This window comes from Equus przewalskii, chromosome 15, assembly GCF_037783145.1.
Source record: "Equus przewalskii isolate Varuska chromosome 15, EquPr2, whole genome shotgun sequence".
Lineage (NCBI taxonomy): Eukaryota > Metazoa > Chordata > Mammalia > Perissodactyla > Equidae > Equus > Equus przewalskii.
In genome coordinates, this window is record NC_091845.1 from 42,143,392 (window position 1) to 42,265,287 (window position 121,896).

General features: G+C 47.3%; 3 protein-coding genes across 6 annotated transcripts; 2 read left to right on the plus strand and 1 right to left on the minus strand.

Annotated features, from left to right (window-relative positions):
• Positions 1-14,731: 14,731 nt before the first annotated feature.
• XCR1 (X-C motif chemokine receptor 1) lies at positions 14,732-25,141 on the plus strand. 2 transcript variants are annotated; one of them, XM_008526427.2, is made up of 2 exons: positions 14,732-14,915; positions 20,118-25,141. In XM_008526427.2, exon 2 carries the CDS (start codon positions 20,135-20,137, stop codon positions 21,134-21,136), a length of 1,002 nt encoding a protein of 333 aa, XP_008524649.1. In that variant the 5' UTR covers positions 14,732-14,915; positions 20,118-20,134; the 3' UTR covers positions 21,137-25,141. The 2 variants fall into 2 exon arrangements, with proteins under 2 accessions (XP_008524649.1, XP_070433249.1); XM_070577148.1 differs by lacking the exon at positions 14,732-14,915 and adding an exon at positions 15,298-15,372.
• A 10,828-nt stretch (positions 25,142-35,969) lies between these two features.
• On the plus strand, positions 35,970-121,645 carry FYCO1 (FYVE and coiled-coil domain autophagy adaptor 1). 3 transcript variants are annotated; one of them, XM_070577152.1, is made up of 19 exons: positions 36,183-36,288; positions 38,135-38,282; positions 46,966-47,088; positions 50,425-50,531; positions 52,339-52,464; positions 56,555-56,661; positions 58,162-58,305; positions 61,332-61,422; positions 62,850-65,276; positions 66,660-66,752; positions 67,479-67,597; positions 69,844-70,011; positions 72,721-72,870; positions 73,553-73,764; positions 76,538-76,682; positions 105,157-105,252; positions 108,547-108,757; positions 115,609-115,718; positions 117,743-121,645. In XM_070577152.1, the coding sequence occupies exons 3-19, from the start codon at positions 47,034-47,036 to the stop codon at positions 117,816-117,818; spliced, it is 4,437 nt and encodes a 1,478-aa protein (XP_070433253.1). In that variant the 5' UTR covers positions 36,183-36,288; positions 38,135-38,282; positions 46,966-47,033; the 3' UTR covers positions 117,819-121,645. The 3 variants fall into 3 exon arrangements, with proteins under 3 accessions (XP_070433251.1, XP_070433253.1, XP_070433252.1); XM_070577150.1 differs by lacking the exon at positions 38,135-38,282 and having other exon boundaries at positions 35,970-36,288; XM_070577151.1 differs by lacking the exons at positions 36,183-36,288; positions 38,135-38,282 and adding an exon at positions 46,191-46,444.
• CXCR6 (C-X-C motif chemokine receptor 6) lies at positions 91,823-98,039 on the minus strand. The gene is made up of 2 exons (XM_008526425.2): positions 97,011-98,039; positions 91,823-93,723 (listed from the first exon to the last, which is right to left on the minus strand). Exon 2 carries the CDS (start codon positions 93,701-93,703, stop codon positions 92,681-92,683), a length of 1,023 nt encoding a protein of 340 aa, XP_008524647.1. The 5' UTR covers positions 93,704-93,723; positions 97,011-98,039; the 3' UTR covers positions 91,823-92,680.
• Positions 121,646-121,896: the final 251 nt, after the last annotated feature.

The following is a 121,896-nucleotide window of genomic DNA, read 5'->3' on the forward strand; positions in this document are numbered from 1 at the left end:
TCACTATTGGATAAAAATGTTGCCGTAAGCAGAGAAATGCTCTGAAGAATGACAAGGTGCAGAAGAACACAATCAACAAAGGATCTGACATGTTCAGGAGGGTGAAGTTTAAACCAAGGACAAGGAGTAATGAACGAGAGGGAGGGGGAAGCAAGAGACTTTCAGGCAGAGGAAACAGTGTGTGTGGGAGGGAGGTGGGCAAGGGGAAGTATGAATGGAATGAGGCTGGACAGGGACGGATCACCGAAGGCTCTGAGCTGGGTGTCTTACATTTGTCCCACCAGGTCCACCCTCCACCTTCTCCACCTACCCTGTGCTTCTGAGGGCTCACCTGGAAGGGCTGCATCAACAGGCTCCCTTGCATTCCGGCTGGTGCCAGTGGAAGGCACCGATAGGAGTTTGAGTGGAGTGGGGTGGGAGGAGAAGAGGTTGATGTATTTATTCCTCTGCTTCTCTGCTGGACAAGGGGTGGAAGTGACTAGTTCCTCTGCCAAAGGCCAAGTCCCGTGTCAGGCAGCCCTCCCCTAGGGCTATAGGTCTCCCCAGGTTCTTCAATGGCTCTTTCTCCCACGCTTTCAGGCCTGGGATTGGTAGCAGCTGCCCACTATTGCTAGGCCAGAATCACTTCACCATTGCTGCCTGCATTCCTTATACCATGCCCACACCTTTGTAAAATTCCTTTCTAAAAGTCCTTCGTAAAAGTCCTTTGTAAAAGTCCTTTCCTTGAATTGTCCCCAGTCACTCTTTTGAGAGGGCCATCTGTCTCTTATTGGGATCCTGAATGATACCACTACACCAGCTAGGACAGGAATTTGGGACTTTATCTCACAAGCCGTCCTAAGAAAATGATAACCTTTCATCTGGCTGTGTGCTGGTAAATTTTAACAACCAGCTCTCCAGAGGGAAAAGCCCTGATTTATAGTGCTTGCCAAATTCTGGGGTGTAAATACTTCCACCACAGCTAATTTCAAACTACCAGTGACATCAGCCAGCTCCAAAATTCCTAAACATATAACACAAGCCAGTGTGAGCCAGCTCCAGCTTACCTCTGCCCAAATCAAACGCGAGCTCTAGTCTCTCCCACCACAAGAGCCACTCCAGCCACAGACAGGCTGGAAGTTCCATCAGAGAGGTGGGTGGGCTGGATGCTGTCAGCCTCCTCCTTTTCCTAAAGCCCGGTTCCTCCAGGGAAAAGGGGGCCCCATGCCAGACTTGAGACCCCAACCTGGCCCTTGAGCTCCTGTTCTCCTGGAATTTCAAAAGCAGAGACCAAGTGAGGATTAGATGCACAAGAGATTTACTAGGAGAAACGCCTGAAAGGATAAAGGGAGAGGGAGCAGTGGCAAGGCCAGTGGGGAGTCCCAGAGCAAGAGCTGCCCGTGGAGGAGTTCTGGTTCAGGCAGGAATGGGATGGCTCTAATACCCTGCCAAACTCAGTCACTGGCTAGATGCAGCAGGGGGTATAGGGGGAGAATGGCATGTGGCATCAGTGTTGATGGTGGAGGCAGCTGGGGCCACCAGTCAACCATGCACCCTGCAGCTGTCTCTAAAAGGACGTCTGAGCAGGCACGTCCACGGCCACTACAGGAATCCGTACCTGTTTGCCTTGCTGCTCAGAGGCCCACATCTCCTCAGGGAAGTTCAGGCTCTCACACTTTCTGGCTTTAGGAATTTCAGAAATTATCTACCTTCTCCTGAACTCTAACCACTCGATAACAAAAGTCCAAAAGTCCCAGAGGTGTCCTGAGCCCAATCCTACTGATTCATCAGCTTCTGTGTGAAAAGGGCACTGCCAAAATTGGCTTCTGGCTAACTGAGAGCCCCAAAGCCTAAGCCAATCTGTCCATGGCTCATTGGCTCACAGAACTCTGCCCCTGGGGGCTCCGCAAATGGACCCATCCTGGAGGAGATGACTTCTATGCCAGACTCGCCAAATCCAGTTTTAACCTGCACCCAGTACTGGGCTCTACTGGACCTCTGAATCCGATCCCCCAGTCCGATGCTTCAGACTCACCTGTGGGTCCCTCACCCAGGAGATCAGGCTAGAGGCCCAGGCCCTACATACTGGTGACCCCTTCCACCATCCACCACATGACCCCCATCATCTGCACCTCTGACTCACCATGTTCCTTTCTCCTAGCAGGACTCCAGGCTCTGACTTCCAGAGGCTAAGGCTGTGTCTTCTGATTCTAAGAGGCCTAACCCAGAGGACCTTTGGAACCCAGGAAAGCAGGCATGAGAGTGGCCCTTATACATCAAACCAGATACCAGACACCTTGCTTTGACCCAAAGGTCCTCAATAAAGGTGTTGAACAATATCCCATAACAGAGTAGGAAAGCCAGGGAATGTCCTATGGGAACGCTCACCAGAAGGTGACCTCAGCAGAGGAGGATTTTAAAAATGAAGTGGATAGGATGATCTATTCTCTGGACACCAGTCAGCCTCTTTCTCTAGACACTCCTCTCATTGCTCAATGGACTCACAAATAAAGTGGCCATGGAGGTAGAGATGGAGATTGTGCATGGGCTCAGCAACATGGACTTCCATTCTCCAAGGCCAACCTGGTTACAGCCACCACTGAGTGCCCGATCCTCCAGCAGCAGAGACCAACACTGAGTCCCTAATAGGAACAATTCCCCAGAGTGATTAGCTGGCTTATTTAGCAGTAGGTTGACTACACTGGACTGCTTCTATTGTGGAAGGAGCAGCATTTTGTTCTTACTGGAATAGACATTTACTCTGGATACAGATTTACTTTGTCTGCACACAGTGTCTCTGCAAAAACTATCACCCATGAACTTACAGATTGCTTTATCCACTGTCATGGTATTCCATATAACATTGCTTCTGATTAAGAAACTCACTTCACAGCAAAAGAAGTGCAGCAATTGGCCTGTGCATATGGAACTCACCAGTATTTACTGTGTTCCTTACCAGCCTAAAGCAGCTGGCTTGATAAAATGGTGGAAAGGCCTTTTAAAAACTAGGTTACAGTGCCAGCTAGGTGGCAATACCTCGTAGGACTGGAGAAATGTCCTCCAGGAAGCTGTATATGCTGTAAATCAGCATCCAACATCAGATTCTATTTCTCGCATGCCAGGATTCACTGGTCCAGGAACCAAAGGGTAGAAATGAGAGCAGCACCACTCACTATTACCCCTAGTGATTCACTAGCAAAATTTTGACTTCCTATTTCCATAACCTTTTCTCTGCTGATCTAGAGGTCTTGGTTCCAAAGGGAGGAATGATCCCACCAGGAGACCCAACAGTGATTCCACTGAACCAGAAGTTAAGACTGCCACCCAGCCACCTTGGGCTTCTCTTGCCTCTGAATCAACAGGCAAAGAAGGGATTTACCATGCTTGCTGGAGTGATTGATCCTGAATACCAAAGGGAAACTGATCAGCTACTACACAATAGAAGTGAGAAAGAATATGTGTGGAATACAGCTGATCCCTTAGAGTACCTCTTAGTACTACCACGTCCTGTGATCAAAGTCAATGGAAAACCACAACAACCCAATTCAGGCAGAAATGTTAATGGTCCAGGTTTCAGGAATGAAGGTTGGAGTCACCCATCAGGCAAAGAACCATGACCAGCTGAGGTACTTGCTGAGGGCACCAGGAATATGGAATGAGTAGTGAAAGGAGGTAGCTGTAAAAACCAGCTATGACCATGTGAGCAGAGGCAGAAATGAGGACTATAACTGTTATGGGCATCTCTTCCTTATTTTGTTATGAATATGTTTTATACATATGTATTAAGCAAATAATTTTTTCTTCCCGCTCAACTTCTTATCACCTAAGATGTATTAATAATAATTAACTTTATATTACATGCTCAAGTTACAGGGTATCAAGGAAAAGAATAAATATCACCCAAGGCCTTTGTAACCTGCCTGGGGAAAGGGTTTGTGAATTTCCAGTTATACGAAAGATAATTGTATCATGTTAGGTGCAAGTACGGCTTTGTTATTGTAAATCTGTGTATATATGTTATTATGAATGACTATAAATATATATATACTGTAAATGTATATATTGATATATTTACAATTTACAATATATATTATATATAACATATATTTATAAATATATCTAAAATATATATATTCTAAATATAGATATATATATATAATCTCCATCCTACTGTTTCTGTTTCTCTGGTAGAAGCCTGACTTACACATACCTCATTAACATACCAAAAAAAATTGTCGGAGGGGACCGTGGTCATGAGTATTCAGGCCTCGGTCAAGTGGAAGTGAAAAGTGACCAGGCGTCCTTTCCTCTTTTTGCGAGAAGAGGGAAATAGAATGTGTAAGCTGCATATTACACAGAAGTAACAGTTTGAGTCCTTGACCTCCTCCTCCCTGAAGCTGGGAATCAGAGAACTAAGATTTTCTTTCTGATGTCAAGTAGCAAATTTGATGTGCACAGACTGAGATCTATGGGACTGAACCGAGAGGCTATCTTTGGATATCACGACTGAGAGTTTGGGTACCCATTTCTTCTTCTAAGCAAAATGAACAACCAAGTGCAATGCTCCAAGTTCTGCCCACTGGGAGGATTTCCCTTCACCACTGTCCTTCAGGGATGTCCCAGAAAGAAGCCACAGTGCTGCGACTGGCCGCCTTTGGGTGGTGCCTGCGTATCATGCAGAAACATCTGTAAACCAGACAGGATTTTTTCTCTTCTTCATTTAGCTGGTAGTAGGGAACTCCTCATGAGGTCATCGGTGTATGGGTTGGGAGACAGAAGGCAGTGTAGCAAGAGTAGGGGTCATGGGCATTTGGGCCACTTCCTCATGTAACTTAGTTGTGCCTTAAGGGCCTGCTTGGCCCCAGTGTCACATATTTCACCTCTATTTGATGATGGCTTGGTGTGTCAGACAGAGGTGGAAGGGCTGCTTCTAGTGGCAGAGGAGACTCAGCAGAATTTAAGTGTTGTATTTCCTCAGTATCCTCAGCTTCACTGGGATCTTCCCACATGTCCCCATTCCAATTTCCAGGTTCCCATTCCTTCCCAATCGATGCCTTTACTTTAACAGAAGACACCTGTAAGGCTGTGGATTTGATTTGCATTATAGTTCAGCCACTTGCATGTTGAGAATTGGTTTGATTTTGAGAAATCCCAGCCCAGTGGCTATAGGAGATGGAGTTTCTTTAACGACAGAGAGAAGTTTTCAGGTCATTTATGCAGTGTTCGACTTAGCAATTTGAGGACCTGAGCTCATCTTTTTCTTTGTCCACTTTCTCTAGGACAGTGGAGAGCAACCAGGCAATGTCATTATACACCTTCGTTTGACTAAAACATCCTAAGGCGTCAAATACATGGTCACCCAGAATCTTACAAGTATTTGTTTCACAGTGTACATTAGCAATATTTTACATCTCTATTGCCACATCACATCACGCCCTCTTTACCACTGGAAATAGAATCATCGGAGGCTTAGAATCTAATCATATTAGAGAACCAATTCCAGAAAACCCAAAACCCATCAGAAAACTCATTCTTAATATTTAGTTCTAGAACCACTTTCATTACCAAAATCTGTATAAGTCAGGGTTCCACCAGAGAAACAGAACCAATAGGATAGAGGAGATAGCTAGGTAGAGAGATAGATATAGAGATTTACTGCAAGAAATTGTCCTGTGTAACTACAGACATTGACTAGACAAGTGCAAACTCTGCAAGGCAGGTCGTCAGGCAGGGCAAGTTGGAAACTTGAGCAGGAGCTGACTCTCCAGTCCACAGGCAGAGTTTCTTCTTCCTCCAGGAAACTTCAGTTCTGCACTCAGGCCTTCCATCTGATTGGATCAGGCCCATCCAGAAATCAAGGGTAGTCTCCTGCACATAAATCAGTGGATCATAGGTGTTAGTCACATCTACAATGCCTAGATCACTGTTTGATTGAATAAATGCACAGTATAGCCTAGCCAGGTTGACACATAAAGCTGACCATCATGAGATATAATTAAAGTCCAATAAACTGCACATATTTGAAGTGCAGTTCATTTTGACATACGTGTAAACTCATAAAACTACCACCAAATCAAGATAACAAGCTTTTTTATCACCCCCATAAGTTCCCTCCTGCCCCTTTGTTCAAACCCTCCTTCCATCCTCGTCCCAGGCAAACACGGATCTGTTTCTATCACTATAGATTAGTTTGCATTTTTTACAACTTTATATAAATGAAATCACAGTGTGTACTCTTTCTCACTTCTTTCACTCAGCATTATTTGGAGATGTATCAATGCTGTAACATGTATTAATAGCTGCTCTTTTTTATTGCCAAGAGTATTCCGCTGTATGGATATTCCACAGTTTATTTATCCACTTACCTGCTGATGAACACCTGGGCTGCTTCAAGTTTTGCACTATTACAAATAAAGCTGCTATGATCACTCATGGCATTTTTATGAAAAAATTTTGCATAGACATGTTTTTGCTTCTCTTGAGTAAATACCAAGGAGTGGAATGGCTGGATCACATAGGTGTGTGTTTAACTTTTTAAGAAACTGCCAAACTCTTTTCCAGAATGGTTGTACCATCCCTTCAAGTGTTAAAGCTGTCACCAAATAGCCCTTTGTTTGTGGTGTGGGTCAAAAATTTTGTGTGAAAAGAAATTAGTGTTGAAATGAAATCTTGAAGTGCTAGCCTGACATATATATAATGAGGACTGCACCTACACCAGGCATTTCTCAGAGCAGTAGGAGGGCGAGTGAGGACAGTCGACCCTAGCCTGTCCCCAGATACTGCTTAACAGCCCCAGCCCCAACCCCCTGCCCAATCTTGGAAAGCAGTGTGGCTCTCCTTAACCCAAACTATCCCCCAGAAGCCTGAGACCTAGCAGCCAAATAAGCTGGATGATTCCCACTCAGCCACGATTTTCTTGCTGTCGGACTGTGAGTGAGTGACTTATCCTCTGGGCACCTATGCTGGCTCATCTGTAAAATTCAAATATTGATAGTACCTTCTTCGCAGTGTTGCTATGAGGTCTCGCCAAGTCAATGCTTGGCAGAGGGCTGATGGCTCCCTAAATCTGTGTTTCTCTATGTGGACCCTCCTGGTGGACAGACAAGGGCCCCAAGTATCTCAATCACTTTGTAGTTATGGAATCAGGGTTTCCAGCGGGGCCTCTGAGGCACGGGTTACTCCTTCTGGCCTAAATTCTCCTTCAGAAGGCTCCAAGGGATACAACTTAGGAGAAACTCTCTTCCTCCCACTCCAAGTTATAGATGCTTTATCTGCTAAAGATTCCACTGATGAACGAATGAACAACTCGGCAAAAGGGGTAAATTCCTGCATGTTATGCTAATAATAGAGACTTCTGTAGGAAAAAAAAAAAGAGGTAAGGCCATGGAAGTAACTTCTTGAGAAAGCTGAAAACTTCGAGATCATGACTTCATGCAAAAATATCTATAGCGTAAATGTCCATGTTTGCTTTATTTGTAAAAAGAAACTTTGGAAGGAAACATAAGGAATTAATAAAAGCAGTTTGGGGGAGGACAGGATTGGAAGTAAGATTTTGCACTGCATACCTTTTGTTTTTTAAGCTTTTTAACTATTAATTTGAAACTAATTTCAGACAGAGAAAAATTGCAAGAATAATAAAAACGCAAATAGCACTTACACTCTGCCCACGGATTCGCCTATTGTTAACATTCGACCTCGCTGGCGTTATCGTGCGTGCTCGCTCTCCCTTTCTCTCTTTCTGAATTACTTGAAATAAATTGCATAACCCATGGTTCGTCATCCCCAAATATTTCAGTGTGTACTTCCTAACAATAGGAATATTCTCTTACACAACCACACTGCTGTGATCAACTTCAGGAAATTCAGTGTTGACATGACACTTGTATCTAATGAAATTATCGGTATTCCAGGTTGGTCAGTTGACCCAATCTTGTTCTTTGTAACATTTTTTTCCTCCACTCCAGGGCCATGTGTTGCATTCAGCTGTCATGTGTCTTTAGCTCCTTTAAGCTGGGACTGTTCCTCAGCCTTTTTCAGTCTTTTTTGACATTGACATTTGTGAGGAATGGAGCTCCCCCTTCATTTTTAATAGAACATTTCTCATTTTTGGGTTTGTCTGACAATTTAGCATCTTTATATTGTTATTCATCCCTGGCTGGAATATTACATAAGTAATGCTGTGTCCTTCTCGGACATCACATCTGGAGGCACATGCTGTCCACCCGCCCCTCATTGGAGATGTTAAATTTCATTATGTGGCTAAGATCTTGTCCAGTTTCTCTGCACTGTAATTACTATTTTTTCCTTTGTAACTAGTAAGTAGTCTGTGTGGAGACACTTTAAGACCATGCAAGTATCCTGCTTCTCATCAAAATTTGCCACCCCTAGGTTTAGCATCCTGCCTGAACCCACCTTCTCTGTGATGGTTGCACAGTGATTTTCCAGCTCCAGCTCTCCCTCCACCTTACCTGCTGGCCTCCAGTATTCTCCTGGAAGCTGAGCCCTCCTCTCTCACCTATTTAATTACTTACTTTCTTTCTTACCTATGATCAATATGGAGTTGTGTATGCCTGTTTTCTCAATATGTATCTTTGATTTTGATCAATGATTCACAATGACTCCTGTGACTATAGTCCCTATTCAATAGCAATAATAACGCTAAATTTTAAAAATAACTTTGAGGCCCTATTGTGCAGTGATATGCAGTGACCTCACGGAGTCACATCTTTCTGTAACTCTTGAAGCTAAGCCTAATTTCCTCCTGTAGATCTAACTCTGCTCCAGACTCTGGCAGAACTAGAAAGACCCCAAGCTCTCCAGCCTAATGTTTCAAAGAAAATCACACTGACCTCAAAGTCCAGGTCATAATGGCCCTTGCACATACACCCCCATGACAAGACCTCAGCACTTGTCTTCCCCACCCCCATCTCCCAAAGCCTACTTCAGTTAATAATGAGGTTCCTGAGGTGGTCTCACGTGTTGTCATCAACAAGGTTGTGTTGTTCTTCCCTACCAGTCCTTTCTTGGTATCCTTGGCCTGCATGGTTACCCCAGCCTGCCCCTCATCATTCTATGACTACAGTTGTTCCCTGTGAATGTACAGCCCAGTGAGGCCAGGATGCTGTCTCCAACGTCTCCTGAAGCTGCAAGACCTTTGATGTGAATATGCCTATGTCTGGTCTCATGTGTGTGGGACTGAGGCTCAAATAGAACAATCCATCCTGCTAGACTTGGTCCAATTAGATCATGAGACCCTGGAGATCCAGAGTCAGCAGTTTCTGTTTTTCCTGCCAAGGGCTCCACTCTGATACTGATGCCAAAGACCTCTGGAGCTGGTCTCTGGCCTGAATCCCACCAGGCACCTGTCCACATTGTACTATGCTCAAGAGTGGACTTCCCCTTCTACATCTTGAGTCTGCATGAGGTTGGAACTCAGTCCCACCTTTATCCAGCCTGACCAGGGTTTTAGAACTTTCTGTTTACGGCAAGAGTATGAATTTTTGTCACACTGAAACCAAACATGAGGAAATGTGAAAACCTTAGTTTCAAATTGTGTCTTCATATTTAGAAAATAAACATTTGTTAAACACTTGCTATATGAGTCCTCTCAACAATTACCTACCTCGGCAAACAGCAGTTACACACACACACACACACACACACACACAGGCAATTGGCTGATAAATCTGTGGGGAAAATGCTTGACTCAAAATAACATAAAATTTGAATCAAAACAACATGATACTACTATACTCCTTTCAGAAGAACACAAATTTGTAAAGTTAATAATATCCAATTTTGACCAGGTGTATAATAATAGGCACTCTTGTACATTATTGTGGAAATATAAATAAATACAATCGTTTTACAGGGCAATCTAGCAATATCTACCAAAATGTAAAATTCACATACCCTATAATTCAGAAATCCACCACTTCTAGAAATCTATCCTACAGAAATATCAACACCAGTACGTTAAAGGTATATGTACACTGATGCTCCCTGCAGCACTGTGGTAATTTTAAAGATTGGAAGCAAACTGGATGTCCATCAATAGGGAAATAAGTATGACACCACAATGCAGTGGGATACTTTTCAGCTGTTAAAAAGAAGAAGATAGGCTTGAAAAAATGTTCATGCCATTTTTTTTAGTGGAAAAAGGATAAATCAGTGTGCATGATATGATCCCATTTTTTGTAGAGAAAGTCAACAAAATCAAAGCTGGTTCTTTGAAAAAAAAATCAATAAAGTCAATAAGACTCTAACTAAGCTAACCAAGAAAAAAGAGAAAACAAAAATTACTAATACCAGAAATGAAAGAAGAGATGTCACTACAGACCCCATTGACATTAAGAGGATAATAAAGGAATATTATGAACAACTCTATGCCCAGAAATTTGATAACCCAAATGAAACGGACCAATTCCTTCAAACCCACAATCTGTCAAAACTCACATAAGAAGAAACAGACCATGTGAATAGGCCTATATCTATTAAAGAAATTGAATCAATAAGTAATAACCTTCCAAAACAGAAAGCACCAGACCCAGATGGGGTCGCTGGTGAATTCCACCAAACATTTAAGGAAGAAATGATACCAACTCTTTACAATCTCTTTCAGAAGGTAGAAGCAGAGGAAATACTTCCTAACTCATTCTGTGAGGCCAGCAATACCCTAATACCAAAACCGGGCAAAGACGTTAAGGGAAAGAAAACTACAGACCGAAGTCTCTCATGAACATAGATGCAAAAATCCTCAACAAAATATTAGCAAATCGAATCCAACAATAGGTACAAAAAATTATAAACAACCAGCAAGAGGAACTTATCCCAGGCATGCAAGCCTGGCTCAACATCCAAAATCAATTAATGTAATCTGTCACATCAACGGGCTAAAAAAGAAAAACCAAATTATCATCTCAATAGATACAGAAAAAGCATTTGAGAAAATCCAACACTTATTCATGACAAAAAAAAAAAATTCTCAGTAAACTAAGAATAGAAGGAAACTTCCTCAAGTTGATAATATCTACAAAAAGCTTATAGCTAACATCATAATGGTGAAAAACTAGACAACTAGACTCTTTCCTGCTAAGACCAGAAACAAGGCAAGGATGCACCCTCTCATCACTGACTTTCTTTCTTTTTTTTTTTTTGATGAAGATTAGCCCTGAGCTAACTACTGCCAGTTCTCCTCTTTTTTGCTGAGGAAGCCTGGCCCTGAGCTAACACCCATGCCCATCTTCCTCTTATAAGTGGGATGCCTACCACAGCTTTTGCCAAGTGGTGCCATGTCCGCACCTGCGATCCAAACCAGTGAACTCCAGGCCAGCGAGAAGCAGAACGTGCGAACTTACCCGCTGCGCATCGCTGATTTCCAATGTTGTACTAAAAGTTCTAGCTAATAAAATAAGATGAGAAAAGGAAATAAAATGTATACATATTGGGAAGAAAGAAATAAACTGTCTTTGTCACAGATGACATGGTTGTCTATGTAGAAAATCTGACAGAATTGAGAAAAAAGTCTCTTGGAACTGATAACCAATACACAAGGCTGCAGGATACGAGATTAGTATACAAAAGTCAATAGCTTTCCTATATACCAGCAATGACCAAGTGAAATTTGAAATTAAAAACATAATATCATTTATATTATCACTCCAAAATTTAAATACTTAAGTATTAATCTAACAAAATATGCACCAGATCTATACAAGGAAAACTACAAAACTCTGAAGAAAGAAATCAAAGGAGAACTAAATAAATGGAGAGATAGTCCATGTTCATGGACAGGAAAACTCAATACTGATATCAGTTCTTCCTAGCCTGATCTATAGATTCAACGCAAACCAAATCAAAATCTCAGCAAGTTACTTTGTGGATATCGACATTTTGATTCAAAAGTTTATGTGGAAAGGCGAAAGGCCTTGATCAGTCAGGACAATACTGAGCAAGAAGAACAAAGTCAGGAACCTGATACTACCCAAATTTAAGGCTTACTATAAAGCAACAGTAATCAGGACAGTGTGGTATTGATGAATGAATAGAAAAATTGATTGACAGAAGAGCACAGAGAACGCATAAATAGATCCACACTAATGCAGTCAACTGATCTTTGGCAGTGTATAAAGTATTTTTCATAATTTCCAAAATATGTAAGCAACAAATATGTCTTTCAATAGGTGAAAGGATAAAAAAATCTGCGGTACATCCATACAATGGAACTCAATAGATACAGAAAAAGTATTTGACAAAATCCAATATCTTTTCATTATTGAAAATAAAAGACATTCAACAAACTAGGAATAGAAGGAATCTTCTTCCATCTGATGAAAGGCGCATAGTAAAAACCCACAGCTAACATCACACTTAATGGTGAAAGCTGGAAGCTTTCCCCCTATGATCAGGAACAAGACAAGGATGTCCATTCTCACAACTCCTATTCAATATTGTATTGAAGGTGTTAGTCAGGGCAATTTGGCAATAAAAAAAGGCACCTAGATTAGAAAGGAAGAAGGAAAACTATCTCTATATGCAGATGACATTATTTTATATAGAGAAAAATCTAAATTGGCCAAAGAAACTATTAAAGCTAATAAAAGAGTTCAGCAAAGATGCAGAATACAAAGTCACTTGTATCTTTATACACTAACAATGAATAATCTGAAAATGAAATTAAGAAAAGTCCATTTATAATAGCATAAAATTAAAATACTTAGAAATAAGTTTAAGCAAGAAAGCATGAGATCTGTATACTGAAAACCACAAAACACTATGAAAAAAACTGAAGAAAATCTAAGTAAACAGAAACATATAGTGTTCAGGGATTGGAAAACTCAATATTGTTGAGATGGCAATACTCCCCAAATTGACCTATGGGTTCAATGCAAATACTATCAAAATTCTTTTTTAATTTCTTCATAGTGTCCTTTGACACTCAAAAGTTTTATAGTTTTAACTCTTACAGTTGGGACTTTAATCCATTTTTAGCCAATTTTAGCCAATTGCACATGATGTAGGAGTCCAAATTCAGTCTTTTGTGTGTAGATATCTCGCTGACCATGCACCATTTGCTGAAAAGGTCATTCTTTCCCTACCTAGAGGTCTTGGCACCTTGTCAAAAATCGCTGTCAATAGTACTCCCTTTATCTACATTTACAAAGTTGGAAAATCATGCTTCCTGGTTTCAAAGCTTACTACAACCGGTTGTACAGAGGTCAAAACAGTGTAGTGGCTAGCCTAAGAACAGATGGGGAGAAGAGTGGAATATAATTGAGAGTTCAGAGCTGAAACTAAAACACTCTTGGAAGGAAACATAGATACAAACCTTTGTGACCTTGGGTTAGGCAATGGTTTCTTAAATATGACGCCAAAGTCACAAGAAGCAAAAGAAAAAAGAATTATAGATTAGTCTTCATCAAAATTAAGAACTTTTATGTGTAAAAGGACACTATGAAGAAATTCAAAAGGAATGCACAGAGTGGGAGAAGCTACTTGCAAATCACATACCTGATAAGTGTCTAGTATCCAGAATACATAGATCACTCTTACAATTTAATAGTAAAAAGCCAAAGAACCCAAATTTTAAAAAGGCAAAGGTTCTGAATAGATACTTCTCCAAAGAAATACCCGAATGACCAATAAACACGTGAAAAGATACTCAACATTGTTACTAACTAAGGAAGTGTAAATCAAAATCATAATGAGTTACCGTTTTTTTAAAAAGTGGTTTATAATTTTTTAATATTTTTTTAAAATTTAATTTAAAATTTAAAATAAAAATTTTTTTAAAAAGCTAACAGCTAACTACTAACAGCTGTTGGTAAAGATGTGGAGAAGCTGGAAGTCTCATACATTACTGGGGGGAAAGTAAAATGGTGCAGCTCTGTGGAAAACAGCTTGGCAGTTCCTCAAAAAGTTAAACATAGAATTACCACACAACCCAGCGATTCCACTCCTGGGTGTATACCCAAGAGAACTGAAAATATACGTCCGCACAAAAACTTGTACCTGAATGTTCAGAGCAGCATTATTCATAATAACCAAAAAGTATAAATAACCTAAATGTCCTTCAATTGAGGAATAGATAGACGAAATGTGGTTTATCCATGCAATGGAATATTATTCAACCATAAAAAGGAATGAAGTAACAATACACACTACAACATGGATGAACTTTCAAAACATTATACTAAGTGAAAGAAGCCAGTCACAAAAGGTCACATATCGTATGATTCCACTTATGTGAAATGTCCAGAATGGGCAAAACCATAGAGACAGAAAGTAGATTAGTGGTTGCCAGGAGACGGAGGGAAGTAGGGAGTGAGATTGAGTACTAACAAGTACGGGATTTCTTTTGGGGGTGATGGAAAGCTTCTGGAATTGGGTAGTAATGATGGTTGTACAATATTGTGAATGTGCTGAAAACTACGGAATTCTACAATTTAAAATAAATAATAAATTTTGTTACATGAATTGTATCTCAGTTTAAAATAATAATAATCATACACAACTAGTACATTAATTAAATACAACTTTGATAAAATAAAAATACAACTTTAAAAAAATGCACTATCCTTTAAGATTTCTTCCAACTCTAAAATTACTATCTATCCTTGGTGGACCCCAGGGCCTCAGATGAGGAGACAGGCTGGATAACCAGCTCTTCTCTTGTGACCAGTGATGTCACCAGATTCTAACGTGAGGTCTTGGGTGGGAGCAGGGGGTTAGGGGCAGATCAAGCCAGAAAGCCAGGTGGTGGGAAGAGGAGGGATTAGTAAAGACTCCCTGCCTTTCTTTGAGATTCCACACAAGAGTCTTCCCTCATCTTCCGCTAACCTTCTGGGCAGGGCAGGGGTTTCAGCTTCTCTGAGCAAAATATGAAACAGAGAAGCACCATTTCTGCTCAAGACACACGTAAAGAGGAGAAGATATAGGTGAGTTCCTTTGAAAACATTTCAAACATATGTTTTCCTCTAATTCTAATAGCCTATACCAGGAGTTCTTAAACTCCAGGTGTCTATCAGAACCACCTGGACAGCAAGTAAATATGCAGATTCCTGAGCCCACCTGGAGACCTTCTGATTCCATAGGTCTGGGAATTTCAAAAATCTATATTGCTAAAAAGCTGGTCCGTGGATGGTGCTTTGAGTAAAACTGTCATATATAATGCTTTTCTTTTCCTTGTGCTAAAGAAAGTGGAGGGGTTTATTTGGTTACAGGCCATTATGTAAGGCATTGTTGTTATTGGTGGTTGGATAATTTAGAGCTGCATTTCTCATTCCAAATTATATTGAGGACCAGAAAGCCAAATTTACTCTCTTAGAGTCGAGGCGGGCCCCAGAGACCGGGAGGGAGAGCATGACAGGCGAAGGAGAACCGAACTCCTAGAGGGTAAGTCAGAGCAGTCTGGGATTTGTCATCCTTCTCCTTTGTATCCCCAACGCCTTCTAAGCCCAGACCAGGAACACCTCTGAAATTCTGAGTCAATGAATGAACAACCAACAGAAAAGTGGAATCGTTTTTGTAGATTCCTATATCCCTTTTATTTCTAGTTCGCTGAGAGTTTATGTCATGAATGGGTGTTGAGTTTTGTCAAATGCTTTTCTGCATTTATCAAAAAGGATCCTATAGCTTTTGTCTCAATAGGATGACTTAAATTGATTGATTTTCAAATATTAAACCAACTTCATATTTTGGAGATAAACACCACTGGGCATGATGTATATGCTTTTTAAATATATTGCTGGATTTGATTTGCTAATATTTGGTTAAGGATTTTTGTGTCTACATTCACGAGGGATATTGGTCTGTAGTTTTCTTTTATTGTAATGTTTTTGTCTGATTTTGGCATCAGGGTTATGCTGGCCTATTAAACATCTGAGAGAGTGTTTCATCCTGTTTCAGATAGTTTGCATAAGATTGGTGTTATTTATTCATTAAATGTTTGACAGAATGCACTAGAAAAATCATCTAGTTCTGGAGTTTTCTCTTGTAGGATATTTTTTATACTTAACTAAATTTCCATAATAGAGGTAGAGCTATTCAGATTTGCCATATCATTTCATGTCAGTCTTGGTAGGCTGAATTTTTAAAGAAATTTGTCCATTTCATTTAACTTCTTGAATTTATTAATAGAAAATTGATCATAATATTTCTTTCTTATTCTTTTAGAGTCCATAAGATCTGTAGCAATAACCATTCTTTCATACCTGCCATGGACAATTTGTGTTCTCTCTCTTTTTGTTCTCAACCAATCTGGCTAGTGTTTTATTACCTTTAAAAAAATTTTTTTCAAAGGACTAGTTTGGGTTTTGTACATTTTCTTATTTTCTATTTCTTTTTTTCTTCTTTTATCTTTATTATTTCCCTCCTTCTACTTACTTTGAGTTTAATTTGCTCCTCTGTTTCTAGTTTCTGAGTCACTGATTTAAGATCATTGATTTTAGACCTTTCTTCTTTCTAATATGAGCTATTAAAGCTATAAATTCCTCTCTAAACACTGATTTAGTTGCATCCCATGAATTTTGATATACGCTAATTTCATCATTATTCAGTCCAAAATATTTTACCATTTGCATTATGATTTCTTCTTTGATTCACAGATTCTTTAGAAGCATGCCGTTTTACTTCCAAATTATTGAGGCTTTTCTTGTATCTTATTGTTATTGATTTCTAATTTCTTTTGGGTCTTTTATATAATTTGTCTTTCTGTGCTGAGATTTCTTATCTTTTCGTTCATTATGAATATATCCCTTCATTCCCTTGAGCATTGTTATAATAGTTGCATTTTCACCTTTATTTGCAAATTCTAACATCTAGTTCATCTCAGAGTCAGTTTCTCAATTGCCTTTTCTTTTGAGTGTGGGCCATGTTTTCCTATTTCTTCATATGCTGAGAAATTTTGTATGGTATCCTGAATATTGTAAATATTGTGTTGTGGAGACTGGATTCTGTTTCATTCTTCTGAAAAGTATGGATTAGCTATATATTGTTTGTTTGTTTTAGCAGACAATTAACTTGGCTGGCTCAAACTCTAAACTCTGTCTCCCCTGAGCTGGGTGGCAGCTCAAATCTCAGTTCAGCTCTTTTAGCTTTCACTGGTGCATTCATGGTTCAGAGGTCAGTCAAACATTTGGGCAGAGTTTATCTACAATATTTGGGTCTGTAGCACTTTCCTATCTGTGATTTTCCACTCACACTCCAGTGGCTGTAGCTGCCCTAAATTCAGCCCTCTGGTTTTTCAAGACCAAGAAATTGTGGATTTTCTACTAGAGTTTTAGCTGCCACTCATAACCAGGTCATGCCTTAGGCCAAAGCCATCAAAATGGGAATTTCACCCAGTGCCATGCAGCTGTTCTTTTCTTTCAAAGGCCTAATTCCTTCCAGTAGTCGCTGTCTTTTGGTAGCTCAACAGTGCCCTCAGGAAGATTTTTGGTTTTGTTCCAGGGTTGATAGTTCTTATCTGTAGAAGGGTTGGTTGCCTCTGAGCTTACTCAGCCATTAGGGAAAGTGGAACCCAGTTATTTATCTTCTATACAATAAATAAATCAATACTGGATAACCTGGCAGAACACGAACTGAAAAGTTCTTCTACCAACCCATTCAAACTGCATTATTCAGGACCACACCTCAGGAAAATCTGGAAATGTGGGAGAAGCAGAAGTTAACTAGATTGGCCACTGATTGCCTGTCACTCCAGACCAGCCAGAGGACTTCTTTTATTCTGAGTTGAGGGAAAGCATGTGAATTCCACTGAGAGTTGAGATGTGTGATTATTCTACCATGGTGATGCAGGCAACACAGATCATCATCCAAGGAAGGCAGCCCATCTCTCTCTTGCTTTATTCTATATTCATGAGAGATGTTAAAACACTGAGAGTTACTTGTTTTTAGTAAATTAAAATAAAAACAGGAGAAGAGATCTTTTTTCTCAGGAGCAGCCATTTGATTTTGAGAAATTTCCAGCCATGAAGCTGGGATGCTGATGTTAGGAAGATGAGTTGGCCTGTATTGGTCCTGGGTCAGGGGAAAACAAGAGTTGTGCAGTAGACTTGGGGTCACCTGTATGATATGAAGGGTGCTTACAAGTCCCCTGTCCCAAAATAACTCTACTTCCAACTTGTCACACTACAGGAAATCCCAGGTATTTGTGTGATTTCTGATTTCATTGTAAACTATAAGCTTCTTGTAGATAGAGACTATTTCTTACTCATGTTTATAACCTAGAATCCAGCATCTGTCATAGTGCCCAGCATATGACAGTGATCACTAAGGGCTGTTGTATTGAGTCAGATAATCTCCTCTTTAAAACAAAAATACACAAGTTCTAAATATCAAAAAAAATTAAAAGACCATAGACACAATTGAAAGGTTAAAAGGCACAATGGGTTGACAAGACTAAGTAACATGCTCTTAAAAATCCCTAAGGTGGGCTGGCCCCATAGCCAAGTGGTTAAGTCCGCGTACTCTGCTTCAATGGCCCAGGGTTTCGCCGGTTCGGATCCTGGGTGCAGACACGGCACCACTCGTCAGGCCATGTTTAGGGAGCATCCTACATAGCACAGCCAGAGGCACTCACAACTAGAATATACAACTATGTACTGAGGGGCTTTGGGGAGAAGAAAAAAAGTCCATAAGAATACCATTATTATTTCAAGTAGATAAACAAACAAAATCCATAAACACTTTTAAAATGAGAAATAAAAGTAGACAGTAAACATACAGAACAACATATCTTCCTCTCTAGGAATCAGAAGAATGCAAAAGAAAACAAACTATATGTAACATTTTCAACTATCTTCACTTTGGTGTTTGGAGACACAAATTGACTTAACTATCTAAAATGGGATACATTTTGAGACCCACTATTATTCCTCCTATCCAAAGCTAAGTAAATGGGAAACTCAGGTTATTTCTCCAATTTCTTCCTCAAAAATACAAGGCCATTGATCCTGGGTTCCAGTCTTGGCTCTCCTTCCTGTTTACTGGCTTTATAACATTGAGAAGGTTGTCTTAACAGGCTAAGCTTCAGTTTCCTCTTCTGTAAAATGGAGGTGGTCATGCCTTACAGATAGTTGTGGGATTAAAGGAGCAGGGGAGTATAATGTGTTAGCACAGTGCCTGGCACATAGGACGTGATGAGAACTCTGGGCCCAGCAGTTTAATTTACCTCTCTCAATAAAAATTCCAGCTTTCTCTCCCTTTTCTCTCCTTGGCCTTCTAGTCTCACTGTTTCTAAAACCTCACTAACAAGAGGATTGAGTCAATTTGACTCAATGTTGTTTGCTTGGCTACTCCCCTCCTGTTGGACACTTAGATTGTTTCCACTTGCTGGCATCTATAAGATAGTCTGTAAACCAAACTCCCAAATGATAAAGCCTTCTGCTCTGAGAGTTAATCCTCTGTGTTAGTGAGGATTTGGTCTCCCAGAGTCTCAATGTTCATTGTAGTCTTGAGATTATTTCATACTTGAGTTTATATGAGAGATGTTTGCTCCATTTGTGTCCTCTATTTTCAAGAGATAGTGAATTTCCTGAAACAATCCTGCCATCAGGATTTCTATCCTCTATGGAAGGAAGGAAGGGAGGGAGCAGAGGAAGACAGGGAGGAAAGGACAGAGGGAGAGACGGAGGGAAGGAGGCAGGCAGGCATAGTAAATGCTCACTAGATATTTGTTGAACAAATGAAGGAATGACTCTGGGATCATTAGCACTATTTTATAGATGAGGGCCTGAAGTTCAGAGAAGTTAAATAGCTTGCCCAGGAACACAGTAATGGGCCCCAAATTTGATCTCAGTTCTTCGAATCCAGTTCCACTGCTCTTTTTCCTACACCTACTGGGAGACTGGTCTAGCCTAGTGCTACTCAAATGCCATTCTTCCAGGAGAAAAGGGGCTTGTGACATGATGTAAATTACTGAACTGCTTCCTTCATCCAGAAAGTCTTGCTAAGAAAAAATACTAACCAAACTAAGCAGTATGCTGAGTGACTTCATTTTCTGGTGAAAGTTCCTGATCTTGTTACAAATAGTTCACCAACTAGTAGCTAGTCCATGAACCACACTTTTTGGTAATATAAGTCCTACTGATCTCTAGCCTACCCACATGGCTTTAAACTCCATATCTCTACCGTTTCAGATGCTCTCAACGTCTAGATGGAGCCCTCAGGCCTCCCAGAGTCCACCACCCCTTTTGATTACGATCCTGAGAGCTTTCTGTGTGAGAGCAAGACCTTCACCTTTGCCACCTTCAGCACCACCATCTTGTACTTCCTGGTGTTTCTCCTCAGCTTGGTGGGCAACAGCCTGGTGTTGTGGGTCCTGGTGAAGTATGAGAGCCTGGAGTCCCTCACCAACGTCTTCATCCTCAACCTGTGCCTCTCAGACCTGGTGTTCTCCTGCTTGTTGCCCGTGTGGATCCTGGGATACCACTGGGGCTGGGTGCTGGGAGACTTCCTCTGCAAGCTCCTCAACATGGTCTTCTCCATCAGCCTCTACAGCAGCATTTTCTTCCTGACCATCATGACCATCCACCGCTACCTGTCTGTAGTGAGCCCTCTCTCATCCCTGCGTGTCCACACCCTCCGATGCCGCGTGCTGGTGACCACAGCCGTGTGGGTGGCCAGCATCCTGTCCTCCATCCCCGATGCCATCTTCCACAAGGTGTTTCCTTCGGGTTGTGATTATTCAGGACGCACATGGTTTCTAGCTTCGGTCTACCAGCACAATGTCTTCTTCCTGCTCTCTGTGGGGACTATCCTATTCTGCAATGTGGAGATTCTTAGGACCCTGTTCCGCTCACGGTCCAAACGGCACCACCGGACAGTCAGGCTCATCTTCACCATTGTGGCAGCATACTTCCTCAGCTGGGCTCCCTACAACCTGATCCTGTTTCTGCAGACACTATTGAAACTTGAAGTCATCCAGAGCTGCGAGGTCAGCCAGCAATTGGATTATGCCTTGCTCATCTGCCGCAATGTTGCCTTCTCCCACTGCTGCTTCAACCCAGTGCTCTATGTCTTTGTCGGGGTCAAGTTCCGCAGGCACCTCAAAAGTCTGCTCCGGCACTTCTGGCTTTGCCGACAACAGGCTCCCAACCTTCCCCCCTTACCTCACTCACCAGGTGCCTTCACCTATGAGGGCGCCTCCTTCTACTGAAAGGGAGTTTGGTGGTAGGAGGTGGAGGTGGAGGATTGTCCAGAGGAGCTGGTGTGGGAGCAAGGAAGAGTAGGGCAGGAAGGAGCATCACAGATGGCACAACTTTGGGGATGCTACAGCTACACAGATGGGGATGAAAGAACTACATTACACTGGCAAGTCCTACCCTCTTCTGTGGAAAAGAGGCTCCCCACCTAGAAATTTTATATTGCCGTCCAGAAAACGTTTCTGGGATACTGAGTTCATCATTCATTCCTTCATTGATTCATTAATTCAGACATGGATTTCGTATCATTGCTTAGTTCAGAAGGTTCTACAACATGAAAGGATTCCCAGAAAAGAGCATCCTTCAAGACTTTAAGAGAGGCTGAAACTCAATGTGTGTGATAATTGCGCAGATGCACGCTGCTGGAAAGATGGTCTCTCCCTTTCCTGACTGTAGGGTTGTCCACACTGATTTTTGGAGGGAGTTGGCTCTGTGTTCCTCAGTGACTGCTAGATGAGACTCTCTGCAGGATAAAAGTAACCACATCCTCAAATAAGCATAGTCAGAATGAAATCTGGGTCCTAAACACTCACAAGTGGACTAGAGAAGTGTTCTTTATCATAGTTCCAGATTCTAGCACATGAACTGGCTCTTGCATATTTAGTCCATAAGTCTTTTATTGAAGGAATGAATGCAAAAGTACCACCTTCTACATGAAGCATTTATCTGGAGGAAATAAAGATGAACAAGATACAGTTGCTACCTTCCAAGTGCCAATAGTCCAGCTCTGAAGGCACAGATAAGCAAACACCCACCTCAGCAAAGGCATCCGGGGCGAAGATTCCTCCGACACCTCATCCTCTCAGGTGGACATTGAGCTGACACTTTGGAGTCATCACTTTCCGCCTACAATGTTCTCCCCTGCTTGGCTGATGGCACCAGATTCCCCCCTGTCACCCACCCTCCAAACCTGAGTCATTTTTGAGCCCTGCATTTCCTTTCCCTCCACTCTCATGGCCAAGTCCTATTGATTCTGCCTTCCCAGTGTCTCTCAGAGTTGCTCTCGCCATTGTGTGTGCATGCTTCATCCCCAAATGGCTTCACTTCCTCGGCATCTTCCTGCTGCTCATCTCTTTCCCCACCAAGCTGTCCCCTGCGTTGACACAAGGTTAATTCAAAACACTTAGTGGCTCTGCATTACATACAAATGAAGCCCAAGCATCTTAGCAAGTCTTTCAAGGGTCCTACAATTTGGTGCCAAATCACTTCCATTCTTATCCCACCCAAAGCCCCCACCTCCAAGCAGCTTGGGATCCAACCAAAAAAGACCATTGGCATTTTTCCTGACACCCGTCTCCCCAGTCTCCTCTGCCTTTGTCATGTTGTCACCTGGGCCTGGAACACTTGTCCTTCTACTCCCTGACCCACAAGCCCTAGCTGAAAGGCCAGCTCCTTCAGGAAGCCCTTCCCAATCTGTAAAGCAGAAGAGCACTTTCTGGGTTGCTGTGGCATTCAGCTTATTGCCTCTAAAATAATATTTGTCACTCTCTGGCCTGTGTCCTAGTTATACACGTGCATGTCTTATCTCCCTGCCCTGTCAAACTGCAAACTGCCTGAGGGCAGTCCTGCACCCTGCCCAGCATGGGCCCCGGTGTTCTATCTCTGTGGACTGAGTGGGAGCAAAGAATGGCACCTGTTGTCATTCTTCTGATTTAAGCTATCCAGGGAGCCACGCTGTGGGACATATTCTATCGTCCTTGCCCCAGGCTGCTTCTTTACAGATAGTAATCTTTCTTCCCTTGTCGACACTCTCAGAGCACATTGCTTATCCCTCTCTGTCGCAATGGTTAGACTTGACCTTGCTTTTTAGTTAGTGGTACACATGCCTGCCTCTTACACTATTCCATAGCTTCACATCCAAGGGCATAGATACAAGCCATACTCTAAACTTTGCCATACCGCACAGACCTGGGCCCAATCTGTGAACCTGATTCAGCTCTGGAGTGGGGCCTTTGGAAAAGCTTCCCACGCAATTCTGATGTGCACTCCAGTTAGGAACATTTGACTGCAACTCCTTGAAAATGGGAATTCCAGAGTCTTCCACAGTCCCTTGAGTGGGCTTTGTAAATAGTAGGTACTCAATATATGCTTGTGGAATAAAGCATCTACTAATACCCCCCTCAGCTGGAGCTGAGAGAGCTTGTAATGCATTTCCCCCTTTAGTTCCAGCTGCAATTTCAATGATCTATTTGCCATTGGGTGGCCAGCCTTGGAGGAGTTTGACCTGGCTGAGGAAGAATGAGCGTCTAGTTTAAGAATTAGGCCAGTAGCACCTGCTGGAGAGGGCTGGGTGATGCATCAGTGAAGGGATAAAGCTTTCATGGACTTTCTCACCAACAGGTGGGACCATCACTCACCATAATGGTAAGAAATAGTGAAAGGAAGGAGACAATGAGATAGTTGTGAGGTTGGAGCTAAGCCTATGGCATTCCAGTCAGGCTAATCATTTGGAACTCCTTCAAACTGATATTATAAAAATTTTGTTCAACTTTTATTCAGAGGGCAAGCTAAGCCCAGGGATCAGAAGGGCAGCTCACAAACCCGCTTGGCCAAACTAAAGTACCATGAGTTTTGAGCCCACTCTTCTTAGAAGGCAGGTTTAGGGGCCTTCTATCACTACAGAGCATGCCCTTTGAGAGGCTCGCTCCACTGTCACCTCATCTCATCTCATTCCTTCACATCCCAAGATGCTTATCTAAGTATTTTTTTCAACACATGCAGCCATATCCCTGGAAGCACTTCATTAAATACAATCATGTCTGTCTCTTTACATTTCTAGTGATGCTTTGGCATCCCAGGGTCATCTTTAAGAGTCTTCTCCTAATCTAGCTCCTTGGGAATCCAAGGGAAGAGGCACAGAGAAAGAAGGGTATGAATGGAAAGATAGAGGGGCATCCTATCAGAAAGGGAGCTGTGGGTGAGACTGCTGAAAGGAGCAGCCAGAGAGCTCACACAGGTGTCCACACTCCACATTCTCTGATCATACACTTCATTGGCCACAACTTTCTGCTTTCACCTCCCTCCACCTGCTGAAACCACTATTCAACCTCAACTGGACCTTTGTGGGTCTATCCCTCCCCCTCCAGTTGAAAACAGGTGCCCTGGGCACAGACCTCTTACCACTCACAGAACGTAACCACTCCACAGCCGTTCTCAGGCAAGATCCTCTTCACAAAATTCCCACCTCCACACTCTCTGGGACAAAATCAGGAAGAGAGGAAACTTGCTGATCTCAGAATAGGAACGTGCTTCCAAGCCGAGGGCAGCCCTAGATCTCAGATGTCCCCAGCCAAAATGGAAGTTTCTCAAGGGCGCAAGCCCAGTGTCATGTGTCTAGAACCTCCCTCTGTGCCCAGCGATGTTTGTGGTTGGTTAAGTGGATAGGAGATTATCTTTTTGGCTTTTTTCTATTTCCATTTCCTTTTCCTACACTTGCTTACATTACATCTTCCATTCAACACCAGGCACTCACCCAATAGAGGTCGCGTGAAATCTTCTCTAAGGCCCCACAGCCTGGACATCGTCTGGTTTGTTTGGAGTTAAGCTTTGTTGAACTCCTGACAGCTTTCATTTGTGAAGCTTGCCCTTGACGAGACAGTAAGGCCCATGAATATGAAAAGACCAATAGAACAGATCCCCAAAGTAGACCGTCTGAGGAAGCTCTCGGAATTTGAACCCTTGACGCAAACCCCAGATCCAAGCTCTTTTACTTGTCCATTGTGAACTCGGGCCACTCAGGGCCTCGGTGTCCTCATCTGTAAAACTGTATAAACGCCAACAACACAAAGACACACTCTGCCGACACGATGGAGGTGCGGATGAGGTCATGTGCGTAAAAGTACTCGCTTTGTCGATGATTCAGCCCCAGACAAATATGAATTACTATCGCAATCATCTCATAAAAACAGAAAGCATCATTGTATCATATGCACAAATAAAAGATTAGCATTATTGACTTACCTCTGGCTGGTTACATTCCGCTTATTTCTACCCAAGATCACACTACAAGATTCCTAAAAGTTTTCTCTGCTTAAGTGGGATCTGGGTTAGGATTTGGGGTGAAGGGAGGGATACGAAAGGGTGATTGGAGAATACAGTGTGGAATAAGTCTGTGTGGGCTGGGATGGTGAGAAATTGGCTTCATTTAGGCCTTAGGCAAAATTACCCAAGACCCAGTCTATCTTGAGTGCTTTGTGGCTCAGTTTTCTATCCCTCTCTCTCCACCGGCCTGGCACCTAAGCCTTCTATCTCTAACTCCAAGGCTTTTTTCTGTTTCATGACACATTTGTATCTGAACAGGATCTTCCAGAGATCAGCCCCTCAATCAGAAGGAATGATACTACTTCCTCCTGGAAATTCCAGGTATCCTGAAACCTTGGTGGGAGATACTTCAGGTTGGGGGGGAAGTTTGGCAAGGGGAAGAGGAATTATACTAATGCCTTACCAAGTTCCTCTAAGTACAGAGCTCCCCTCTCCATTGTGGAGCCAGGCCAGATCTTAGGTGTGGGGTTGTTTCAATCCCCTTGCTGGGCCCCTCCCCAAATTCCTCCACAAAAGGAAGTGTGGCCAGAGGGACCAAAGGAGAACAAAGGTAGCCCAGTTGCTTGACTTTGACCATCTCAGAAAATCAGCCTTGAGCATCACTCATGGTTAGAAGAAATAGACAACAGAGGGCATGGGGAATTGAATGGGTGGAGGGATTAGAGACAGTGGGGGTGGGAGAGGGAGGTGTACCCCTCCAGGAGGGCCCCAGCCTCACTTGAAGAGGGCCTGATCTGTGCGAAGGCAGAGTGGAGCCCGTGTTGAGGGGAGTGAGATGGCAAAGATGAATGAGCCCCACTCTCAAGTTGGCCAGCCTCTAGCCATTCCCATTTGGGGAAACGTTTCCGTAGGATTACTCCAGATGACCTAGATGAACCTTATTGACTGAGACAAAATGATCTGGCTTGATTGTCCATACAACTAGGAATGCACACTTTAAACACGTCTTTGAAAATATTCCAGGGCACTTGGAAGTACCCACATTTATTTACTCCCCCAGCTTTGGTTACAATTGGTTCAATAATCTGCCTGATCTTTTGCAATAATAAGGAAAATGTGAGTTTTAAAAACAGCAACAACATTGAACATTGCTAATTTTTCAAAGTATCTTCTGTTTATTTCAAAACTAGAGGAAACCCACAAATGTTGGCCTTGATAGGAAATTACATGCGCTTATCTGGTTGGGTCCTTAGCAAGCCACTTCCCCTCATTTGGAGTTTCTTTTTTCAACTTAACTGGAGAGGTTTGAACTCACTGATCTCTAAGATCCCTTCCCGTATTAAAAAATGAAGTCTATGAGTCTATAATTTCATGAGTTGCATTTCCAGTACCTCTGAATGTGACCTTATCTTGAAATAGGGTCATTGCATATGTAATTAGTAAAGATGAGGTCATACTGCCATAGGGCAGGCCCCTACCCAATATGACTAGGGTCTTTATAAAAAGGGAAAAGTTGGACACAGACACGAACAAAGGAAGAATGCCATATGAAGATTGGAGTTACACTACCGCAAGCCCAAGAACACCAAAGATAGCAGCAACCACCAGAAGCTAGGAGAGAGGCATGGAACAGAATCCCCCTCACAGCCTCAGAAGGAATTAACCCTGCTGACACCTTGACCTCAGACATCTGGTCTTGCAAACTGTGAGACAGTAAGTTTCTGTTGTTTAAGCCACCTAGTCTGTGGGGCTTTGTTATGACTCTTTGAGCAGACTACCACAGAGGGCAAATTTCAGTGAGTATATGGGGAATTCCAGTGCATCTCTTATCATCCTGTGAGGTTTCCGTGTCTACCTCACCCACACAGAAGATTGCACCTAACTGAAGACACGCACAGGAGGCTGGAAACTGACTTTTACTGAGAACTACTCTGTGCTGGGCCCATACATTTCCACATCTCAGGTTTCTGTTTTCCCTCTTAGACCAAGGAGAACATCAGGTCAGAGAGGTCACACTCCAACATCCAGGGCGTTGTTCTCAATCCGGGCAGTATGCTAGATCACACGAGCAGCTTGAAAAAATAGTGATGCCTGGGTCCCCCTTCTCCCTCATCTTTCTCCCCGAGATTCTGGTGCAATTGATCTGGGAGTGAGATCTGGCATCAAGATTTTTAAAAGCTCCCCAGGTGGTTCTAATATAGCGCCAAATTTGAGAACCACTGATCTAGTGTATTTATTCATTCATCATTCATTCAATAAATATTTATTGAGTACCCACCATGCGTCAGGTGCTACGCTATGTGCCTAGCACATATTATGCCACATTTTCACAACAACTTTGCAAGGTAAGCATTGTCTCTATTACTCTGATGAGAGAAGGGAGGCTTGGAGAGAGAAATGACTTGCTCAAGCTCATGGGGTTCGTTAGAGCCAGATCAGGGATTTTCAATTCAAGTCTATCTTGTCCGCAAATATCTACTCTTTCCACCGTAGTATGTCGCTTCCCCAAACAAGGGATGTATCCATCAGAGCTCTTAGCTATAGTCAACAGAAATCAGTTCTCATTGTCCTGGCAGGATAGGAATCTATGGAAAAGATACTGGGCATGATTGCATTGTGATTGTATCAAAGATATGTCAGGGTACAGGGTTATGATATCTATAACTACATCACAAATGATTCAGCAAAAAGAAAAAAGAAAGAAATGTGTATAATTATACATAAAAATGGGAGAAATAAAATACAGAACAGTTTATACTTAAAGAAAGAGAAAAGATGCTAGGCAGCTTACAAAACTGATGGAAAGGCGGGAGAAACAGGTAGGACAAAGGGAGGCTGTCTCCAGCACAACCACTCCAGAAGCCAGAGGTCCCAGCAGCTTCAGAAAGCCTTCTCCCACCCACACTGCACAGAGCCTGCACACCTGGTGCATGGACTGAGCCAAGGCCACACGCCCACCCTCTCACCCCATCGGAGCTGGGAAAACAAGCTCAGGAGCTGGGAAAGCAAGCTTGGGCTTCCTTGGCTCCTGTAGAAGTGGGTTCTGCCTCCCACCAAGACTCATGTGGTGGGAAATTACCCCAAGCTAGGGAAGAAGTCCAGCCACCAAATCAACAAATGGCCACTGCCTGTGGGGAAGAGATTGCTGAGGTTTCGCTACTGCCCAGCCTTGTTAAGCCTAAGCCAGCAGTATAAAAGGCCAGAGGTGCCCATCCAAAAACACTTTAGGAAGAAGGCTTTGACAGTATGATCAGACCCCATCCCAAACTGCTCCTTTCAGTACTTCTGCCCTCTGCTCAGGGTAAGAGAACTACTCAATGAGACAGTGATGCTCTTGGAAAATGTCAGGCTCAATTATTCTCTACAACAGTGTTATTGAGAACTTGTTGCACAAGCAATATTGGGCAATGATGTACTTAAATCCCTCTTAGGTTCGCCTTGAGAATTTGCGAGCTTTAGTGGAAAGGGCACTGAATTAGAAGTCTGAAGACTAAGATTCTAGTTCTAACTGTGCCACTAACTGGTTGGGTATGCTTCTGCAAATAGCAATGATGATGATTATGATGATGATGATGGTAGTGGTGGTGGTGGTGGTGATGATGGTGATGATAGTGATAGTGATGACGATAATGGTGGTTGTGGTGGTGGTGATGGTGGCAATGATAATGATGATGGTGCTGATGATGGCAGTGATGATAATGGTGATGAGGGTGGGCAATAGTGATAATGGTGACAGTGATGATGACGATGTAGCCAGCAATTATTCAGCACTAACTTTACATCAGGTACCGTATTAGAATGCTTGTCTTGTCTTAGCTCATTTAATATTCACAAAAATCATTTGAAATTGCTATCACCCCCTTTTACAGATGAAAAAGATGAAGCATGAAGGGGTTAAGCAAATTACCCTAAGTCACACAGTGAGGTGTGAAATATAAGCCTTCAGGTCACTGCATTGTGCCTCCCTATATAAGCCTATCAACATTTCTAGGCCTTAGTTTCTTCATCTGTAATACAACAAATTAGATCATAGGTTTTTAACCAGGGATGCCTGACAGAATCACCTAGGAAGATAGTTAAAAATATGCATGCCAGGGGCCGGCCCGGTGGCACAGCAGTTAAGTGCGCACGTTCTGCTTCAGCGCCCGGGGTTCGCCAGTTCAGATCCCAGGTGCGGACATGGCACCGCTTGGCAAGCCGTGCTGTGGTAGGCGTCCCACATATAAAGTAGAGGAAGGTGGGCACAGATGTTAGCTCAGGGCCAGTCTTTCTCAGCAAAAAGAGGAGGATTGGCAGCAGATGTTAGCTCAGGGCTAATCTTCCTCAAAAAAAAAAAAAAGTAATAATAATATGCATGCCAGACCCTCACCGTCATCAGAGATTCTAATTCAGTAGGTCTGGATGGGGCCCAAGGCTCTGTATTTTCAAGTACCCAGGTGATTCCAATGCCCCCAGATGAGAACCAGTGAACCAACATATCCTCAGAGGTCCCTTCCATCTCCTCTGGTTTTATATCTGCATGAATCAGCATGTGTTTCCTGGAATACCAATCCCTTAACGTGCCTCTAGACCAGCAGTTCACAGGGGAGATCAGCTAGGGAAATGCTGCTGCCCTGTCTCCATCTTAGGAACTCCCAGTGCTGCCCTGGCCACCCTGGCCTGAGGCTACTTCACAAGGTCATACAGTGATGGGTTACCAGAGAGTGGGGATGCCAAGCTCCACATGACTCAGCCCCTCACAGAAGAGCTGTCAATGTGAGCTCAGGACCAGGGCTGCTGAGTTCTTCTCCCTGGTCTTCCTTGTGAAGGCACCCTGCTGTTGTCCCTGTGCCAAGACACTGCAATGAATCTTCTTCGGTCTCCACCTGCAGCCCCAGGTTGTGCCACCTCCCTCAGGCCACTGGCTTGTCCATCAGTCTGGCTTGGAGGGACTGGAACAAGGATGAAGGAGTGGGGAATCAGCCTTCTCAATGCTGCTCCATCCTAAGCTCAAACTTGCCCTTCCTCTTAAATCTCACAATTTGTTAAAGCACTTGGGGTTAATCGAAGGGAAGGACTACAGATAGAAGGTGTCTGGTAGCATTTAAGCTCAAAGCTCTGAGGCCTAGATTCCTTGTCAGGGATGCTTATAAATCACCTCCCTGCCCAGCTCCTGCTTGCCCACCTGTGGCAGGGCCCAGCTAACCTCTCCCACCCCAACAACTCCTCTAAACATTAAAGATGTTCCTCCCTCTAAGGCCTGCCTCCAATATGGCCTGATTTTCTATCCCAGCACAATTGGCAGTGGGAATACTCACTCCATTCAGGGTCTACCAGCATACACACGCACAAACCCTTCTCCGCTTGGCTTCCAGGTCACCACCTCTTGGTTTTCCTCCTACCTCAGTCTCCTTTGCTGGTTTGTCTCCATCTCCCTGGTCTCTTGAAATCTCTACGCCCGGGGCTGAGTCCTTGGGTCTCTTCTCTTCTCCCTTAGGGATTTCATCCAGTTTTATGAATTTAAATCAGCAATTTCAAAAGTGTGGTCTGAGGATCCTTGGGGGCCCCCAAGATCCCTTCAAGGGGTCTCTGAGGAAGTCCCTTTTCCTACATGTCTCTGTGAGGCTGATTTTCCTTCACCTCCTTCAACCAAAGCAATATATAACAGTAGACTAAATGCAGAAGAGATATGAAAATTCAGCTGTCTTCTATTAAGGCAGATATTAAAAAGATCACAAAGGGCCAGCTCTGTGGTCGAGTGGTTAAGTTGGCATGTTCTGCTTCGGCGGCCCAGGGTTCGTCGGTTCAGGTGCTGGGCATGGACCTACACACCACTTGTCAGGCCATGCTGTGGCAGCATCCTACATAGAAGAACTAAAATGACTTACAACTAGGATATACAACTATGTACCGGGGCTTTGGGGAGAAAAAAAAAAAAGGAAGATTGGCAACACTAAATTTTTAAATTTGTATTGTTTTTACATCAACTAATAAATATGCATTTAAAATGTATCTCAGTCTTAATTTCTAATATACTTAGTTATTTAAAAGTAGATATAGCCCATAGAAACCAAAGCTCTTTGGGGTCCTCAGTAATTTTTGAGAGCATAAAAGGAGCCTGAGATCAAACTGCGAAAGTCACTGCTTTAAACCACCTATGTTGGTGACTCCCACGCTTACATCTGCAGCGGTTCAAACCTCTCCTCTGAGCCCAGGCTCCTAAAACACATGCCTGCTGGACACTTCCTTTTGGATGTCTAATTTGCATCTGAAATCTAACATGTCTAAAACCTAACTCCTGATCTGACCCTATACATACAACCCACGTCTGCTTTTCCTACCATCTTCTCCATTTTTGCCAACTCCATTCTTCCATTGGCTAAGGCCAAAGAGCTTGGAGTCATCTTTGATTCCTTTATTTCTCTCAGAGTTTATGACCAATTCATGAGCAAATCTTCTCCACTCCACCTTAGAATCCAACCACTTCTCACCCTCATCTCTCCTGCTACCAGCCTGGGCTACCTATAGTCTCATAATGGTCTCCTTGCTTCTCCCCTTGCCCCTCCAGTCTATTCTCCTCCTGCAGTACTGGCTTCCTGTGGTTCCTCAAACACAGCAGGTACATCTTGACTCAGAGCCTTTGCACTGGCAGTTCTTTCTATCTAAAATTCTTCTTCGAGTTTTCCACAAGGCTCACTCATGCCCACCTCAACATGTGACCTACCTCATGGCATGGCTGCCTCATGAAAGTTCAGAGCTCCAGCTACATCACTTTTTGTGACTCAGCCTTGGAAATCACATGATGTCACTTCTACCCTTCTTTGCTGGTGGAAGCAGTCACAAGCTACCCAGATTCAAAGGGAGGGAAACTAGACTCCACCTCTTGATGAGGGAGAGGCATGGTCACATTGTAAAAGAAAACACAAGATGGGAATATTGTGACCATCTTTGGAAAATACAATCTGACATGGTTCATTCTTTCCACTCCACCTTCAGTACCAAATTATACCCCAGATACCACTTTTGCCTAATAAATTATCTCAAAACATAGCAGCTTAGCACAACCCTTTTATTTCACTCATGGTTTTGTGGGTCAGGAACAGAGGATGTGCTCTTCTGAGCAGTTCTCAGCAGGATCACTCACCATGTTGCAGTCACATGTTGGCTGAGGCTGCCATGACCTGATGGCTTCACTGGGCAGGATGTCAAGATGTCACAATCACACAGCTGGAAGCTGATGCTGGTGTCAGCTGGGAGTGCCACTGGGCCGTAGTCATGGCCTCTCCAGCAAGGAGTTCTGAGAGAGTCAGACTTCTTATGTGACATCTGGCTTCCTCCAGAGGACAACCCCAAGAGAACCAGGTGGAGACTGTGCGGCCATTCCAATTTAGCCTCAGAAGTTACATAGTCTCACTTTTGCTGCATTGGGCAGGTTACAATCTATTCACTAGGATGGACCCAGATTCAGGGGCAGGAGCACAGATACCACCTCTGGATTAGAGGAGTGTCAAGACTTTTGGGACATGTTTTAAAACTGCCATACTCACCTCCTCCAAGTTTGTAAAAATGTCACCTTCTCAAAGAGACTTTCCTTTCCCACATACCACCCAACCACTACCCCAGCCTCAGCTTGCAATTCCTTTTCTCTGCTTTATTTTTTCTCCCTAGTATGTGTCACCTTCTAACTTATTTAAATTATTTAACTATCATGTTTACTATCTGTCTCCCTCCTCTAGAATGTAAGTTCCATGAGAGCAGAGATTTCTGTCTCTTTTCTACATTGCTGAAGTCCAGCCATCTAGACCAGAGATCAGGAAACTACCTCCCAGCAGGTTACATCTGGCCTACTGCTTGTTTTTGCAAATAAAGTTTTATTGGAACACAGCTATGCTCATTTATTTTGTATTGGCTATGGCTGCTTTTGCACCATAATGGCAGAGTTGAGCTGTTGTAATTGAGACTGTATGGCTCATAATGTCTAAAATAATTACTGTTGGCCTTTTATAGAAAAATTTTGTTGACCCCTGAGCTAGAACCTGGCGTGTAGTCATAGCTCAATAACTATTCGTTGAATGAATGAATGAATAGCTGTGATTTGACCAAGTACAACTTTTGCATTACCAAACAACTCTGTTAGTCCGTAAGTCTAAAATGCAGGTAGGGGGTGGGGTGAGAGGGACACTAAAAGGCACGTTTACACGGTTTTTCCCAAAAAAGGAAAGATTTTGCCCAAAGGTGAATTGGAGTACCTATCCCTTACAAGATTGATGATCTGCTCACAACTGTGAAATGACAGATCTCCAGCTGCAATTCCTTCCTAGGCTTCTGCCAGGCGCTCAGTTTTAAATATTAAGAGGCTCCCAGAAGTCCTGTAGTATAGGACTTTGTCTGTGTTTTACCCTGTATTTTCAAAATGTATTCGACCACAGAGCCCTATGAACTTGTTTTCATGAAACACCCTTGAGCATCCCAGGAAACTGTTTTATGAAGGGGGTGGCTACATAAGTTATCACCAAATTGGGACACCACGGATAGTGAAAGGGGGTGCTCTTTATATTCATGCTGGGATAACAGGGCTCTCCTGGGTGAATCAGGAAGTTTGGTTACCTTATTCCGTGGGAAATACTATTTTCTGTGATTATAATTCAAAACTGGAAAAGTCCAAATCCATATCATCAAGTGCTTATTTTAAGTACTCAGACGTTTTCAGTTGGGGGAGTGTGTTGAGGAGAAAAGTCAATAGCACAGTCATGGAGAAAAAAATCTGGAAATTTACATGTCAAAATTCAAACCAAGCACTGAAGTCCAGATTCTTCTGCATCGTCCACAGGCGATTACAGAAAAGCAGTGTTCTCTAGGGAAGGAGAACTCAATGAACCTGACGCTGCTGATTCTGCAATCAACTTTGACTCCTTCTGTGGGTCTTACACTCAAGTTTTCCAGAAGATAAGACTGATTTGACTAGTGATGATCAAGAAGAGGCTGCCTCTCTTGAGCTGAGCTGCCACATCAGACCACTGGCATGTATGGCATCCACTCCTGGCCTGCTGAGTTAGAGACCAAGATGGTGGGTTCCTGGGTAGAGAACACGGCTGCCTCACATGAGGAGCTGCCAATACAGCGTATAAGGGCTTAAATTCTGTAATCAGATAGAACTGGGCTGAAAAATCTGTCTCTACCATTATTAGCTCTTGACCCTGGGTGACGGACTTAACCTCCCTAAATCTCAGTTTTCTCATCTGCTTAATGAGGATGATTATGTGTCATGAGGCTGATATGAGGATAAAATTAAACCATGTGTGGGACACACTTAACTTGGTGCCTGGCACATACAAAGCCCTGGAAGAATGGGGACAATTTCACCGAGAGCCTCAGTGGGGCTGTGGACATGGTCAGCTTCCTGTGAGGAACATACTCCTCTCCTGCTGCTTATGAAGATTCTAAGGAGAAAGAGAAGCAGGATTTTGGTGATTTAAAATCTGATCTCTTTACCTAATGTGTATTCACATCAGAACCAAGAATATGCTGAGTTTGTTTGTTTGGACAAGTATAGTTTGACATACTCAGCTTTGTCTACAAAGAAAATCCAGGTTAAACTGCTAAATAGTAGTGATTTTTAAACTTCCTTCCCTGTGACCGTGTCTTGGGTGGACAGAGGACTCCTCAAGAGTCCCCGGTCCTACTCTCCCTCTACCGTGTACCAGCCATGTGAACTTGGACAATTACTTAACTTCTCTGAGCCTCATTCTGCTCAACTATAAAGTAGGGATAATTAACCCTACCTACATCTCAGAGTTGCTGTGAGTTTTAAATATAATATTGTATGGTTTTTTTGGTTAGGGTTCTGGCATATCATAGGTCCTCAATCAGCGTTAGGTTTGCCTTCCTCTTCTCTCCAAATTCCTTTTGGGTCCCAGTTTCAGACAAGCGTGTTGGACCAGATTAAAATCTCTGCCATCCTTAATATTCCATAAAACTGTTGAGAGTGTGGTTGGAGCAATGATTTCCCATTGCCGTCTCCTTCCCCCTCTTCCCTTTTCCTTTCATAGTTTTTAACAGGAAGATGGAAACCACTTCTTCCCAACCCTGCAAACTGACTATTCCATCCATCTGGTTCACTGTCTTATCTACACCTAAACCATAACAGATAGCTAATGAGATGCCATAGCCTAAACTTAACTAGAAATCTATTTCCTTTCTTGTGTTATTTTACCCAGACAACTACCCTCGTTCTCCATTTGTAATGTTGGGGTCATGGCTCCTGACTGGACACCACTAGCTAAGTCCTGTGAGGTAGAAAGGTGTTTCTGGCTTAAATTGTGGGAACAAGGGCAGAGTGTAAAGGATGCTGCGGCCAGAGGTAAGGAATGGAGCATAGTCACAGGCTGCCATACGTCCTGTACTCTTGCTCTTCTTGTGCCATAGTAGACATTATTAATGAATGCATTTTGTTCTATTGAGTCCAGCCTCAGAGTGCTTTGCAACTGATAAACAGAAAATACAACTTAGAAATTGAGCTGAAAGTGGGTTGGTAGTTTTGAGCACTGATTTTAAGTAGGTCCCTCTGTTAAAACGTGACAGGGATCAAAAGATGGGACATTAGGCCCAGAGATATATAATGTTTCTTATGTAGTCCAATATATCAAAAATATTATTTCAATATATAATCATCGTAAAAATATTAATGAGCTATTTTACATTCTTTTTTCATACCAAGTCTTTGGAATTCAGGTGTATTTTTCCGTTACAGCACACGCACAATCAACTCAAACTAGACACATTTCAAGTTCTCAAAAGCCACACATGGACAGTGCCGCTCTCGAGATCGCAGAGCGATGATCTGTTGACCCATGCCCGCCGGGACGGCAACGGTTAACCTAGGGCCGGCTCCCGGGCATAACCGGGCGCAGTTGTAAACCTCAGCTCTGCGGGACACGCTAACTTGCCGGGTGTCTTTGTCGGTGCCCATCTGCCTGTGGGGTCTGATGGGAGTTGTAGGCCTCGGCCTCGTGGAGCGTGCCGGGAGTTGTAGTCCGCGTCTGCCTGCGGTGGGGCTGCGTGTCATGGCCGCCCACGCCGCACTCCACTACTCTTCCGCTTGGCCCCAGAAAGTTTCGGTTCAGCCCAGACGTGGATCCACAAGCGCGTAAGTGCCGCTGGGGAGCCGGCCAGGCTTTGGGGGCGCCTCTGTCGCTGTGGCCCCGGAGCAGAGAACTTCCCTCCGGGCGCGGCTCGTCACCTGTTGCCGTTTCAGTCCCCGCCCATCCCGGGTCTCCCGAAGACCCCGCCCGAGCTCCTGGCCCTTGCCCGGTGGGCCCGGGAAGCGCGTCGGGCCGGTGAAGCTGACCTTGGAACCCAGGCTGCCTCTGGCGATCAGTTAGAAAGACAGACCCCCAAACACCAGTTCCAAGACCCCCGACGGCCGAGGGGCCGCAAAGGAGCCCATCATGTCGGGCTCTCAGAACAGGTCTGGGACTATTTGGGCTCAGGAGGACAAGTCCCTGAGTTTCTGCTTGAATTGTCCGAGAGGCCGCTGACCTTACGAAGCGTAATTCCTGGCTCAGCTGGGCCGGGACAGCCCAGACCTTCACTTGGCGAGAGTCCACTGATGCCTCTCTCTTTCCTCCCCTCCCATAAGGGGACGGTTTTTCTTCCCGGGCCGTTCTCAGGTCACGGCCATTCTCTGTACCTACTGCCCCTTGTGCCCAGGTTCAGGGTCTTGAGATAGCCTCCAGGTGATCTTTCCTGAAACACCTGTGGATTTGTGGATTATCTCTAGTGTGGCCGCACTGGACTTGGGCTAGAGTCCACGCTGTTCGGAACCTAGGCTAGGGGATACAAGGAGAGGGCTGAATTTTATTTTTTATGTAAGAAAAGCACGTGTGGTTGACACATTAACCACGTGGCTCCCTGTTAATCCACCTGTTCTCTGATGCCTCTTACCTCTCTTCACAGTTCCCATTGGCTGCCCCCTCCAGAAAAAAATAGAGTACTTTTTGAAACTGTCTGTTTTGGCCACAAGCCCTCTGCCCCTCCGCTTGTCTTACCACAGCAGTTTCCTTTCCCGGCAGAGAAATGGGTCAGGGGCTCTTTGAGGGCAGACGATCAGGCCTTAATCTGCTCGCTGCCCTCCTGCTGCTGAGAGCCCTGTGGTGTCCTCTGTAGCAAGCTTAACTCCCCTACCAGCTGCCTCGTGGGGCTGCGGGCTGTTGCAGCCAGGGAAGAGCTGTCACACTGAGGTTTTCTGCTTTCTGAGATCTTCTGCTTTCAGTGGCTCCCACCTTCTGAAGTGGGCCCATGTTGAGTGGGCTCCACTTGACCCTCCATTCTGTGACAACCACTGTCCATAAATTATTGAACACCCTGTACCAGTTGTGAGCCGTTGTTATCTTCACCCTGGAAATCAGAGTGAATTGTCTCAGTGATGGGGCATAGCCGTCTTTGATTAAAAGGATCTGAAAAAGCTTTTGCTTTAGGAAACAGATTTTCTGCTTCTATTAAAAGTGTTCATCTTTGTGTAGTGCTTCATTTAGTTTTTAAACTGTTTTCAACATTTTGTTAGGAAAATAGTTAAATATGCAGAATCATTGAAAGAATTGTATAGTGAACATATCCCCACCTGTTAGATTCTGCAACTAATGTTTTACTTCAGTTATTTTTGGAATCACGTTGGAGTCGATCTTCTGACTGCTTCTTAGATGGTCTTTGCTCCTTGTGGCTGGTTTGGGGCACCCGCATGGATTCAGGAGCCATGCTTTTAGCCTGGTCCTTTCATGGCTGGATGACCCCACAGATGTTTGTGATGAGAGGAACCACCCAGAACAGAACAAGATCAGAGCAGCTGGTAGCTTTGACCCATGTTGGTCACCGAGGCCATGAGCTGCTGCCTGCAAGGACACAGAATAGGCACTCAATAGAATAGGCAGCCCCCCTCTTCCCTTTAGGAGAGAGGCTCGGCTGGTGTGTAACCTGTGTTTTCTGATAATTCCAAGGACAATTTTGGTGACTCAAGACTAGAATATCTTTAAACCTGAGGCAGAGGAAGTGTGTTGTCTAGCTGTGGTCTCATGGTGAAAATCACTGATAGGAACACAGAGTTTGGAGCCACATTCGCTGGAGCAGCCCCAGGCAACAGAGCAGGTAAGGTTCATTAATGGTGGCCTGTAACCCACCGGAGGCCGCCTGTGAGCAGAGATGAGCCGAGTTTGGCCTTGGCAACATCTGCTCACCTACTGGCTGGAATGTCATTGTCATGCTCAAAAGATAAACAGTATTTCCTATTTGTGATCTCAATGCCAGTTTTTTTTTTGTTTTTTTTTTTTTTAGCTGTTGATTGGTATAAGAGCCTCTGTTTGAACAACTAAATAAATCGGTAGGGTGGGTACTGAAATGTTTCCATGGGTCTCTGTGCTTGCTGTTTTTGCATGTGTCACTGTGCTGTCCCCACAATAAGACCTTCAGCCTCAGAGCACCTGTGCTCCGTGGCTTTTAGAAGGTGAGATGGCAGAGCCCTGCTTAGTTGGGCAGGAGGCGTTTTTCCCCTCTTCCTCACACTGGAGCCAGTCAGCCTGATGGTTTAGTGAGCACCGATGGTCCTTCCCGTTCACACAGGTCTCTGTGGCATGTGAAAAACACCAAGCACCTATTTCTAGTTGGGCAGATCCTGTTTTCAGGGATGAGGCTATGTATATCACTGTGCTTCCAAGGACAGATGTAAGGAGAATCTGAGGTCTGGTTGTAGTACTGTGGCCCTGTGGCTGGTTCCGGGGCCCAAGGGTGGCTCTGGCCAACCACCTCAGGAACTTGGGGTACTGCACCCTGTGCCTGGGGCAGAAAACCGAGTTAGGGGAACCCTTGGAATCCAGAAGAAAAACCTGAAGTGAAAAAGCAGTCTAAGCAAGCCGTTAGTGTGCAGAGGGCTGGGCCGAGAGAGGATCCCTGTAAGAGGTCTGGGATGGACGACTGAGCCAGAGGAGGTGGTTTAGCATGGAGCTCGAAGGCATTTCCTCAAGCTGAACCTGTAGCCCCAGTGCTTTTTCCAGGGCATCTGCAGCCTCGGTCAAGAGCAGCATGGGGGCACATAGAAGCCTCAGCCACAGTTAGCTGTTGAGATAAAGGGTAACCTCCCCACATTGCACCTAAAAAATAAACCAGACAAGGTAGGTGGAGGTCAAATAACTTCCCCAGGACAGATAGATTTGCTAAAATTGCCTGAAAATATTTTGGTGAGCCAAACATGCCATAGGTCTCACTCAATCATGACATGATCTTTATCGCGTTATTTGTTGCCTGATAGGCATTGGAAATTTCACATGACTACTCTGATTCCAGAATCTGAGTAGAGTCCAAATTGGCAGGGCTCAGCTACAATTGATAAAAGAGAAGACAGTTATCTTACCCATTGCCCCAACTCCAGCTCATAGCCATCCTGGGTCTCGTTTGCCGCTTCTGTCTGCAGCATAGCCCCACCCTCTGCCCCATCTGAACCCAGGTTGCTGCTCTTAAGCCCAGGGAGGACAGCAGAACTCAGATCCATCAGTGCCTCCCCACCCTTGCGGTTTTCCTGTTTGATGGTTCCAGATCCAAACTTCCAGGAATGGAGAAAGGAAAGGGCCTGGGGGAGGTTGGGTGAGTGGGGAGATGGTGGTAGCGGCAGAGGTTAGGTTGCCCTGAATGGAGCAGAGTACGCTTCTGGGTAAGGCTGCCTGGGGGTTGGAGCTGTGGTGCACACTTTCTTCTGTAGACACCCTTAATCCATCCAATCTCTGATGGATTATTCCACTTACTCTCCGAATAGTAATTCCATGATATTTCTGCAATGATGATAATATAATGTTCTCAATTACAACTTGATCTTAAATACATTATTTGAGTCAGCATAACAGTAATTTATGCTCAATAAAGGAAAATTGAAAAATCAAAGAAATAGACTTTTTTGAAAATTTGCCCATGTTTCCCACTATTGAAGGATAATTATTATTTACACGTTGGTACATTTCTATGCCTAAAGTTTAGCTTGGTTTGTGGAGCAAGACTCTATGTGCTTGGTTTGTCTCATTCATTCATTCAACGAGTAATGTATTAAGGGCCCTCTCTGTGCCAATACTACACCAGCTCCTGGGGAAATAATGAACAGCAAAGAGAAGTGGGAAAGACAGATTAAACAAGAAATTACTGCACTGGTGATCAGCCACACAAGTGGAAGAAAGGAGAGCCCGTCTGTGGTGGGGGCTTAGAATCATGAACAGAGCGCAGTTTGGTGCCTCGTGTGTTCACCTGTTTTCATTCAAGTGCCTCTCGGGCCTCAAGTGATCTCTTGTTTATAAGCTTGTTAGAGTGATGCTGTCTATTTCTCCCCCCTGGAGGGTGAGTTCCTTGAAGGCCAGGGCCCCACAGGCCTAGTTCACAGCTGTAGCCTCAGCTCCTGAATCAGGCCTGCCTCCTAATAGTGGTGCTCTTGCCTGGCAGGCAGTTTGTTAACACATGCTAGTTACATGTTGTCTTCCTCATGGCCATGTTTAATGGCTGCAGCATATTCTATCAGCGATCCAGTTTGTAGTGCATCATTGACTAGACTGATGATTTTGGAGCTCTGCAATTTTCCCCACCCGCGTGGAGTTTATGTTGTTTGGGGCAGGAGTAGATGCACCAGTTGAGTTCTCAATTGTTTGTGCAGCTGTTCCAGAGAGTGCCCAGATTTTCAGAAGCGCTTTCGTCACCTCTTGGATGTTTTCTCTGGGCTTTCCAATGGCAGAACCTCGGCCCTGCAGCCCCAAGTCCGGATGTGTAGCTCCTCTCAGGAGTAACTGCCCACCTTCCTAAAAAGGACAGTCAGCTTCGCCAGGCCCAGACGCAGCACCTCACATCCACAGGTCCCTCTTGACGCTGCTCTCCTGGGGCAGTGGGTTGGAATTGGGGCCAGCTTTGTGTGTGTTCCAGTGGAGTGACCAAGAAATCTGTAATTGTTGGTGGGACGGAGGGAGGGAGCCCAGAGAAGATTCAAGAAGTGATGGCAAAGTCTCAAGTCCCCATTCCCTTAAAAGAAAGAGAGAAGATTTTAAGCACGAAGGAGTGTTTGGGAAAAGATGACCCAGGCATGCCGTTGGTCAACACTTTAATCGTAGATCTAAGGGGTTGGGTCCCTAATGAGGCTTTGCTCACGTGTGCTGAAATGTCTGCCTATGAGTTGGCCTGTGACAAACTCCTGAGCACTCTCCTAGGCACCCTCCTGAAGCTCTGGTGAGGGCAGTCTGCCTGCCCACCGACCATTCCAGCCTGAGCCAGCAGGACCTCCGGGCCTTCACAGCTGCAGGTACCAGCCAAGCGCCCCCCATTCCATAGGTGGTCCCTAGACAGATGCTATTGGGTGTGCTGGAACAGGCCAAGGCAATGGACTCTTCCAGAAAGGCTTTGTGCTTTTGACTGATCTGAACCACCCTTGGTTAGGGTGGAGTTTACAACTGGTATGTTCCATCTTGTTGGGGCATGGGGGAGGAGCCCAACTGTATGGTGCCCTCTCTGGGTCAGTTCTTAGCTTGTGTTGGGAGCAGGTATGAAAAATTCTGAGGGCAGGGCAAGGTTGTCTTCCACATCCCAAACTTCCTCCTCCCCATCTGATCCTTCTTTCTTCATGTGGCTACTCAGACGCTGTATTCCTCCTGCCAGAGCCAGTTTCTGGGCAACATGTGAACATTAGTCATTTGCACCATGGTGTAATTAAGTTTACTTGAGTCAGTTGGTGTCTTCGTATCTTAATTTGGAACTAAACTGCTGTCTCTATTGTTTAACGCATTTAGGGTATCTGGGCAGGTGTAGGAGGAATTTGGAGGTCAGGAAAGGTCCTTTACCTCTAAAGTAACACCTAGGCCATGACTGGGAGCTCAGGCAAGAGTCCCAGATAATAAATAAGAATTTTTTAAACTGCATTAATCCCCTTTTCCTCTTTATCAGAAGGCTGGATGTTTTCAGATATTCTGGATAAGCTTAAACAGAATTTTGAGTTGTTGGCAAGAGAGTCCAGTGTTCCCAAAGATTTATAAAATGAGTTTCTCTGGTATTTGAAAGAGCTTGCCAGAGATAGTGATGGAGGTTTTACATGGCATGCAACAAGGACCCTGGGTTCATGGAGGGGACTTTGGCAGCCTTGTGAGGTATGGGAGTGCTGGAGTCCTTGCCCCTGTGCTGAAGCAACCATGGCGGTATAGACAGAATCTCTCTCTGAGTGTCTCCTGAGTTAGGAGAGCAGTTTGCTAACGGGTTGTAGAGGTCAGGATCTGGCTGGTTCATGCCAGAAGTCTGCAATCCCTGTGACATAATGAGAAATATATATTTGGTCTTTGTCCCTGGTTCCTGGCACAGAGCTTCTAAAACCCTTGGAATTTCCTGAGGGATAGGTGTATCTTTGGTTATTCATAGCAACCCCTTTCAACCATGCCTGAGTTTATGCTAATAAGAGGACTCCTAGTGGTTCCCTACATAGCTTTGGGATCGGGGCTGGTTGCCAGAGGAACCAACTATGTGATTAGGGGGTTGGAACTTTCGGCCCCACACCCCGAGACCTCTGAGGAGAGAATAGGGGCTGAAGATGGAGTTACTCTCCTGTGGCCAGTGATTTAATGCCTATGTAATGAAACCTCCATAAAAACCCCTGAAGATGGAGTTCTGAGAACTTCTGGGTTGGTGAACACACTGAGGTGCTAAAGTGTGGGAAGTCTGAGGGCATGGAAGCTCCCACACACTTCCCCACCTCCACAGACTCTAGGCATCCCTTCCATCTGGTTGTTCTTGAATTATATCCTTTAAAATAAACTGGTACTAGTAAAGTATTTCCCCAAGTTTTGTGAGCTGTTGTAGGAACGGCTGAGGAAGGGATCTGGCAAGCTCCAATTCATAGCTGGTTCATCAAAAGTATAGGTAGCAACCTGGGACTTGCCACTAGCCTCTGAAGCCAGGGCTGTCTTGTGGACTGAGCTGTGGGGTCTGCCCTGACTCCAGATACTTAGTGTCAAAACTGAATTGAGAGCCAGCCCTGATGGCCTAGTGGTTAAAGTGTGGTGCGCTCCGCTTCAGTGGCCCCAGTTTGCTTCCAGGCCTGGAACCACACCACTCATCTGTCAGTAGCCATGCTGTGGTGGTGGCTCACATAGAAAAACTCAAAGGACTCACAACTAGAATATACAACCATGTACTGGGACTTTGGGCAGGGAAAAGGGAAAAAAAAAAACAGAGAGGGAGATTGGCAACAGATGTTAGCTCAGGGCGAATCTTTCCTAGCAAAATAAATAAATAAATAAAAATTTAAAAAATAAACTGAATTGAATTGTAAGGCAACCAGTTGGTGTCAGAACTGGTTATTGGTGTGGAAAAAAGGCCAAACATTTGGTGTCAAGAGTGTTGTGAGTAAAAAATAGCTCATCCTTCAACCAAAGGGCAAGGTTATCTGGAGACACAAGGAAGTTGACCATTGGTGTGGAGAGAGAGAGAGCGCTCCATTCTGTGTTTTTCGTTGGTTAATAATGACCTCAGGCTGAGGAAGAGGGAGGGCAAAATGCTGAGTCCTTTCCAAGTCCATGAAAACAGCATCCCTATGGTGACCACGCTCTTCCAAGGAAGCTCTGACTTACTCCCTGAAACCCTGTGAGGTGGCGTCCCGCAGCCATGGTGGGGGAGCCACTGTGACCTGCAGGCCCAGCAGCTACTTTCTTAGGGCTCATTACCTTCATGATGACACAGGCTCTTTGGAAAATCAGCTTGTGTAACCAGCAGCGGGGCATGGCTCACCCCGTGCGTGACCTGGAAACTTGACATCAGCAGAGCGCTCTCCCAGGGTCAGGCAGAGAAGGCCTCCTGGGCTTGGGCTGACACAGGGACACTTGAAGGAGCGCATTTCAGTCTGCCCAGGCTCATCTGCCAAGATGCCATTTGGTATGCAGACATTGTTTCCCTCCTGCCAGGCTCCAGAGAGGGTGGATTCTAGGAAATCCAGCTGGAGGTGTAGTCCATGCGTTGTCGTGGCCAGAGCCTGGACGAGTTAACTCGGAATCTGTTGTTGTCACCGCTTCTTTCCCAGGCCCCGCCCTCTCCACCTGCACTTCTCACCCCAGTTTGAAGTATACACACGGACCCAGTGGGCTTCGTTTGAGGACTCATAGGGTATCAGTCATCTTCCTCCTAGATTATTTCTCCCAGAAGCTACAAGGCTCTCTGTTGACCGTAGTCACATAAGAGGGATGTGGATAGACAAACAGCCTTTGTGTTTGCCAGACCCTCCACCCCGGCAACCTTTCCTCCTTGGAATGACTTCCTCTTCATTTTTCAGGCCTCGCCCAACTCAGTTGCCATCATAGAGTGTCTCCCACACTCTCCCTTCCCCAAGCAGAATTAGTTTTCCTTTCCGCAGGTCCCAGTGCATCTTTCTAAATTCGTCACAATGCTGCTCTTTTTGGTAAGGTATAATGTACCGTATGTGAGTTTTAGCACGTGTGTTTTTCAGATCTATACAGGCATGTAACCACCACCATAATTAAGACACAGAACAGAATTGCCCCCCGGAATTTCTGCATACTTGCTTGTAGTCAAACCCTCCCTCGCCCCCAGCCCCTGCAAACCACTGTTCTGATTTCACCCCAGCGTTTTGCCTTTGCAAGAGTATCACGCACATGGAATCGTAAAGTATGTAGCCTGTAGCCTTTTCCATCTGGCTGCTTTCACTCCACATAAAGCATTTGTTGGTGTATCTGTGGTTCATTCCTTTTCCCCGCCGACTCGTAACTTTTTATCCATATCTCTGCATCACCTCTTCTGCTGTATCTGGATCGCTGGATATCTGTCTGTCTCCTTGGCGCACAGCCGAGCTCCTCCAGGGCTGGACTCTGTCTTGTGTGTCTCTGTATCCCCAGCCTGCACTTAGGAGGCCCTTGAAGGAGTAAGGTGTGGTGCCGGGGCAGCTGTGCATTGACAGTGATGATCCTTGGTCTTCACCTCGCAGGGAGGGGTGAAGTGTCTGCACGGGCAGCAGAGCCTCTGCAGAAGTCTGGCTGAGCCTGGGCTCTGCTCTCTCTAGGGCCCTTGCTGGTCCCTGCTCAGGCTCTGTGTTCAGCAGGTGACCTGGAGAGATGTCCAGGGATGCCAGGCTGGCCTCTTGTAAATCAGGCCCGCCCTCAGTTTGGTGTGCATGATGGGTGCGGTGCCAGGACTTGTCGGGCAGCTTTGGATGGTTCTCTCTGGATCCCCTGACTCTGCTCTCTGGGGCTCCCTGTCTTGAATTGCTGGGAGTGTGGTATAGGTGTGTGCCTGTGTTGTTCCTCCTAGGCTGGAGAAGCCGTCTTTCGGCCTTGTTTTCACTGAGTCAAGCTGCACTGACTTGTTAAGTTAAAAGTAGGCCTGGGCATGTCCACCCTGTGACAGGCCCTCCTCCTCTGGAATGCATATGTAAATACGTGGAGGAGCTTGAGGTTGGGGACCATTTCTATCCTAGGTCTTGTCTTGACTCCTGGACCAGTAAGGGGAAGATGGCGGTGGGGGAGTGAGGGCCAGCGTGTGTTAGAAACACTCAGGGTGGCAGCGTGTTATTTGGGAGACACTGGAGTCCGGGGGGCTTCCTAGAAGCCAGGGGAGGTGGTTGGTTGTCTGCTGTAGTGATGGTGGCCCAACTGTAAATCCACAGGATTTGAAATCAGACTGACCAGGGTTCAAACCCCAGTTCTTCTCCTTACTGACCTTAGACAAGTTACACGACTTCTCTGGTCGCCAGTTTCTCCTTTGTATGTTATCTGCCCCACTAGGGTGATGGTGAGAATTAAAATGATCACATGTGTAAAGCACCTAACAGGGCCCAGCACACAGTAGGCCCTCATTTAGTGCTGGCTGCTACTATGGCCACCTCTAGTCTTGCTATCTGCCTTTGCCAGCAAGCATTACCACTTTGTGTTAGACTTTTAAGGGAAGAATTAGAGGTTCTGAAAGAAGGACGCAGGAGTGTCCAAGTGCGTGTCCAGACTTTTTTCCAATGCTACTCAGATCTCCTCATCTTTGTTGATCTTCCGCCAGTACTGTGCCCTTAAATCATTTCAACAAGCACCCAAATGGGGCTGGTAACTCGGGACTCACCAGCCACAAGAAGACTGTAACCGAGCTTAAAATAGAGACGTGTCCCTTGACTGGCCACTGACGGCAAGCCAGGCAGTATCTGCGTACCCGGGCTGAGCCCAACTCTGGGCTGCTGGAGCCTGCAGACCTCCCCATGAGGGAGCCGCTTCCCCTGCGAGGCAAGCTGGGCTTTCCTTGGTCCAGGAGCCCTCAGGGTATGTGTCCTCAGCCTGTCGCCCCTCCATGGCTGCCTGGCCAGAGGTTTCTGGCCATTCCTCAGAGAAAGCAAGCCTGGGGAGGACCTGGGGCCTGGCCTGTGGGTGACAGGGATCTGGTGGTAGCTGGCACCTTAGGCTGGGCAGGCCATCTAATTGGGGTTGGACTAGTTCTGGCCTTTGGTATGGGGGTGGGGTGAGGGGAGCCCCTGGAAGGCCTTTTTAAAGATGGAAAGTGAGGGAGTCCTGTCTAAGAGGGCAGAATAGGAGGGGAGCTCAGAAAGAAGAGGCCAAACTGTTTGGTTGATCTTATTTCTTTTTAAGCCCCAAACCAGGTCATTGTGCCTGAGTGTAAGTATGTCAGAAGCAGAGAGTGCCCACAGAGCAAGGCCCACACAGAAAGGTCAAGCCCTTCCCTTTGAGGGAAGACGCCCAGATGGAGTGACTATGTGCCCAGAGCAGCGTTCCCCTACTCCTGTCCTTACATCGTGTGTGTGACTGCTTCCTCCTTCCCCCTGCAGGCGCCGCCATGGAGTCTGACCTCTGCTGACCCGACCCAGGCAGGAGGCGCACAGCCAGGCCCGCCGCCATGGCTTCCAGCAGCGCGGAGAGCCAGCTCCAGAGGATCATCCGGGATCTGCAGGGTACTGTTGGGCTGCGGGCGCGCTGAGTTTGGTTTAGAGGGAGCAGTGGCTGTGCTTTTGCTGTGGCCAGTTGAAATGCAGCCCTTTCATCTGTGTTCACAGCGGGTAATTAGAGCCCTCAGGACGCATCATCCTGAAATATTTGGGGCTCAGATGTCCACTCTGTGCAAAGCTGGGAGAGCTTGCCTGGGCCTCCCCTCAGGGAACTGGAAAGCCTCTTTGTAAACGAAGTCAAATAGCTCTTTCTGGGTCTGGGTCTGGTATCCGGCTGTGTGTATATGTGTTTTCAAGCTAAGCCATTAAGTCTTTGGCTGAATCATGAGCCTCTGGGGTCTGATGAAGTTGGCTTAATTGGGGAGGAGTGTTCTCCCTCCCTCTGAGCAGGAAGACGGGATTCCCGTCTGTCTTGTTTTGCTGTCCCACCTGGGCCTGGTGGGCGGATGGCCTTTTGCCTGTAACACGCTCCAGTTCTGGGCCTACTGTCGTCCAGACTTCCTGAGCTCAGTGTTGCCCACTGAGAGAGAAGACTTGTGAGCCTCGTCTCTCTGAGAAGGGCAAGGCGGGGAGGGTGCGTGTGAAGAGGAGAAGACTCAGGAGAACAGACTGCTCTCTCACTCCTGGCTGCAGAGTCCAGGGCCCGAGTTCAGCCTTTCTGGTGGTGTCCCGGGGTCAGAATTTTGGCAAGTTTTCCATCCCCCGAAGATGTCCAGGGCCAGTCTTGTGAACCTCTTTGGGGCTCTAGCACATTTGCTGCAGCACAGTCTGAAGCTGACCTCTTCCTCCACGTCGCAGAGACCACAGTGACCTTCTCCTGAAAGGCTGAAGGCCCAGGTTCCTGACAGCTCACACAGAGTGGTGACCAACTGCAGTCTCTCCTGCCCAGGGCCATCAAGCTGGTGGCAGCCAAAGTACCGTCCTTATTCTGAAGGACAAAAGTCAGTGAGATAAAAATCATTCTCAGGCTTATCTCCTGTTTATATAGTACTTTGGGCCTCTAATGGCTAACAATTACTTGGCATCTCACATGTGCCAGGCACTGTCCTACATGACTTATGGATGATAACTCATTGTGTCATCACATTTGGTCCTTTGAGGTAGGAACCATTATTATTCCCGTTTTGCGGATGCGGAAACAGGCTCAGAAAAGTGAAGTGACTTGCCTAAGGTCACCCAGCCAGTAAGGCAAAGCCTGGGTTTGTACATACACCTGGTGCCAGAGTCTGTGCTCTTAACCACACCAGCCTGCTTCCAGCTAAAATGTTAGATGGGTTTTTTTTTAAAATCTATACACACACACAGAGGCAGAGAAAGTAAAATGACAGTCCCTACATATCTGAGTTTGCCACTGGCCATCAGGTTTCTACACAAAGTAGGCAGTCTTCTCTAATGTCTAGTCTATGGTTCTCAAGGACAACTCGGAGACCCAGATGTCCTTACTGGGAGGGAAGAGAGAGGAAGTGAGGACCCTCAGGTAGAGCTCCTGATCCAGGGAGGGGACTGGCATTAGCAATTGTTCAGTTGCCTTTTTCCACCCCATGTACTGGCTGCATCTGGTCATCCCCGACATCCCAAGGCCGAATCAGTGTCCTATACCCAGCCCACAGAGCACTTTGATGGGAGCTCTTAACAGGCGCCACTTTCTCAAGACCCTTTCTTTTCATCTTTGGCTCCTGTCTCAGTAAGCCTGTGACAGATCTACAGCATCCACCATAACACCTTAACTGAGGCGTCCTGTGCGGTGCGCAGCCTTCACCCCTCTGCAGGGCAGCCCCTTATCCTCCTGGTGACAGTAGGTATGAGGGCTTTGGAGTCAGGCAGGCTTGGCCTAAGCTCCTGGCTCTGCCTTTTAACCAGAAGATGTTGGCCAAGTCCCTCCACCCTTCCAAGGTGCAGTTGCTCTCTTTGTGTGTGACGTAGGTTTGATGATGACACCCACTTCTCATGATTGATGGCAGAAGCAAATATATAATTCATGTGAGGCTAAGATTTTTCATAACTAATACATTTTGAGTATCAGAGATCAGAGCTGAAAATTTCATATTTCATGTCCAAAGGCTCCTCCTTTCAGACTTTCAGGAGTTTCCAGACCAGGTTGTGAGTGTTTACCCGGCCTGGGGTGGAGGAGGGAGGCTATGTGTCCTGGTCCCTGGCCCTCGGTGCAGCCACAGTAGACACTAGTAGGGTGCAGCTCAACAACACTCACTTGTAAGAAGCAGTCCCAAGAATCTGCGCCGTTGGCTGACCTTTGCCTGGGGTCGGTGTTGATTAAATGTTAGCCCGCCCGGGCTCAGCCTCAGTCCTTGGCGGGTCCACTTTCTAACTGTGGTACTTGACAGCAGGGCCGGTGGCTCTTCCGTTTTAAGAATCGTCAGAGAAGGAGATAGTTTTGTCCAGCACATCCCCACCGTCTCAGCTGGGGACATTTTACCCAGCTTCTGACAGTCCCTCTGTCCCACAGCAGGGGCTGTGAGGGAGTCAGAGGTGGTTTTTCTCCTTTTCTGCACAGGAAATGCATTATCTTAGAAGTTAAGAGGTGGGCTCTGGAGTCGGAAAGCCCTTGAGGAAACAGGTTCTCATTCCAGCTCTGCTGTTTGCCCCCCATGATCTTTGGCCAAGTACTCTGACCTTTTCCTGAGTTCCTCGTCTGTAAAATGGGGATGGTAATACCAGCCTTCGTCAGTTCTAAGGGGTACTTATTTTTTTCCACATTTTAACAGCTCTGAAATTGGGATCATCTTAAAATCAATTACATCTTCGATTTGTTGAAATAAGGCAATGCTTGCCTTGCAGGGCCGTATTAAATGAGGGTGGCAGGCAAAGCCCTGGACCCTCCTAGGCCCTCAGTTAGAAGCAGATATTGTGTTGTCATTCTTGGGATTATCATCACTATTATTTGCACATTCTGGGTCTTCCTGCAGCCTGGCCTTACCTATACTGAACGGTAGGGTTATAATAAACAACAACAAGAAACATTGCCAGAATAAAGAGTAAACCTTTCTGGAAGTCAGTATTAGGGGACTTCTGAATGATTCATCTACACAGCAAACATTTGTTGGCAAAACACTGCATGAAAATTATGAGGCCTATGTCAGGGGCCTACAGGGATGACCAAGAACTGTGCTCAGTTAGCGAGATATTGTAAAGTACCTTGGGCTCTCAAGACATCTTAACGCCTTCTGACCTAGAATTACATCCCGTGGATGTCACATACCGCTTCACATGTCCGAGGCTTTGCCATCATTGACCACTTACTCCTCATACTTTTCGGGGTTATTCTGCTTCTCTCCCTGATGTCAGTCTCCATCTGGTTACATGTTCTTATTTGTTGTCTTAAAGATGCTGTGACAGAACTAAGCCAAGAATTTAAGGAAGCAGGGGAACCCATCACAGATGACAGCACCAGCTTGCATAAGTTTTCTTATAAACTTGAGTATCTCCTTCAAGTAAGTGACTCCTGTACTGTGTTGATTTCTGCTCTGTTGTCTCGTTTCCCTCTTGGGTGACTTGTCAGCATGCAGGATGTGGTTCAGAAACCTCGGTGGAGCCATGAAGCCCTCCTGGTTAGACTGAAGTCGGAGCAGTGCCCTGCGAGAGCCGAAGCCTCCAAGTGCAATCCTCTGGGGAATCAGAACGTTGCCTCTTAGGATAGTTTTGGCAATCGAGAACATTCTTTGGAGAGTTAGTCACCTTAGGGCAGGTCACAAGGTCACTGTATAGCAGGGATCTTAACTGTGGGGCAGTCACATACCCTTTGCCAGTCTGGTGAAAGCTGTGGGATCTCTCCCCAAGCAGACGTGCATATGTGTACACACCCGATCACACATTTTCCAGGAGCGTGTAGACCTCTGATGATTATCCAGAGGCTCCCGTTTTAGAGCTTTCTGCTCAAAGTGTGGTCCATAGACCAGCAGTATCAACATCATCTGGGAGCAGGTGAGAAACATGTTCTTGCTTCCCACCTGACCTGCTGAATCAGGATCTCTGAGGTCAACTCAGGAAGTTTTCTTTTAACACACTCACAGTGTAATGCTTATGTCTGCTTGGTTCAAGAAGCACAGATCTGGGACCAGCCTGTGGTGCAGTGGTTAAGTTCGCGTGCTCTGCTTCGGTGGCCTGGGGTTCACTTGTTCGAATCCTGGGCGCAGAACTACACACTGTTTATCAAGCCATGCTGTGGCAGGTGTCCCACATATAAAGTAGAGGAAGATCGGCAGAGATGTTAGCTCAGGGCCTATCTTCCTCAGCAAAAAAGAGGAGGATTGGCAGCAGATGTTAGCTCAGGGCTAATCTTCCTCAAAAATAAATTAAAAATGTTTTTGAAAAAAGCTAGATCTAGCGAACACTGCAGATGTGGAAAAGTACAGGCAACTACAATAGGCAAAACGTTAATAGAAGTTAATATAATAGGACCAAAATGTTAATAGAAGTTATTTTAGGGTGGTAGTATTAGGCATTATAATTTTGTTTTTGTTTTATCCTGATTTCCTAACAACATATGCATATCTCACTTCTATAATCAGAAAAAAATGCCATAAAATATTATGTTATAGAAAGACATACCTATATCATTTTGAACACTGTAAGTCTGCAACCTCAGATCCCAGTAAAGCAGGTAGGATGAGAGCCTGCTGGAGGAGATGCCCCCAGCGTGTTGAGGGACTCGCCTTTCACATGCCTTTTCAACTGGTGCTCTGTTTTACATTGTGAAAATATTTATGGACCTTTTTTTTTTTTCAATTAGCCCATTTTGGTTTTGGATTTGAAATGACTTATAGCTGACATTTTTTAAATGTATTATGCGTATATTAAAACAGTATTGAAAGTTGAGTAACTGGGATAAAATGTCACTAACTCATTTCCCTAAGCTGAGACATGGTTAACCCTCTTCTTGTTGCCCTGAAGGCTTTTCACTTATATTTCTTTATCATGTTAGTAGCAACTTTGGTGGTCTTCCACCCAACTCTATGCACAGAGTATTCTTCAAGGGATAATCTATTGGGGGGCTGTTATTCCTGAATCTCACTAGTTGTGTGACCTTGAGCCAGTTACTTAACCTCCACTAGCCTCCATTTCCTCATCTGTAAATTGAGGATTAAAACACCTTCAATTGCCAATGAATAAAAATAATGTCAACAAAGGGCCTTGCCCAGTGCCAGGCAATTAAGAAGCTATCGTTATTATTTAGCATTTAAATGATGGGATGAGCAGTAGTGGTTTGGACCTCCTCTCTCTGTCCGTCTCCCCCCACAGTTCGATCAGAAAGAGAAGGCCACGCTCCTGGGCAGCAAGAAGGACTACTGGGATTACTTCTGTGCCTGCCTAGCCAAGGTGAAAGGAGCCAATGACGGGATCCGATTCGTCAAGTCTATTTCGGAGGTAAGCGGAGCAAGGACCTCACATCTTCCTCCCGCCTGTCTTAAGCAGCTCTTGCAGAGACCCTTGCCACGGACAGCCAGGTGAGGAAGTGGCAGTTTAGGGGTGGTAAAGAAGTAAAGAAATCCAGATTGACTATACTCAGTGCCCACTGTTGGCTCAGGGAAGCCACCTGAGTGAGCGTTCACCGAGCCGAGGGATGGCTCAGTCCTGACTCTGTGCATTAGACCACCACCCACACGTCACCCACAGGGTGGGCTGCTCACACTGTGGTCTGCTCACGGTGCCCCTCGGAGGTGTAGCGCACAGGATGCCTCTGCCTTTTTTAAAAGGTCAGTTTCTTTGGTAAAAATCTTAGAGTTTGCTAGGCTGCTTTCCTTACAGTTTGCCCAAGAAACTTGGATTTGAAATGAAGAGAGTGATTGGGATTTCAAGAGACATTTCTTAAAATGCTGGTGTGCTAAGCAACTTCCCATACACAGTTCTGAACCCCTCAAGAGCAGAATGCCAGAATAACAACAAACACACACACACCATCTGTCTGTCTGTCTTTTTCTCTCTCCCTCCCTTCCCCTCTCCCTCCCTCCCCCTCCCTCCCTCTCACTCTCTCCCTCCCCTCCCCTGTCCCTCCCTCCCTCCCCCTCCCTCCCTCTCCCTCTCTCCCTCCCCCTTTCCCCCTCCTTCCTCCTTTCCTCCCCCTCTCCCTCTCCTCCACCCTGATGAATCTCCTCCCTCTCTCTTATCAGCCTAGTCCATACAGGAGTGAAGAATTTTGCACATTAGGGAGCAAGTAAACCCCTAGATTTGGGATAGGAGGCCTAAAGGGTTTCATCATTTTATCTTTCTTTTCAGTATCTCGTCAGTAAGTTTAAAGGCACTTTAAAGCCAGCAGACATGCTCCTTGGCTGGCCTCCCACAGAGGCCATAGAGTCAGGTGCTCTGGGAGGATCTCTTTCCGGACCGAGCCAGCTAGAGCCGGATGGGTTTCTTCTTATAGAGAATGACATTGAGGGCCGAGCATTTTCCACCAGCTGCGCTCTCTGACATCTGAGAAAATGAGGAAAGATCCTGGCTCTGAAGAGTTTGCTCTGCAAATTTCTTTAATGTCCATGTAGTGTGACGGGTCTTGTGAGGGGGGGACCCTTAGGTCCATGATGTAGAGCACTGTTTTAGTGCATCATAAATCCAGAGAGAGTTCTCCTTGTCACCCTCCTCTGCATAAATCTGGAAGCAGTTCTCAGTGTCACTCTCCTGTCTTCCGCTCAGAGTAACTAAAACCTTTGACTTTATGACTTTGGACTGCTGACGTCTGCAATTAAATTTAGTTTAATCCTCATTCCCCAGGGTTACAAAATGCTTAAGTTTACTTCTTGGCTAGTTTCCTCTCCTTTTCTCATAATGCACAGACCCCGAGACAATCCGAGGCCAGGGAAACTGACTTCCAGAAGCAAGAAGCATTCCCTGCTTGCACAAACGCTGTTGGTGACTGGCATGGGCTCCACGTCCCACAGGGTCTGATTGTCTCATCTCTGTTGAAGACTCTGCTGTCTGGAGCATTATTGGGTAGAATGGCTCAGAATGTCACTAGGCCAGTGGGCTGCTGGATACTTGGGTTAACTTTAATGATCAAGTGACATCCAGGCTGACAAGCCAGAAGGTGAAAGTTAATGGATAGGAAGCATTGCTGGGCCCCTCAGGCCATGTGGGATGAGGGGCAGCCATTTGGACTAACACAGTCGAAGGCTCTAATCAGCCACGCCTGGAGGTTCAGAATGGGCTTCCCCTGGACTGCGTGTGTTTCACCGCGATGGACAGGATCACAACCAGGGTGCAGCTTGGCGTCAGGCTGCTGGCACAGTGGCTTGGTTTAGAGCAGAATCAGCTCTCGTGTACCTTGCAGACTTCCTGTTCTTTGCTGCTGTTGTATCACTTCTCAGTGTAGTGCATGTGAGTTCTGATTAGATGCTAAAAAAGTTAAGAAATTAGGTAATGAAAGCAGACCCGTGATCTCAAAAAATGAAAAATCAAAAAGCTGTGCAGCATTTTCATTTGCAGTGCAAAGGAACTGTTGTTCCCTTCCCTGGAGGGTGTTTAAAAATATTTTAAAAAGTAAATAGCTCCCTTTATACATATAATCAATTCAGTTAATAGCCCTTATTAAAAATGTAACCTCAAACGTTTGCCATTAAAACAAGTTTTAATGTTCTAAATGCTGTTAGAATGGTCATTTTGCTAATAAGGACAAGCCCCTGTATTGGGAGCTTACAGACAAGGGCTGTTATGTGAGGTTCTTAGTAGAGTCCACAGGCCCTGTATGTGGGTGTGTTTGTATGACTGACACGCTTCACTTCACGATGCCTTGCTCAGCTGTCCTCGGCTGCCTGAGTTTCCCAGTTACCGCCACTGAACGCTTTGTTCTCACCTCACTCATCAGTGGAAAAAGTATCTCAACGTCATCAAGATTCTCTGCTGGGCATCTATCATGATCTAGCATCTATAGACGTGCCGTGCTGGTTTTTACAAAGCCAGTAAGTCAGGCTGCTGCCTACCTTCATTTCCAGGCATTCTGACTATACCCTAAACTCACAAAACTCACGTGGAGGAATGTCTTACAGTCTCTGTCGTTCAGGAGGTTTCACGCCTTTTTATTTTTTAAAACTCCTTCATACTGTGGCCTCATTTCCTTGAGTCAGCAGTAGGAAGATGTGTAGCTCTAGCTATAAGGTGCTGTGTACCAGGATGTTTACACTGTTGTCACCGTGGCCGTGCTTGAGGCCGAGGCTTGAGGATGGCCTGTCTCAGCCCAGTGCCATAATTGGTTTCTTAATAGGATGGAGTGTGAGGACCATCCTTTGGTCAACCCACTTGCCCCTTCGCCCCAACCACCGAGTTAAACATTTCTGACCTTTGAAGGGGTGAGGAGGGTGTGGGTCTTTGCTTATCCCACTCGGAGCCGGAGCCAGCGCCTGACAGAACACCTGTGTGTGGTGGGTCAAGAGGTTTTGAATTCCTGCCTGCTTATCTTGAGCTTCTGGGGAAGTGACATCAGGAGTATGAATCCTGATTTGTAAGCTGGTCTCAAGTGTCTTCTGTGGCAGTCCTCTTTATTCCCTTCATCTTGGCAGCTGTCTGCCTGCTTTGGCAGCCTTGTGGCAGAGTCTCTGACCAGCCTACGCCCCTTCATCACAACAAGCTTCCAGAAACATCTTTAGAAACCATATTTTGGCACTGTGGGAGAGGTTTTGAAGATAGGCCTGCACCTGGACCCCCCCCAATGCACCTCAGGCTTCCTGAAACAGAACCACGCCCATTTTTGTTACCCCAATGTGGCTGGGCCACCTAGAGACACCCCTGCTCTCACCTCCTGGGCACCTTCTGACTCAATGCAGTGAGTTGTAGAGCTGGAAAGAAGTCCAACCAGGAAGGCCGTGACAGATAACATGGCTTATAATGATGGTTTCCTGAGGACACAGAGGAGGCAATTATACGGCCGTCACAACTTCTCCGAAGTCCCTCTCACACACCTCTTCCCTTTGACCTCCTCTCGACTCCCTTCCACAAGGGCTCCGGCCGAGCCCTTTAGGCCTCTCCTCTGCACCTCTTCTTCCGGCACCTCAACATTAGCCGTACTGAGAGCATCTCCCGGTCAGACTCATCCCTGGTGTGAGAAGCCCTTCATTTACCTCCCTGTTTTATTGTAAATATTCCAAATTAAATCAAACAGTTTCATCTCTGACTGCAAACACAGAGATTCTGATGGAGCGGAGGAGGGAGACTGACATTGCTGTAGGATCTACAGGTGTTTGAAAGCCTCTCAGGAAAGTATCTTCCTTGAATGTTTGCTGGAGTCTCTGCTTATCCTCCGCTGGAGGCCTGCAAGAAGTCCACCCACGTCAGGCCTCACCCTCGGGGTGATGGTCTCAAATGTTTTGCGTCCTTTGAGGGACATGATTGAAGCCAATGAATAAGGTGGAAGTGGGTGACGTTTTTGGTCCGTTTCTGCTTTTTGCCAGCCATCCTCACCCATGAGGCCAGGTCTGTATATGGAGTTAGGCTAACAGCTCTTCTTTTCTGTGTAATCTGCCTTTTCCAGCTCCGAACATCTCTGGGAAAGGGGAGAGCGTTTATTCGCTACTCGTTGGTACACCAGAGGTTGGCAGACACCTTACAGCAGTGCTTCATGAACACCAGAGTGACCAGGTAAATACAGGGCAACTCGGGGATTTACCCCTACCATTCACACCTGAGCGAAGGCCCCTCAGTGACAATGACAGCTGCAGCAGCAGTGCCTGTTTCTGTCACACTTTGGCACAAGCAAAGCCCTTCTACGTCTGTCATCCTCTTCTGCCCTGCCTACCACAGTCCCTGACACGTGTGGGGTGGGTAGCACTGAGTGTTTACAGGTGAGGAAAATGAGGCTCAGAAAGGATAAATGCTTTTTTCCAGGCCCCACTGATGCCGAGTCATAAAGCAGGAGCTTGGGTCCAGGTCTCTTAATTCCTAAAGTCACATGGTTTTCCCTGGTGGATGGCAACTTCTTGATGCTGGCACTAATGAATGGACACACCCCATGGCCATCCTGGACCAGTGGATTGCAGCCTTGGCCTCTCAGCAGAATCACCTGTGGTGTTTTTAACACTGCTGAGCCTAGGGCCTCACCTGAGACCCTAGGTCGACACCTGCTGAGCGTGTCTGGGCTCTGTGGAAATGGTGGTGGGTGACCAGACTGGGAGCCACTGCAGTGCCCTGGTTCCCTGTGGTCAGCCTTTGTGCCAGAGGAGGCGGGATTGAGCGTGCCAAGGGGGAGAGGGTGTCAGATTTGGAGCTGCAGGTCAGGTACCATCAGCTAAACCTCTTTGGGTTGCCCAGCACCCCTTTTCCAGTTCTGCCTCCTCTCTCCCTAGAGAGTGTTTCCAGTTAATCAAAGAAATCACTTCTGAATTAAGAAAAAACTTTTGGGGAAAAAATGTTTTGTTTTGTCACCTGTAAGGTTGATTTGCATAAAGATGTATTTCTCATGCGTGTGACAGGCTTCATGTGTTGACGTAAGTTGAGAACCTTTGCGCATTTGACCTGAAGGTGATTTTGTTCCACGTGTTTGGTGAAAATCATCATAAACAGCTTGACTTCTAGTATATTACAGTTCACTGACTTCAGCCAAGTAGCGCTTTAAACTCATCAGGGTTGTCTCTTTTAATTCTTATTGCTTCACATGAAGTGAAACAACCACCACTTCCAAGTGCAGATATTTTGTTCCTTAGCTTTTAAATTGGTGCCTGGACAGAAATTAGCAGTGAGTCCGATGTCATGTACTGAATTCTCCAGAAAGAGTAGAAGATGAAGTGATCTTTCAAAAAGGAAGTGTTCTTTCCTCTGCAACTTCCCCTTCTTGGCAAGTAATTGAGACTTAAGTTTTATCATATCCTTTTTGGGAAAAGATGTGATATAAATGAATAAATATATAATTCATTTCAGTATTTTCCTTGAAGCGTATTTGAGAGTTATGTGCTCCTACAGTGAAAATCAAATTGGAGTGTGTGTGTGTGTGTGTGTGTGTGTGCGTGTGTCTGAATTTAATTAATGTAGTAATCTGAGTTAGAATTTGATAAGGCAGAGCCTTACGGGGAGGATTGACTAAATTTACTTTCCTTATCTTTATTATTACTCTTATGATTGATACCTTTTTATGTTTCCCTGCAGTGACTGGTACTATGCAAGAAGCCCCTTTCTGAAGCCAAAGCTGAGCTCTGACATCGTGGGTCAACTCTATGAGCTGACTGACGTTCAGTTTGACCTGGCCTCAAGGGGCTACGACTTGGATGCTGCCTGGCCGACGTTTGCCAGGTATTTTAAAGAAGTGTTTGGTTTAAAAATCAGGGGTAAGAGGTGTTTGATGTTTTGAAGATTGCCACCAGTCTACTGAAAGCAATTTTGCTTGCTCAATAAATTACATAAAGCTTTGCCTCTCTTACAGCTGCTAATTTTACATGGCAATGCGTCTGTAAAACTGAAGTTTTTTTAAATGTGCTAAGGGGCTTGGCGTGGGAGTCAGGGGTGGAGGGTGGGGCAAGTGGGCTTTTTGCCGTTTGTGTTCTTACAGAGTGATCATGGAGGCCTTCCAGGCAATAAGAGAGGAAAGCTACAGCTTGTCCACGTGAGGGTTGCTGGAAAGGTCGCTGTATTTTCATTTCTTACACCAATGTGACACTCACACGCCATCCAAGTGAATCCTCACAGCCACTCCAGGAGGGCAATGCTGAGGAGACAGGCTCAGAGAGTGGAGGGATTTGCCCAAAGTCACACAGCTGCTGGGCAGCAGGCCCAGAACACCAGACTCGAGTTAAATCAAGTCCAGCGTTCTTCATTTTGTTTTGCTTTTTGTTAATAAGATTTTTCTAATTTCAATTGTCATGATTTTTATTAGGAAATATTTTCTATGTAGAGAAAAGTACTGAATATAATGATACCCATGTGCCAACTAGTAGGATTTAATAGCTCACGTTTTGCCGTATTTATTTATGTCCTTTTTTAAAACTTTAATTTTGAAATCATTTCAGTATTACAGAAAAGTTTCAAAACTAGTACAGAGTACTCATCTGTCTTTCACCTTGATTTCCCAGTTTTCAGTATTTTACTACAACTGTTTTATCATTCTTTCTTTTTACATTTACATGTTGGTCTATTTCCTAAGTCATTTGGGAGATGGTTACAGACTTGATTCCCATTTACTCCTAAGTACTTCATTGTATATTTCCTCAAATCACAGACATCCTCTTATATAACCTCAGTATAATTATTAGTCAGGAAATTAACATTGATACAATATTGCTATCTAATTTACAGACCTTATTCAAATTTCAAGAATTATCCCAATAATGTCTTTTATAATCTGGGACCCAATCTACGATCCCATGTTGCAGTTAATTGTCGTGTCTCACTAGTCCTCTTTAATTTGGAACCATTTCTCAGTCTTTGTCTTTCATAGTGTAGACTTTTTTTTAAAGTACAGGCCAGTTATTTTGTGAAATGTTCCTTGATTTGAGTTTGTCTAGTGTTTCCTCATTATTAGATTCAGGTTAAGCATTTTTGGCAGGAATACCCCGGATGTTGTGTCCTTCTCAGCACATTATATTCAGAAACACATGATGCTGATCTGTTTCATTGCTAGTTAGGTTAACCATGATCGTTTGGTTAAGGTGGGGTTTGCTAGGTTTCTCCTACAGTTACTATGTCTCTCTGTGTAATCAATATGTATCTTATGGGAAGATACTTTGAGGTTAGGTTATTATCCTGTTTCTTTTCCATCTCTTCCCTGTTAGTTTTAGCATCCATTGATAATTCTCACTGAATCAATCGTTGTCGTGATTACCAGAGTGATTTTTTGTCTCCGTTATTCCTTCTACATTAGTACTTGGCATTCTATTGTAAGAAAGATCTTTTCCTTCTTTGCTATTTATTTATTCAGTTAAAGCAGTTGTTGACTCATGGATTTTTATTTTATTCAATGGGTTCAATTCACTTCTGTCACTGTAATTATGTCCCATATTTGGCTTTCAAGCTGGTTCTTTTGGGGGGGTTTTTTGTTATTGTCTGATAGCTTTTTTTTAAGAAACAAAATATTACAGATCCAAATAAAGCCCCACCCCACTACCATCCTCTCCCCTTCTCTCCCTTTCTGGAAGTAATCACAGCCCTGTAGTTGGTGTAGTTATTCCCAAATATTTTTATGTTTTACTAGATGGTGTGATTATAAATATTTTACATATATAATTGTACTTTGTATATTTTTTAATTTGCATATGTTGAATCATGACCTAGCTATCCTTTTGCAACTTGCTTTTTTCATTCCACATTGTTTTTGAGATTTTTATCTGCATGTGGAGTTCTATAGATGTAGAGTAGGAGCCGGCAAACCACAGCCCACAGGGCCGTGTGAAACCCAGCGTCCCCCATTCGTTCACATGTTGTCCATGGCTGCTTTCATGCCACAGTGGCAGAGTTGAGTTGTTAGGACAGAAACCATAAGGCTTGCGAACCCAAAATATTTACTATCTGGCCCTTTACAAAAAGAGATTGCCATCCCATGGTGTGGAATATTCTGTTGTGCCAGTAAGCCACAGGTTGTCTGTTTTTTTAGTGATGTAGAGTTAGGCTGTTTCTACCATTACTGTGCTGTACTGTGTCTCTTTTTGCACATACGGTTCTGTCTTTGGGGTAGATACTGAGAGGTGGAATTGCTGGGTGGTGGAGACCAGCAAGTTTTAAAATGCAATAATTGTAGATTAAGGAGAAGATTCTGGTTAAATAAAAATATGTTTAGTTTGCAGTGTTCCTACTGAAAGAGAGTCATCACACAAGTCTTTGTGCTTCTCGGCTAGTGCTGTCAGGTAGAGCTTTCTGCAGTGAGGGAAATGTCCTGCGCCTTCGCTGTCTGATGCGGTTATGGGAACTAGAAGCAGCTCTTCCAGCCATGTTGCTCATTTGTAATGTAAACCGGTCACCGGGAGCCCCTAAGCACAACGTGACCTTCATTTACCAGATCGACTGTTGCTTGTTCCTCACTAGCAGACAGACTATAGCAGGCACCAAGGACATTTAAACCAAAAATTGGGAAATATTCTGTTCACTTAGTTCTTTTTTGGCGGTGAGGGGAAAGCCATCATGTTTAAACTTTAGCGGTGGGGTCCATCCGCTGCAGACCAACGTAAAGGTGCTCTCTGGTGGAAGGGCTGGATTTGCCTTCTGTGCTCTATCTGACAGGGCACTGCCCTTTGCCACCACCTGGTTGCCTAGTGACAACCAAGGCCTCCCTGTGTGTGTGTGTGTATTTCCTGCTCTGATGCAGGTGTGTCTGTTCTGTGGCCCCACAGGAGGACACTGGGCACTGGCTCTTCTGCTTACATGTGGAAACCCCCCAGCCGGAGCTCCAGCGTGAGCAGTTTGGTGAGCAGCTACCTGCAGGTAATGCCAGAGAGGCTGGGGATTTCCTTGCTGTGGTGTCAACCAGGGTGTGTTTCTGCCTCTCGCAAAAACATCATCTCATGTTCTCAGACACCTTTTGTTCCAGCCAGAGCCATACAATTCCTCAGTTATATCCACTATTGCCTAGAGTCCAGGTTTTTATAACCAATAGAATTTAGGCCTTTTAAAAATTAAATTTTTTGTGGCTCTGAGCTAACATCTATTTCCGATCTTCCTCTTTTTGCTTGAGGAAGATTGATGCTGAACTAACATTTGTGGCAATCTTCCTCTATTTCATGTGGGATGCCACCACAGAGTGGCTTGACAAGCAGTGCTACGTCTGTGCCTGGGATCTCAACCTGCAAAGCCCCGGCCGCCAAAGCAGAGCACACAAACTTGACCACTTTGCCAATGGGCCACCCCCTAAAAGTTAAATTTTAAAAAAAGCTTTTAAAGTATTTTAAAAGAAGCAGTTTAGCACTGTGGTTAAAAGCGGCAGAGTCCAGGGGCCAGCCCCAAACATAGTAGTTAAGTTCATGCTCTCTGGTTCAGCAGCCTGGGTTCATAGATTTGGTTCCTGGATGTGGACCTACACCACTGTCATGCTGTGGTGGCAACCTACATACAAAATCGAGGAAGATGGCACAGATGTTAGCTCAGTGAATCTTCTTCAGCAAAAAAACAAAAGAAAAAAGAAGCAGCAGCAGAGTCAAATCCTGACTGTCACCTACCAGCTTTGAGACCCTGAGAAGATCACTTACCCCCTCAAGCTTCAGCTCTCTCATCCATAAAGTGGGGATCATAAAAATCATTCCAGTTCATGAGGCAGTTGTGGGATTGAATGAGGGAGCACATGAACAGTGCTCAAGGGCTTGACATAGGCAAGTGCTCGGTAAGTGTTAGTGGGTTGGGTTCATTTTGTTAACTTTGTTGGAAGTGTGACTGTGTCATAGGTGTATATAGTTTTGTGGGAAAGAACACTAAAATTAATTAGCAAAACAATAAAAATAATATAAGAAGCATTAAGGCAGAAAACAGACTAACCTTTTACCTTATTTTGTGGTTTAATCACAGTAGGAGTTGTCTGTATGGTGCAATGGGTGAACAGTAGTTTAAATATAACTTAATTTATGTAAGAGCCAACACCCATTATATAACTAAAGCTACAGGAGTCTGGAATGGAAATGTGAGTTCCAAGTCTCAGTGGAGTTCACACGTGTGGTGTTATGTCTTTAGGATGTGCTGCTGACCTCCTTTGGCAGATGCTTTGAGCAAAGCAGTTCTAGTCCTTAGAATAGCTCTATAGACTAACCTTAGGTCATGTAATTGCTGTCTTTTTACTTCTGTGCTCATTAAACTCTAAAGCTTTTCTGAGTAGCCATGTAGCTTCATCCCAAAGGCACTTGTTTTTTGTTTTTCCTCCCCAGAATCAGGAGATGGCCTCCACCTTTGACCTGAACAGCACCTTAAACAATGAGGCACTGGAGGGCTTTGACGAGATGCGGCTGGAGCTGGACCAGTTGGAGGTGCGGGAGAAGCAGCTGCAGGAACAAATGCAGCAGCTGGATAGAGAGAACCAGGAGCTGAGGGCAGCTGTCAATTTGCAGGGAGAGCAGCTACAGCTGGAGAAGGAGAGAAGTCGTGCTGCAGCTGAGGACAATGTCCGCCTCACTTGCATGATGGCGGAGCTCCAGAAGCAGTGGGAGGTCACCCAGGCCACACAGAACACTGTGGAGGAACTGCAGAAGTGCCTACACGCCCTGGAGCTGGGTGCAGCAGAGAAGGAAGAGGATTACCACTCAGCCCTGCGGCGGCTCGAGTCCATGCTGCAGCCCCTGGCACAGGAGCTCGAGGCCACACGGGACTCATTGGGCAGGAAGAGTCAGCATTTAGCTAATGTCCCCGACCAGCTGGGCACAGCTGAGCAGAAGGCAGATACTGCACTGGACACAAAGGGACAGCAAGAGCTCATCCCCAGTGACTCGGCCCTGGAGATCCAGGAGCTGGGGGAGAAGCTTCGCGCCCTGGAAGGGGAAAGCACCAAGGTCCAGGAGCTCAATAGGCAGCAGAGTGCCCAGCTGGAGCAGCTGGCCAAGGAGCTGCAGCTGAAGGAGGAGGCCCGGGCCAGCCTGGAGCAGCTGGTAAAGGAGATGGCCCCACTCCGGGAAGAGCTCTCTGGGAAGGGTCAGGAGGCAGCTCAGCTCCGGCGACAGCTACAGGAGGCGCTGGCCCACTTGAGCTCCCTGGAGGAAGAGCTGGCAGAGGTGAGGCAGGAGGCGCAGCAGCGCCGGGAGGAGAAGGAGCTGTTGGTGCAGGAGGCCAGGTCCCTGACACGGCAGCTGCAACTCCTGGAGACCCAGCTGGCACACATGAGCCAGCATGTGAGTGACCTGGAGGAGCAGAAGAAACAGCTCATCCAGGACAAAGACCACCTCAGCCAGAAGGTGGGGACGCTGGAGCAGCTTGCTGGACAGCTTGGCACAGATCTGCCCATGGCGGGTGGGAAGAGTGAGGCTCTGGCCCCCCTCAACTCTACCCTGCAGCAGGCCTCTGAGAAGCCAGAGGGGGAGCAGAGGGGCCTGCAGGAGGGACAGATGGACGATACCAAGATGCCAGGGGACAGCCAGCAGGAGAAGCTCCAGCAGGCCAACAGGGAGCTGGAGAAGGAGCTGCAGAATGTGGTTGGGCGCAACCAGCTCCTAGAGGACAAGCTGCAGGCTCTGCAGGCTGATTACCAAGCTCTGCAGCAGCGGGAGGCAGCCATCCAGGGCTCGCTGGCCTCCCTGGAGTCAGAGCAGGCCAGCATCCGGCACTTAGGTGACCAGATGGAGGCAAGCCTCCTGGCTGTGAGGAAGGCCAAGGAGACCATGAGGGCCCAAGTGGCGGAGAAGGAGGCTGCCCTGCAGAGCAAGGAGGCCAAGTGCCAGCAACTGCAGGAGGAGGTGGAGCAGTGCAGGCGGCTAGCAGAGGCCCGGGAAGGGGAGCTCAGGGCCCTTGAGAGCCAGTGCCTCCAGCAGACCCAGCTGATCAAGACCCTTACAGCAGAAAAAGGCCAACAGGGACTCGGCCCACCTCAAGACAATGCACCCCATGAGCTAGCAGCCCAGCTGGCCCTATCTCAGGTACAACTGGAAGTCCATCAGGGGGAGGCTCAGCGACTGCAAGCTAGTGTGGTGGACTTCCGGGCCAAACTCCAGGCAGCCCTGGATGACCGGGAGAAGGTACAGAGCCAGCTGAGCTTGGCTGAGGCAGCTTTGAGGGAGCACAAAGCCCTCGTGCAGCAACTGAAGGAGCAGAATGAAGCCCTCAACCGGGCCCATGTCCAGGAGCTACTGCAGTGCTCAGAGCGCGAAGAGGTGCTGCAGGAGGAGAGGGCTGATGAGGCCCAGCAGAGGGAGGACGAGCTCAAGGCCCTGCGGGAGGAGCTGTCCCAGGTGAAATGCAGTTCCCAGGAAGCCCAGCTGGAACATGCTGAGCTGCAGGAGCAGCTGCACCGGGCTAACACAGACACAGCCGAGCTCGGCATCCAGGTCTGCGCACTGACTGCAGAGAAAAAGCAGGTGGAGGAGGCACTGGCCTGCACTATCCAGGAGCTCCAGGATGCCAAAGAGGCAGCCTCAAGGGAGCGAGAGGGCCTGGAACACCAAGTGGCAGGGCTGCAGCAAGAGAAGGAGAGCTTGCAGGAGAAGCTGAAGGTGGCTGAGGAGGCAGCCAGCTCACTGCCTGACCTGCAGGCCCAGCTATCCCAGGCCGAGCAGCGGGCCCAGAGCCTTCAGGAGAGTGCACACCAGGACCTCGACACCCTCAAGTTCCAGCTGAGCACCGAGATCATGGACTACCAGAGCAGACTTAAGGTAATCCTAGCCTTGACCATCTGGCTGCACGTGTCTCCTGCATCAGGGCCTGTTGGGTCCATAAGAAGATAGGATGCACCTTCAGCCATGTGGCACATGAGGACCCAAGAATGTACTGGGGGCCCAGGCAAACATGGCCCCGTCCTGCTGTCGTAGCTCACAGCATCCTTCTTCCTGCAGAAATGTATTAGGGCACAACATCGAGGAATGATGCCTTAGCCCAGCAGTCTAAACTCAAGGCCATTGCAGACCAGTTTCGCCCACAGAGAATTTCTTTTTTTTTTTTTTGCAGGGAAAAATTCGCCCTGAGCTAACATCTGTTGCCAATCTTCTTCTCTTTGTTTTTTCTTTTTTTTCCCTCCTCAAAGCCCCAGTACATAGTTGTGTATTCTAGTTGTAAGTCCTTCTAGTTCTTCTATGTGAGCCACCGCCACGCATGACTACTGACAGATGAGTGGTATGGTTCTGCCACCGGGAACCAAACCTGGACCGCCAAAGCAGATCACACTGAACTTTAACCACTAGGCCATCAAGGCTGGCTCTGAGAATTTTTTTTTTTAATTAATAGCCAACATTTAAAGAGCAGCATGTTTACAAATTCAGTTTGGGGGCTTCTTTTGAAATCTTGGAAGGTCCTAAATCCTGTGCCCTCATTCGCACATGGCAGGAGTCAGCAGGCTCTGGGTGGTGGCTGCCCACTTAGAAGGAGGTACATATCCTCTGGTATTGTCCTGACACCCGTTTATGGACCTGCCCAGCTCCCATGGGCATGTGAGTTGGAGACCCCTGCCCTAGCCTCCAGACCCTGCCGTAGAACACTGGCGGTTCCTGACAGCCTCGAGTCCTGCTCTGGGTTCTCTGTCCCTTCAGGTGCTATCCTGATAGCAGTGACAGCTGGAGGGAACTGACTCAGTTTTCACAAAGCCCCAGGAATAGACAAGCTTTTGAGAGCAGTGGTGACCATGTGCCCTTGAGGCTGCACAAAGAAAGAGGGTTCAGAGCGAGCACACAGGTGGGTGGCCACAGACCTTTGGTTTCCAGTGCCAGTCACTTGTCTGTTTGCATGGAGGTCTGTACACTCAGCCTCTCCCCACACGCCACTCTTAGACAAGTGCTGCATTTCCACAGATGTGCCTCCCACCCTGTGCAGCTCCATGTGGCTCAGAGGTCACATTTTCCCTTGCAGAAATTAAATTGTAAGTTTGGGGACCAACCTAAGTCTCTTCATAAGCTTGAAAGGGTTTTACCAATAAAGCCCAAAGCTTACTGAATTTGTGGAAAAAAAGAAAGAGGTAGCTTGTTTTTACCTATTTGGGTGAATCGGGCTGAGGGAGTCTCAGAACCAGGACTCCAATTTTGCGACCCCTTTCTCGTCCTCTCCAGGCTGCCACTGAAGAGTGTAGGAGCCTCAGGGGTCAGCTTGAAGAACGAGGCCAGCAGCTGCAGGCTGCCGAGGAGGCTGTGGGGAAGCTGAAGGTAGGCTGCAGCCTGGGCAAGTGTGCTTCGTGAGCCCTGACGAGCAGCTGGCGGATCACTCTAGTGTGCTGGCCTCTGCCTCGTCATTCCCATGCCCAGTGCGTGGGCCTGGCAGGGAGAGGGATCTGGTTTGGTTTTCACTGGACCATTGAAGAGGGCTCCCTCCAGGATGTCCAGTTCCCGAGCGGAAGCCATCATCAGTCACCTTTGTAGACTCCCTGAGTCTGTGTCATGGCCCCTGTCCGCTCTCTGGACACCTGGCTGGAACTCCCAGATGTGTTCTTCACACAGCTCTTGTGTCTTACGGAAGGGAAGTCATCCTTAGCCGTCCCTGCAGACGTGCTCTACGTCAGTGAGTCTGAACGGAGCGGGAGCAGGGTGGTGCTGACACCACAGCCTTCAGGGCAATGACTTCTCTAAACGCGCCCTGCTCCCTGCCACCCGCTCACCCCCCTAGAGAGTCTGATACCTGCCGCCCCGCAGCCACCGCAACCAGTTGCAAGTGATGCTTGAGGGACATAATTACACAAGGGAGGTTGTCACGCTCCACAAATATAGGACAAAGGTTCTCGGCCTCTTGAACTTAAAAACAAACGAGCAAAAGCCCCTCCAGTTAGAAGTGACCCCGCCAGATGGGGTGACTGCTAGAGAGCACCCCGGTGACTTTATGGCATCCTGCATGGGTGTTTGCAAGCTGAGTGTCTTCTACCTGATGTCCTGTGCCAGACCGTCCAGGCAGATATGGGAGAGAAGCTGAGCTGTGCCAGCAGTCACCTTTCAGAGTGCCAGGCCGCCATGCAGAAGAAGGACGAGGAGGGGGCTGCCCTGCGTGAAAGCTTGCACAGGTTAGTTACACGGTCCACCCCCACGGCCAGTGGTGGAGGCGTCAGGGAAGTGGGTGTTTGGTACAGTCATTTAGAAAGTCAGCCGCTCATATCAGGTTCAAGAAGTCCTTTTGTAGGAAAAGCCACAGACTCAGCAAGCGCTTGTACCAGAAGCAGACCACAGAGAACCTGGCAGTGTGCCTGTCACAACCCTGTTGAAAGTGGCAGAACCTTGCTCTTAATTCCATTTTCTTAGCTTGGACAGGAAGTTCAGTAACTTCATGTTTTGGAAAAACTAACATGAAATTAAAAGTTGGGATATAATGTAATAATAACAGCAAACATTTAAATAATGCCTAAAATGGGGCAGGCACTGTTTTAAATACTTTGCATCTATTTGCCCATTTAATGCTCTCAGCAGTCCTACAAGGATGGTGTTAGTATTTATCCTCATTTTATAGATGAGGAAAATGAGGCTCAGAGGAGTTGTCACTTTCCCAGGATCAGACAGTATGTAAGTGATGGTAGTAGGATTAGAACCCACACTGTTTGGCTCCACAATCTTTTTTCTCAATAACTGCCCTAAAAAGTATATAGACAGACAGTTTTTCACTTTGTTTTAGGGTACAGCTGAGTGTATGTGTGCATGTTTTCCCCACTGTGGAGTTTTGACTTGAGCTTTTCCTTATTTCATCTGTGAAGTGAGAAACTACAGGGTTAGGTGTGGGTTCTCCCAAGCTCACCCCGAGAGTGAGTGAGTGTGCCAGGGACCAGGATTGGCTTGTCCTCTTGCAGACTCTGGTGCTGTGTCTGGAGAGTGCATTGTGCTGTCACCCTTTCATCATGATTTTCTTAACCTTTAAGTATGGCCCTCCTTGTGGCCAGCTCCAAGGCCTCCCCAGGCCTCCTCGTCTTCAGGCTTGTGGGCCACCTTGGGTAGTGAGCATGAGCCCACCATCTGGTGATGAGGCCAAGCTTGTCCTGCTGGGGCCCTATTAAAGCAGACCTAGAAGAAGGATGGCCCGGGACCAAATTGCATGTGTGCCTTCAGCAAAGACAGGCCCACCAGCATATCCTGAGGGCTTAACTTTTCTGCCCATCCCTTATCTCCCCGTCCTACCCACCATCTAGCCTGGGCCCAGGCTGAATGTTCAACAACCCGGGTTACGTTTCTTCTCATTTGACCTTCCAAAGTTTGAATCCTCTAGGGCTCTGGCTGCCCTTAGCCAGGTACATTCACATGACAGTTTAAACACAGAGAGCCTCCTAAGCTGGTTGTATTCAAAAAATGCTGTAACAGTGGTTATTTCTAAGATCTCAGAGTAGTTGTTTTAGCTGCTCAAAGTTGCATGATCCATCTGCCCAGGATTGGCTTTTATTTTATTCAGAGTGTGTGTGTGTGTGTGTGTGTGTGTGTATGTACCCATGAGAACATTTTGGTAGACAGTGTCTAGTGAACAACCTCCTGACAACTTTATACTGGACATGGAAGGGCTGGTTTAGATACAAATTAGTCTCCGTAGAGCCCTCTGTTCAGTGGAGCTCTTATGAATATCTTGCTGGGCCTTGGGGTTTATAGAGTGTCCTTGGAAACCTACTGCCCTGGGGGATAGCTGAGCTGAAAGTGGAGTGGGCAAGGCTAGGAAGATCGTGCCTTGGCCAGCCCTCCATCATGGACTGAGAGACTGCACAGTGCTCGGAGCAGGACTCCTTAGGCCTCGGGGCTGTCAGGCAGAGCACTGGGCAATGCAGATTGAGTGCCTGCTGTGTGCCCAGCGCCAAGCCCATGTGTAGTGTCCCAAAGACACCTGGGAGACAGACTCCTCTGTGTGGTGACCTGCAGGAAGCTACGCCTCTGTTCTTTCTGTCCTGACTCCTTTTCCTTCTTGGAACCCCCACCCCCCATCACCAGCCCATTAGCTTTACCCGTTGGGCTCCTCTCATGGCTTCAGTCCGTGCCCAAGAACCAAGTGTGCAGATTCGACTCACCTTGCGGTGTTCCTGGAGACCTGAGGTCAACCTGCTCTCCTGGAATGCCCCTTGAATTTGGTGTGGGGAGGTGGTGGTGTGTGGAGTTTGGGTGTATGAGGGGAGTCTTAAAGGCTAGGGGAGTGCCCCACCTGTAAGTGGGGAGTGCCGAGGGGCACTGGGAACCGGGAAAGGCTGGGAGGGCAGCAGGACCCCTGATCAGAGGCCTGGGTTAGCCCAGAGGCACAGGGAAGCTGGAAGTAGTAGATAATCAGGAAAACTTACCACTCCTCCATCAGAACCCAGAAGGAACTTGAAAAAGCCACGACAGAAATCCAAGAATATTACAACAGACTCTGCCAGGAGGTGACAGACCGAGAGAAGAATGACCAGAAGATGCTTGCTGACCTGGATGACCTGACTAGAACCAAGAAGTACTTGGAGGAACGGCTGATAGAACTGCTCAGGTGAGTGTTGGGACAAACAGGTGACAAACAGCTCGATTTTTCTTGAAAGAAATGCAGCTCTTCCTGAAAGAACCCCTCAAGGGAAATGGGCCCCTGTCTGCATATGTTCTGTTGTTAAGGGCCCACGCATACAGGGTCTGCTCAGGCTTTGGCAGCCTTGCGAGTGTGGATTTCGGTGTTCCCACTAGTGCTCATCTAGGTTTGTGTTTTCATATTGCTGTGTAATTATTTTCAAAATCTCTGTATGCTTAGCCCCCAGAGTGACAGTAAATGATGTTTAGTATCTGTAGGAGTTTCCCCAGTCACTTGCCCCTCTTTCGTGAGCGCATTTCTCCTTCTCCTCCGTCCCTCTTCCCCTAGTAGCAGGGTCCCAAAATCCAGGGCCTGCAGCGAGCAGGCAGCTAATGGAAATGTCAGACCTGGGCCGGGAGGGGACTCAGGAACCGGAGGACAGAGCACACTCCACTCCTGCCGATTGTTGCCGATACAGTTGTCAGACCACCTTATTTCTTAAAGAAAGGGGAAACCCGGATTTTTATGTGAAATTGTCCTGAGTTTTAAATGTTGGCAAGTCATTCAAAAAAATTTTTTTACTTTTTCTTCTGGAAATTTTCAAACATAGAAAAATAGGATAGCATAACACACCGTTGTGTACCTGTCACCCGGCACCAACGTTCTTCAACTCGTGGCCGATCTTGTTTCATCCAGAGTCCCACCCATTTCCCCCACCTCCCCAGATTATTTTGAAGCAAATCCCAGATGTCAGATCATTTCATCCTCAAATGTTTCAGTATATACCTCTCCAAGACAAGGACTCTCCCTTTTAAACAACCAAGGTATCAATACCATACTTAAAAATTAACCGTAATTCCTAATATCATTAAGGATCTAGTCAGTTTCAAATTTTTCCAATTCCCTTATAATTTTTCCTAATCAGGACCTAAATTAGATCCATACATTGCACGCTGATATGTTTCTTAGATCGCCTTTAGTCTATGGGTTCCCCCACCACCTCCCTAACTTTCCTTTTTTCTTTGCAATTTACTTTTGAAGAAGCCAGGTCATTCACCTGGCAGTTTGCCATGGCCTGGATTTTGCTGATTCCATCACCATGGTTTCATTTAATATGTTCTTCCAACCTTTGTATTTCCTATAAATTGATATTTAGAACTAGAGCAGTGGTTCTGAACCCTAGCTGCACATTAGAATCACTAAGGGAGCTATTAAAATGATACCCATGTCCAGACTCCATGCAAACCAACTGAACTGGAATTTCTGGAAGTGGCGTCCAGACATCAGTGAGCCAGAGTTGAGGACCACTGCTCTACTAGAGGCTTATTCAGACTCAGGTTCAAAATTTTGGCAAGAACACTTCATAGAATTGGTTTAGAGTTTTCGGTCTTCCCTTCGAGAGCCATGTAAGATCTGATTAGCCATTTCTTTGCAATGTTGGCAGCCATGGATAAGCAATGCCTAAATCTACTAATTCATTTGGGGTTGCAAAATGGTGATTTTCAATTGTAACTAATTTGGAAGTTTAAAAACTCTGCCTACTTGTCATCAGTTTGCACACTTGGAACTCAGGGCATTTGTGACCTCTGAGCTCAGACATCTCCCAAGGTATGTGCTGGGAAGGCCCAGGTCCTGACAGCATTCCCACTTCCCACGGTGTGGGTGCCTGGCCTCCTGGGGTCAAACGGGACAAGCTGGACCAGCTGGGAAAACAATGCTGGTCCAGAGAACGAATCTTCCTGCTTCCTGACAATTTCAAACATCCTTGAAAAGCCAATCAATTCCATGTTCTGGCTTTTGTATTTAAGGGGAATCGTCTGTGGTTGATTTGGAGTCCCTGGCTGGTGATGGAGGCACTTTCTCTCAGAACTTAAGTGTCTCTGGTGTTAGTCATCAGTGGATGAGGTGCTTCTGGGGCCACATAACCCTCAGGATAGTGGCTGGGGTTCATCCTGGAAAGAACTAAATTTTCTCATGTCAGAAGCCATAAGCCCTAGAAATGACCATTAGCAGCAATACAAAAGTCTCTATACACATCTTCCCTGCTGCGTCAGGCATATTCGGACACTGCTGGACCTTCCTGAAGAGCCTCCCACCTCTTTTAGTCTTGCTTCTTGGAGTAGCTGTACTGTCTCGCTGAGGAGTGGGGGAGATTAACATCCCATCAGATTTTCAGACTGGGAAATCTTTGATCTTCTCCAGTGATTATGATTAGTTGTTACTTGAACAAACCATAAAACCGTAAAGGGCCCTGAGCACCTTTAAGATTTGGGTGGGTAGAACATTTGTGGTCCTTGGGCTCACAGCATACAGACTGTCATGTAATCATGGCAGCACGTTACAGCTTAAACTCTCAGTGGCCATACGCTCCTCGTTTAGACGCCTGAGCAATGTGTGACACTTGTCAATGCTGGCAAGCTCTCTGCAGTTGCCAGAGCCTTCCATGTACATAGTGGGCCTCCTGTGCGCCTTCGCAAGTTTGATGTCAGTTAAGGGCCTGCATGTTTGAGGGTCCTGCTGAGTCTGGGACTGAGGCAGGGTGACAGAGCACAGTGAGAGTGGGGGTATTTCCGGGGTAAAGCAAATCTCCTTCTGTGTCTTGGGAAATTTGGAATCAATCTTTTGAAATGAATCAGGGATAATTCTATTGTTTTCACAGATTCTTTCTTCTCTTTTACCAATGTGACTTTGTCCCAGGGACAAGGACGCCCTCTGGCAGAAGTCAGATGCCCTGGAATTCCAGCAGAAGCTCAGTGCTGAGGAGAGGTGTCTCGGGGACACAGAGGCGAACCACTGCCTCGACTGCAAGCGGGAGTTCAGCTGGATGGTGCGGCGGCACCACTGCAGGTCAGGGCTGCTCGCAGGCCGGCGCCAGAACCCCGGCAGGGTCCAGAACCAGAGCAGTCGTCTCTGAGTGAGGAATCCATGTGGGCATTGGCACGGTGGCTGGTTGCCTAGGAAGAGCATGTTGCCTTTTGGTTGTAAGAGGCCCAGGCAAGGAGGGTGTTAGGCAGGGTCCTAGCAGGACACTCAGGGATCCCTGAAAGGTAAGAGTTTAATACAGGGGTGTGGGCAGAGTTCAGCAGACCCACAGGGATGTGGAGTACCCAGAGACCAGCAGCCCCCGGCCCTCCCACACCCTGCAGGACCGGAGGGAAACAGCAGGGCTGGGGCCAAGGCTTCAGGGAGGAACACAGAGCAAAGACTCTCCTGGGGCCCAGCAAAGGGCAGGCAAAAATGAATCTCGGGCTGGGGCCAGGGGAGATGCAGAATCATCAGCACAGGCCTGGGGAGTCTGTGGTCTCTCAGAGCCTCAGCCCCTGAGGCGTGGAATGCACACCTGCATCGTCGTGTCCAATTATTGGCATCTTATCAAATGGGCCTTAAACCACACTAAAGTGGGGGCAAAGTCAGGTCTGAGGAGAGCCGTGTGGCGTCCAGAGCCCAGCACAGAGCCCGTTCCAGCCTGAGCAGATCCCACAGGACCCGCAGTACGTCATCCTCCTAGCCGTGCCTGTTTCGTCCCCAGGATTTGTGGCCGCATCTTCTGTTACTACTGCTGCAACAACTATGTCCTCACGAAGCACAGCGGCAAGAAGGAGCGCTGCTGCCGAGCCTGCTTCCGGAGGTTCAGCGAGGGCCCCGGCTCCCCTGACAGCGCCAGCTCGGGCACCAGCCAGGGAGAGCTCAGCCCCACACCGTCACCAGCCCACGCTGGGCCCCAGGCCACCGAAAGCCAAGGTCAGGCTCCTGCTGCTGCCCTTGGTGTTCTCTAGGTGCCACCCCCTCAACCGCTACCCCATTGTGTTAGCTGTAATAAGCTTAACTCAAAGCTTTCCAAATCTAGTCATTAAAGAGATGCTAAAAATGTGGTATCACCAATTTGAGACTTTCATTTTGATGTAATTAGGATTGAAAGAGAATTGAAAAGGGAATAAGTTTCTCCTGCTATGATTCAGTGTTATTTAACAGGAGGTCTTTGTACCTCTTAACTCACATACTACCAGTGGAATGTCTCCCACACCTTGGAAAATGCTGTCTCCTGAGCCTCAACCCCGATATCTAACCCTCTCCCAGAGTAACCACAGGCCAGGAGTTGTCTGGAAACGACCACATCCTTCCCTCTCTCTCTGTGGCTCACACTCTCCCTCAGGCCAAAGAGGATGTGTTCCCCTTCATGTCCTTTCACTCAGCTCAGTAAAAGGAAGCGGGATTTGGTTTCTGCTGCTTCTGCTCCCAGTGCAGCCTAGCAGAGCAGCTCAGGCTGCCCTCGCAGGGACTGGACTGTGGATGTAGAGTACCAGGGAGGCAGAGCTGAGAGGCAGGGGCAGAAGTGAGTCTCATCTTTGCTCAAGCATCACTGCTTCCTACACCTCGTCCCTACGGACTCCTCCTTGGCCTCTGCCTGGATCCAGGCCAGCCAACCTTCAGAAATACTGTTAGATCTCCTTTTGTTTAACTGGATCATCGAAGAGGTTGGCAGGCCCCATTATTTACATTGAGTACAAAGAACAGCTCAGGGATGGGGGAGTGTACCATGCACAGTGTTAGTAAATCTTCCTCAAATATTTTGCCCATTTTTTAATTGTTTTTTTTTTAGTTACTGAATTTTGAGTCCTTTATGTGTTCCAGATACAAGTTATTTATCAGATATGTGTTTTACAAATATTTTTTCTTCCAATCTATAGCCTGTCTTTTCATTTTCTTTCAAAGAGCAGAAATGTTTTTCAAAGAGCAGAAGTTTATCATTTTGATGAAGTCCAGTCTATCAATTTTTTTTCGTTGTGGGATCAATTTTTTTCTTTTCTTTTGGTGTCGTATCTATCTTTGCTTAACCCAAGGACTCAAAAATCTTCTCCGATTTTCTCCTAGAATTTTTGTAGTTTTAAGTTGCATATTTAGGTCTGTAATCCATTTTGAATTAATTTTTGTATATGGTCCAGGCTATACATAGAGATTCATTTTTGCTTATGGTTGTCCAGCTGTTCCAACACCATTGGTTGAAAAGTCTATTCTTTTCCCATAGAATTGCCTTTGTACCTTTGTCAAAAATCAATTGCCCTTATATATGTGGGTCCATATCTGGACTTTCCATTCTGTTTCATTTATCTGTGTGCCCTTTCTTTCACCAATACCACGCTGTTGTGATTATCATAGTTTTGTAATGACCTTTAAAATCAGGTAGAATGGGTCCTCTAATTTTGTTCTTTATCAAAGTGTTGGCTATTCTAAGTCTTCTACTTTTCCATATAAATTTTAGGATCAGTTTGTCAATTTCTACAAAAAATCCTAGTGAAGTTTTGATGGGGATTGCATTGACTCTCTAGATCAGTTTGGGAAGAATTGACATCTTAACAAAATTGAGTCTTCCAATCCTTGAACCTGATATAGCTCTGCATTTATTTACGTCTTCTTTGATTTCTTTCAGTGGACGTCATTTTGGATCCCTGTTGCTCATTTTCCTTTCCCTCCTTTTCCTTCCCTCTTCCCTCTGCCAGCCTCAGAAGGCAGGTTCAGGAGTATGGCTGGGTCTATGAAGGGAAACCAATTCCTGGTCCCCTTTTTCAGCCTGTGCCTCAAAACCTCCATTATACAGCCTTCAGACAAGAGGAAGAATGTTCTTCTAAAGCATGGCCTGTCTCAGTAGCCATGTGGCAGGGCTAGCTGGGAACTTGTAGCTCATATGACCTATTCCTCTTGCTAAATAGCCCAGGAATCTTTCCCATGCCCCCAGTCACTGGCAGGTGTTCTAGTGACAACAGAGAGTGGCCCCATCCTGCCAGAGTGCTGAGGTCACTTGCTTTGATTTCTGACATTTCGTGTCTCCTTGTCTTTCTTTCTGTCTTTCCTTCTTTCTTTCTTTCACCTCAGACCTGCCATTACATTTTCCATGACATATACAGGAGAGGCTTGTGTGTGGGTGACTGCCACAGGAGCATCCATGCAGCATCCTTCCTACTGAGTGGCCCACAGAGTCGGAAAAGAGTCCCCTGGTCAGAAGCACAATGGTTCCTGCAACTCTTTGAGCAGAGGGAAGTTCTTTCCCACCCCCCAGTGGCTTGGGGGGAAAATGCAGGCCAGGCAGATTCCTGCTTTTAAGGAAGCATGAATAAGTAATGTCTGTGTCTGATGGAGCAAGGATTTAGCAGCACAGAGTATGTTTACTTTTTTGTTAGGTTCTTTCCTGATAAGGTTTTGATAGGTTTTTTTCTTTCTAAATAAGTGGCCTCAGAATATGTAAAAGCTGAAACCTTTCTAATCCCCTAAGGAGCTTAAGAGAAATCTCTTAAGTTGTGGATTCAGTTTCATCTGTAGTCCCCTCCTTTGCTTTTCTCAAATGTCCCAACAGCCATTTCTCTCACATCTGAACAGAATGGCTGTCAATTGAGTGAGTGCTTAAAGTGTGCCCTGGTGGCTTGTCCTGCATATCTACACTCTCTCACTTCCCTGAGGCTCCCTCCCCATCCTGTGCATAACTGTTTCTCTTCTCTCCTGATCTGCTTCTGTGGTCCAGGTGCAAACACAGACGGCAGGCCACCAGATGACGCCGTGTTTGACATCATCACAGATGAGGAGTTGTGTCAGATACAGGAGTCCAGCTCCTCCTTGCCTGAAACACCCACTGAAACGGATTCTCTCGACCGAAATGTAGCCGAACAGTGAGTAGACATCACTTCTGTTGGCACAAATAATCCATAACCAACCTGTAAATCAAAATTGGGGTGAGTTTATTGTGAGCCAGAGTGAGGATTAGAACCTGGGAAGGCCTTAGAAGGCGTTCTAGAGAAGCATGGGTTTCACCACAGTCTTATGTCTTTTTAGAACAAAGAAGATACATTAAACACATCCAGGATGCATTTTCAAACAGGTATTCAGCTGCAGATTAACAGGTCAACATGACCATGATGCCAGGAAAGGGGCTAATCCGGGCATTGCCAATAGGGCATTACCAATAGGGTGTAGGAGGGGAAGTATGCGTTCTTTATCTTAAGAGAGTGCATTCCTTACTTTAGTGGATATGCACATGTACAATGTATGTTTGATAGGCCGTAAGTCAGGCTTTCTAGTTCAAGCCAATCAGTTTTGAACTTGAATAGTTACCCTATATACCTCAATATGTGAAAATCTCTTGTCATTTTCCCCTTTTGATCAATAATCTTTTAAGAGAAAGCATTGCTGATCAAAATATGTCCCTCAATGCCAGAGTGGTTGTTGCCTGCCCTCGGTCCATCATATCCCTTGGTGCTAGGCTTTTATTTTGTTGATTTGCCCAGTCATCCACGTTGGGGGGAGATAGCTATAGTGGATGAGCATGGAGGTATATATTAACAAGGGAACTCTTTCATAGGTTATGTAATGTTGATTATTTTTAGATTATCACACAGAGATTGCACGTGTGCTTTTACATGACTTCCTACAGTTACACTGTTTATACCAATTATAGAACAGGTAATCCAATATTTGAAATGATTAGCTCAAAAATGAATTCTTAGATGTAGCCTTAATAGGAAAAGGAGATTCGCCCAGGGCCGTAAGATCGATCAACCATCTCAAGTGGCCAAGCAAACATTACTCTGGTTTGCATGCCAGTCTTACAAAAACGAGTAAAGAAAACAACATTAGTTTGAATATTATCATGAGTACAAGAATTCCAAGAAGTAACAGAAATATGAATTGCAATCCAGATTGAAAAAGGGAACTGGTACTGAAAGGGAGCCAACCAAACAAATCTAAACTGGGTATAGGATCACTCAAGGCATTTACCTGTTTTTTCATGTGCTTTAACAGAGATGACACATTGGAAGATTCATCAGCTATAAAACACTGCACTCAATTTGAATGATTGCATATGTGCCATCTTGGGATGCTGTAACAATATCTAAGGCCATTCTGTTTTGAAGGACGGCCTTTCTCATTAAAGTCATTTCAGTATTTAATAGAGCTATCCCTGCTTGACTATTGTTAAGAGCTTATTGAGTAAATTTAGTCAGAGCCTCTATGTGTCATATGACATCTTATAGCCCCAAAGAGGGAACAAATATAGCTGCTAGGTGATCATACCAGTAGAACACTGAACGAGCCCATCTAGCCTTGAGAAGAGGGAGATTGGCAACAGATGTTAGCTCAGGGCGAATCCTTCCCTGTATCCAGGGGAAGCCCAGAGCGCAGTGCCCTAACCATCCAGGCAGTAGCCAAGGCCAGAGGTTTGTTCCACATAACCACTGAGTTCCATTAGGAGCCACCCAGTAAATGCCTGGTCTTTAAGACCAGTCTGTTCCAAACCAATCACTTTCTTTAAGAACAGTCGTATTCTGACATGACTCGGTGGGTATCCAGCCCGTCTTTCAAGTGTAATTTGGTAAATTTTGTTTGGAATGATTTCTCTGCTCCCAACATAAAGGTGCTGGTATCTTTAAAGATCCATGGCTAGGAGTGAGCCAAACATATCCATCTCAAATTTATGTGAAACCTTTCATAGTTCTTACTGTAATGTCTGGTTTCTTTTGTTCATCTGCAATTTGTCAGGATAACGGGATGGTTTGAGTAACAGAAAAAGAATAGCCATGCCCTGTATCATTAATAATATGGGCTATTGGCCGTGTTTCAGGATCATAATTAATAATATCAGACGAACTGCAAACATTGGAGCTAGATCTTTCCATCGTAATAAATTGCTTTAGAGCTTCCAATCTATGCCTTGAAAGGGGGAGACCCACCAAGGCAACCCTGAGCTGCCAGAAAGTGGAAGTTGGCCACATGTCCAACAATTGGACTGATTTTTGTGTGTAGCAAAGGAATGTGCCCATTGCAGAAAAACATTGCCATCAGAGGCCCATTCAGATGTGGGTTGGAGAAACAAGCATAGTATTAGGAAAATCCTAAATGGCATTTTTTTTAATTAATAATTGGTGTTGCAATTAAGTTCTAATCTATCTTGTAAAGTCAGGGGCGTAAATTATTGCCATAGGAAAAGGTAAGGCAATCTAGAAATTGATTATTTAGCAATTACATAAAGTTTAAACATTACAAGGGTTTAAATGAGGGAATGTAGGGTTAGGAATACAGGCCTAGTCCGGCGTCTTGAGACAGCTGTCTACAACAGATGTCGTCTTCTTCTCATCCTGGTTTGGAGATACTCGTGTTGGTCAGTCGAAGTCGGGTATCAGAGACTGGAGTTGAAGCCCATTGAGGTGGAGAGGCCTTTTTTAAATGAGAAATGTGAATCCATGAGTCTACGCCTTTTAATTTTGCAGCACATGGGTTGATTAAAAGCACCTGATATGGTCTTTTCCAACGGGGCTGCAAAGAGTCCTTTATCTGGTGTCTTTTCCAATAAACAAAATCTCCAGGTTGTAATCCATGATCCTTAAGGTCTTCATCTCCCGGGAACTCACTGTGAAAAGAATCAGCTACCAACCTCACATTTTTCTTGAGTGCCTCGATGAGGCCTTGACAATAATGTAAAATGTCTCCTTTAAGTAAAGTTGGTTCATACGTTCCTTTGTCTCATTGCATTGGCCGTCCAGTTATTATCTCGAAAGGAGACAGCCGATGTTTACCAAAGGGTGTAGAGCTGAGACTGAGGGGCACTAGCAGAAGAGCGTTTGGTCACGAGAGATTAAATGCTTCTGAAAGCTTTGCCAGTTGAGTTTTGATTGTGCTGTTAGTTCTTTCCACCAATCCTGAGGATTGGGCATGGTAAGCACAGTGGAAATGCTACATTATTGGCCAAATATTACAAATAGATTTAGTTATTTTTCCAGTGAAATGAGTTCCCCGGTCACTGTGTAACTTGGTAAGAATTCCCCAAACAGGAATTATTCTTTCTAATAGCAATTTACCTACTGTTAAAGCCTTTGCTCTTCTGCAAGGAAAGCCTCAATCCACTGTGAGAACATACGGCTCATTACCAAGACGTATTTATACCCTTGAGATGGTGGCATTTGGACAAAGTCCAGTTGCCATACCTCAAAAGGTCCCTTAGGGAGGGGGAAGTGGCCTTGTGACCCATGAAGTGGTTTCCCTGGATTGTACTTTGGGTGTATAACATGAGTCTAGGCTTTATGGGCCCCCGTGGGAGAAAGTTTCCAGAAGTATTGTTTTCCTCATAAAATCATCTTTTCAGGTGCCCAGTGGGTCAATTGATGCATATGCTGGAGCAGTGGCAATTGTGCTCCAATAGGTACTATGGGTTTCCTATTGGGCCCGAACCACATCTGTGGAGGGGGTGTCAAAAATTCCCCCTTTTGACTGCCATATCTGCTTCTCTTCTTCTGTGGCGATTTCCTGAGCCTGTAGAAGGAAATCTTTGACTGGGCTAGCAGGTTTAATAGGAAGCAGCAGGCATTCTTGAGGCTGGGTGGGGCGAGACTTCAAGGCTGCTTGTTAGCAGTGGCATCAACAAGCCAGTTTCCTTTAGCTTCTAAAGTATTAGATTTGGAATGCCCTGGTATTTTAATAATCACTGGTTGTCTCAGTAGTTGTATAGAATTTAATAATTCTGCAATCTGCTTCCCATTCTTTATAGGCTGACCTCAAGAGGTTAAAAACCCTCGTTGTTTCCACAGCATTCCAAAGTCATGTTCTACTCCAAAAGCATAACGGCTGTCAGTGTAGATATTTGCTACCTGGTCTCTGGCGAATTGACAAGCTCAAGTTAAAGCAATTAACTCGGGTTGTTGTGCTGATTTTATTTCTGGTAAATAATAACTCTCACTTATGTCCACTGAGGATGTTACTGCATATCCAGCCTGATGCCATCCTTGTTCATTCCTTAAGTAAGACCCATCTGTAAACCAAATTAGATCAGCATTATCAATGGGAGTTTCTTGCAAATCCTTCCTAGGAGTAAGTAATCAGTTAATAAAATGCAGTCGTGGGCATCCTCCTCCTGTGATGCTGGAAGTAAAGTCGCAGGGTTAATTAAGATTATTACATTGGGCTAAGGTGATATGAGGAGCAGAGAGCAAGGGAACTTCACAGGAGAATTTGGGAGAGATTTGACTGAGTGAGGAACATAGATAGTTAAAGGAGACCCCATCACTCTTTCTTCAGTGATCTTGCATAAGAGAGCTGCTGCTGAAATGGCCCTCGAATAAGACGGGAGCCCTTTTGCCACTGAGTCCAGCGGCTGACTATAATACCTGATAGATCAGTGTTGATCTCTGTGTTTTTGAGTTAAGATACCTAGGGCAGTTCCTTTATCTTCATGTATGAAGAGGAAAAATGACAAGCTGTAATTAGGATGCCCTAAGGCGGGTGCTCCAGCCAAAATAGACTGTAAGGTAGTTACTGCCTTTTCTCCTTCTGGCATCCATTCAATTAAATCAGGCTGGTCAGACTTTAGTAATGTATATAAAGGCTGGGCAATAAGTGGAAAGGTAGGTACCGAGTTCCTGCAATATCCAGTTAGTCCTTAACTGTTTCTTCGTTTTAGGGAGAGAAAAAGCCAAGATTCCTTTAATCCTTTCAGAGTCAATCAACAGTCCATCTTTAGATATTAAGAGCCCTAGATATTTTCCAATAGGCAGGCAAAATTGTAGTTTGTCCTTGGATACTTTGTGCCTTTTAGATGCTAACTGTTGCAACAGATAAATTGTGTCCTTCTGAGAGTCCAACTTAGTTTCTGAATATAAGAGCAAATCGTCCACGTGTTGAATTAAAGTGGACTCATTAGGGAACTCTATATTAGCTAAATCAGCTTTGAGTATCTGGGAAGAGTAAGTGGGGCTTTCAGTCTAGCCCTGTGGCATAACTGTCCTGGTATACTGGCGCTCTTCCCACATGAAGGCAAAAAGATATTGACTATTCCTTTCTGTGGAAATGCTAAAGAAGGCACTGCATAGATCAATGACTGAAAAGTAGCGGCTGTTAGTTGGAACGGCTGAGGCAGAGTGTGTGGATTCGGAACCACAGGGTGTCAGGGAATCACAATGTTATTTATGGCTCTCACATCTTGAACAGCTCTCCAGCCTTTTCCATTAGGCTTTTTCACTGGCAAGATAGGTGTATTGCAGGGGCTAGTACAAGGAATTCTAAGCTCGTTTTCAAAAAACTCCTGAATGATAGGCCTTATCCCATTCAATGCCTCTGGTTTAACACAGTGGATATTGCCGAATATTAGGTACGGGCTTAGAGCTGTCGACAGTCACCTTAATAGGAGTGGTCGATTTAATTTTCCCAATATCAGAAGAGGCAGATGACCATAATTCTTCAGGCACTTCTAGTAACAGGTCATCAGTTTTCTCTTCTGCTTGAGTCATTGATTTTACAATCATCAACCTTTCAGTAACTACATTCTGGTCAGCATCCTGACTTTCTAAATCTAGAAACATTTTCCCCTTTTGTGAAATGGCAATATGGGCATTGTATGTTTCTAGAAGATCTCATCCAATCACATGAATTGGAGTGCATTTAGCCAGGAGAAACACATGTTTTCCTGTGATGGTTTCTAATTGAAAAATTATCAGTTCTGGTTTAAAAACTTGCATTGGAAAATTCGAAATCCCTACCATTTGAACTGTCTGTTTACTCCGAGGGAGAGGGCAATGAATGAGGGTAGGGGTGAGGACAGATAAGGTAGCCCCGGTATCCACAAGGGCCTTTGAAGTTTCCCCTCCCATAGTTATCTCAGTTTCTCCTAAGGTATTGGTGAGGAGGAGGGGAAATGCGCTCGTAAGTCTGGGAGCATCCCTGTTCCTGTTTGCTGTTGTCACGCCCTAAATCCCTCTTGAGTTTATGGCAGTCTTGTTCGAAATGACCAGACTTTGTGCAATAGTAGCAGATACAGTCATTTCATCTCTGGTTAGATTTTAGAAGGATGGCTTTTGTTGGGCCACTAAGCTGTCATAGTTGTACACTCATAATCTTAGTGGCCCCTTCTTTTGTCTACAGGGTCTTAGTTTATCCATAACAGTGACAAGAGCACTGGTGTGCATTAAAGCCCAATCCAGTTCATGTCTCTTAACTAACTTGGCTAATTCCTCATCTAATCCTTCTAAGAAAATTGAATTTAAAATTGAATCATTTTGGTTATCCTGAAAACTTTCAGGAGCCATCCCAGAGTGCTGTTTGAAAGTTTTCTCAGGCCTTTCAAAATAATCAAAGATAGATTCTTCGGATTTATGCTTGCATTGGTGGACTTTAGCCCAATCTATTTTCCTGGGAAAAATTATGGGAATGGCTTTATGTAAGTTTTGAGCAATACCGCTACACTCCTCAAGGTCACGAGGCTCATGTTTATGGAAATCCTCCAGGGGATCTCTCCAGTTTGCCTCTTTGATGCATTCCTTTGCTTTGCTCTCAGACACCAGCAAGTGCACCACCTGATATAAATCTGACTATCCTGGTGCATATGTTCTAACAATCAAATCAAATTCTCGAGAAAACCCTAAAGGATCTTGCGAAGGGTCTGGGAAGTCCTTCGTTAAATTCTTAAGTTCAGTTCTAGTCCAAAGAGTATACACAAGAACAGGCTTGCCTCTCCCAGTAACTGGTTTCTCCTTAAAGGGAGCCACTAGAATTTTAGGACTCTCAGTATCTGCTCCCTGGGAGTTACCCCGTGTTTTTCCTAGGGGTGGAGGAGGAGGAGGAGATAGAGTGGATAGGTCTGGATCCGGAAGTTGAGAAAGGAAAGGATGTAAGGGTGCTGAGGGAGAAGAAGGACATGAGCTCTGAGGTGCCGAAAGCAGCGGCAGAGGAGATGGAAGAGATAAGGGGGGCGGGATGGTTTCTGACCTCTTCTCTTTAATTCAGACACAGTCTCTGCCAATTTGCGGTTAGTCTCCCGTAAAGAGCTATTTTGTCATTACTATGCTTTGAAGCCTCTAAATGCCAAGCATAATAAGCTTCCCACCCCTTTGTTTTAGTTTTATAGCCGGCTTTTTCAACTTGTGTGCGCAAATACAGTAGTTTTGACAGATCAAACGTTCCCCACTTTGGCCATTTAAGACTGAAGTCATCCTTAATCTTTCGCATTTTTTCAAATGCTTGCAAGCATTGTCTCCATGTGCATTATACGTGAAACCAGCTGGAGTTGCAGTGAGGGGTGGTCCGTCTGGGAGCTGGCCGGCTATAGACACACGGTTTCCCATTTTCTTTTAGTTTTATTTTTTGCTGTTGTTTTTGTTTGTAATGAAGTCTGAACAACTCTAAGGACAGTGTTGTGGGTCAGAAGGGTTCTGCTTGTGGGTGTTAACTCCCTAAAGGAAGGTCGTAAATAACCTCTTACGTGCCTTGCTTTCTCCTGCCAGCAGTCTACAACCACCGTGGGGGCTCAGAGCACGGATGACCAATCCCTATGTGCACATCCCTGGACAAGCCTGTCATTAATTAATGTGAATGATGGTGGAGTTCCCTATGGGACCACTGCACGTTGTGGGGATTCAACCCTCAAACACTCTAAGCTTCTCCGTCACCTGAGAACGCCGTTCAGCTGGGAGGAGCAGTGTCCCTTTTCTTCAGAACTGAACACGTTCAGTCTCTCATTTCTCTATCAAGCAGTTTATTCAGACTTTATAAACACAGTTCAGTCTAATTTTTAAAGCCAAATTAAAGGACAACCAACCCAGTTCACTCCAAGTTTCCCTAATCTCCCCTGGCCTAGGAAATCCCCCCTGGGTTTCTTTCCACCTAGGAAATGTACCAGTACCTTTCAAAGCCTCTAGTGTTAAGACCTTAAACAGCTCATATCAACTCTTGGACCGTCAACGTAAAATAAGGAGGTCCGGATTTCAGCAGAACTCACTGGGGTCACCTGAAGAATGCAGTGATCCAAGGGGGCTCAGAGGGCCCCTGTGGTACTGAGCGCTGGTTCAGTATAGATTCCAGGTGGTCTCCAGTGGGTTTCTCTGAAATCCTGCCAACTACGCCAACACAAAATAACCAATGACCGTTATATAAACAAGAGAAATAAGATGAGTTTACTTGAGCCAGAGTGAGGATCATAACCCAGGAAGGCCTTAGAAGGCATTCCAGAGAGGCACGGGTTTCAGTTCAGTCTTAGATCTTTTTAGGACAAAGAACATACATTAAACACACCCAGCATACATTTTCATCAAAATTTCAAAGAGGTATTTAGTTGCAAATCAGCAGGTCAAGATGACTCTGATGCTGGGAAAGGGGGCTAAACCAGGTGTTACCAATAGGGCCTAGGAGGGCAAGTGTGCATTCTTATCCTAAGAGTGCATTCTTTACTTTAATGGTTAAAGCAGATGTACAATGTATGTTTGACAGGCCATAAGTCAGGCCTTTAGTTCAAGCTGAATCAGTTTTGAACTCAAATAATTACCCCATATACCTCAATATGCGGAAATCTCTTGTCACCTCCATTTCCTGATTGCATGTTAAGTGCCTGGCCCTTGTGCTTTCTTATCAAAGGACCAGGAAAGTTTGGAAACAGGATTGGCTGCCATTGCTTAAGGGAAGTTGCCTCAGAATAGTGCTTGAGACAGGATGGCCCTTGAGGAGCTCCAGGCTTGGGGCGTGGTCGGTGTTGAGCCTTGTCAGAGAGTTCCGGGGAGAGTCGCTGGTCCCTCATGTCAGCATCTCCATTAAGGCCTTTCTGGGCTTGGGCAACTGTGTTACTCAGCTCAGGCTGCTGTAACAGAATGCCACAGACTGGGTGGCTTAAACAACGGAAATTTATTTCCTCACAGTTCTGGAGGCTGGAAGTCCAAGGTCAAAGCGTCAGCAGGTTGGGTTTCCTCTGAGGCCTCTCTCTTTGGCTTGCAGACACTGCTCTCTTCACATGGTCGGCTTGTTGTCCCTCTACGCAGTCCTGCTGTCTCTCTGTGTCCTGATCCCTTCTTATAAGGACAGTCAGATTGGATTAGGGCCCACCCTGATGGCCTCATTTTAACTAAATTACTTCTTTAAAGGCCTTATCTCCAAATACAGGCATATTCTGAGGTCCTGGGGGTCAGGACATCAACACATGAATTTGAGGGGCCACAGTTCAGCCCATAGGAACAGCCCCTGCTGTGCTGCCCTTAGCCACTCCCGAGCAACACGCTTCTCCTTAGAAACTAAGCCACTAGCCAGGCTTGTAAGGATGCCATGAGAAAGGAAGCTTGGATTTAGTTTCAGTTGTCTCGGGTAGGTGTGCTCTCTCTAAAGTCACTTTAGCTCCAGATAAGCCCTCCTAGAGCCCTAAAGTCCTAAAAGCAATAAAATTATAGGGAAGTCTGTCACCTGCGCTCTGTGGAACCCAAGGGACTTTCCCCTCCCCCAGCCTGTGCCACACCCCATCGCCAGTCCCTTAATCAGTGACCTGGCCCACTGAACCTTCCTGATGCTGCGAATCAACAGCATCAGGCCCAGGGGCATCCTTTAGTACTTATTCTCCATTGGCACTCTCATTTTCCCAGGGTGGCTGTTTTCCAAAAAGGTTTGTGAGGAGAGTTTTGCAAGGGCCAATTAGGCCAATTTTTAAATACAGTCGTGCACCACATGATGACATTTCGGTCAACAATGGACCACATATACGACAGTGGTGCCATAAGCTTAGTACCGTATAGCCTGGGTATGTAGTAGGCCACACCACCTGGGTTTGTGTAAGTGCACGCTATGATGTTCTCATGACAACGACATCGCCTAACGAGGCATTTCTCAGCACGACTCCATCATTATGCAGCCCATGACCGTACGTGAGATGACTGCACACAGTGCCACCATCCTAGAATGTCCAGACTTTGTGCCCTCCAGGGCAGCCTTGCTTGGTGTTCCCCAGCCCCTGGTGTCTGGCATAAATGTAGTTTCTACAGCAGAGCACTAGCTGTTCATAAATTCAGGAAAGAATTGACATGGCACCCAGGTCCAGATGTTTCTTGACCCACTTTCTGTTCAGTTAGGGAGTTTGTGATGCTCTTGCTGATTCATTAAGATCTCCTCTCATCCTGCCCAGAATTCAGAGGAGGGCTAGCGTTGATCTGTCAGATCAGTCATCAGCATCAGGATTTCTACCTACGGGAAGAGGTGTACTCGATCCTCCTGAGACCCTCAGCACAGGACATTTTCAGCTGAAGTGTATCTCTCCATCCTGTTCTGTTCTCTTACTAGAGAGTGACTCAACTTACCATGTTGTAGCCTCATGGGTAAGGCCCACCTGATCACCCAACCCGAGAAATCCCCTGCTCACTGTCACTTCTGTGACTTTGGGCCTTTTCTTTTTCATCCTGAACCCCCACCTCTGAAGCCTTCCCTGACTGCATAAGCCTGCAGTGTTTCTCCCTGACCCCTGTGGCTCAGTGGTCCCCATGGCATGTTCCATTCCCTTAGCATGAAGCCACACTGCCATCGTCACCTGACAACCCTTTACTGCCCATGCCTCGACGCCCAGCGAGGTGGGTGGGCGGTAGGCTGAGCAGGACTGGAGCCTCAGGGCTGTAACCTGCACGAGAAGGTGAGCCCCTGCAGCTCCCTCTTTCCCTCACCCCTCCTCTTCCCCTTTCCCAGCAGGAACAAAAACAAGGTATTCAGACCACTGACAAATATACATGTTTTCAGTCATGGGAAATCAGGAAGTGTTCCAGGGAAAGGAAACCGCCAGAGTGCCAGCCCATGGCCTCCAAGGCGGATCCGGGACTAAGGGGCGGGAACCTGCAGTCCCTGCACTTCATCTGTTCGGGTCAAGAGCCAAGCCTCCAAGTCAGCTGAGGGCCTGCCTCGTCACACACCTTCTTTGTGTGTTAGCTAGAGGTAGACCCCAGCATCTCAGGTGGCTTTTTCTTATGTTATTTTTCTTCCTAAGTTTAAGACCCAATCAGAAACACCAGGAATCTGAGAAAATGTGGGAGGTATAGAGCTCTGGATTTGTGTAAAGATCCCTGACAGGCAACTTCGAGAAAGAAATCAGCAAGTCCAAAATAAGAAGTGGTCCAGGAGGGATTAAACACTGTAAGTACAAAGTAGATGCTCGCAAGGAGAGTTGTTGAAAGCAACTCTGTGGACACCTTCTCTGTGCCAGCTACCTTTACACGTGACCTCACTTAGACCCTGCCCAAGCCTTCAAGGAGTAGGGATTATGATCCCCATTTTACAGATAAAGGCGCTGTAGCCTCAGGAGGCCTGATAACTTGCTCAAGGTCATGTGGCTGTAAGTGTCTGAACTAGGCTTTGAGCCCACAACTCCTCCCTCCAACCCACAGGCTTGAGGTTCATTTTGAAGAGTTCAGCTCTCTTCTCCAGGGCCCCTTTCCCCATATGCACATCAAAAACATGTCCACCTTTGTCTGGCCCCGTGTCCGCTCCTCCCCACACATGCGTGTTTTTAGGGCTAACAACATTGTCTGCCTGGGCCCTCCTGGCAGTGATGGAACAGGAAGAGGTCCCAAAATCCAGGCTCTCAGGGAGCCCGGCAGGATGCTGCGGACTCCCCAAGTAACCTCCCAGCAGCCCCCATGCATGGCTTAGAGCTGGAGTGGTGGCGTGAAGCAGGAGCACAGCCCCTCACCTCGGGTGAGACAGATATTCTTCAGAACCGTTCTGACATGCCTGTACCTACCCTCTCCCCACGTCATCCAGACCCACCCTCAGCCGTCTCCACTGACCAGGTGTCCAGCTATTCTCAGGACCAAGGTGGCAGGCAGAGAAGGAAAGAAAGCTCTTGTCAGCCAGTAGCAGGGCTGGGCCTTGGGTCCCTTGGCCTCTGCTCAGCTTCCACTCAGTCATGGCCTCCTTGAGGCCTGGCCTCCCCTTCTCAGTACCAGACAAACAGACCACGTGGTGATGAAGAGCTTGAGCTCCAGAATCAGACACACCTGGTCAGATCCTGGTCTGCCTCCTCAAGGTTGCATGGCTTTGGCAGTGCAGCCCCCTGAATGCAGTTCCCTCCCCTGTGCAGAAGAGACAGGGACAGCACCTAGCCCCAGGGTTGTTAGGAGGATTAGATGAGAAGGATGTATGTGAAGTGCTGAGTCCGGTGCCGGGCACCTGGGAAGCCTGCCTTGGAGGTGCATTGTTTTTGTATGTTTTACCTGAGGTGTGATGTCAGGGCTGAGCCGGGCATGTCTACACTATGTGCACTAGTACCTTGCACCTGGCAGCTCAGTTGTCTTCTCCAAGGAAAATCACTCCAGATGACTAGGTCTTACTAAACTTAAACTCACCCACAGAGACTGTCCCTGACCCACAGAGCATATTTGCCAGTAATTGCTTTAGAACTGGTGCTTTGTGGTCAGCTTTGGGTAGCTGTGGTGCGTTTGTCACCAACCAGGAAATTTGATGCCTGGTATCTCAGAAACAAAATGAGAACAGGATATGTAATAATGGTTAAGGTTAGAAAGCCACCTTTGTGCTTAGATTAACCCAGCATCTCCACCTTCAGATGAATACAGAGCTGGCAGGTACCCTGGGCTCGTCAGCCGCATGTAACGTCTCCTAGCCAACATTCGGGGGTAGAGAAAGATGCTGTTCACTGAGGTCCCAGCCCTAGGTCTGCTGTGTAAGTTTTGGCAGGTACTGGTCTCTCTAAGCTATTCCTCATCTGAAAAATGGGCATGGTGGTGCCAGGCTTCCTGCAAAAACGGTGTCGGGAGTTACGATGAACCACGAAGGACTGGGCATGTGGAAGAGGGTGCTGCCTTGAGAGCCCCATGGAGGAGAAGGTTCAAGCGAGTGCCCTGACCACCCCTGGGCCCCGTGCTCTTTGCTCTGCCTTCACCCCTCCACTAGGGGCATCTTCAGTTCTCTCCTGCAGTACTGTTTCCTCACTGAGATCGCCTGGGCTTCTGGCTCCCAGGTGGCCCCTGGGATCGGGTCACCCTGTGTCCACCACTCCCCAGACAGTGCAGCCATCCGTGGCCTCTAACCACCCACCCCCAAGTGTTGGGAACATGGTGGGGGAGGAGCATGTTCTTTCCCTTCAGACCCTAAGGCCACATCCAAGGCAAGCTAGACTCAACCAGTATCCACCCCCAGCCTGCCCGCTTCCCTGATCCCCCCTGCACTCCAGGCCTTTACGTCATGCGCTGGTATGTGTGAGCAGAGGGAAGAGCCAGGGGAGGAGGAGGGCAGGTCCGAGGTGGGGGACTTGTATTTCACAGGGCTGTTGTATGGATGGAATGAAGGCTAGACACAAAAGCCCTCTGTGACCTGTGTGGGCTGTGCCCATGTCTGCTGCCAGTAATGGTGTGTAGCCAGGAGAGGGGCTGGAAAAATGATATCTACACCCAGTGTAGCAGGTAGGGGCCCAGAGAGTATCGGACCAATGAGTGAGTGAGGGGCAGAGAAGGTGAAGGAAGATTCAGCTGCTGTGCTCTTCCTGGGGACAGGCAGGCAGCTTTTCCAAAGCTGCAGAAGGGCCAGGGCAAACCTTTGTGCAGGGAGCCTGGAGAGAGGGCATATAAAATAGGCCTGGGATGGGGCACGGCCTGACTGGCCTGATCTTGTTTGACTCGGCCAGGCGGGCGCCTGGTCAGAGAGAAGCCAGGGGCCGCAGCAGCTGCCCTTCTGCGCCGTGGCCAGGCAGCCCCCCACTTGGCCCTTGGAGTGCACTGTCCATGCCTCACGGGCACTGGAGGAAGGGCTGTCCTTAGCCAATGGTGCAGATGGTGACACAGGCTTGGGGAGGCTGAGTAGCTTGCCCAAGGACGCGTCGAGATGGAGCTGTCACTGAGCCAGTGTCTGAGTGACCCCAGAGGCCTGCTTTCCCATCACACCACACTGGTTTCCTTCCAGGGAACAGGTGGTGATGCTACAGGGCCCAAACTCCCCAATTCCTCACTTCTTCCTTCCCAGTTAGGGCTTCTGCCTCTTGTTCTGGGACACTCTTGTGGAAGCCAGGCCGGTGGCCCCTCCATCAGAAATGCTCTACATTAAGACAAATGCACAAAGGAAGAGGACAGAAAGTCTCCCTTTGAAGCCAATTTAAAGAATACAAGAGTCAGCCTTGTCACCATGCAAAGGGCAGCCTTTGTTGTTTGAGGAAGCACTCAGTGATCCATGTGGCCTGACTACAGTAAAGCAACTCTCATGGATGCATCTAGGCACGTTTATGAAACATTAGGGAGGATTATGTGGGCCCTGAAAGGCCCGGCCTGTGCTCAGCTGGACCAGGGTGCATGTGACATGCCACGCACCTCTGCAAAGCCCAAGGCAAACCCTCCCACACCTCGCCAACTCACGGAGAATGAGAGGTGGCTTCCATTTTGTGTTGCTAGTTCTTGTGAAAAATAATAACTACTCCCATTTTGGGAGCCTTTCTGCCCACAAGTGGAAACTGTGCTAAGTGTTTTGTTTGCATTATCTCAAGTCCTGCTCACACCAGCCCTGAGAGATGGGTACTGTTATGGTCTGTGGTTCACCAAAATGAAAGTGGTTAAGAGATTACCAACTAGTCTTACTAACTAGTGTGGGACGGAGCTGGTATTCGACTCTGATCTATCCAAACCTCAAAACCACACTGTTGAGCCAGTTCCGGCCCGCATCCCCATGCACTCTCTTCAGCTGTTGTCAGCTGGTTCTCCATATCTTGGTGAGTGACTTTGTGAAGCATGAGCCAAAAAGGCAACTTTAAGCCTATTGAACAGATTGCTAGGATCTAATAAACATGCACAAGTGTCTGACATTTAAAACTCGGCCTCGGCCGGTGACCACATTACAGAGTTAAACAAATGCACCTCACAGGTTGGAAGCCACAGTGAGGGAGCTGGGTTGTTATCATTGGTATATTCCATCTCCTTGAGAGAGCAGTGCCTTGAAACTTTATATTATTTCCTGTGTTCTGAGCCCACAGGTAATCACGTTTGGAATATTGCAGGCATACCACATTAAAGTAGAACGTGCCTAAGGATGAAACTAGTTTGGAGACTTTAAAAAAGTTTTATTTCTTAGTCATGAAAATAATATGCTGTTTGGTGTGTTTGTGTTATATCTATATTTACATATGATATAGATGTGTGTGTGTGTGTTTTAGGCATTGGACAATTCGGTTTTAAAATGAGCAAACCCACCAAAGAATCCATTTCAGAAACGCTGCTTAGATTCACGATCGTCTTATTCTCTGCTCTGTACAGTTTTCTGATTCTGCGGACCACTGGAATTCTGAGCCGACTCTAATTTATTTTGGCCCATTCATATTCCCTGCTGCTGGTCCTTTCAGGATTAATTAAAGAGAACGTAAGCATCGATCTCTATAAAAGTCAAACCCCAAGGTGAGGCAGAGCCTGATGTCATGTCTGTTAGGGGCCTGGCGATTGAAGTCTGAGCCATATGGGCCAGCACTTGTGTTCATGGCTGCTCTCATCTCCCCTGCTTCCCAGTAGCCAGAAGAATCTTCTGAACTTGGGAGCCCAGAGTGTCACCTGCCGTCAACAGCTTTGTGGGCACGCTCCCCTCTTCAATGTTGAGTCCCAGTCCTAGCGAAGGAGAACCTGAGGTCTTGAGAGTCACACGTCACCTCCTTGGTGTCAGCATTCTTAGGGATAGAGGAAGGGAAGCCCTTACAGTTTTTAGACTCCCTTTGAGCTTTAGCCTGTTTGTTCAACAAGCGAACAGAATATATTCATGCCTGAGAAGGAACTTTTCCACACCAGCGGCAGCATTTGGTTACTTCTCAGTGAGAATGCACAAGCTATAGACAGAGCCTTTCTCATCACTCAGCAGGACACAGCTTTGCTCCTGTAACTTCCCGAGCACCTTCTCCGAGCTCCAGCAAGGCTTACAGCTGGAACATGCTGGTGGCCTCCATGTTGTGGGAGGCAGAACAACTCTTAGAAGTGTTCTCAGACTTCCATTGGCTTGAGACCCCCAGGTAAGGGAGGCAGCCAATGTCTTTCACAAGTTTCCAGAAGTTCTTTCGAAACTTCAGGCCAACAAAGGCATAGAGCACAGGATTGAGGCAGGCCCGCAGGAAGGCAATGACCTCAGTCACTATGATGGCATACTGAAAGCTGATCATGGCCTGGTACTCCCAGCTTGTGCTGAGGATGAGCTTCACAAGGGTGAAGGGTGTCTGGGTCAGCAGGAACACAGCTACCAGCAGAAAGATAATCTTTAGAGACTTGTGCTTCTGGAAGCCTCGGGCATGAAGCAAGGTCTTGATTATGACTGAGTAGCAGACAATCATGGCAAGCAGCGGCAGAAAGAACCCCAGTGTCATCTGGGTGGCAAGAATCACAGTGGAAATCTCCTCGTTCTGATAACCACAGATGAGCTTGTCATAATAAAGGACATTGCCATAGATTATCTGCGGCAGGGAAACCAGCAGGGAGGTCACCCAGATGGACAAGCAGATGACCTTGCCCCAGGTCCTCCGCTTGGCCTGCTGGTTGTAGGCCTTGGTGGCCTGACCCACTGCAATGAAGCGGTCCACAGTGATGCAGGTGAGGATGAGCATGGAGGTGTAGAAGTTCAAAGTGTAAATGCCCAGCAGGGTTTTGCACATGATATTGCCAAAGACCCACTCATGGAAGCTTGCATAGGCCCAGAAGGGGAGCGTGCAGACAAACACCAGGTCAGCCAAGGGCAGGTTCATCAGGAACACGTCCGTCAGGCTCTTCAGCTTCTGGTAGAAGATGTATATGACCAGCACCAGGGAGTTCCCCATCAGGCCACAGATGAACACCACCAGGTACATGCAGGGCAGAAAGAACTTCTTGAACTTCAGGAAGCGTTCATGCTCCTGGCTGCTGTCATTGGAAGTGTTCAAGAACCCAGGAACTACGTACTCATAGTCATCCATGGTTCTGTGCTGATGAACACCTGTGAGTCAAAACAGGAATTATATTTGGGGCTGAGGGTGACACCTCCTGTCTTTCCCAGTGTCCCATTGCCCACATTTAGGGGGCAAATAGTCTAACCCACCCACTATTCTGCTCAGTAACAGAGCAGTCCAATATAATGGAGATAGCCAACTCTGAGGGGAAATTGCTCAGACCGGACAAGAGATGCTTCGTTAGCCCTAAAATTCTCAGGATCTCACCCATCTGGGAGACAACACGCAACTGACTGCACACACGTCCTGTAAAATCATGTGCTAACTGGTCTTGAAAGCAGAGGTCACCATTGGTGAAATGGACACGGTGCCCATTTGGAAAAGCAGCACTGCTCTGTAACGGGGGGGCCTGTCTTCATCTGCCCATGCCTCACTGCAGTTGCCCACCTATCCGGTGCCCCATTTTCTGTTAAGTTAGACCCCTAAACTGCTAACTGTGAAAGCTAAGGCCACTCTCCCCCTTCTAGGGGGGTCATCCACCACCAGGGAGACTCCTGGAGACCTAGAGGTGTTTGGGGGATCACCAAGACTTTTCTGCCTGGGCGGACAGTCTATCCTGCCTACTCTTGCCCTCATTGTTGTTGTCATTGATGCTGTTGAGTTGTTCTGAGTCGTAGAGCGACCCTGTGTACAGCAGAGTGGAACTCTGCCCGGTCTTTTTATACCATCCTCTTATCTTCCGGCACTATATCAGACAGCGCTCCACTGCTGTTCATGGCCAATTGTTTTCGGAAGTGGGTGGCCAGGTCCTTCTTCCTAGTCTGTCTTAGTCTGGAAGCTCCACTGAAACCTGTCCGCCATGGGTGACCCTGCTGGTATTTGAAATACCAGTGACATAGCTTTTAGCATCATGCAGCCACCACAGTGTGATGACTACAGATGGGTGGTGTGGTTCCCTGACTGGGAAATGAACCCAGGCCGTGCAGTCAGAACACCAAATCTTAACCACTAGACCACCAGGGCTGGCTATTGCCCTGGCTATGCCTGCCATGAAATAGATTTAAAAAGACGACTGATGGGAAAACAAGGCATAGAAAGCCCACGGCTGCCCACCACTTTAGCTGAGCCAGCTCATGACTCAGGGAATAGGGCGTCTCCTCAAACTGCAACCCCAACTTTCCCCGTTATCATCTGTCACAGTTAGGATATTCCACCATCAGAGCTCGTTTCCTGAAGATTGCTTAATCTTCAGGAATCTCTTCAAAAGTGGGTTAGATTTCCCCAGAAGGGAACATTGCTTTAGCTTTTATGACTAGCAGTTTAGGGCTGAGGGGTCTCCTTTAACAAATGGAAGACCTAGTTGAAATGGGACACCAGGTAGGTGGGCTCCTGCAGCGAGACAGTGGCCAGCCTGGTAGGAAAGCTTGAAGCAAAGATCAAATAGCTGCCTTTCTTGTCTGGGGCTCCCAGCCCTTCAAGTCCATCCTTTCCCTCTGACCCTTTTCTCTCCCCTGTGACCCGAGGACCACAGACAGGACACAAGAGTAATGTAACCCATGGCGTGGGAGCAGAGGCAGCTGAGGCAACATTAGCCTTGGGGTGCCAGGCCACTGACTTGCAGATACTCAGCATCCTGTGGCTTATTTCCAGTGACCCAGTGCCATACATATCTCACTAACACCTTAAGGAGATGTTTTAAGAAGAACAAGCGTTTGGTTTAGCAAAGTCGAAATGTCAACTGCCAGACAAGGGCATATAAAAAGAGAGATCATCTCTCCTTTCTAATCTACTCAGAGACTTTTCTTTTCCTGACATTAGCTCCTGACTGGAAACCATATCAGCCCTGGCGCTACCACCTCGGGCTTCCTGGGGGCAAAGTGCCCTTTATCTCCGGGGGAGGACCTTGCCTCTGGGGTGAGACTACTCAGTAAGAAGTCCCTGCTCCTAGACCACAGCGTGTTAGATGTGTAAGGGCAATAGGCCAGCAGGTGGGCATCGTGCCCCACCAGCTCTCTGGGCTTCTAGGTTAAGTAGGTCATAGGATGATGTTTACATATGTGTTATTGCTTCACACAGGGACAAAAACATTGTTTTCGTCATTTGGAGTATGACACAGGTGGCTTTGCTTTCCTTAAGAGTAATATCAAATCTCCATAATTGCTTGACTTACTCTTGCCTTTTGGAAAAATCCTCCTGTTATGACTGTTGCTGGATCCTTACACTGGCATTAATGTTTCCCTGAAGGGCCCAAGCAAATTCACTTGTAATAATTGGTAAATTTCGATATTATGTTAATAGATTGGGACTGCATAGCTCTGTGCAGATAGAATATTAAAAATTACTTTCCCCTCTAGAAATGTTAAAACCATTCATTTCTTTATCTTCTATGACCAAAGTCCTATGTTGATTTCTGAAATTTTTTTTTAAAAAAGTAATATGTACAACTTTGAAAATAGCGCAAATGTCTGATAATAAATAAATAAATAATTCAGACATAGAATGTAACTGAAATGTTTAGGAAGTGCTTTTAACAATTTTGGAAAATGTAACATGTTTAAATTGCTCAGAACAGTATAAACACAAAGTAAATATGCAAAATTAGTATTGGCTGTTACTATTACAATGAATAGGTAACAAAAAGGATGTGACATTGATCGTGATTCTTAACCTTCTTTGATCATAAACCCCTTTGAGAATCTCAAAAAAGCCGCAGACGTTTTCCTCAGAAACAGTGTACACACACGCCTGCAATTCTGAGGGTCCGTGACTCCTCTGAATCCCTCTGCCACGTATCTGATGATACGTTGTATGATTCTGACTACGTTTTTTAAAGCGCAGAAAAATGACCAGATTTTATCAGCAGTTCACCTCTGACTGGTGGAATTACTGGTGACTTATTTCCCTTCCTCCTTTATATTTTTCTGTATTTTCCAAAGTTTCTACAGTAGTATATTGATTTATATTGTGAGAAGAAAGTAAACAATGATCTGAGATAGCAGGCTGTCTTATAAAATACAAAAGAAAAGCAAAGAGATTATTCTGTGAAGGAATAGAGACAGTGAATCGACTCTCCTTATCTCCCCGGGAGGGTCTGATTCTGCCATTACTACCAGTAGCATTAGCCTACAGCCACTCGCTGGGTGCCCAGAGCCGCGTTAGGTCGTTTTCACAGTTCTCTAATATAACCCTGCGGCAGCAATGGACTTTGAACCAAGAGCAGTTGAGCTCTAAAGCCTGGGCATTTGCCACCGTACCCCGCTGCAGGCAGGAATCTGAGAACCCCAACAGCCGGGAGTGAGTCCCTGCCTTTTAGCTATAGAGACAAATGACTCACCAGCAGAGATGCTCTGTCGGTTTGTTCCAGAGATGAGCTTGCTCACAGCAGCACGGTCTGCCTCTACCTCTCTGTGATGTGGTCCGTGTTTCCGCTGAATATTTTTTAAGAGCCCTTGATTGGTGATTATAAGAGACCCAACCCTACCCCTATCTTGCAGATCAGAATCCACATGACCAGGCTGCACCCGTGTAATTTAGTAGTCAAAGATATGAAGCCGTGACTCTGATACTGCACACCCCCTGCAACCCAGCTGGGGATGTATTCTTCTGCCAGGACCTGAGAGGGTTTTTATTTGTAAACCGAAAGGGAGCAGTAAGTAGGTTTGGCTCTGGCAGTCCACTGAAAATGGTGGTACCTTCAAATTATTTCATTTGCTAGTCATACATCTCTTGGGAACAGTTCGGGTCTGGACCAACGCAAAGTCTGTGCTGTGGCCTGGGTTCTGTGTCTGCATGCAGCTCCAACATACATGATAGCCACTGATCCTCAGCAGGCCTGCAAAGTAGCTCTCATCCCCATTTTATAGATGAGAACAGGGAGGACTACAGCTGAAGTAGCAGCCCCATGTGCACACAGCTAATAACTGGCGCTTCAGGATACAGACCCAGGTCTCTGTCATTGCCAGACCAATGGACCCATGACTTCTAGGCTATGGGTCTGCCAGAGGGCCTGATGCAGCCCTGCCTCCTAGACCCCCACCACTCAGGCCCTCGCAGGCAGTTCTCCCCTGCCCTTCTTATCCTGGCTGGAACCATCTGGTTTCCTGAGGCTGCCCTCTCCACTCCTGGAACTCCCCAAATATTGAACACCTTGATCCCAGTACAGTTCTAGTTGTTAGTTCCCGTGATCCAAAAATGCTGGCACTTCTGGGAAATAACACCTGGAAGGCAGGGGTTGGAGGAATGTCTGCCTGGGTGACATTCCCCAGTGCCTCTCCTCTGGAAATTATGGTGTGGACTCCATTTCCGCTTTCCCAGAAGCAGCTACCCTCTTGCTGAGTCACCAGGCCCCCCTCCCTGATTCTACACTCCCATTTAGCATGCTCCCCGTCAAGGCTGGTGCTCTGGCCCACCTACTGGGCGGGCCTTCTCCTGTGGCTCTTCCTAAGGGCAAGTGTCAGGCACTGGGAGCAGGGATCAGGGGTAGCCCTAGGCTCTGGAGACTGACACTCAGCTTTACTATGAGCTGGGCCCTGTGCCGGATGCTGTCCTTGTACAGTCGTCTAACCCTAGTCACCTACACAGCAGGAAGTGGAAGGTTAGAGAGATTAACTCGCTTGTCTGAGAACACAGGTGTCCCCAGGATTCACCCAGGATCTGTCTGACTGCAAAGCCCGTACTCCCTGTACTACTGTTTCTGAGTATGGAGCTATCCCAGGGGCCCTGGTGAAAGATCTGAAGACCTCTAGTGGATTGTCAAGTCTTTTTTGAGTGAACTAGTTCAAACTATCCTTTCCACCAAACTGGTACAAAGGGATGAGGTGTTCCCTGAGGGGAGGAACCATGAGGCTATATAGAATATGTACCTCTAGATGGGTGGGTGGGCATATGGGTGGGTGGATGGATACAGGGACCAGTGGACGAATGAACAAATGAACAGGCTGACCCAAATACTGAAGGGCATATGGGCCCAAGCACCCATTCTTCTGAAAGAGACCTTTTGGGGCAAGACATCCCTGTAGTGTGAGCCAGCCTGACATTTTGGAATCTTTAAGCTTTGAGAGATGAGCTTTTCCTAGGGACAAGCCAACCATGTTGTTTGGGACCAGCTCACGAGGCGGAGTTCGAACAGCCTGAGCCTTGTCAAACACACTTGCTCAGCTCTGCTCATCTCTCTTAGCGATCATTTGTGCTCTGTGGGGAGAAACAGGCCTCAACCTGATGCCCTCCATGACCGCGTGCACGTGCGTGCTTGCAGGGAGAGGCTTAAATGTGTATTTGAGAGAGCATGAGAGCATTTGTCATAACCATTCTCTAGTGCAAAGTTCTCCAATGGAATACTTGCAACTAAATTGGAGGAATGGGGCCACTCATAATTTGGGGGACAGAATTTTATTTCAACCACTTTACAACTGCCTTTTGTTATCTTCCAGTTTGTAGTGTTCATTGTTCTAAGGGCACTACTTTTCTTTGAAACAAAACTAAATTTCCTAAGGGCGGGTACCCAATCATATGTCTTGGATTTCCCCTGGAAAATTTAGACATTTTCTAAATAGAATTGGGGGAAGAATAAAAGGGAAGTGGCAACCATGCCTAGCGCAGATTTATCTTGGAAGTTAGACTGCTGACCCGCTCACTTTTCCTGAATACCTGACGTTCTCAGGCCAGAGCCCTCATTGGGATGTCAGTTCCAGGACCCAGGGACGAGGCAGTTAGACCCAGGAGAGTCTAACTGCAGGGCACTGGTGGCTGACAGGGCCTGTGGAGGAGTGAAAAAATCCTCAGAGAAGTTGCATACTTGGAAGCCTGCAAGCGATTTGGGTGTGGCTTGCTCAGCAGTGCCCAGTGTTAGAGGATGGGCATGTGGGTTTGCATGTGGTCAGACCTTACTTACCCAGTTATCAGAAACCAAACTACCAGAAGTGTCCTCCTTCACTTGTTTTCTAGGCAAAAAGGAAGGCAATAACTAAAAGAAAAACTACTAGGAATTTACTTTTAATAGTAAAATTTTAACATGCCCCCAGATCCCACAGTGACTGTGGCCCCCAGCATGGCTCAGCCCAGCCTTCCAAAGCCGTGCTGTCCAGTGGCACCTTCTGTGACAACGAGCGTGTCCGGCATCTGCACTGTCCAACACAGTGGCCAGCAGCCCATGCGACTGTTGACTTGAAGTGTGGCTAGCGCAACCAAGGAGCCAAATTTTGTTTTTTTTAATTTTGATGAATTTCAGTTTAAATAGCTACGTAAGGTTAGCGTATAATGTATTAACAGTGCAGTTGTAAACCAAAGTCCTCTCTAGACCTCAGGAGACTGTTTACAGATAGAGGCTGACCTGGGGGACTCTGCACCCTGGCAATTGGGCAGAGCAGCGCTTCTCCCTGTGCTGGGCTTAGCAAGGCAGAGGCGTAGATGGAGCCCTCTGAGGAAGTGTCAGCAAGACTCTCAGGCCAAAGGGGCTTTCTAGGCATCGCCTCCTCCCTCAGCCAGTCTAAATAGCCAGAGAATCTGTCCCCTGGGCAGTCTGCAGCATCGAAGTTGTACAGATTAAATGGAAAAGGCTAAGGCATTTTGATTTGTGAGAGGAAAAAACTGTAGATTCCAGCTGTAGAGACCAAGCTGGAGGGACCCTACCCATGACCCCTCATCCAGGCAGGCATGGACCCCGGGACTGCATTGCCAGGGAGTTCCCCAGCATCCACTTTGTCCATGGTCACCACTTTATTCTTCACCTGGTTCTAACGCGGAGCTTTAGTCATCTCGTCTATTGGGGGCATTTGGGACAGAAAACCACCTTAGTCTGTGGCACATAGCCTAGATCTTGATTGAGCATAGGCTGTGTGCAGGGCAGGTGCCCAGGATGCCAAGGTGACCACCCCCAGAGGGTGGAGCAAGTTGACAGAATGTGCGGGCCTCCAGGCAGGTTCTGCTCGGCTGACCTACTGACCCATTGACCACAGGCTCAGGGATGGAAACTGAGCAGGAAAGGGTGACAGGCCATCAGCCATGCGAGGTCACCGTAGCTAGCAGTAGGCTCTCACAGCCAGAGCAAGGAGAGGAGAAAGGTCACTTGTGGGCAGTGAGTTTGTCTCACATCTTTTCTGAGAAAAACACCTCACTGGCAACAAAAGGAAGTGGCTCTGGTAGGAGATAGGGTGCCCCCTCATGGCCTTGATTTTGTTACCCTGACATTCTCAAACTTTTTAAAATCCTCTGGCAGAGTTGCTTGAACATTTTCTGCTGCATCCCACAGTAAGAAATCCGTTTTACATCACTCCCCAGGTGTGTGCGTGTGTAGATGTAAAGTCAGAACAAGAGCCTCATGAACTAGCACCTTCACAACATGCAATATAACGTTGGTGTTTTCCATTCTGTTTCTTTTAATGTTGGTCCTCACTTACTAAATTGATTCACAACCCCCTAAATGGGCCATGACCCATAGTTTGAAAAGCCACTGAAGAGAAAACTCTATGCCCCGATCACTACCTTTGAGCCGGCATCACCTACCTGTGCCCCGCCCCCCCCCACCTTGCTCAGCTCCTTCCTACAGGGCCTCCTCCAGGACTGGCATGGGCCTGGGGGACCCACCCTAGGAATCAGCTACTTGCAGGTGATCAGGGCTGTCTGTCACCGAGGGGGTCACAGGAGGTGGAGGGAGAGGGAGAAAGAGAAGGAATCATAGATTAGTATACCTTCCATCCTAAATGCAGGAGAATTGAGAGAACCAACTATGGTTTTCAGGCTTTGTTTCATCATATGCTATTTGTCTTTCTCCTTTATGGTGTTTGCACTTTGGACAAGGATGAAAGCAAATGAAATGAGCCAGGCCTAAGTGGCCTTGGGCCCATCTCCTTTCCCCTGGACCCCTGCCTCCCCGGCTGTCAAGGGGGCAGGGTGGGCTAGCTGGTCTCTGGGGCTGCTTCTCGCACTGACATTGTGTGATCCTGTTTGTCCCAGGGTGAGGAGTGGGGCATCTGGAAGCCGGGGATTGGAAGAGCAACAAGGAGGTGTTGGGCAGGGAGGTCAGAGGTGGGGGGTGCCAGGAAGGAAAAGGAGCAACAAGTGACAAGGCTTGCCCTTGGTGACAGCAGACATTTCAGGACACGTTTTTGCTGCACCTTCCCTGGGAAAGTGGAGAAGGTGGAGGGCAGGGAGCTGCCCACCAGAATGAGCCCACCTCTTTCCCAGCCGGTGGGATCTGTAAAGTGCCTTCTCTGAGGCCTTTGAAACTTACGGCTTCTTCAAGCCAGCAGAACCTGGAGTCCCTCTGGTTCCATCTCTCTCCCATTTAGAGAAGAGAAAACTTGGGTCTCAGAGGAAGAAAGGGCTGCCCAGGGTCGCATAGTCGGTCAGAAAGCCAAGACTGGAACCACCTTGGAGTGATGAGTCCCCTCAAGAGCCATACCACCTCTCCTGCCCTCAGGAGCCCAGCTAGAGAGAGCCCCACTGTTCGGGGCTCGGGGCGCACAGCCCCCAAAGGACAGGATGTTTGGGAAGACAGGTTTCCCAACCTGTCACGGGCTGACGCGGACTGTGCACAGGCGGCCCTAGCCAGGTACCTGGGGGCTTCCCGTGTCAGCACCCACCACCACTGCCTGCAGCAGCACCCTGAGGGCAAATTCCCATGCCCAGTGGTCTCAGCCCTCCAGCCGTAGCCTGACGAGGCCAGGCAATGGGGCCTGAATGGCAGAGAGTGGCTGCAGGGCCTGGTGGTGAGCAGGCGTGGCGTCCAGGCTGTCTGGGTGGAGCCAGCCCTCGAGCCTAGGGATCTCCCAGGAGCCAGGGGCCTCTCCCTGTGCGGTGCATGTCCTCCAGCACAGAGAGCCTCTGTGGGTTGCGGTAAACAGTCGGCTTTTGTGCCCGAGAAAATCCTGTGAGAGCTGAAGGTGGCTGCAGTCCGTCCTTGGGCGTGGGTCTGCTAACCCAGCATCAGCCGCACCGTGTGTGACTCAGGGTCTTCCTCTTTCGAGAATCTATCCCTGGTTCTTTCTGGACTTTGTCAGCATTCCCTCTGCCCGTTTATCCTGGGTTTACACCCTAATAAGTAGGTTAGGTCCACTTCCTACCAAGTAGCCTTCAGTCTCTGGTCCTTGCAGATGGCAGGGGCTGACCTGCTGCGCGCCGTCCTGTGTGGCAGGGAAAGCTCTGCTCAGCCCCTGCTTTCAAGGGACTCTTGCTCTAGTGGGAGATAAGACCCGAAAGCAGAGAAGTAACGCCCAGTGTGACCAGGGCTGTGACAGACGGGTGAGGGGAGGAGTGTGGATGGAATGGGGGAGCATGGAAGGTGAGGTGGGCCACAGATGCCACCTGATAGAAGCCCCTGGGACGAAGCTGCCCATTGGCTCTGTCAGACTCGGTGCAGTGCTGTGGCTGCGGGTGCACCGTGTGTGGCAGGGATCTTCCTGCCCCCACAGTAAAGTGACAGCCAGGACAAGCTTAGGCGAGACTCCCTGAATTTTGCCGACTCTGAGCCGCTCCTTCCTGCATCCACGTGGAGGGCACCGGGTGCCCCAGGTGGACCTGCCCAGGGCAGGAGCCTCAGGCCCCCGAGGCAGGACGGAGACTGTGGGAGGCTGTGTCTGCCGCCCTCTACCTCCCGTGGGCGGTCATCCATCTGTGCATTTGTGGAAGGATGAGCATCCCTGCCCCCACCATAGTGTACTTGGCCATGGGACTGAAGTGGCTGTGAAATGTGAGGGGCAGTGTGGTGAAAACCACTTCCCAGCAGAGGTGATGGGGGTCACCTCCAGGCAGAAGCTCCAGGAGCTTTAGGGCTTGGCCGCTGTGCTCTCTTTTGTATTTCTGATATCAGAGAGATTATGTTAGGTCCTGAGCTCTGGGATTCAGGGTCTCTTAGTTCGCGGGAAAGCTGCAGAGCCTTCTCCCTGTACGGCCATGGGCGACACACCGGGCCACAGCCCAGACCGCACTCAGCCAAGCACACCAGTTTCCCAGCACGAGTCCTGGCTGCACTCTGGGTGGAGGAGGGTTGTCTCGCACGTGGTCTGGGTGCTTGCTGCCGGCTGCTGCCCTCACGTGTGTTGCTGTGTATGCTGAGACCTCCTCCTTCCAGCCGGGCCCAGCTGTATATTCCCATCTCAGATGGAGAGCACTGTGGGGCAGGGCGCAGGCCCACTGCGTGCATCCTTCGCGGTGCCTGACCCAGCATGGGCCTGGGTGACATCTCAGGACACCCACAACAGTAGGCAAGGTGGGGGTAGGGCAGGACAGAGTTCATGCAAGGGCAGGGTGAGCGAATATGCCCGGGGCCAGGCTAGTGAGAGCCCAGGGGTGCAGGTGGGGGGTGTGTGGAGGGAGCCAGAACTGGGGGGGCAGTTTGGGGCCTGTTGGCCTCACCCCAGAGACAGGGGGGAGAGCCCTCGAGGGCTGTTGAGAAGGGGTGCAGCATTTGAGGCAGAGGCAGAGCTGGGCGGGAGCCCCTCACCGACGCCTTCCTACAGGAGAAGTGTTTTTCTTTTCTGGACCGAGGTTTCCTCTTTGGCAGAATTGGGGACAGAGCTGGTTGGGCATCGAGGTCCCTAAGATTGTATAGGCCACCAGCCAAGCTGGGCATGGGGCCAGCAGGAGGAGCACTGAGTTGGAGTCAAGGTGTCTGATTCTGGCCCTGCCTCTCAGGAACTGCTTGAGCCTCTGTGTCCCCATCAGTGAAGGTGGGTGCAGTGGAGGCTGTAATCAACCAAAACATTTCAAGGATCCGCAGTTCAGTAGGTTAAAATATTCCAAGGTCAGATAAAGGAACGCTAGAGTTAAAAGTTACTACATGTCTTTACTGCAGGACTTGTCAGAGCCTTTAGTTTACTGTTTAAGTATACTGTGACTCTCTGAGAAAGAGAGGGAGGGTGTGTGGTCCTCCCCTCAGCTGGCACTGGTGTTCCACGGAGCACGCTTTAGGAAGCACAGTGTGGCTGTACTGCCAGGTGGCTCCCGCTGCTGGTTCTCTGCACAGCTGATACGGGTTGTGAGGGAAAAAGGAGATGTAGCTCTGGTCTGCCTGCTTCATACGTGGCTCTGTCCCATGGCCTCCCTCTTGGCCCCCACCACTTCCTGCCCCATCAGCTTTGGCTGCCTGTTCTTGCTCCCCAGCAATGGGCCAGAGCAGGCTCATCCTGTCACAGACCGGCACTGAGGAGGCAGGACCTGTGGCTGCGAACTTGGCATGTGGCAGTAGCTGCTGGCGTAGGGTAGGAGGGTGTCCACTTGTGTTAAGATCACCCCCTCCCCACACTAGCCAGGAAGACGTCAGGAAATCGCTGCAGCCCTGTTGTCTTCTCCCCGTCCTGCATCCTTGGCAAAGCCCCTGTGGCCCTCCACCCACAGCCTGCCCGGGCCTCTATCCCAGCTTCCGTGATTGAAGGATTCCGCAAGTTCTGAGGTTGGCTGCTTGACTCTTAAGACCACAGGCCTCTGGATGTGGGACCCTGTGTGCTGATAGCTAACTGGCTGTGTTCTCATTTGCGATGTTTCAGGGACGCCACGTCAAACTCGCTCACCCCTGAGGACACTGAAGACATGTCCTTGGGGCAGGATGCTGAAATCTGCTTGCTGAAGTCCGGAGAGCTGATGTAAGTGACGGGGCCGGGCGGGACTTCCCCGGGTGTCGGATTTGGGGAGGAGCCGCAGAGCAGGAGTCCCGGTCTTTCCTGGGCCAGAGCTGGAGTGCGCCCCGAGGCTCTAACTGGGCACCAAGGGTAGCTTTCAGTGTGCTTTTTTGTTAGGTATAATTTATGTGCCATGAAAGTCCCCTGCTATAGTGCACAGTGCTGGGATTTTGATAAATGCGCAGTGTAGTCACCGGTCATCCTGCCGGGCCCCATGCCCAGCTCAGCCGTGGCTTATGCGATTGCAGACACCTCAAAGCCCAGCCAGCTCCGCTCCCCAGTTCTGCCGAAGGGGAAGCCTAGGCCCAGAAGAGGGGTCACATGTGCCCCTGTGCGACCACAGTGAAGACATAGAACAGTCCCGTCACCCCAAACATGTCCCCACGCCCCTTTATAGTCAGCCCTCCCTCGTCCCTGTGCCCTGGGTTCTTCTTGTTTGAAAATAACTTTGTTTTGTTTTCCTATTGTAAGAACAATATATTTTCATTGTAGAAAATTAGGAAAATAGAGATAATCAAACCACTTTGGTATATAGCCTTCCAGTCTTTTTTAGACATATATGTATAATTGTTCAGCATAAACACATATTCTACATCATGTTTCACATTCTTTTTAAACTTAATATCGCATGAATATTTTCCTATCTCTCTCTTTTTCTCCAGTGTTGTGTCCAATGGCTGCGTAATTGCATAGCAGTCATTGCATAAATTCAATCACTCATGCATAGATATTTATTTATCACCTATTATGTGCCAGGTACTGTTCTAGATCCTTAGAGTACATCAGTGAACAAAACAAAGATCCCTGCCCTCATCTTCAGTTTATGTTCCAGCAGGGGTTGACAGGCAATAAACATAAGTAAATAAATAAATTATATAGTATGTTACAAGGTGGTGCTTACTATGAAAAAGAAACAAGTCAGATAGGGAGGAGGATTTGCAATTTTAAATAGAGTGAAACTTAGAAGGTAAGACTTGAAGGAATTACCATGCAGCTATATGAGAGAACACCCTTCAGGCAGAGGCAACAGTCAGTACAAAGATCCTGGGGCAGCATGGTGCCTGGCATGTTCAAGGAACAGGGAAAGGGCCAGTGTGGCTGAAACAGAGAGCAAGGGAGACCGCATCAGAGAGGGAACTAAGGTCCACATCACATCAGGCCTTGCTGGCCATTGTGAAGACTTTGTTTTTTAATCTGAGGGAAATAGGAGCCCAAAAATGAGGTTTGGAAAAGTAGAGTGATTTGATCTAATCTGCATCTGAAACGGGATCACTCTGGTTGCCATGTGGAGAATGACTATGGAGGGACAAGGGCAGAAGTAGGGAGACCAGTAGAATTTACGTTTATGATGGGAGTCCTATAGACAATAGACTTCTTTTATTTAAGATTATATTTGAGCAGAGATAGCAAACCCTTGATTTCTTTTTAGTGTCTCCTTTGGGGAAACTGAGTATTGTCCTCTCGCTGAACAGATGAGTTCTAGGAAGGTAAAAAAGACTAAAGTCATGATCCAATAACTGGGTGCAAGCAGGGAATTCTGGAAATAAAGTTATAAAGTGACCCAGCATCAGTGGGGCATTCTGTCAGAGTAAGTGACTGCATACGTGGTAACGCAGTAAGATTCCCATGTTACAGGAAAGCCTTCTTTTCTAACATGGACCCTTCTACCTACTCTCAGATTCTTGCAAATTATAAATATTGAACAACTTTTGTACTATAATTAGAAATAAAGCTTAAATCAACACCTGGAAAAATGTGACATAGAATTAAATTTTCATGAAGGTGAATGACTGAGAGCTGTTCTTTAGAGCATTTTGGTTTTTAATCATTGAGTAGTCTCATTAGCAAAGCTTTGGGGAGTATGTCCATCCATCTCCACAGCTTTGGAGGCAGACAGAACTCTCGGCTCCACCACCTACTTGCTGTGCAGTCTTGGGCAAGTTACCTAACCTCTCAGAGTTTTAGTTTCCACCCCTGTGTTAAAAGGGAGAGTAATATATTTTCTCCTTTAAAGGCAGTCTGGTATAGTAGAAAGGTAGTGGCTTTGAATCAGGCCTGTGTGGACCTGGACCAAGTTTCTTAATCTTTTTGAATCTTAGCTCCCTCGTGTGTAAAAGGGGAGCATCCTGTGTCCTCACGTAGCCACCATGATACCACACGAAGTTGGTGAGCAGAGGGCCTGGCGCCTAGTGGCCGCCACTTTCCCTTTTCACAGTTGAGGAGACGAGATTCGCCCCAGGCCACTGCACGGCTAGTCGCAGCTCTGCACTGGAGGCCACGTCCTCGGGCCCCAGCCTACGTGCTGCCTGTGGGGCTGCACGTGCGAGAGGGTCTCCGTCAAGACGGGCAGTGTCTGGAGACTTCCCTGCGCACAAGCGGTCCATCCTCCCACGTGGTCCTCACAGCAGTCGGGAGGCGGGCCTGGGTGTCCTCCCCTGCAGATGAGGAAATGGGCCTAAGGGAGGGCTAGCCCTGTGGCAGGTGAGAGGCGAGGCAGGTCCCAGAACCCAGTCCCTCTGGCTCCACGCCTCACAGGCTCCATGTCACGCTTGGTCCCACAGAGGACCCACTGTCCTTAAACCCTTTCAACTTAGGAAGAGCCTCCTGCTCACCCAAGGGCGCAGCCACGGGAAGCCTGTCTCCCCAAGGCTGTCCTGCCGCTCCGGCATTGTAGAGGCTGGGGTGTTTGCATTTAAGAGAAGACGAGGGCGCCCTCCAGGAGTCTTGCAGCGGGCCCAGGTTTCCCCTGAGAAGAGGAACTAAAAGGGCGGGAGGTTTCTACCGTGCGCTCTGCTGGTGCTGGTTAGGCAGAGAGGCAGGGAGCCGGAAAGAACAGGGAGGGAGAGGGGATGCCCGAGCCGCAGGCCGGCCCCAGGAGGGCTCAGACCACTGAGGCCTCCGCTTTCGCTGCTTGTGCGTGGGGAGGCCGGGCCAGCTCAGGCCGCCCTCTCAGCTCTGGTGGGCCTGCGGCTACCATACCAGCTCCCCACAGGTGAGATTTGTCCTCTGTCTTTTTGGCCTCTGTGTCCCAGTGCTTGGAACTATGCCAAGCACATAGTAAGTGCTCAGAAAGCATTTCTGGCATGAGCTGCACGTCAAGTTTTCTCCCATCATTAAGCACGTTGGTCAAGGTTACCCAGGGTTTGTCCTCCCAAGAGCCTCCAGGGTCTCTGGCCACCTCTGAGCCCCAGGCGACGTGGCCAGTGGACTCAGACACTTTGCCCATTTGATCAGGTTCCTCTCACTTATGCATTTTAGGATAAAATTACCCCTCACAGTGGAAGAGATCGCCAGCTTCGGGGAGGGCAACAGGGAGCTGTTTGTGAGGTCCGGCACCTACAGCCTCATCCCCATCACCGTGACTGAGGCAGGCCTCACCATCAGCTGGGTCTTCTCCTCCGACCCCAAGAGTATCTCCTTCAGCGTGGTCTTCCGGGAGGCGGAGGACACACCCCTGGATCAGTGTAAGGTAAGGCTGCTCCCTGCCACAGGCCCCCTGCTCACACATCAGGGTTCTTGGGCAGAGCTTTCCTAGAGCACAGCCGTGGCAGCCCTGCCTTCTGCTTGGCGGGCCTTCCCTGGAACGTTCTGGGCCCCGGCTGTGAGAGGGACATGGAGAGAAGCCAGGATGGGAAAGCCCTCCAGGTTGTGTCATGCAGAGCAGGCAAAGTGCCTGGGCTTGTCCAGCTTGGGGAAGGAAAGACCTGGAGGTTCAGGAGCGCTGTCTTCAAGTGTCTGAAGGTCACTCCTGTGGCAGACAGCTTCAGTCTGACCTGGGGATAGATGGGTGAGGGACGCTTAGAGGAGTACAGATGTGTGACTCAGTTTAAGGATCAGGATCGGTTTTAACAGCTGTGCAGGGTCCTCGTGGATGGGTCCTCATGGGAGGCGGTGACCCAGGTCTCTGCCTCTACTTATTAGCTGAGGGTGTTCAGCATCTCGCCTCAAAAATGTCAATAGAGACACACAGCCATTGTGTCACTTGGGTGGTTGGGCTTGAAATCTGGGTGGCAGAAACCAGTTCATAAACTCCTAAGACATCTAAGTATGGAACATTGGTGATGGCCTGGACCATAGTTCTCAACGTTGCACATTAGAAATGCCTGGGGAGCTTTTTCAAACCCCTGGGGAGCCACACCCCAGGCCACAAAATCAGAGTCTCTAGGTTGGGACCCAGGCAACCCTAGGGGATTCCAGTGAGCAGCCAGGGTCAAGAGCCACTGGTCTAGTTCAACGGGATGGAAGTCAGAGTAGAAAGGATGGGATGGAAGCCAGAGCCCAAGAAAGTGAACAGGACTCGTGGGTGGCTGATTCAGTATGGGGCAAGCAAGAGGGAGAGGGTCTGAATTCCATGCCTGGATCTCCACAGGGCATGGAAGGAATGGCGAGGACAGTCAGGCATGCAGGACTGGAGCTTAAAGTGGATCCTAGGGTGTTAATATAGTTGCAAAAATCTCCATTTTCTAAGAATGGCAAGAATCAAGATAGAGAAAAGAAATTTGAAGTCGTGTGAAACAAGACTTGTGTGAAGTCTTTGCAGTAACATCCATTAGTCCCTCTTGCGTGGGGTCCAGCGGCATGCTCCGGGGCTCACGGTGAGCGGTGGGGAAGGCACAGAGCGGAAGGGGAGCCAGGCTCGAGGCCCTGTGTCGCCATGGACACACAGCAGTTTGCTGCTCCTGTCCCCGCATCCACATGGAGGAACGTGTGCACTCCTGCCATCCCCGCCCTGCTGTACCTGCTCTCTGTAGAGACTGTCATTTCTGTCCTCTTCAAGCTCACTCCCAAGATCTCATCCTAGCCCCCCTGAGTTGGCCTTGTTTGTTAGAGTCTCGTGTTGGTTATTATTTAAAAACTGCTCTGCCCCTCTTTCCTTTCGGGGGCTTGCAGCCACGCCACGTACAGAGCTTCAGAGCCTTCCTTCCTGAGATTCCAAAGCGCCACCCCGGGGGTCCAGGGGCTTGGGTCTGAGAGTGGCTTCAGGCTCAGCCCTGCCCACTGAGCACAGGGAGGGGTCGTCTCACTCTTTGGGGCTGGCTGAGTCCCGGTTTGCAGATGAGGAAACTGAGATGCAGAGTGTCTTGCCTGGCAGTTAGTTGAGCAGCAGCTTAACCAGTGTGCTTGTCAGCTCTGCTCTGACAAACAGCTGCACTGCCACGAACTTAGCACCAGCACCCTTGCTGTTCACCTTCATATTCCCAAGGCTCACCAGGCACTTAGCACTGCGCCTGCCCACAGTAGAAGACCCACTCTGGTGGGTGTTTGCGGCAGGGAGGGAGGTGACTAAATCTGGTGTCCCCACCTCTCCCCTTGCTCAGTCACTCACCTACCAAACCCTCATGGCCCTGGGAGACCTGCGTGGTTCCCGCCAGGAATCAGGAGCTCAGGGACTCTGGGGAGCCTTCCTCATCTCTGGCTTCCACCGTGGTCCTCTGGAGGTTGTGACTACCATTGTCTTTCCCACAGTGGACACCAGGGGGCAGAAGGAGCCCATCTATAGGGTGAGTGAGAAGGGTGCTCAGGTGTTCCTCTGCCTTCACAGGCCCTCTGTCGCCAGCCAGCTGTGGAGGGCAGCTGTTATTTCTGCCTGAGGTCCCCCAGGCAGATGTCAGCCCGGGGAACCTGTGTCCAGGCACACATCCTCAGCCTCTATCCCATGGACTCCCCATGTGAGACCCTGAGCAGCGTGGGCCTTATAGGAAACATCAGGACACAGTGCAAGTGGCAGCTCTTAGGTTCTGTGCTATGGAGGTATGGACACAGGAACTGTGTTGCCTAATTGCCATCAGTTCACAACCCTTTATTGAGTTTCTGCTATATACTGGGCCTGTAAGGCCCAGTGGGGATAGAGAGAGAAGGTACAACATGGGAGCTGCCCTTGAGGAGCTTGCTGTGTAATCAGAGAGAGACCCTAGTAATTAGACTGTGATTGCAGGTGGTACGTGTCATGATGGGGGTGGGCAGGCACTGTGGGGCACCTAGGAATGGCACCTAACCCAGCCTCCAGGGTAGCAATCAGGGAAGGACACCCCCGGGCCAAACCAGGAGAAGCAGTTGGGAGGAGCAGGGAGCATGGGTTAGAGGAGAAGCATCCAGGCAGAGGGAACAGCAGAGCAGAAGGCCAGCCCCATCTCTAGTGGCACCTAGGCCACCCTCTCTCCAAAGTGACTTCCTCCATCAGGGTCATGCCTTGACGCTGAAATGCGAGGTTATGAATTTGGGAAGGCACTTGATGAAAGAAACAGTAAATCAAGGACTTGAGGCTACCCACATGCAGACTGCTGGCCTGAAGGCTGGGGACAAAGCAGAGAACAAGACCCAGGCCCTGCCCTCTCTCTGGGCAGAGGACCCAGCTTTAGCCAGAGAAGCTTGACATCCTGCCGGGGGCCACAGGGAGAGTCATGGGAGGAACCAGGACCAGGAGCAAGGATCCTTGACTTTTTATTTTTTAAATGGCTTTATCGAGATATAATTCACATACCATATAATTCACCCATTTAAAGTGTACAATTCACTGGTTTTTAGTATATTCACAGAGTTGCACAACCATTACCACCATCTAGTTTCAGATCATTTTCATCATCCCAAAAACAAACCCTCTACCCACTAGCAGTCATTCCGCAACCTCTACCCCAGCAACCACCAACCCACTTCTGTCTTTATGGATTTGCCTGTTCTGGACATTTCATGGGAGTGGAATCATACAGTATGTGGCCTTTGGTGACTGGCTTTTTCCATTTAGCATAGAACCCTTTTTTTTTTTTTAAGATTTTATTTTTTTCCTTTTTCTCCCCAAAGCCCCCCAGTACCTAGTTGTATATTCTTCGTTGTGGGTCCTTCTAGTTGTGGCATGTGGGACGCCGCTTCAGCATGGTTTGATGAGCAGTGCCATGTCCGCGCCCAGGATTCGAACCAACGAAACATTGGGCTGCCTGCAGCAGAGCGTGCGAACTTAACTACTCGGCCACAGGGCCAGCCCCTAGAACCCATTTTTGTACCAGGGTCCAGGCCACTGGAGTCCATCAAGAGATCAGTAAAACTAGCTTGGACTGTTTGCAGACCCGTCACATAAATCAGGGCCTGGCCGCCCGAGCACGGGAGGCTGATGGGAGACGCCGCAGAGCTCACGCAGCAGAGACCCGTCTCTCTCAAGTTTGTACTGGAGAGCCCAGTCATCTCCCCATCACCTCGGCTGCACGAGCTTTGACACCAGAGCCTTTGTTAATCTCCCCTGGATGTTGTGATTTATTTAAAATAATGAGAGAATTGTACAGACTTTGACCATGGTAGAAAAACAGTGGCTGGAATGAACAAAAAGTCTGTAGAACAGAATGTTTTAAAGAAATGAAGAGTCTTATTTTAAACATATCCTCTTCAGAGGACCTGCCTTAGTGAGCTCTTGATTTTGCTTTGTAGTCAAGACAGTAAAGTGAAGGTCTGAGGTGCGGGGCACACAGGTGTCCCTGTATAAACAGCAAGACTTCCTCTCCAGCACCCCTTTCCTGCTTGTGCCTGCTGGAGTGTCTTAGGCCAGGCTCAGAATCTTTAGGTTGTGGACCACAAAAATGGACCCAATTCAGCCACTCTAATATTCAGAATTAGAACATTATAGAACATTGATGGAACTTAGTGAGATAACATGTGCAGAAGTTGCTGCCACAGAGCCCACACATAGTAGGTCCTCGTGCATCTTTGTCTGCTCCAGGCTTGTCCTGGGCTCAACCTACTCCCTTACCACTACCAGCTTCCAGCCAGAGCAAATGTCCTGTGGTGTCAGAAACACTCCACTTGCTCTCTCCCACGCCTTTGGGATCTCCCTTTTGATTCTCTTTGACCCACGTGTTATTAGGAAGTGTGTTATTTAGTTTCCAAATATTTTAAGATTTTCCAGAGATCTGCTCTTTATTTCTAATTTAATTCCATTGTCAGAAAACACGCTTTGTATAACTTGAATCCTTTTAAGTGTAAGTTATTTTTTTTAAGCCTAGAGTATGACCTACCCTGGTGAATGTTCCAAGTACACTCGAAAAGAACGTGAGTTCTGCTGTTGTTGGGTGGAGTGTTCTGTAAATATCAGTTCGACCAAGTTAGTTGATAGTGTTGTTCAAGTCTTCTATTTCCTTATTGAGTTCCTGTCTACTTATTCCATCCATTATCAAGGGATACTGAAATAACCAACTATAATTGTAAACTTAGCTATTTCTCCTTATAGTTCTACCAGTTTTGGTTTCATGTATTTTGAAGCTCTGTCCCTAGGAGCATAAATGTTTAGGATTGTTACGTCCTCTTGATGAATTGACATGTTTAGCATTATGACATTATACCTGGCCATGTTCTTTGATATAAAATCTACTTTGATATTAATATAGTCGATCCAGCTTTCTTTTGACAGTGCTGCCATGGTATATCTTTTTATATCTTTCTACTTTTAACCTATTTGTATCCTTATATTTAAATTGCATTTCTTGTAGACATGATGGGCTTGAGTCTTGCTTTTATCCAACCTGATAATCTCTACCTTTTAATTGGGATGTTTAGACTATTTACATTTAATGTGATTATTGATTAGGTTAGGTTTGAATCTGTCATCTTACTATTTGTCTTTTATTTGTCCCATCTGGTTGTTGTTCCTTTTCCTCTCAAAGTGGTAAGCTGGGCTCACCTTATTCTCTCAGAGATCACTGTCCTTTGTTGCCTGATGTCCAGTGTCTTGAAAACTGTTGTTTTGTGTATTTTGTCTGTTTTTGATTGTTTGTCTAGAGAGTAAATCTTAGCCATTCTCCCATGCCTTTGAATATGTTGTCCCCACTGCCTGGAACAACCAGACCCCGCTCTCACTAGCTAAATTGTCCAAGCTCGGCGTCCCCTCTTCCAGGAAGTCTTCCGACATTCCGCCCCTCCTCCCTCTCCCCCAGGGCCTGGGATGGTCTCTCCCTGGTTCTCCCCCTGTGGCACTCTCACCCATTGTAATTGGGTGTTTTCTTGTCTGTTGCCTCCATTAAACCACAAGGCCCTTGAAGGCAGAGCCTTTTGTGGGAACTTACTTCACTTTGGGAACTTTGTGGCCAACATGTAGGGTTTCAGGAAACATACAGCTATATTCAAGTTTGAGTTGAAAAAGTAATGACATCTTTATAGTTATTTTAGATTCAGTCATTTTGTACAGAGTGAAGAATGTCTAATAGGAAAAAATAAAGACTGAATTTAACAAATTATATTTCTGAAAAAAGAGCAACATTTAATTTTGTACAGAATAAAAATGGTCACTTGTGGGGCAGCTCACCCATTAGGAACTCAGAGTTGCAAAGATGTCACCATGGTCTAAAGCCTCTGATCTGTGTAACCATTACGTGTAGTCCGTCCTAAGGGAAGGCTTAGCAATGCTTTATGAGACTAGACCCTCTAGGTGCTTGTCCCTTCTAAAAAATTTTTTTTAATTTTGGTTGGCTCTGTCTTACTTCCTGTTTCCTTATTTCCTATCTTATCTTCAGTTTTAAAATGTGTCTTAGCTGCTCGGCAGGTTGAAGACTTTGCCCTCATGGAGAAGAGGTTGGCCATCCAAAGACCCCCAGCCCTGGCCCTGTCCAGCACACACCATCTGCTTAGATGTGTCCTGTGACACAGAGGCCCTTAGAACATGTCCTGGGACCAAGTGCTCATTCTCAGGGAAGGCAGAGCGTGAACAGAAGGCTGAGGCTCAGACTTGGACAGATGAAAGGTCTCTGGGGCACGTGGACCCGCTGGGGCGCAGCCAGGAGAGGGAGCCTGCGGTGGGACCAAGTGAGAAGCCACAGGTGGAGCCAGGGGTGTTCAGCCTGGAGGAGAGCGGGTCCAGGAGCTTCACAGAGCACTTGAAAGATGTGGAAGGAGGGCTTGGCCTGTCCTGTGAGACCCCCGAGGGCAGCACTAGGGCCAACAGGAAACAGCTGGATAGGGGGGACTTCACCTAGAAGAAGCCCCAGCTTCCTGAAGCTGGAAGGGACTGCCCTTCCAGGTGGTGGAGCATTCTGGCACTGGCCATGGTCAGAAGAGGCTGGGGGACCACTCTTTTGGGGTGCTGACCAGTTCATGATTCTGGGTGAAACTCATACTCATGGCCTCCCCACTACCACAAGTTATCAACAAACCAGGGCATATGGAAGACACCCCACGCTCCCGGGCACTGATCCCAGCCCCAAACCTGCCCGGCTGTGACCTCTGACAGGGCGCTCGGCCTCCCTGGGCCTCAGTTTCCTCCCCAGAAATGAAGGGCCTGCCCAGAGGATCCAGGGGGCCGTCTCAGCTTCCGTGACATTTATTCTTATCTGCTTTTCCTCCCAGGTCCTCATTCCTACAACCCGATGCAATTCCCACAAGGAGAACATCCAGGGCCAGCTCAAGGTCCGCACACCAGGCATCTACATGCTCATCTTCGACAACACCTTTTCCAGGTAGGGGCCACCTCATTCATCAGCATCCAGATGAATCCACCTGTAAAAGAAATTATTTAATTATCAGTAATTTATTATTAATAGCTCTTTGCTTTTAGACCCCTATACTATAGTGTTCCAGTGTCTATTATAGATTTTACAACACACAGGCTAATACTTACAATCTTACCACACCATGTTAGGAGTGTTCTCAGCCCTCCACTCTTATTGACTCACTTAAGCCCCACAGCGTCCCCATGCAGCAGGGACTGTCTTTCTCCTCATGTTACTGCTGAGGGACTGAGGACCAGAGGGGTAAAAGAGTGACACTCCCAAGTCACACAGCTGGTGGTGGAGCCAGATTTGAACCCAGATGGCCCAGCTCCAGGCTCTGGCCTCTTAACCGGCATGCTCTCCTGCCTCTGTGATGTCCAGATTCCCGCTGCCCGTCCCGAAGAAGGGCCCTGTAAATATAGTGGGAGGCTTGGATGGATGGATGAATGCGTGGGTGGACAGATGGGAGGGAAATGAAGGATTGAAGGCTAGATCTTGAGAGAAACAGGACTAGAACTGTGAGGCGAAGCTTCGGGGCCTTCTTTTCATGGGAGCAGGAGCAGCGAGTGCCATCTGTTGGAAGCACTGTATCAGAGCACCAGATACAGGTCCAGGAGTGTCAGGCTTGAGGGGTGGGAGGATGGGAATGTAGGGAGATGAGGCTGGAGGGGTGGCCAAGGAAGGAAGTGGGAGAGAGGACCAACGTTGACTGAGCATCTCCCGTGAGCCAGGGGCCCTCCGTCGTGGAGACGTGAGACAGAGGTGGTTAAGGTTGCTGGTCACTGTCCCGTTTATGTCCTCTGGCTTCAGCATAAGCCCTTAATGGGGGCTGCCTCTTTTATGAGCACCCAGCCACATCCTCTCTGAGTGGGGCCCTGAGCTAGTGGCCACACTCTCCAACATGAGTATCCTTCCCAGCCCACAGGGCTTTTAGAAGAATCACTCAATAGGACTCTCTAGGAGAAAGCTGTGCCACCCCCTCACCACCTCCAGGCCTTGACCTCCCAGGGCTTGTGGTCAGGGGTGTCCACCAAAGGAGAGGTTAGGAGGATGGGCTTCCCACCTTCCCCTCTCCTGCCCCCCCACACAGCCCCGTGAATGTGAAGACACCGTGAGTGAACAGGACTCGTGGGCACAGGCCCCGCATGTCCAGAGAGCTGCCTTCAGAGCCCTTCCAGGGGGACGTGTGCCCTGGCCTCTCCGGGGCAGCAGGAGGGGGCAGTGGTTAGGAGAGCAGGTGGGGGTCAGTCGGCACAGGCTGTGCTTTCTCTCTGTGGTCCTTAGTGCAGCGTCTGTTTCCTCTGTGGTGGCAGCAAGCACGGCCACTACCTCGCTGAGCCCCCCTGCAGGTTGTGGAGAGGCTGAGGAGAGGCATATTGAGGGCAGACGCAGTCCTGAGCCAGCCCCCAGTTGTCAGTAGACGTAGCCAGGTGCAGTGACAGACCCTGGCCTTAGCCCACTGAGGTCATCTCAGGGGCCTACTCGAGATTTTCAAAACATGGATGGCAAAACGGATTTAGATGCCTAGTCAGATTGGAATCCGTACTCCCCTCCACCGTGTATGTCCTCTCAATGCCGGCTCCATCCACTCCCCCCGTGCAATCCAGACCACCCAGACCCCCGAGACTCCCGGGCCACTTCAAAGCAGCAAGGTGAGGAGGGCTAGTTCACAGCATGGGGCCAAATGGGCATTTCTGCACCCAAGCCCCACGAAAGTCCATGGCGATGCCCAAGATGGCCTGACCCTTTTCAGGGAGAGAACTCTGCTGGACAGACAGGAAATGGGGGTTAGGAGGCCTGGAAGAGTCCCCGCACTCTGTGAGGGGCCCAGGCCTCTGAGCAGAGCTCTCCCCAGAAGGCTCCCCATGCCTGCCGACGCCCACATCCGAGCAGGTCATCACAGCCACCGCAGAGGCCCCAACAGCCACTGCTGCCCCTCGGGCTTTCAGCTCTCAGGGTAACACCCTCCTTTTTTATTTCTGCTTCCTCAGGTTTGTCTCCAAGAAAGTATTTTATCATTTGACGGTTGACCGGCCTGTGATCTACGATGGAAGTGACTTCCCGTAGCCTCAAGCACCTGGATTTTAATAGTTTCACTTTATCCACAGGAAACACTACTCTTCCTCACCTGTCACATAAAGCACTAAAAAAAGCAGCCGCTCTGAAGCGGATCAACTATGTAACTCTGAGAGACAGGCCCTCGGGCTGCTCCTCAGAGCGGCATTGTCCGAGCACCGTGTACCCAGCACTACCCAGCACTGTGCACCAGCACTCCTAGCCCCCGTGGCTCTTAAGGGCTCAAGCAACGTTTCCCTTGGTTAGGGACCCGACTGTCCTCACACCCAAAGGGACACTCTGCCAAAGGTTTAAACACTCAGGAGACCCTCAGCCTCTCCTGGGGGCACCATTGGTCACAGGCCTCCTCGGGAGAGTTTCCCAGGCCAGAGGGGTCCCGACTGCTGCCCCTGGAGAGAGATGCCCCATGCCGCCCAGCCCAGGGCCAGGCATCCTGGGTGACCATGAGGCAGGGTGCCCTGGCCAGACCCTGTGAGACCCACAGGTCCTCCCAGGAAAAGGAGGCCACAGGGCCATCGTGAGAGTCACGTCACCAGGGGCCATCCCAGCATCCCAGCCAGCCTCTTCCTGTTGTGCTCCTGTCCCTTCCTGCCCCAGGAGGTTTGGGGCTGCTCCAGAAATCAGCAACTTCGGAGGGGCCTCTAACTGCCCTTTCCTCCCAGCCCTTCCCTCTGGGCAAGTCTCAAGCAAAGCCTTTCTCCCAGGCCTCTCAACAGCTCACATCACCCTGAGAATCAGAACTGAGCCTAATCCAGGAAGCAGAGCCCAGCGTGCTGAGGGCCTGCAGTGGCCGCCTGTGCACAGCCGGCCGAGCCCACGTGCTGGCTGACCTGATGCCGTGACCAACAAGCAGGCTGCGCCGTGGCCTTTCGGTCTCACTCCTCGGCTGACACCTGTCTTGGTTTACATACCTAAGAGCTTCTGCCTCACCTGCAGATGTGTTTACCAATGATCATAATCAGGGTAAGAACCACTTTCAAACATTAGGACACTCTTAACAAGTCTTCGGTAACTCAAGTGTAAACAGGGATAAGTCATGGATCTGCTCTTTGTTCGCTGCTTGGTCCCCACTTCCACCTGCGAGATTCCCCAGCACTGCGTTTGCCCACTTCCTGCTCCTCAGCCTGTACCTGACACCCAGGAGCCATCTCCCCTTGGGCAGATGAATCCTGTTTCCTTTTCCTGGACAAGAAGGAAATAATCTTCCTGTTCTCTGTGGCACTTTTCTTCTCCCACTACAGAGAGCCCACCTTTGATGGCCTCCTTGTGCCTTGTTCACAGAGGCCAGCCACCTGCCATCAGGGCCCAGGTACTTCCACAGGTGAGCAGAGCATCTCACGAAGTGGCCCACTTTGGCCAGGGCTGAGGGAGAGCGCTGGGCAGAGTGTCTGAGGATCTGAGTGCTAGGTCCAGCCGGTCCTCCAGCTAGCCTGGTGACCTAGTCATCATACCACCTTGAGGCTTCATTCTGTCATCCACAAGCCTGGTCTGACTGGTTTTGAGAGCTTGAAAATAGGTCAGGGACCCCAAGCCAAGTTCAGCACAGACCCCACACCCACCATGCACCAGCAGAGGATTCTTGTGGGGCTGGGTTAAGAGGAGATGACTTCTGCATTGGACTCAGACCTATCATTTAAACAGGAGACTCAGGCACTTCCTTTCAGTTTAAGCAGGGCATGGGGAATGGTGAACCGATCCTTCCAGAGAAGTCAGCCCAGAGAAAAGTCCGGCCTCTTGCTCTCTTTCCTTGGAGCAGCCTCCTCCGGCAGGCAGCCCCCAGGCTCTCTATCGTCTCCTGCTGGCCGAGGCCCTGACCGTGCTCAGGACCAAAACAAAATGGCCAGGCCCCCAGAGGCTCTTCCTAGCCTCGTGCTTATTCTCACAGGGGTGCCACACAGCCTAAAGATCGTTCCAGAGCAAATTATCCTGCCTTGGAATCCACCCACCCCCTTGGAAAGAATAATCAGAAGTGGCTGGTACACCACATGAAAGAAACTAACAATTAAAGGAGAACCCGGGGGGGTCTGGAATCTCGTTTTGAGGCGTGGCTTTCCCGGGAGACTGTGGGGACTCTGCCGCGCTGTCCTCTGCGCTAGAACCAGCGTTTGGTGGGTAATGTGCTTCCTGTGAAAGGCCTGGGGCGCTCCATCTGAGACGCGTTCTGTGCCTCTGCACTCAGCCCTGCAGGGGACCATCTGCGTCTTGAAAACCACTTGGCTCTTATAAGGCAACCCCGAGCCACTCCTCCAGGAGAGCCGGGGCCTCTTGTGGTGTGCACCCCCTTGAACGTTGACTGCAGTTGTGCAGAAAGGCCTTTGCTGTGTTCAGAGGATGCCCAGTCCCCCGGCGGTCACATTCTGACTCCGTAGCAGTTTTATTTTTTGTGCTGGATGGACTCTCGTCCTTCGTTACTTTGCTGTGTGAGCTCGAGTTTGCTGTGCGCTGTGCAGCAAGAGAACATCTCTGCCTATTCAAGTTTGGCTTGTATAAATAGCTGTATTCTTATTTTAAACAGGTCCCCAACTTTGCTGAGGTTTGGAGGTTGGGATACTTTAAAAAAATGCAAATGACAATGAAGAACAGGTCTTGAAGGTGGTAGCCCCAGCCACTGTCTGCTAGACATTGCACTAGGAGTTAACAAGAAGGAAACATCTTTGGGATCTCAGATCACTATTTAAAAAAAAAAACAAAAACAAAAACACCCAGCAGCCCCATGGTGGCCCAGCTCTCTGAATAACACTTACCGTTTAGTATTGCTCCCGACTGCCTTGTGTACTTCTCCCTCGGAAGCCACCAGTCAGCCTCACCGAGAAGACGGCCTCTGTGAGGCACACTCACCCACAGGAAGGAAGGGCGCTGGGCATGAGTGTGCTCCGCAGAGCGCTCCTGGCTGGAGCCCACTGGACTTGGGGTCAACTGGACCCAGAGCAGGGAAAGAAATTCTCAAGCAGGAAGCTGGAACTGAAAAACCCCACAGAGTTTGGAAAGTAGAAATGAAAAACCACATAATATAACTCTAAAGGGGATGGTTTTTTTGAAATTTTTCAGTTGTCACCCACCTACACTGGTAAAGCCATTCCAGACTCATATGAAAGGAAATCTCCGTTTGGGGATGGTATCTCAGAGTCTGTGTTTTATGATACTGGTTAGGCGTCCACTGATAGAATTTTATACGCGTTCCGCATTTAAAAGCCCACCTTGGTAACTCTCCCTGGGAGAATCCCGTCCTTGGCTCAAAGGGGCTGAGGATAAGGCAGAGAAGCCGTTTGCGATGCTTAGAACCGAGGGTCGCCCTGCACAGGGCCTGCTGAGTCAGCCATTCATGTTTACAGCACACTCACCCAACAGGCACTTTGTAGTGGAACCTGGGGTAGGTTTTTCTCATTTTGTGATTCTTCAAGGAAACAGGAAAGACTAAATAATACCTTTTCCCTCTTAAGCACTTTTTTAAAATAATAAAGTATATCTTTAAATTTGGGGAGGCGTCTCTGGTGAAAAGACTTCCTTTGAGAACCGTAGACGAGTGTTAGCGGGGACGCTCCTGCCTCTGGTGGCACCCAGCCTCGGCCAGCGGCTTCCAGCGAGCTGCACTTTAACTGACAAAGCCTCAGTTCTCTCGTCCTTGGGGGAGAGTGGGTCTGGGAACCCATTTCATTCCTATCTGCCAAAGAATTACCTGGAAGCACATCAAATGCCAACACCCCACTGCACAGTGAGAGTGAGAAACTTGTATCCCAAAACGTATTTCTTTATAACGTCTGCTGCGCCATTTGGAAATGTTTTAACCTCAAGATTTAAATAAAGTGAACACTACGACACTGAGAGTAGCGTCATCTTTCATCCCACTGAGACATGAGACAAGTGATAAAGGTACTCAGACCAGAGTTGGAGTTGAGCTGCCCTACTGGGAGATCCAGCATCATCTGGTACTGTGGCTTTTCAAGAGGGCTCGAGCCAGCAGATGTTCTGAGAGGTTGCCGCACGGCCTGATGTCTGGATACTTCTTAGTCTGCTCCGAGGCCAGTGCTCAGACCTGTCTGAGCCAATGTGTCGTTCCAACCCACCACCT

What these genes read in the sequence shown, in the direction of transcription:
- CXCR6 (XM_008526425.2), bottom strand. Translation starts at nt 93,703, where the DNA reads ATGGATGACTATGAGTACGTAGTTCCTGGGTTCTTGAACACTTCCAAT.
- FYCO1 (XM_070577150.1), top strand. Translation starts at nt 47,034, where the DNA reads ATGGCTTCCAGCAGCGCGGAGAGCCAGCTCCAGAGGATCATCCGGGAT. An exon ending in CCAGGCCACCGAAAGCCAAG is followed by an intron (nt 73,765 to 76,537) that starts GTCAGGCTCCTG and finishes TCTGTGGTCCAG; the next exon opens with GTGCAAACACAGACGGCAGG. An exon ending in CTGAAGTCCGGAGAGCTGAT is followed by an intron (nt 105,253 to 108,546) that starts GTAAGTGACGGG and finishes TATGCATTTTAG; the next exon opens with GATAAAATTACCCCTCACAG.
- XCR1 (XM_008526427.2), top strand. Translation starts at nt 20,135, where the DNA reads ATGGAGCCCTCAGGCCTCCCAGAGTCCACCACCCCTTTTGATTACGAT.